Raw genomic sequence first — 144179 nt, forward strand, 5'->3', positions numbered from 1 at the left:
CATCTTTTTAACCCTCAACATAGCTGATTCTAGGCCCTAGAGGTCCTATTTTGGGCAGATTCTTTCTTCTTAACCCCCTCTTAAAAATCTTGGATGAAGTCAGCATGACAATCTGTAATCGTTTACTGAAAGCAACAGCTCCAGTGAGGACAGGTTATAAAATGTCACTCAGTGACAGTTTTTTTGGAAAGTTTTAAGCGGTTTAAGATTCAACAATGATGCATTGACAGTAACGTAATGTAGGATACGAGTACGTTTTATATTATTATTATTAATTTTCCTATTGCTGTTAATATGTAGCCTACTTGCAGCCAATCAGAATCGGTATTCTGACGATAAGATTATCTGTGTTTCTGTAGTCAAGTCAAGTCACCTTCATTTATTTGTCTGTAAGGACTATTAATCTTAGAACCTCAAGGTGTTTTATTTTTCTTTAAAAGTAGGGGAGACCGGGTATGCTTATTTTTAACCTGCTAATTTCAAACCATTATGCTATTATGGCTAGCTAAACAATGGCCGTCAGGGGTGGACTGGGGTGTAACTTTGAAAAGTGTTACAATCATCCCCTTGCATACAACTAAGAACATTTAAAAAAAAAAATTTTTTAACATTTAGGCTAAATAAATCATTTTAATTTTACATTTTACAGATGCTGAAGCAAAAAGTGTTAGAACCCTTTTGGCAAGCCAACGTTCAAAGTTTGTTTGGACAAATAGTTCAAACATTTTCTGTAATGTATATTTCTTTTAATAATTGTAGCCTACAAAATAGCCTACAGTTCTGCATAATACCTCTTCAACTTAAACCAATTTAGAAATTGAAGTGGAATTTAAAAGGCATTCGTAATTGAATTCTGAATGATGCGCAAGCATAATCCTGTCATCCATCAGTGGCGCGTCCTGCGTTACGTCACCGGTGCTCATCAGTCACTGCACACTTTCAAAATCAAATTTTCAGAATCACTCAACGGCGTATCGCTATAAGCGCCGGGCCATAATGCTAACAAGAGTTTCATTTTCTACAGCAACAACATAATGCGCCTGGTGTCGAGGCGCAGGGGATTTTAATGGCTTTGGCTTCTGTTTAATGTTAATGTCAACAATGACACAGTTATTAGGAGTTGAGGGAGGTGAGCGCGCATGTATGAGTGTGTGTTGCGTGCGCGTTATGAATCTCTGACAGCTATTTGCAAGGTTAATGTAGCCGAAAAACAGCATCTATTCAAGCCTATCCCACACCTCCCCTTCCCTTTTCTATGGCTTAACAGTTTCATTAGCCCTCTAGATACAACCTCCCCCCAGCATAACGTTGTCAAATGTGACGCGCATCAAATTATCAAAGAGGCCCGAGATCGATCAATATGCAACGCCGGTGTTGAGCTCCAGCGCTCCTGGCGTTCAACGGCACAGAAATGGAGGCCGGTGTGTGTGTTTGGCTTCTCATTCGTCATCCACGCGGCTGTAAAGAGAGTGTCAGAGCTGAAAGATCCATCAATAACGCGAGCAGAGCGACTGGAGCAGGACCTGGACTGTGTCAGATATATTAGACTTTTCCTCCGTGCCTCCGTCATTCTGATTCATGGCACGGCCAAATGATCAGCTACTAGACAAACACGCTGAATCTGGGGATTACATTAGTTAAACAAATACAGCGTATAATCAATGCTCTCCCTCTCTCTCTCCCTCCCTCACTCCTGACACGAACATCTCAACATTTTTGCTTAAGTAGCAGCCTGTGATGCAAATGTTTTATAATGTGCTCTCTCTCCCACACAAACTGTTTAACTAAAACCGGATGTAACAAAGCGAAAGTGAGTTAATAAATTAGCCTAATCGTAATTAAGCTATTTGTAATAGCGCGTGTTGTTCCCGCTCTTTCCCACAGTCGTTCGGTTCACAACAGTCTAGAGCCGAAACTCAATAGAGTTTCTTTACATTACTCTGCAACCAACCAATGTGCTAAGTTAAAGCACTGTCTGTATATGTAAAAAAGAAAAGAGGAGGACACCTGTCGTGGATAGGCCTACTTTTTTATTTTATTTTATTTTATTTTTTAGGCTAAATTATGTTTTCATATCATTGGGAATGAATGGATGTATAATGCATACACTACAAATGCATGGTGGAAACAGGGATAGTCATTAAGAAACCAGCTGTCAAAAGCAAATTTCTCTTGCAGTGGTTTTGTTGTTGGTTTCAAACAAACAAATAGTTGAAAACTACTGTAAATTATGGTAATGTTTGTTATTTTGTCATCTAAACTAAATTTCTATGTTTGTAATGGCATACACAAATAAACCACACTGATGTGTGAATGTAAATACTAGCATACTGAATTAAGAACAGGGAAATATTTCATACATGTAAATTGTTTTTTTAATGCTTGTACCACACTGGAAAAAATTACATACATATGAATGTTTAAGTAGATTTCACATATGGAATTAAGTAAATCTACTTAAATAAGTTTGTTAAAGAAGTTAACAAAGTTTACTTTGAAATACTCTGTTTCAAGTAAATTCTGCTCAAACAATATAATACTGAATTAAGCCATGCTTTTAAAGTGTGTGTTTTACTTAGAACATCTAAATAAATAATAAATTAGATATTGTGTTGACAACATATATAAAATGGTACCCACAAACACAGAGACGTCAATACTTGGTATACACAATAACGATCAACAATAACATTCGTTGGATCATGATTGAGTATGAATGTGTCAAAGTAGAAAAGATGTCACAAAACAGTGAGTTACTAAACCAAACAACAACAGCAACTGAAAAAAGTGTAAATATAGCTGGTAAACAGCGAAAAATGCAACCTTATTCATGCCCCAGTGCATGTTGGGACAGAAAGTTGAGTAGGTTTTGCTTAATTTAATAACGTTGATATTCCCGCTTTAATTTATACTAGCTTAAATTGAATACCAATATAGAATTTACTTTGTTTTTTAAATTCTTGCCTGAACTAACTTATTCAAGTAGAAATTACATTTGTTTTTTTCTGTAGTATTTACTACAGAATCATTCATCACTGTTTATAAATATTGCTGAAAAGCAATTAAATAGAATATAAACCTTTTTAAATAGAGATATGTTGTGAAAAGTGGCTTTTTTAAAAAAAAACTTTGTGTATTATTTAAAGAATATATAGTTTTAATTCTTCTCAAATTAGTGTCAGTAAACAGCAGGTTCTCATTGTGACAACTTGCCCCTAAAAATGGTAATCTCAAAAAGTGTACCTTCACTGTAAAAAAATCTGTTAAATTAACGGTATAAAAACGGAAGCTGTGGTTGCCAGAAATTTACCGTAAAAAAATACGGTAGCAACATTTTAGGTTTTACAGACTTAACTTAAATTTACAGTAATAAACCGTATTTCATTATTATATGTACCATTAGATCACAGTTATTTACCATATATAGTACGGAAACTTTGTTAACCAATTAACGTTTTTTTTAAGGTATTTTACCGTTAAAATCACAATAATTTTTTACAGTGTTTTAAATATTGTTTTGAGTATGATTTATTAGTCTAGTTGTGATTGTCAGTATGAATCCTTTCAACTTCTTTCTCTTTATGCCTCTATATAAGAAGTTTTTTAGACTCAATACTATATTTGAAATAAAACAAACAAAAAAGTGCATTACCTGGCCAACCACAAAAATAACTATAACACATCTTTTACAATGTTAACAAAAAAAATGAGAATTGGGAAATAAAATGGAACAGAGAAACTGAGAAATTATATAGAGATATAGTGAGTTAGAGTAGAAATACAACCATGCTGCACAACAAAAGATAGAGGTGATGTTTTAGGGGTTTTATTAGTTTATCCCACTAACACATTCATTCACACAGATTTCCTTTCCTTTCCATTTTCCTTTCTTTTCCGTCTTCCCTGACCCACCACTCTCCTTTTTTCATTTTCTCTGTCTCTCTATTACCTCTCTGCCCTCTGACTGAACTTCAGAGTATTTAGTTAAAACAGTTAGTTATCAAGATAATATGTGCTTGTATTTTTAAAAATCGTTCTAACCTTGTTTTAAAAGAAAAAAATCTCTCTTTTTTTATTCAGCGTTTAAAAAAAACAGCTGTTGATCACAATGTATGTTGCTCAAACAAGCTTGCTAAAACAAGCTTCTTCAATGAGCAAAATAATTGCTGCCATTTCTGGTGGGAGCACAGATACATTATCGACTTTCTGCTAAAAACCTTTAGCAGTAAATATTGGCAAGCAGCATTCATTAAACAGAAGTGCTATGGGCCATATTGCGAAATGTGAATCAACCATTACCTTGAATTACTCTGATTAGCTAGGTAATTATTTCTCTTTGCTAAACTGTAGATTCAATCCACTGCAATTACAGATCAGCGAGCAGCAAAATCTGCCAGATTGTGTGTGCGTTTGTGTGCCTGCATGAATGTAAGTCCTCTTTCTCTACTTGTGTTTCTTTTGGAGCACTGTGTGTGTGTGTGTGTGGTCCCATAAAGATGGCAATTTCTGAAACCCTTGACCTTGTGGAGACATTTTTTGAGGAAAGCAGCTTATGTGTGTGTGTGTGTGTGCCTTTTAAAGAGCTAAAAATGCAGAAAGTTTTCTGTGATGAGTTGCGTTAAACTTTAGAGGTAGGCTTCGGGTTATGGGATACAATACACAGTTTGTACAGTATAAAAATCATTCTGTCATTATGGAAAGTCCTCATACATGAAACCCCAACATGTGTGTGTGGACACAAGGACATAGGCCTACACAATATATCTAATGCTATTTTCTACTCATATTGATTATTAGGTGCTTGGAATGATCATCCAAAGACATAAATGTAACTTTATCTCATAATGTCCTCTCAGCATGTGTCAACATATATCTGAAAGTGCTTATGGCAGGACAACAGGTTATTGATTGGAGTTCCTGATCACCTCAATGGCCCAGTCACAACAGATCGATCATAGGCGCCTTTTTTCTTCTGCTGAAACACTGTGTGTTTGTTTGCATGCATGCATTCATTTACAAATGTGATGGTGGAAAAGAGATCGGGAGTTTAACACTTTAAGTTCCCGCCACCACACCTCAAGTATGCGCTCATCCCTGTCAGATGCAACAAATGATCAGCTGTAAAGCATGTGAAAGGTGTTTGATTTCATGCCAGAAAAGAGAGCAAGTAAATATATCAAGGGCAGCATGTTCCTATTATGAAGGAGGACAAGTGGAACTTCTCAGCCTCTCTTGAAAGCTAACGGGTGGCGTGAGAAAACTTCTTAATGACCGACGAAGAAGTGACATCCAAGACCCATGAGATCACACTGCTCCGAATAAAGGACAGGAGATGCCTGTATGACTTTACAGAGTCCGATGAGATCACAGAACAACATTCATGACCTACATGCTTGAGAAAAGACTGGATATTCTTTTTTAAAAGCATATACAATGAGGGCTACAATTAGCTTGTGAAATGAAATAGTTGCAATTGAGCGTTCAGGAGGAGCATGTTCCTTTAATCCTGTCAATCACAATGAAAGGGCATTTAAATAGGCGCTTCCTGTGACAACTTTTCTGGCAATGGAATTTGAAACTGTAACTGTCATTTTTAATTACAGAAAAGCAAAGTTTATCAAGATAAACTTTGAATGTTGGCTTGAAAGTTTTGAAAAATGCCTCATAGAAATTTATTTATATTGTTATATAGGGTCATTTTTAAAGAAATTAATATTCAACAAGATGCATTACATTTTTTAATCATTAAAACTTTTTCAACAATGATAATAATCATTAGATTTTTGTCTTGAGCAGCAAATCAGCATAAAGTGATTTCTGAAGGATTATGTGATACTGAGGACTGGAGTAACGATGTTGAAAATTTAGCTTTGCCATCACAAGAAAAAAAATCAATTTTAATATATATTAAAGTATAAATCAGTTTTTGATCAAATAAATGCAGCTTCGGTGAACACAAGGGACTTTATACAAAACCACACAAAATGTTTTTATTTATATATACTGTGTATATATATATATATATATATATATATATATATATATATATATATATATAATATGTATGTATGTGTGTGTGTGTGTGTGTGTGTGTGTGTGTGTGTGTGTGTGTGTGTGTGTGTGTGTGTGTGTGAGTGAACCTAAGTGTTCTTGCACATGGATCCAAAAACAGTTATATATATATACAGTATATATATATATATATATATATATATATATATATATATATATATATATATATATATATATATATATATATATATATATACACACACACACACACTATATATATAACTTTTTTTGGATCAATGTGGAAGAACACTTTTGTTTCATGAAATGTATTACCTGTGTTGAATATCTTTCCATTAAATTCTATATAATAATTTATTCTGTCATTCCAATTCAGCTTCCTGTGGAGAAGCTCATGAATTGAGAAGGGGCTAATTATTCAATTCTGAATTTTACCCAACCCAGTGAAAACAGACATAAAAGAGCATCACAGACTGAAAGTAGATAGAAAAAATGCAAACGATTGACAGTCGTAATGGGGGCCTTTTCAGATGCACCATTTTAAACACACACTGGACAGTTGCCCTCGGCTGTTATGTCTTCTGTCAGAGATACAGTGTTTGAAGAGCAGTAACCCACAAGACATGTGCCCTCTGTGTGTGTGTGTGTGTGTGTGTGTGTGTGTGTGTGTGTGTGTGTGAGAGAGAGAGAGAGAGAGAGAGACTGAGAGAGAGAGGGAGGCTCTGTTGAGTGTTCTTTAAGCAGTCAAGGGAAAATGAGAAAACCATTGAGTTCAGCAGCTCAGACCAAGCAGAGGGATGATATACAGTCTGTATTGGTTTCAGTTTGCCATTCAATTTCTTTTTTTTTTATAAAGTAAAAGAAACGGACAAAGTAAGGTCTGGCCAGAAATTCTTTTGTTTACCTTTGAAGCAGGGCTAATTTTTTTCCGGTCAAAAACTGCACACAACAAATCCCAGACTCCCAGAGGCTCAAGAGATCTTATTTTTGTTGTTTTTTGTTTTGAAAACAATCCCATCATTAACTTCTTAAGCACTGACCTCCTCGGGGCTAAATACATCCCATTCCCTGTGTGCGCGCGCTACTGTTTTTGCCCCCTTGCAGAGCAGACTACCAATAACCCAGCACCCTAATAAAGCTTGTAATGGATCTGAAGGGTTTGTTCTCTCTCTCCCTCTCTTTCTTGTTCATCATCTCTCTCTCTCTCTACAGTCTAATCTGCCCAGGGGTTCTTCGACAGTGAGCACGTAACTCAACACTCTTAGATTCACTGCATTAGTTCTGCTTAGCTAACCGTGAATGCTAATTGCAGGAAGGACAGAATTGCTACCTTTCCCTCCCTCTTTTTCCTCCCTCTCTCTCTATATCCTCTCTTTCTGTTAAGACCCCTTCTATCCATTCATTCTTTGGGAGTTTGAAGGAGCTGCAGTGGGGATCACAGAAGGGAACGGGTTTGACAGTTACTGTGTCTCACAGGAATATGATTTGATATGTGAGAGATGTCACAGGCAAGCTGTAAATTCTGCCCATAGCGATCTGTGACAGGTGATGACATCGTAAAGACTTGACCAATCACTCAGCACACTGTTGGCTCTAATCCCCCATAAAGCCTTCAGATCTGTTCTCTTTTTCTTTCAGATCTCTTTCTTTGGTTGTGGATCTCCTCCTTTCTCTCTGTGTCTTCAAGCCTCGTGGAGATTGAGCTCATTTTGCCGGGTTAATGACTTCGTGGTGAATTTGGCAAAGCCAAGGATTACCCATGTTGTGGTGCAGTGTGTTTGAATGCATAACAAATACTGTCATTTCTTTTCAAAACTTTGCAAATTATTGAAGTAAACTTTTATGATGCATTAACAAATAAAACGGAATGTTTAAAATATAGTTTTACTTCTTTAATGTTTAAAAAATTGAATCAAAATAACTGCTTTTTCACATTTAATCATTTTATAGTTTAATGGTTAAGTAGGAGCTTTGTAAAACTTTCATTTCTATTTTTTTGGACACATAAACTTTATGAATTTCATTGAATTAGATAGCTTAGAAAATATCATAAAATAGCATCTGCATGCATGCTAGAGCTTTTCTCAGAACTAACTTCACTTTCACTTTTTGCTATTTTTGCATTGTGATGTTTTTGTTATGTAAGGTCCCCTCAAGTTCATTTTTCCTGTGGTATAGAAACCACAAATAGTTCATCATATTATGACAAACTTTAACAACCAGAAAGGCCAAATACCTCTTGTTTTCATTTTTAACAATATATCTGTTGTCAGTGCTGGGTATTACTTACAAACTGTAGTTGGTTACTGATTCCAAAACTGTAGTTAGTAACGTAATCCATAACATTACACATTTAAGGTAATATAATCACACTTCTTTTTGATTACTTTTAGATTACTTCTGACCTAACTCATTTATCAGATTGATTTGAATATGATAATCTTGTACCGTATTGATATATAAAAAAAGGGGAAAGAAAACATGAAGTGCTTTAAACATTACATTACGTCAGGGTTTCACACTGGTTTCATCAAAATAAAACACTCACTAAAAATATTTTATTTGTTTACCTGCACGTCATGTGACCATTAACCAAGATCAGAGAACTATTGTCTTAATTTTATTATTGACCTAAATTATAAACTTAAAATATCAGGGGTTACTTCAAGTAAATATATTAGGTCAAAGAGGTTCAGATGACAAAAAACTTGGGGAATCCCTGCATTCATGTAAATATGAAATGACGTAAATTTGTACATTTTAAAGTGTTTGAAAGACAAAAGCCTTCCAAAGACATTAATACATGGTTAAATGACTGACAGTGATCATTCAAATAATAATGAATGTGTTTGTCAGGGGCTGATTAGATATGCAATGTTGAGAAAACACTTCTTAAAAGTAAAATGATTTCTGTAAATCCAGTGATTAAGTGCGGTGTGCGTCTCAGTTTTCAGTGATCGGCTCATGACTAGTGTCTGGTCTGTGTGTGCGATTACACAAACCTGGAAGACCTTCTGAATGTATATAAGCAGTATAGGCTTTTGTGAGAATCATTTAATTATGAATAATTTAAGAATAAGAATAACATATAATCATGTAATCCATGAAAAATGAACTAGTCTGATTACGAGTGTTTTAAAAAGTAATATAATCCAATCACAAGTAGGCCTACTTAATTTTTGGAATCTGATCACGTCATCCAGATTACATGTAATCAGTCTGTTGTTTTATCATTTTAAAATGTAGCAGTCTTCTTTTTGCAAAATTGTTCTGCTTTGTTTTATAACACAATGGCATTCTGCAACTAAATATTTTTGTATTTTACTGAAAGGGCTTCAGTGAATCATTTCATTCAAAAAGATACTTTAACAAATTGCAAGCAATACATCCAGGTGAGGGCTGTTACAAATGTCCTTCACCACCATGTGTCTCCTTCTGCCAGGATTCAACCACCCGTTGCATGTCATTTTTGGAGGACAAAGACTGAGACGGAAAGAAAGAGGGGTTTAGTTAGAGGGTGGAAGTGAAATAAACACTAGTTCTGATACTGATACTAATCTCAGGTGAAGGTCAAAGATCTTTATTCACTCTGAGATGGCAACTCCTCCTCAGTGTCTGCCTCTGTTCCTTTAAGCCAGGAGTCAGAGGTCATGACCCTGATCACAGCCTGTGACCTCAGCCAATGAGAGGCCAGAAGCCCACAGGCTCGTCCTGAGCTTTATGTCCTTTTTCTGGTTCTCAAAACCTGGTGGTCTGTGAAGAATTTCGGTCCACAAGTTGATTATTGATTTAATAATAATGAAAATACTGTAAATAATTATAATTGACAAAACCAACATTGAATTAATCAACTAATTAATCAACTCATAACGGATTGTGTTAACATTACAGTGCTTCTTTACTTGTGAATACAGTATACAGTTATACTTGTTTGTGAGTGTTCGGTTTAGGTGTTCATTTAACTTATTTAGTCTAGCTCAGAGGTTTTCATAACACCCTGAAATATAATAATCAGCCCCCTTCTTGAAATATAAAGGCAGATTTTTATATTTTAAGACTCATTTATACTGTGTGAGAAAAATACAAGGTGTATTTTTTAATAAAATTATAAATAACTGGCATTTATTTTGTTATTGTACTAAAGAAAAAAAAATGATGAAAAATATTATTATTAATATGAAAAATATTATTATTAATACATAATTATGAATTCAATATTTATTTATTTATTTTTTGTTCTGTGGACACCATGAGCACTATAGTTCAATAACAACAAAATTGCAGTGTGGCAAAATTATGGATTTTTCAGGATATAAGGTATAAATTTAAGATTATTTGTATTCTACTTAATGGTTAACAGTCTCAGTTTTATGTTGATATGGACCACTTATCTTAACTTGATCACTTGATCTAAGAACCAGTTTCTCGATCATCTTTACCTGTTGCTTTGAAATTCCTCAAGAATAAAGCCACCTGTACCTCTGTGTCATCATGATGTCATCGTTTCCTTTTTTATTGGTTGGCTGGCCCTAAATCTGCTCCGTTCCCTCTGGCTTGGTTCCTATCACATGACCGTGGCTTCTCTCTCTCTCCCCGGCAGGCAGAGTGGAGCTTTATTGTAATGAGAGGATTCCGTTACAGAGGTGAGGATCATCCTCTCCTTCTGTGCTTCCCACAGGTCTGTACCTTTGATCTGTGACCTTTGACCTTTCAGGTTAAGCCATGCTCTGCTAATATGATTCTAATATGATAACAGTCTCCTTAACGAGGACTAAGGGTAAGTGGTGACTTCGGCCACTTGGTTGAGTGTGGACCTACCTGTGTTTGTGTGTGTGTGTGACTTTTGTACTGTGTGTATCTTCTTTTACCTCTCAGAGAACCATCAAGACCCTCAAACATTCTTTGAAGTAAGAAATACAAGCTCCTTTTTGCCTAAACAATCCTACTTTGAGGAGAAAAAGGATTGAATGGATAATCTACGGTAGTGCGAATTCAACCCGTGTAGCATTTCTGTATTGTTCTTTTACCAGGCGGTTAGTCAGGCTGAATTAAAGAGCGAGAGAACGAGAGAGGAAAACAGGCAAAAAAAAAAAAATACACATTTATTTATTAAGACCACACACACACCGAAAACTGCACTTAACCAACCACAGATTATCAATTAAAGCAATCAGCATGTCTTTTACTTCAAACGGGTGCTTTCAAAGTCAAGCGCTAATGCCTCAAATTGCCATTTTCCCATTCTGTCAAATTAAATGTAGTGAAATGTTGGGTGGTTTTCCCTTTATAGCATATATCTAAAATGTCACATTTGTTAACCTGTAATGTTTGTTATGCTTTTAAAAGGCACTTAGTGACTCTCTCACTCAGTGAAACAGAACAAGCCGCAGTAAATGTGTTAAATGATTACGGAGACGTAGAAAGACGGTAGTATAACAAGGCTGTCGACTTCAGTTTTTTTTCCTCGTCAAAGACAAAACACGCACGCTTTTCTAAAAGGTGCTTTGAACTAATGCGAAACAAAAGCAGGCGCACACACACTGCTTGTGTACGTCTTGTGTAGCAGTGGCTTCTGCTGGTTAGCCAGAGAGCTTCTTTGCCCCTGGTGCAGCGCTAATTACTCAGTAATGTAACGACACTTCTTTTGAAGAGCTGTTTTCTCTAGCACCAAATCTCCTTAAAAGCCTCCCCAGGGCTCTGTGGGGCCACGGAGAACCACAGCCATGCTGGAAGAAGGGCTCAGGTTACTCTTTACACCCAGAAGGATGCATCATCCGCGGGACGAAGAGGCACCAGAGTCTCCTTCCACTAACATGGAGCTTCAGGACACACATATACACTCTGATGATGCTGTTAGCTCAGAGACGACATGAAACATGAAACAGGAGACCCAACTAATGGTTACAAATATGTTCCCTGTGAGAAAAAGATCTCTAGTGGGCCTCCCTAGTACATACACACTTACACACACACACACGTCTGAATTGTTATCCAGACGTGGCGCATTATGCAGAGATCTCTCAAAAACCGAGTTGCTTGTTTACTAAAAACAACCTCAGTCAAGTGCTCTCCAGGGCATTTGCAACATAAACCTCATCTTTTTTTGCTAAAGTTAAACATTGCAATACTTAGCAGATACCTGTTCAGTAACAAAGTTGTCAGGCTACTTGAAATTTAATAAAAAAAAAAGAGCATGTAAATACATAAATACTGGACTGCAGTCACCTCATCATTCAAGCTGCCTCTATAAAGCACAGGTGCATTTCACATTTACCTGACTCACCTCACACCTGAATGACCCCTGCCTCCTGGTGTCTATAAATCTCTCTAATCAGGGTTTTCCTTCCACCTACACTTATTACCTTACAGGTGAGAAACAATGAGTGTGTGGGTTTACTTAGAGGGACAGATTTCTTCCCAAAGAACTATTCTCTGGGATTCCCAAATATATTCCCACATATATTCTCTGAGATTTGACCCCTTTTCCCCTCAATAAACTCCTAATCACTGAATAAGGCATTAATATGTGCTTACTAATAAACAGCCAAAATGCTAGCAATATGCTAAAAGTGTAGTGAATATATATATATATATAGGAGAGGCTCAATAATTCATTGTTCAAACAAATATTTACTTTTCTCTCTGTTGGTTTATATAAGTCACTCTTAAGTGAGTAAGTGAATGAGTGATCAACTTTTACTATCCTACATGAATCTCAGTGAATGAGCATGTGGGTGAGAGAAAGAAAAGAAGAAAGCGAGAAAAATCAACATAGAGCAGAGGGATGGCAGACGCATGGCTGCATGCAGTTGCTAGAGTTGTTTAAGCAAAGTGATTGTGTACCACTGATTGTGTGTGATGGTCTGTGTGTGTGTGTCTGTGCGCGTTATTGGCCTGTTCTGCTTAAAAGGGGTGAGTGGGCTCCAGTGAATGGACATGTTCATTTATACAAACCACAAAAGGGTCTTATGTTAACACCAGCCGCAATGACCTTCAGTTTCCCTCTTTCACAGCATTCAATTACGAGCACAGACCCACATTCACGCACAAAATTTGCATCTACCATCATTTTTTTGATGTTTTAGTAAACATTCATAAAAAATCAACATGCCATACTAACTAGTCTGTTCTGCTTGTTCTATGTCAAAGTAACAGTCATCTATTTGGTTCTTGACAATTGGCTGACCAAATCATTTAAGACAGACAGCAGCAGCGCACATGATGGCCCGGTCTTCAACCCCGCTGCTCTGCAAACTTCATTTTCCAATTTACGGGAACGCACAATGGCAGGAAACCTCCCCCTTCCAGCCTTCCTCTCGCTCCTAACCCTCTGAGAACCATGGGCAACTATTCCTGAAGAAGCAAGATGCCATGTTGAATTAAGACGTATCTGCATCAGAGACGTTCGGGCCCGCCTCATTACAACTAATTATGAACCAATTAGAAACATCATTTAACTAAACGAGCAAATAATGTTCAGGATATTGAGGGAGGCTGGCTGTGCCTCTGTGGACTGCAGCAAAGCCATTACTAAAATTGTACCTCTTAAATAGAATAATGACCCCCCCCCCCCCCCCTTCCAGTATGAAAAAGGGGTCTGAAAGAAAGAGACAAAGAGTAAGATAGTACAGATGAGATAGAGGAGAGAAGAGAGAGGCTCACACAACTGTTGCAGTGACTGCATCAATGATATTTCATGCGAGAAAAGAAGCACTTCTGCTGCATTTATTTATCCAGTGGTTTGAATGCATCTTTGACGTCTTACAACAATGCAACTGTTTTAGGGAGAAAATAGATTGTTTTTTACCATAATCTGTAAAAAAATAAGTATTTTATTATTTTTCATGTATTTCTTAAACTCTGTAGCTCCAAAAAATAAATAAAAAATAATAATTTTTCAAATGAATAATTCCTGCTACTTTTGTTACAGGAATTATGAGCAATTGTAGTGCGCCTCTAAAAACGGCTAATTAAGCGCTTTCTGCACAATCAATGTGAACTAATGGATAAACGTGATCACCTTTCATCTCTGAGAGAAAAGTTCAGCCGACTAAGATACTTATATACCATGATTATTGATTTTGCTCAATATAATGGACTTTCTTTCTACTTCCCAATGAAAGAAGGGATCAGCCTCGCTGGATTGAAGACATTAGGGAAGCCGGGTAGTTTTCATCATCGCTTGGGCAGAAATGCTAACTTTTATTTTGTGATAAATATATATTTATATATCCATCTAAATCTATACATATTGTGTGTATTGTACTTTGTTGTGAATGATGCTCATTCTAAAACACTGCATCAATGAAATGTTAAACTCTGTCATATAACTGAAAGTTATCTTAGAGTGCATCTGGAAATTACTAAGTGGCTTTATATTTAGTTATTGTCTGGGGGGGATCTAAACATAATTTCCCTTCGGCTCCTCCATTAAGATTTGATATAAGCCAGAATCAGTTCAGACTCAAGCTCCTAATTTGAACCATTAGTCTGGTGGTACAGCCGCTCATGTGGGGAACATAAGTGATACACAGGCCAATCAGAAACTTGGTTATGTTTTTCTTAAATTCGTTTAGAGAAAAGCAGCTTCTGCTAGATGCTGTTTGTAGTGAGTGACAATTATGGCAAATGTCCATCCAAACCCGCAGCACTGCTTCATTATTGAGCGGTTAGACGTTCAGCTGCTGTTTCAACAAAACACAGACACATGCATGCTATGAAAACAGATCATCAGCTAACATATGGACACAGATATCAGTATTTTTTAAAAACACCTTTTATAGGTCTTTTGTCTAAGTTGGCACAGAGACATGAATGCATGGGAGCAATGTTGAAGGTTTTTTATTTTTATTTTTTTGATTTAGCACTGCTTTTAAATTAATAGACCAATGTCAGTTCTGATATTAGAGGAATGGAAAAACATTTCCCTCCATCTCTCTCTCTCTGTGTATTTCTATTGCTCTCTAGCTCTCTTTCTCTCTCCCCACTTTATATATAGTGCCCATTACCTTGCTCATAAATTACATCCCAAACTGAATTACTCCTGCTTTTCGCTGTGCCAGGCAAGTTTGATGAATCCTGAGGCACAACACATCATCTCAACAAATCTGCTCCACACTGTCTTCCACCTCTTCAAACCACTTCAAATCATTTTCATTGCTGTGCTATTAAAATTTGTAATTCACACCTGCCATTTCACCTACAGATGGGTGTGTGAAGCAGTAAATGGAAGTGTACGCGCTTTCACTCAGTGAGAAAACACTGAAAACCCACAGGATGAAATTTACACGGAAGCCACATGAGTTTATGCTTGCATGTATGTCATGAGCAGTCTGACCTCTGGTCTGAGCTGTCAATCAAACAGACAGCAACAACAGTATTACCAGCAAGCTAGGAGCTTCTCTTTATCCTGCCTTTAGGGAAGTCACTGGTGTTTCAGTTTTTTAGTCATTTGCCATTTTAGGGTGAAGAAAAAGAAAGAAAAAACTAAAATGAAATAAAAAAAAAATCATAAAAAAAAAAAAAAAAAAAATTCAATAGGCTAGCCTATATAACCAACAAAATAAAACCTATAAAGCACTATACAAATTTATTAATACAAATATTTTTTAAATTCTCTATATTAAGACCATATCTGCCACCTGAAGAATGAATGATGGGATTAATTGATATGTTAAAAATGAATGTAGAATTTTATTTAAAATGTATTAGTTAATATTTAACCTATTTGTGCGCGACATCACATTTTTCTCCAGGGTCCTTTAAAAATTACGTTGTTTAATCTGCAATCGATCCAAAATAACACATTTGGAGATGGAATTCAAACTGTTGTCATAATGTCGGAAAAAGTGGGCTTGTGTGCTGATAATGAACTTTCTCCGTGGCCGGAATAGAGAACACGGAATCAGTACAACACGACACCACTACACCCTTTGTAATTTGACAGCGGGTGAGTCTTATCAGATTGCACCGCGAGCACTGTCATTCTTGACTGCGGCTTCTCTGAGGCCCCGCTGCGCTTTTGACGTTCCGCTTGTCTCCGAGAATGTTTGAATGCGTGTTCGTGTGACAAGCAACATGTAATTATCCCTAATTGCGAAAGCATCAACTGGGGACACTTTACATGACCCAGTGTCACTGTAACAAAAATGTTTGTCTTGAGCTGATAAGCACACGAAAAAGAAAGCACTGTCATATAGCCTACTATATATATATATATATATATATATATATATATATATATATATATATATATATATATATATATATATATAGGCTAGGCCTATATATTTATTTATATATATAGGCTATATATATATATATATATAGGCTATATATATATATATATATATATATATATATACACACACACACTGAACCACTAAAGATGAATTCACTAAAATTCATGAAGGCCTTCTGCGATTCAAAGTATTAGGAAAATGTGGTTGTTTAAAAGCAAATGCATTAAATCAAAACGAGGCATTTCCGTTTTAAAGCTGGTAATTCATCGTGTATAGACCTCTCTTTAAAATAAAAATGAAATACAATACAATATAATTTAATAAATAAAACATTATTATTATTATCATCATAATTGTTGTTGTTATTAATGAGTGTTCTTTTCTAATCTCAGATGTTTTCATTTTAGAGACAGGAATCGAATGATTACACTTTTATTTCAATGTTTTCACTCCTCATAATGTGTAAAACGGGTTAATCGGGGGAGAAAATGTAAATAAAAGTACAAAATAATCAGTATACACATGGTGTATTTTATAGAACATGTACAGAACCGTGTTGCTTTTGTGTTTTACACATAGACTCGTTTAATTGCTGCATATAAAGAAATATAATTTTTCACCAAATAAAGAGATATAAATAGACATGAATTTCGTCAAACATAGTTAAATGTGTATTTGTACGTTTTAGTGTGTAATAGTGTAATAGTCATCCTTTAGCAAAGAATGTTCGTTGTGCGCAAAAGTTAATATTCAATCTTATTGTAAAGATTGTATAATGGTAAAGCTGGTAAATTACTTCCAGGGTAATAGAGTGGGGTTGGAAAAGCGATGGACCTCGGAACCGGCACCCGGAGCAACGAATTTTCTCTGAAAACGAGTGGCATCCCAACCAAAGTCTGCGCCGATGCGTGCGCCATGTTCGCAGCTTCCAGTTCCGCAGAGAGCTGCCGTTTCCATTTGTTCCGCCGGTTCTGAAACCACGTTTTCACTTGAGTCTCCGTTAACTGCAGGCTGGAGGCGAGACAGGCTCTCTCGGAGCTGCTCAAATAGCGTTTCATGTCGAATGTGGACTCGAGCTGATAAACCTGACTCCGAGAGAAAACGGTGCGCGTCTTCTTCTTGGCGGAACTGCTCTGTTTGTCCGGACCGTCACGGTGTCTCTCTTCAGAAACGGGAGACATTTGGCTACACGCTCGCTCCTGCTCCTCTTTGTAATCCGGTAGTATGGATGGTGTCAAATGCGGCCGGCGGTCGATCCCATCCTGCACAGGTAGAAGTCCCTTTGTGGCACCTGCAACAAATACAGCACAAAACTATCGTCTTATCAAATTGTGCTTGATGAATAACAGCCATTGAGATAAAGCTTTCGTGCTTCAGTGGGAACAATATGCATGACTGATGTGTCCACATTAGTGAATTCAATAAATAGCCTAGTAGTTGAAAACACGTTGATATTTAATGAGGACTAAAAAGTGCTTTGAATATTCGTCCATCATCAAATTCGCTCTGTTTTTCCCCCGTTAGGCTAAACATCGCCATTACTCGATACTTTACACAAGAGTTCATTAAATTTGAACTCTGACTGTTTGATCGACTGTTGAAAGGTTACAAGTGCCCTGTTAAATAAACAATACAATATGACTAGCACTGGTGCACGATATTAATTAAATCGTGTTACATTTAACGCTCAATTGACGAAACGCAGCGTTGCCTCTGAAAGCCGGCATAATCAATTAGCAGACTCGATTAAATTCGGTTAATTATTTGACCTTTCCCCTGTTCACCGAGGCGCGATAATATGTCGGATAAAAACACGACTGCAGTTTTATTCAGTGTTGGCAATGGGGACAACATTAGAAGAGAGTCACCATGGTGACAACAAAAATAGTGTTTTATACTTAATGATTCTGAAGTGAGACGTTTAACAAAAGTGACTTTCTTACTAAACATCATGAAATCACAAATATATTTATATTGACCATGGTGGTAACGAGTGTCTATAGCAATAAAATGACACTGGTGGTATCGTGACTTACCGAGGCAGAAGTTGAGAGGCTGGTGCGGGTTGCAGGGCTCTGGTACACCGGACTCAGAGCAGTAACAGTCGCCCGAATCCTCTCCGGCACTACAGTCGTCCTCTGATGACACGGACAACGTCCGCTTCCTCGGCTGGGATTTGGGACTGTCCTTTCCAGCTGACCGGACTCCCTCGTTGGAGGTGCCCAAAATGGACTGGATCGTGAAGCTTGAAATGGGGGCAGGCGAGCACTTGCTTCCGCTGTCCTCCGAATTATTCATTCTCGCCTCATAACAGTTCAAAAAAATTCTAAAAATGATCAAATGTCAACGCAGCAATACGTTCCGCTACACATAGAGAGTGTTTTTCTTCAAATCTAAAAATGGTTTGTTAGAGCTGATGGGACGTTAAAAAAACTTGTTTTTCGTGGGCTCAAAAGTGTTCGAATGCATTCCTCTCCACTTCCACGCGCTCTGGTCTCAAGGCGGGTGGAACGTGCCCTCATTTGCATGTAGGTAAGACCGGCGCTGGCCAATCACGCGCTCAAAGCGCGCCCGGAAATTTCAAAATGTATAATATTTGAGTTCCTCAATGGAGCGCTCGATGGAGATTAACTTGCTGCAAAACATTAGGCTACACTGCAAAAAGAAAAAATGTCAGTAATTTTAAAGGGGAAAAGAATGTAAAATGCAACAGTACAAACCTGTTATTTGGCCGTGAATAACCGTAAGGTAGGCCTATCTTTCCATATACATGGTAAACAATATTATGTTTTATAGACAGCATTTTACTGTAAAATATTAAAAACAATATCAGTAAAAAGTGTGAATTACTTTTTAATTTACACATTTATATTCTATTTAGTAAGGCAATACATTTAGCCTAGGCTACAATAGATTTTGCTAAAAAAAATGTTTTAAAAAGTAAAAAGCACCTTATAATTTATGGGAAAAGGGGCAAAACATCACTTTTGTTTAGTTACTTTTATAATAAACCAGTTACTTTTTATGCTTTTTATCAGTCGTGAACATTAGAGTGTTTAATTTGGCATTTTATCTTGTTTAGTTTAATAGTTTAAGCTTATTTAGTTCATTAATAATTAATGTGCATTGCTTTATTTTAGTGTCGTTTGTGTTTTATTGACCACAGTTGGGGAAGCCAAATTTGATTAACACAAAGTCATGGCCTTCCATTGTTCCACCAAGAGTTATCAGTACATTTTGCAGTAACAAATATTTAATATGAAGAGCTCAAATTATTAACATCATTGTTAACAATATATGCAATTTTTCTACTATAAATGTACCCAAAAATGCTTTACACTGTACATGTAACCGTTTAACTTGTATGGTCAACATTTGTCTTTTTCCTCCACAACTTAATAGCCGGACGTTTGCCTGCAGAATATAACTGTAACGAGAAATTACAACCAACATTTTAATAGCTTTCTGTGAACTACGTGATGGATAATTATTCATTGTCATGTACGTGCCTCTGGTTTCCCACTTTGATAAATTGTGATTATTATTGCTTCTAATTTCAGTAATTTTCTGCTCCCTTATATCGACATAATATGTTTCTGTTTACAGGATAACAGGTTTAAATTGAAATATTTATTTATTGATTTTCAGATTTTGACTTGCAATGGAAGCCCATGACGCAGGCCTCTGAAATATAATTAAAAATGCAACAAATCAAAGTTTTTTTTGTTTGGTTCAAAAGACGTTAAAGATTGTCACAACATTTGACCGTGCAATTCAGAGATCCAGATCCAGAAGCACGTTTTAAACAGCTTTTACTGTAGACTGTGGTCATCACACAGACGAGCATGCTGCTGATCCACAGAGGTCCTCTTTGTTCATGAATGGAGTTCTAGGCATCTCAAGTACACGCCTAGAGTTCTCAAGTTCATGCGCACATCAATAACCAACAATAAACCAACCTCATAATCACAAGTCATCTGAATACATGGTTTAGTTCAAAATCATATATCTTATTAAACAGTCGTTTTAAATTCCACTAGTCCTGTGCTATAAATGGCAAATTGGTCAAATAATCCAACACACAGTCTAGGAACTAATAATGGATCCTATCTCATTTTTCTTGAAAATAATAAACTCATTCCACGTCCATTATCTCCGTTTAAGAATTAATTTGATCATTATGGTGGGCTAATCTACTGCCTCTGCGGGCCGGCTAGAGCGGACAGGACCCTGTTTAATTGATTGACTAATTGATTGGGGGGTGTGCGCTCGCCCCACCCCTGACTCGTGTCTCGAGGGCAGCTGTGGCTCTGCCACATTAGCTCTCGTTAGCGTTTTCTAAAGGCTGGCGACACTTAACAAATGCTCTGGCTTTGTCGTGGTGACAGCGCGCGGACACCTAATGGAGCTGAGGGAGCCAGGGTTGAGCGATCCCGACTACAAATTTCAAAGGTCGGGAATAGTGCCCTGCACACATGGTCTCCCGACCACCATGGGCCATACCAGTAAAAGAAAATCAAACCTGACCATTTTCTTTTTAATTAAAATATGAATTATTACTATTATTATTGTTATTATTATATTTGATACGCCTCTTTAAAATTTTTGTGATTAATATATAGGCCTACTCAGCAAGAACTACCCTATATATTTTCAATGATCTGAAGTCTAATAACCTACAATCACGAACGTTTACAGTGAACCTGTGGCTACGAAAACATATCAGTGGGTGTTTGTTTGGTCTAGTAAGGCTCTGGAAGTACGAAACGTGCACTAGGCCTACTATACATGTAGCCTACGCGATGATGGAAACGATGTGGTTGAACTGTCACAATCTGCAACTCTGTTTGGAACGGTTGTTAAAGAGACCTATTGTGAGGGGCCATATGCCCACATATAGCCATTTAGTGCGTAAAATATGAGGGCCTAGTTCACAGCGGCCCAACGATTTATGGCGCATTCACATAAGGCGTGAAATCCGCAATGATCGTTAAAGAGCCGGTTTTATACGCTGCGCCTGTCAGCCGAGGCTGGATGGCTTAAAGGCCGTTTAGACATATTAAACAAAAACAATACACCAGAAATGTAGCCTAGGCCCCATCACAGTATTATATTCTACGTGTTTGTTGAGAAGGGAGTGGTAGGCTATTATCAAAAAAAAAAAAAAAAAAAAAAAAAAAAATTTTTAACAAGAACATTTTTTAAGATGTGCATAATGCCTTATTGTAAAAATCCGAAAAGTTGTGTTTCTACTATCAAACTGAAAACAGTGCTTGTTTCCCAAAAACCTAGACAGGTTTACCGTGATGAACACCCAGCGATTATGGGACAATTTGTCACGCGTTCACAAAGCTAAAGATCTTTCAAATCCGGCAGAACAGGCATTTTTTTGCACGCGCTGTCAGTGCATGCGGCAGACAGTAATGACCGAACATACACATCGAGCTCTGGCAAAAAATGCTTCCCGCTAGAAAGACGGATGAAGTCATGGGCGCCTTTGATCTGCAAATCAAGCTTCGATAAATATTAAACAATGGGCCCTTTACACGTGTGTATTATGATATATGGCATGTCCAACTTTAAGATAAGGAAATTACCAGAGAAAATGATATCAATAAATTTTCTAAGTATAAACGCTGATTATGTTTCGATTTTCATTCAAGATTCTGAGGCTGGTCTTTTATTTTTTCTCAAATGGTTTTGCAGAGAGAGAGAGAGAGAGAGAGAGAGAGAGAGAGAGAGAGAGAGAGAGAGAGAGAGAGAGAGAGCAGGCGGGAATCTCAAGCCCTGGAGGTGTACAATTTATGTAATCTACGGCTGGGAAATGAATTGGGTAATTTATTGGAAAACAGAAAGTCAAGAAGATTGGATCAGTATAGTTCAACCAAGGGCTTCTATTCATCAAGATCCAATTAACAACCTAACCATTGAGTCTTAATGGGTTTCCAATCTACTGCTCTGATATACTCATCAATCCCTGAGGGAGAAATTAAGCGAATCGACCGCCCCTCGGCGTTGTGGTGTCATTCCTCTCCGCAACTATATGTCAAATTAAAAACACAATTAAAATTTAAACTGTTTCAATCAGAGGCTGCCCCGCAACCTATGTTTCACTTAATAGAACTTTGATGAAAATCTGATGCTCGCTTTCAATCACAAAAGCAAATAGGAAAGGTGGGGCAAAAAAAAAGAAAGAAGATATCCTTTTGCCTGAATAACTCCAAAACATTTCGAGAAAGTAGCCTAATAAGCAAATATAGGCCCGCTCCCTCTCAAGCGTTATACACGGGATTGAGTTCACGTTCTCGTCGTCTATTGTGGGTAAATGTGCTTTGCAGAGCGCTGAAAAACATTTTCCCCATACACAGCGAAAGATAATTTAATAGGGCAGATGATAGTCCATTTTGTCAGTCTCATATGACGCAGTGAGCTACTATCCCTTTCGCTCGAAAATGTGAGGTCGGCTAACTGAACGTATTGTGTTTTATCGAAATTGTTAAAAATCACCTTTCAGTTTGAACAGCCCGAGCTTCGATAAGCTAACAAACCCCGCCAAATTCACAAAGAAAAACACTGTTGTGCAAATAGGAATAATCACATAGACAGAAAGAGATGACTTATGAGCACACATTGGGAGGGGGTTTGTTTAAATACCGGTTATGCATTTGTCCAAACTCTTCCATGTTATTCTAACTTGTCTTCTATGTTAATGCGCATAGAACATTTTATCTGTTTATCCCCACCTCCCTTCTTTGCATAAAGACATGGTCAAATGGAAATTATCGAGTGATAGCTATATATAATTTTTTTTTTTTTAGTTTATGACAGTGGATCAAGGTCATTGGGGGGGGGGGGGGGGGGGGGTGTAACTGTTAACAATGCCCTTGATTTAAAACAATATTTTACAGACGTTATCCGATCAATACTCTACAGGCAATAATGCCTCTGCGATCTATTAATTCACCGTAATGGGCTCGTGCTGAGCTTGCATTATATTATACGTCAATATAGGAGTTATGATTATTAGGCGACGGTATTTGAATGTGCTCTTGGCTGAGTGCTCAGACCCAACGCAGAGAGTTGATTTCGACTTTATAGAGGAAGAGTGCAATAGGAAGACCAATGCTTGTCGATGAGCATGACTGACCCATATTAAAGTTCTCTCTGGTCCCTGTTTATTCAATTTTTTAAGCCTTTAGTTTTGGTAACAGTGAGCTATATTCTAAATTTTCTTTACATATATCTGAAAATAATTATAAGCCCTGAAACTGAAGCCTTTAATCTGAAGGTTTAAGGTATCAAAGTAATTTTAGACGGACCGTTCTAAAGGGGAGTTTTTATTATTATTATGATTAGGCTAATAATAATAATAATAATAATTGTATTATTATAATAATAATACAATTATTATTAGTATTATGTTGTTGTCTAACCTATTCCACTGACATCAATAATAAATGAACAGGTTGAGGTTGGTATAAATGGGTTGCATGCATGCATGCATTTTACAGCACTAGCAATAAACTCATTACTTTTTTTCATACTTAAAATACAATGCATTGGAGTTCAGTTTTTACCCTTCAGTGTCTCTCTCTCTCTCTGTCACACACACACACACACACACACACACACACACACACACACACACACACACACACACACACACACACACACACAAAGAGCGGGGAAACTCTTAATGCAATTCCGCCAGCTCTCACCGATAATTATACGGTCTTATTGACAACGCGATTTTGCAAAACGCAGCTTGTAGAGTCCGCCAGATTTAAAGGTGCACCTGCTTGTAATTGAGATGGTAATGGGTATTTCAGCTTGTTGAGGCGTAAGTGAAACAATTCCGGTTTTGCTGCAAGCTTGGTTTAGCTCGTGGTATTTTATATTTCATAAAATATGCTGTAACTCAATAAACAATAATAGAGATGATTTTTTACATTATTTTCTTTAATGTTTAGCAAGGCGCACTGACAAAATACATTATTAATTCATAAATAAACCAATTATCCCACGTATTGATTCAATTAATAAATTATTTACGTATTCATTTATTTACATCCCTTTTAAGAATATTTCGTTGTTTTGAAATGTATAGAACATATCATTTTGAGACTACAGTGCTTCCCTCACACTGTAACTAGTAATGGGGTTGTGCAATCTCATGTCAGTTTTAACTCCCATGCTGATTTCTTAACTCATATGGCCAATATTATTTAGGCCAACTGAAATTCATGTTTTTATTTGTACTCGCTAGTGTATTAGCGAGCATGCCCATATTTATATGTAAACATTACTAAATTGTGAAACAATTTTTCGCTTCAACACAGCAGTCGTGCCACAACGTCAATCAAGACATGTAGACTTTAATAGTCTCCGTTTATTTCACAACAGAATACAATGTAAAAAAAAACTTAGCTATTACTGTACAAATGACACCTTTCCTCATTTTGGTTCGTTATATCTGTACATGTACATATACATCTGTAAATAATATAGATAAAAGTAAAAGTTTTTATTATTCGTGTTTGCGTGTCTTCAGCTTAACTGTAATTTCTGTCCGATATATCCTATGATTGTCCATTGAACGCGGGACCAGGGACACAAAATCGTTTTCAGCAGTTATCTTCTCAACCTAAGAACTGGTTGGTTAAGAAAATTTGTCTAAAATACGAGTTTCAAAAACAACATGTTGCCTAAATATATGGATCATACACAGCAGTTTTGCACATCCGTGTTCAGTGTGATTTTTCCCGGTGCTATAAAAAAAAAAAACTTAACCAGGTGTGTTAACTCTTTTCTTTGACGTGTCAACAAGTTGACTTGTGATATTTATAGATAATAATAATAATGACAGTAAATTAACGAATCATTGTAATTCACCACCAACCAGCACCAACATCAGAACATTCGCCTTATTTATGTGAAGTCGTATGGGTATATCTGTGAGTTGTAAAAAAAAATATGTAGGGCTCAAATGCATGATAGTGCGTCTTTGTACATTTTCTTTTCTTTCGTTTTAAATTATTTTCTAAACAAAAATAGCTTTGTCTCTTGGTTTCATTTCCGTCTTTTCTCTCTTTCCCTCTTTTCGAGTCTCTGTAAAATTGTTTTAGTTACATAAGTTACATAAAAAAAGGCATCTGTCGTCCTCTCAAACCGGTCTGAGGAGGGGCACGGAGGTGACGATGGGATGAGAGTAGTAAACCGGATGAGGGAAAGTGAGCAGCGGCTGGCTCACGGGCACGTTGCCCGCTGTGCTGGAGCTCTCAGAGGACGAGTTCTCGTGATAAAGGATGGGTACTCTGACAATCCTTTGCGCTGCTGCGTGGCTCAAGTTGGCGGCCTCCAGCTCTGCGGCCAGCTGACGTTTCCATTTGTTTCTGCGGTTCTGAAACCAGATTTTGACTTGGGTCTCTGTGAGGTGAAGGGAGGCAGCAAGGCCGGCGCGCTCCGAGCTGCTGAGGTAACGTTTCATGTCGAAGGTGGACTCCAGCTGGAACACCTGACTCCGAGAAAACACCGTGCGAGTTTTCTTTTTCCGACAAGGCTTCTTGTCCGCGCCGTCGTCGTTCTTCTTCCAGTCGTCCACGCCGCCTTCTTTTTTACCATCTTCGATGTCGCTCTCCTCGAGGACAATCTCGTCTCCACTTTTGTTGTCGTCTTCATCGTCCTTTGCGTCCGGGTCTGATTTGAGCACGAGCTCAGGTGAGTCTCGGTCGGTGCCTGTGTTCGGCGACGAGTCTCTCACTTTCTGTGCTGCTACAGTAAGAGAGCTCAAATTAGCATTCGTTTCCTTTCAGAAATGTATTAATATCAAGTTTCACAGGTCGCGTCACTTAGCCACATGACAGGTGCAAACCAGTGTGATTCGTACCGTCTTAAAAAATCTCAGCGTTTTAAACGTAAACATTGCATTTTAAAATAAAACTCAGTCACTTTCTTATTTAAAGAATGAAAACACATTTTATGATAATGAAAATAATGAAAACACAGCTTATGATAATTGCTACATGTAGCCTATGTTTATATGATTTGGGCTATATCTGTCAGGAAACATTTCCCAAACTATGTTCTGAGCTGACTTGCTTCTCATTAACATTACGTATGCACCATTTGCTAGCAGAATCACGCTATTATTTCAGACGAATAACAAATCAATGCACACTACACAACAATCAGTTATGAGTTATCAAAACGTACCTTCTGTTCTGTGAAGATGCGCAGATGCACTGAGTGTGTACGGGTACCACCATGCCGAGGCACGCTCAAGGTAAGCCGGTAACGCAAAGCGCTGGGTCGGCAACTCAAAGCGAGGAAAGTTAAATTCCCCAACCTGAGAGAGCGAGAAGCTGGCATCAAGTCCTGCTTTAGTTGAAGCCAAAATAGGCTTAGGCTTTGACGGCTTGCTGTCAGAATTTAGAAGATTTTTAATGAAAAACGGAGAGTCTTTTGCCGAAGCACATGTATCCTGGGTTGTTTCGGGCATGTTGGCTGGAAATTCGGGGTTATAATATATTTGGAAAATTGTTTAAAAAAAAAAAAATATTTTAACAGTTTGAAGGTCCTTGGTAAACTCTTCCAGTGTTGGGAACTTAAACGCGGTTGTTTACGGTCAGCACTGACGTTAAAACGAAAGACAATAACGCGGGGCGAGATAAACAATATTAATCTTGCTGATCATCTTCCGAGAGTTCCTTGGTGAAAATGATGCTCACCGCGTCCGTCTGGCGCCAGATGCTAATGATGAAATAAAAATGTCACCCGAGTTAAATGCAGAAAGTATACGGCGATTGGGCACGTACAATAGCAAATGGGATGAAGGGAGAGATGGGAAGTGGAGAGTCGGGAGAGAGGAGGGGCCTCCCAGACTCTTCGCGTTGGCTGCTGGGCTGAGAGTTCTCTCCTGTTATTGGTCTTATATAGTCCAATTAGGTGGCAAATGAGGACGGACCATTAACACAAAGGAACAAGGATTTAGCTCAAGCGGTGCGCCGATGAAGGCAATAGCGAAAAAGGTGGTTTAGGCCACATTGCAAAGTTAAAGTTGACTTTTTGAACAATGCATATCAATAAAATGTTGCATACAGACTTTCTACATTTATATGGGCATATGACAAAGGTGTAAACTGCAGTTAGGGTCAGAGAGATAGAAATGCACTAATAGATATGAGGAAAAAGTGTTGAAAGCAAAACTAGATTTTTTTTTTCCACATAGGCTATGCCTAAATCTACTCTAATCTGTAGTTGCTGCTTTGAGAACATTTATAGGCTGGTAGCTCTAAAATTACATCATTTTAATATAATATTGTATTATACAAATCCAGGTTATATAATATGTAAACAATATGGAAAGCTATTTCTTTTTATCATTATTATTATTATTATTACTACAGGTGAAGCACATTGCGAGTGCAGTTTCAATATAAATCCCTTACAGATTTTTAAACGAATAGCTATTGCTAAAATCAGGCGTATTTTTAATTTAGCCTACCTTTGCACGCTCTTTTAAGTTTCCAAATAGAAAATAGATTAGTTGAAATCACTCTCTCTTTAAAGTCTTTTAACATTACTAGGCTATTTAAACTCAAATAGCCTATTTTCATAAGTGTTTATTGCAACTAATTAGTAAGTTCGATCTTTATATTTGTAACAAACTAATTGCCATCGGAGCAGAGTTCTAAGTATGAATGAACTTTACTGCATTCGTCTTAGAATCAAGTATTACTTCACAGTTTAACACCACAAAATAAAACACAAAAATCGTATAGATAGGTCATGAGGTCATATAATTTTTAATGCCACAGCATTTTTAATGCCACTAAATGCTGAGTTTGGTCGGGAACAGCACACATAAAATAAATACTACTACTAGGCTACTACTACTACTAAAAATACGAATTAAATAAATAAATAAATAACATGAACCTGTGAACATATGTGCATGGCCTATCATCAGGTTGCCAGCTTTGTCCATCTTTAATCAAACCCGTTCGTGTTAGTGTATTTTGTTTCTATAATTATTAACAAGACTGAATTGGACGCCATAAGTCACTGATTGAACGAGATGAGAGCGTCCTCTACAGGTTATAAAGAATTACTGCACGCTTGAAAAACAGCAAACCAATAAAACCAATAAAAGCCAAGCTTGTTGCTGTAAAAAAAAAAAAAAAAAAAAACTATATGAATTAAGTCCTTTGACAATAAGCTATAGCTAGATCGACAGAGCAATTTAGTCCTGGACATAAGTGATGTTATGATTACAATAGCATTATTATTATCATTATCAAAATTAATAGTAGGCCTATTAATAGCATATTTAAAGAGTAAAAGCAGGGGAATTACAACTTAATCAGAACGGCGCATTTGATTATGATATTAGGTTATTGATTGCTGTTCAAATTAAGCTGCATTTACGTGGTCCACATTTTTGCTTGTTTCACAGCATTTGGGGACAAAACAGAAAATGGTTTTCTAAATGTTAAATTTGATGTAAATAGGATTAAGTCTTAGTGTGTCGAAAAAAATTTAATTATATTATGGGATTGTGAAAACATTTTCCAAAGACAGTGAGTCGGAATAATTTGTATAGCCTAATTATTATTAGACCGAAATTAAAGTGTTGAACCTTACACCACTACAAGTAAAATATACAATGTAACAGTCAAAACATATTTTGACCATGTATGTGTAGCCTACTTTTATTGCATTATTATCGTCAAAATATATAGGTTAGGTTCAAATAAGTCGTTCCCCAGCGCCATCATGGTGTTAGACGGGGTTTAGTCAATGATGTTCAGGCAACACCCCTCTTCAAAATACATTTTTCGGCTATCAGTTTTAAACACAAGGCTTATTTCTAATACCTTAGATGAATAGGCTATAATAGTCTACAGATGTTTTATATACAAAACTATAATGAGATGTAGGCTCATAGGCAGGCCTAATTCATTAATTCAGTGTAACTAACAGCGCACAAATGGCTCACACTGAGTTTTATCCACGAATGATGGACGCTACACACAACTATTAGAATCAGTGTTCGGTGCGTGCCTTTATTGGGGCTTGTGCCATGTAGGCTATGTGTAGATATTTCATATTAGTCTTCATCTCGGCTCTTTGTATCTCTCTGCCTGGTGGGAAGATATAATGTTCCCTGACTTTTAGATTATTTATTTCAGAGCGTGGAGTTATTGATTATTTCACCGGGAAAATGACGAATGGCGGGACGGAATGACACGGTCAGCAGGTTCTATTAAAGAAATGATAGTATTGCTCATGGTTTGTTAAAAGGTCCAGTTTAGATACTTTATAGGTTTACATCCATCATCGTCTAACGACCCCGGGAGATGAGAAAAGCGCGCCGCGCTGTGACAATGACCAGACGCCGCTAACTTCGCGCTGTAATTGCCCACGTATTATATATAGATTTTTGTTTTGATATCTTGTGAGTTTCTCTCGTCTGGTCGAAATTGTGATAAAAGACATGAGTATAATATCGAAAAGCACCACACAGTGAAAAATGGTCGCTATGATATCACTAAAAAACTATTAAAAGAACAATCACGGGAATTATGATTATTTTTCAAATGTATATTTTGTTAATTGTGTGTACATTTAGGGAATAAACTCCAAATTTATCATAGATAAATACAGATTGATTACAGAGATATATATATATATATATATATATATATATATATATATATATATATATATATATATATATATATATATAGATAGATAGATAGATAGATAGATAGATAGATAGATAGATAAGATTTATTACAGATTGAAAAATGATTTCAATCCATTAAGATCTGTTGATCCATATGACCATTATAAGATACTTCAATAATGCCAGACTAATAAAGTGTAGGCCTTGAATGCACTACAAGTTGCTTTGAATAAAAATATATGCCAAATGCACAAGTATAAATAGACTAAGCTAAAAATGTTTTCTAAGGACCATGATTAGCACACACAGTTTAAACCTTCACTTTAAAATATCCTGATCTGTTTAACCGACTTGTACAAAATGCTCTTTCTCAGTGCATTAATGTCCGGCACTATTGAAACGAGGCATTAAAAGCTTGAAGGTCAGGCGGCTCGTCCCACTGTAATACACACAATGGATTTAAACATGGCATTTAAGTTGTAAAGGACTGACTGTGGCCTGGCCCTGACCTGGCCCACCTTAATTGGGATGGTGAAGCTATTGATTGGCAGAGAGATAGTTAGAGGCTCTGAGTTACAGCGTGATTATAGCCAAGTATCAGTGAGCTGCTTTTATATGCTTATGGGGGGCACAGAGAAAAGAGCAGAACTCAATGTCACTTTGAGGGTGAGAAGAGGCTCTCGCCAAGTGGGTTACAGGTCGGTCCATGTCCGAACACTGGATTAACAATAGGCCATCAGGACCAAGGTTGTCCATCTTGGCACATAATACACTATCCGCAGAAGTTGTTGTGGAAAGTGGAAAGAATTGAGTATAAATCTAATTCTAAAAACCCCAAAAGAAGAAACAGTGCTTTTTAATTAGCTTGTTGTCCTGGGCAGAGCCATGTTAAAGGGGTTGTTCAGCTAAAAATGTGAATGTCAATTTACTCGCGCTCATTTCACTCCAAATCTGTTTGACTTTCTTTCTTCTGTGGAACATAAAGGAAAATCTTTTGAATATTTTTTCATCCATACAATGAAAGCTGTTTTGGTCCCGTCTGACTTTAATTGTATGGATAAAACAATTCTTCAATTAAATGTTTTGTGAACTAGCCTTTAAAAAAAATGATAAAGAACTGAGAAGGCATGCATGAATAAAGGAACTTAAATACTTGTAGGGTTAAATATGCTCAATGATGATATATTGTCTATGTAATCATTCTCATTGTGCTAAAGTTATGAGTATCAAGAATGTTTTGTCTGATGTACCACCTTGGGAAGCGTAAACGTTGCTTACAGGTACAGAGATGTTCAACAGGTTCCCTGACCCTCAGTGTCCGACATTGATGCAATGATCTGTGTCTTCCTTGTGCCAACCAAGAACTAAAAGACCCCATTCATTCTTTCTGACATGGCTGAATCTGTGGAATGGCTTTGCAGCACCTGTCCAGGTACACACACACACACACACACACACACACACACACACACACACACACACACACACACACACACACACACACACACACACACACACACACACACACACACACACACACACACACACACACACACAGGTGATGGCTTCCGTAGAATATAGCCAGGTGTGAGCGTTCTTGGGCCAAGCGTTCTGACCGTGTGTCATTACAGCGCTGTAATCGGGTTGAGGCAGCAGTGGCTTCTCATCAGTGTCTGAAGGGAGATAGAGATATGGAGCCCGTTACAAATGGCCCAAATGCTCAGGCTCTGAGGAAGCCCATCAATAAAGCAATTTCTGGTGTCATAACAGCAGCGCTTTTGCTAAAGCTAACCTTTCAAAAAAACTTTTCCCTCTGCAAAGCACTGCAGCCCCGCCATTAGAGTCCTGCCTTGTGAATTTAATGGATTCCGTACAAATAATATTCCACCATAATGGAAAAGGTTGAGGTGGCTGAAGACGGATGAAGTCATAAACACCTATAATTGAGAATCAAAAACCGATAAATTTTAAACTGCTATCCATTTTCCTCTTTTTTTTTTACTCCAGATGATGATCTATGTCATTCTGGCTGCAGGAAAATGGAGGAGATTATGGGTGGAAATTATAACAATAAATTTTCTAAACATACACCTTGATTATGCTTCGATTTTTTGGGAAGGAGTGCAGAGAGAGAGAGAGAGAGAGAGAGAGAGCGAGAGAGAGCGAGAGCGAGAGCGAGAGCGAGAGCGAGAGCGAGAGAGAGAGAGAGAGAGAGAGAGAGAGAGAGAGAGAGAGAGAGAGAGAGAGAGAGACGGTTGGCCTGGTTGGCTGAAAGCTTGCTGGCTAAATGGCGCCATAAAATAGCTTCTGTGTGCTGTTTCGCCCGGAGAGGCCAGGCATGCCTGGAGGTGTCATTTTCTTCCCCTAAATGGGGGGAAATGAATTGTGTAATTTATTGCAAACTGAAGCACAGTGAGATTAGATCAGCATATCCCATCAAAGGCTCAACAATCAATCTGCTCTGCTTTAACAGCTTGAGACGCATAAACCAGGGCACCTAATGGCTTTCCAATCTAACAGATTGATAGACTTATCTGCTCCCAGGGGATGTATTAAGAAAATCGGCTACTTTCACACTCTTCCCCACCACTTCTGACAGAACCCACTTTTTCTCTCCCTTTCTTTCCCCACTCACAGCCTCGATTGTAGATATAGAGATATAAATACATTTCTATGAGATGTGGTTCAAAGGAGGGGGGACGGAGAGGAGAAAAAGACAGAATGGAGAGAGAGCCTGTTATTTGTTATTTAGATGAGCGTGGGGTATATGAGGGGAGGAGGGAAGCTCTTTAATGAGCTGATTATTGCTCGTTGTTTGGAGCCGAGACGGTGAGCAGTCACTCAGGGCCACTTATGAACACATATAAATGTGGCCATAGCAACCGACTTTTCCTGACTAAAGGAAACAGAGAGACGAGCTGTAATGGGGTGGATTAATCAAACAAACTGAGTACAGTAATTAATACAGGTCATTAATAGAAGCTTTAATTTCATTGTCATGTCCTCAGATATAAGCTTAAATACTTCAACATTATTCATTTTAGAATTTGTATCATTAGCTATTAAATATGCATTTTAATTAAAATGAGAACAAATGCAAATAGCAGCTGTCATGAGCAGGAAAAGGATCTTATGGTACCTGTCAAAAGTTTGGATTTTTTTTTATTTATTTTTTTTTTGAAAGAAGTCTCTTAAATACAGTAAAATCAGTAATATTATTACAATTTAAAATAATTGTAATAAATTTAAAAATGTAATTTATTCCTGTGAAACTTTTTGGTGCTTAACGTTTTTTGTGGAAACAATGATACCAACATTCAGACAATTGTGGACAGATAAAAAAAAAAAAGAGAGAAATTAATACTTTTATATATATTCAATATATGATTATATTATAAATATATTTAAAAAGAAAACAGTTATTTTATTTTGTAATAATATTTCCCATAATACAATTTTTTATAATTGCATGTATTAACTTAAATCTATTAAATATTATATATTTTAATGAATTTTATGATTTTTTTTTTACATTTTTATATTCATTTATTATTTATATTCATTTATAATTATAATCATTTTATATTTATATACATACATACACCTGTGTGTGTGTGTCTGTGTATAATATTAATTTATTTACAATTCTTCATTTAAATCTATACATTTATTTTACATTTAAAATAAATGTATACCAGTACGGGTTCCCAGTGCAGGTGTAGGATGACTCCTATTTGTCAGCCAGCCTGTCAAGATAAAATCTAAACCTCAAACACTGAGAGTGAATGAGATGCTATCAGCATGGACACAGAGAATAAAGATCTCCTACCTCCCTACATAATTAAGCAGCTACTGCCACCGCTCAAAGAGAGCAATGAGAGGGGGCTGTCTTAAAGCAGAGAAAGAGAGAAATAAAAGACAGAGATAGACTTCTATGAAAAAGTACTCATGACTGACATTCACAGGGATCTTATTCTAAAAATTAAACTGGCTAAATAAAGCCTACCACACTTGTACTCCTTAATAGAAAAATCGAATGGAGAATAGATAATCCAGGAGAGAATAGAATTCATCTTGAATGAAAGATTAAAAGCCCTTGTTAGTGTCACCACACAAATCCATTTGAGATAAGACTCTTTTTATTCGCCTCACACCATCCGTTCTTCATGACGGCCATATTGGATCTCACATCTGATTTGTACCAGAGTCCTGGGGGCAGAGGGGCATTTTCTCCCCATAAATATCAGTCTAGCCCCACATGCACCACAAATCAATGGCAAACAAATTTAGATGCTGTTCTCTCCCCCTACTACACTACACCTATCACACACACACACACACACACACACACTGAAGAATGTGTTAACATTTTTATGAAAGACATGACATATAGGTTATGCAAAGTATGCAAGCTTAAAATTAGCAAATACTGAGCACAGTGAGTGATTCTGATGCTACAGCCGTAGGTGTATTAATCAGACACAGGCACTTATTTTAATTATCTTAAATTAGAATGGTAATAAATGACGATGATAGCCCTGATGGAGGTGGCGATAACAATGACTCGCTGCTGGATGATGATGATGACAATGAGCATAGATGACTATGACGATAATGAATCTTTGTAATTGTGTATTTTCTTACAGTAAATGAAGTATTTCTGAAACAAAAACAACTCTATAGAAAGCAAAATAATAAAACAATAAAGTGAATCCAGGCCATATTTTCTGATATTTATCTGTTTTGTATGTCAATTTCAAGCTGTCGGCTTCTCCAAGTGAAAGTGTACTATACGAGGCACGATCTGTTGCGGTCAAAATGAAGCATTGATTATTTGTAAAAACATAAGTGCAAATCAAATCAGTGCTCCTAGGAAGAGATGTATGGCCACACACCTGCACACACATGAGAAGTGAGCCAATTATCGACCAATTGATTTTATGCACAGCACATATTTCCCCCTTCTTTTTGTTCAATGTTAAGATCCTTTTTTTCTTTTCTATTTTCAACAGTGACTGTATCCTATGCTGCCATAAAGCCTTTATTCCCTGGTTACAAATGAAACCTTTCCCTCGACCTCTTATATATTTTGTTCTCTATTTCGCTTTAATAGCACTAAAATTGGTTACATATTCTTTTACAGTCCCCAGATGCCATTGCGCCCATGTTGTCATTCGATTATTTATAGAAAACTATTACATACATTAGCGGCTTACTTCCCCCATGCGGCCTACAACTTTTTTTTTTTTTTTTTTTTTTTAGAAAACCACAAAGACGATTCTTTAAAAGTCTACAGGCCTGCTATTGTAGTCTTTACTGGACCAAAGATCAAGGTGAATAAAAGTGCATGTGTGTCTGATAGCAGAAAGATGTAAAAAAGAAGCAGAGTTGTGAAAGTGTAAGAAGTGATAGGATCTAGAAAGAAACCCATGCAAAGAAAAGAAAAGAAGCCTCACAAGATACCAGAATAAAAAGAATAAGAGTAAAAGGGAGAAACAAAGAAAGATAGAGAAACAGAAAGAGTGAAAATAATTGACGCTTATAAATTGCCAAAAAATCTGTAAAAAATTAAAAAATAGTCAGTATAAGTAGGATTTTTTTAAAAGAAATTAATTCTATTATTCAGCAAGGATGCATTACATTGATCAAAAGTGACATTAAAAATGTGTTTTCTATTTCAAATAAATGCAGTTATTTTGAACTTTTTATACAGCAAAGAATCCTGAAAAAGAAAATCCTGAAAATCCAGAAGAGTATTAAGCAGCACAACTGTTTTCAACATTGATAGGAAGAAGAAATGTTTCTTGAGCACCACATCAACATATTAGAATGATTTCTGAAGGATCATGTGGCACTGAAGACTGGAGTACTGATGCTAAAAATTCAGCATTGCCATTCAGAACTGCATACTTGCATACTCCTCTTACTAGAAAAATATGGGGAAAATAGTCAGAGTAGTATAAGGCTAGTATGTGGTTCCGAATTCAGCACAAGTTCTGTCATGAAACTCTAGGTGGCACAGGCTGATGGATCCTTAATGCAACCTGATGTTATTTACATAGTTTACTACATGGCACAAGCTGATTGGTTCCTGTCACATCTGCAGCCAATGAGCTTGCTGCTAAATATTTAAATAGAAGTTTAGACCCTCCACCTTCCTCAGCTCCACCTGTATAGGCCTACTACAGGTAATTTTATATATGTTATTTGTGTCGCGGTATATGTCTTAAATACCACAGCAGCGTATTAGTGTTTGTATTGGCAGTAGGCAATAACAACAACAGCAATAGTCAACAGCAGCAGCATTATCAGCAGCAGCAGAGTAGGAGATCTATTGGGCCAACATCAAATACATTAACATTAATCATTTATTTGTCATATTCATTACCATGCTAAAAATCTTCAGAGAGTTACATAAATATTTTTTAAACATTTTATATATATATATATATATGAAGAGTTCAGATGCAAAAGCCTCTAAGTGCCATCTGAAATTTTCTTCTAGAATGATCATTTTTATCAAGCTCGTATATTTAAGTTCAGTAATTTCACTTAAATGGCAATGAAGATTACCTATTAATTGTCATTTCTGTGAAATTACTGAACTTATACGAGCTTGATAAAAATTATCATTCTAGAAGAAAATTTCAATATATATATATATATTAGTGCTGGGAAAAAATGTATCGCGATTAATCGCATCCAAAATAAAAGTTTGTGTTTGCATAATATATGTGTGTGTACTGTGTATAATTATGTTGTATATATAAATACACACATATGCATGTATTTATTTAAGAAATATTTGCATGTATATACTGTATATACATTTCTACATAATTTATATTATATATAAATATAATTTATTTATATATAAATAAATAAAATTCTTAAATATATGCATGCATATGTGTGTATTTATATATACAACATAATTATACACAGTACACACATATATTATGCAAACACAAACTTTTATTTTGGATGCGATTAATCGCGATTAATTTTTTCCCAGCACTAATATATATATATATATATATATATATATATATATATATATATATGTGTGTGTGTGTGTATATATATATATAAATAAAATGTTAATATAAGAGGATGGTAAAATATTTTAGCATTTACTTAACGACACAATTGCTTAAACCAAACTGCTCCTCTGATTAAGATAAGCATGGCAGTTGAGGTAATTCAGTACAATTCATTACCTATTTATCACTTCATCAGCCTCTCAAAATTTCAAATCCCTGAGAATTCAGACAGACAGAAACATTGATTTATTGGGTTTTGTTTATCTACAGCTCTTTATCCATTCTCTTTCATTGCTTCTTTATGTGAGCCCCAAGTTTGTGTTCATAAACTCCCTGCTTCTCTGTGCTCTGGTTGGTTTGTCACTGATGTACAGGTAAAATGCATGTTATTAATGATCTCCCCAACTGCACACTGACATGGTACAGTGCGTGTCATGTTTAAATTCCTCCCCCTATGCACTGGAACACAGACTCACAGAGGCCCAGCTGCACTAGGCCCAGAGATCGATAAGAGGTCAAGGAGGTCGAGGGTCATTCCTCCCTCCCATTATGACCTGGCCACTCACCTCATATGGTGACTAACGAGGCCTACTGGGTAAAGAGCAAGATAAGAGCAGTGTTCAGGGAAAGTGAATAATACTAGAGAGCCTATTCATTCAGAAACAGAATACAGAGGTAATGGAGTACTTCCTTGTTACAGCGTCAACTTCTGTGGAGTATAAATGAAACATACTAAGCATTGTGATGTGGAAAGCAAACTGGACATATGTTTAAAAATGATAGACTGGGCTACAGAAAACACTGGTCATTGCTCAATGGTAAAATATCATGTGGTGCTATAGAAAACAGTTTCTAAAAGAGCAGTTACTGAAACCAAGAAGAATGGAAATTTACAGGTTTGGAGGTGCAGAACATCTGCTTTGCAATGAATTGTTATAGTCTGAAAAAGAGATAAGGAGTCAATTAGACATGATTATACCAATGATCAGCTGTTATCAATAATCAATACTCTATTGGATCTCTTTAACCTGAGATGTCCTCTGTGTCTGGATGCTACCTAATGTTTGTAATACAGACAGTCAACCACACAAACAGCATGTCCATACAATAATACATTACTTCTGTTAAATCTTTTAGAAACTGTTTTTTCTATAGCACCACATGATATTAATAACCTGTATAAAGGAAAATCATTTTGAAAAAAATTATTAGTGATGTATTTTGTCAATATTAAACTAATTAGGGTTTAATGTTGTTTGGAACAACATTGGACCCCAACATTCTTAAAGATTTTATTTTGTGTTCTGCAGAAAAAAAGTCATACAGGTTTGGAATGACACGAGGGTGAGTAAATGATGAACTGAGTGAACTGTTACTTTAATATAATGAGTTAATACAAACATCTACTAGGCTACATCTAATACAAATTTCATGGAGAAAACCATCTTCACTGTGAACACATTTACATACACTTGTATATTTGTGCACAGGAAGACTAAACATTACCCAAATTCAGCATAAAATCAACTTATCCCCATACTCTACCTACTTTTTGAGAATTCAAAAGCCATTTCTAATGAATTTCCCTGGTTCAGTGCCCCAAAGTGGCAGGGAGGCGCAGGGGTGGTGCCGCTGGATGCACTCCACTGTATCGCTGGCTTGTGTAGAGCCATGTGTTTTAAAGATTTGACAGAAGATGCTCTAAATTATCTGCCTTCAGACAGTGCTATCCATTAGTTTCCCTCTCAGCGCCGAGCATGAAATGCGAGTATTGGGGCAACTGTGCGTTGGGAGATATCATTCAGGACTATGAGCTATTGCCAAGCGCTGACAGTCAGGATAAATGCCCCCACTTTTCAGGCTGTACAAATGGCATTTGGCCACAATAATTCAGCAAAGGACAGTTCATTCCCCATCCAGAGCGACTGGACCCAGTCAAAAGCTATTACAGCATCTTCTTTATTAGTGCCTATGGTTTTGGTGTAGAGATCCTCAGATAAATACAGCTAAAATGCCACTTCACTCAGAAATATTGGCCCATTCCTCTGTTGCCTGACTGGGCCCGAATGGCAGCCTGTTTCAGACATTATAAACCTTTCTAAAGTCACACATTGCTCCTGCCAGCCATCTGTCATGATGTAAGTACCATCATTTGCAGACCAATAGAAGTGATCAGTAGTTTTTCCCCCAGGCTCCAAGCGAGGCATCATAGTCAAAGGAATTGATTATCACTTTATCATTTAAGTATAGCTTGCTTTAAAGAATAATAACTCACATTTAAGGTGCCAAATGGCTTTGCATATAGCTCAAAACGCCAGCCATTTAAGAATAATTGTGTAATTCATCATTTGTGACGTTGCTTTATAGTTTTTTGCATCTCGGTGGGGCTAAAGAGCTCGACGGAATAGAAGCGTGCTGTCACCTGTGACGTTTGAAAATCTCTCCAGCGAAGCTTTAATACTTTGCCAGAGGGACGCGCGCGCGTTCAGACTTCATAAGGTGACAGCGGTTTTATCGTGCGTCGCCTCGTAAAGGCACGTCATCTGTAGGACGCGCCCGACACTTTTATTAAACAGCTATTCACCGCGTGCGCGCCGAGAGCTGTGCAAAGATAAATCCTCATGAATAACTGAACTGTCTGTTTGAGGATCGGTGTGTCATACAAAAGTTAGAACGTGATCCAAGCAGCACATATATGATGAGGTACAATAATAAGCTTTTTAGGATATTTGGCTTTGTATTGTGCTATTTAAATGAATACAATGGCTATAAATAATAACCCATTCAGACAGATTTCATATAGGCCTATATGTAAATTAAGCTATAACAAAACAGCATAATATGAACAGGCTACTACTTACACTTTTCTTAAGGGAATAAATAAAGTTTATTTTACTCTTTGCTTTTGTATTCTGGCATTCCTTTTTATTCCCTTTAGGCCCTATTGCTTTGATTTCAATGCAATATTCCAATCAGCCAGATTGGCCCAGACTTTTAGAAAATGAGATCTGGCATTCGACTAAATGAGAATTTCCTGTACAGAGACATTCATTGGTTCACGCAGGAAATTAATGATAAAAAACGCCCATCTTTGTGTGTGGCGTGCGTATCGCTGCTAATCTGCGCCTTTGTGCAAATGTAACCAAGGCTGCTCTTTGGCAATCGAGCGCAACGCCACGGCTTTGAGAAAAACCACTTGTTCTGTCACATAATTAGAGATCTTATACCCGCTTTGTGAGGGGGGGAGAGAGAGAGGATGGAGGGGGCCTTGTTTGCCCATTTAAAGTGTGATTCAGATAATAGTGTTCTCATCAAAGGTAGCAATTACATTCATTACACAGGCGGCCGCAAGGAAATTAAGTGGCAGGAAAATGAAAAGCTTAATATGTACTTCCTTTATCCTATTTCTTTCCCTTTCTCTGCTTCTACACACGCCCCGTGTCGCACAAGGGTGGGGGGTGTAAGATAGGGTCTCTCCAGAAATAAATAGTCTTGGGGGCGTGAAGAATAAATCCAGCAGTGGTCCTCCTTCACCCTTTAGCAGTAATGATTTGGCGTTGGGGCAGCCGTTTCTATAGCTGCGCTCTTCAGGCAGGATTAAAAGCCTTTCTTCGGGGGCTAATGTCCACGGCAGCCTTTAAATGACTCCAGCATATGATTGGAGTCTTAAAAAAGTGCTCAGGGGCCTTCTCCAAATTAATACCCAATTCCTTTTCAGGAGAAAATGAATTGTTTCGCGTTCTATAAAACCACAAACAGCACATAAATCAAGCGCTTTGGAGGGGAGAAGGGGGCCCGCTCATTCAAAGGCTTTTAAATGTGAATTAGGGTGCAACGGGGGAACTTGGTCTGACTTACCCCCGAGCAGGTGTCGATGGAGCGACACTCTGCAGATGCTAAATTAAAATGGCGAGTGAGAAGGGAGGAAACTAAGCCGGACAAACAAATTGAACTGATACTCATTTGTGACCGAGTTACTTCAAGTCATGAAGTCTGTGCGGAGTTCGAATGTAGGCCTATATAAAGCTGTAATCAAATATTTGGACACTATAAGTGGTTGTCAAAACCAAAAAGAAAGAAAGAAAGAAATGTCATTGGCATTTATAAAACATATTGCAACATCGTTAGATACTGAAACAATATTTTTCTAGATTTCCAGAATCTCTTAATCTAATTAACTTTTCATCACAGCAACTATTTTTCGCATGTAGGCCTACTGTTGCTCCCCGGCTTTGAAAACAATAACGCTTCATGAAAAGAAGCCCACTTGAAACCCCAATTAATCTTTTTCAACTGACAAATTACTGTCACCCTGCTTGAATTATTTAAGGGGAAGTGGCTTCACGGGAAACCTGAGCATAATTAAATTGCTATAAAATAACATTAGTGTGGACAGGCCATTAGGAAGTGTTGTAATTGACTGCTTCAGGGGTCGTAGTTCAACCCCACAAGGTCAGGCTGTCTTGCCTGCCTTTGGATCAGTTTACGGCGCTTTTCACTGAAACCCCCTGACTGTAAATACTGCACCTCATAGTAACTGTCTAAAGTCTATTTATAATTCTCACTCAATAATGCTAATATAACAGTGCACTTTGAATCAAGACTTCTCAGCAACAATCAAAATACTGACAACTCGCATTATGCTTTGTGCATAATAAAAGAAAAAGAAAAAAATTATATTAAAACATACAGGCCTACCTTATTTCCCATCATGGTCATCACAACTTGACATCCTGCGCCATCTAGTGTCCTAACTGTGGAATAAAGCTGGATTCAGCCCTATTTACAGTAAAGTATAGAATTAGACACACAACAGCAATGATATGCTTTTGGTAAGAAGAATTGTCTGTTTGAGATGCAGTGTCTGTGGAAAAGTCTAAAGAAAAACAGTGTAGAAAATAAATAATAAATACTAACTAACCAACTAAATAATATATATATATATATATATATATATATATATATATATACTAAGGCTATATGAATAGACAGTTTGTTAACATTTTAGCCTACGATGGGAGCAAGGCAAGTTGTTCTCTGGTCATCTGAACCATGATCACAGGGAATGAATTGCCGCATGTTACACTAGAACCCTCTCATTACAACTCTGAAGAGTGTCATAAGGATCCAAAGCTCTCGCTTACTGGTCATTTGTCACACCCTCTTCAATGGTTTTCCTACAACCCTGACACAAATGGGGCAATGCGATCTTCGGCTAACTTCCCCTCTTGTTAAATATTAAACGCTATGAAACATAAATGAGCCAATCCTGCTATTTAAAGTAATGCAATTGGCTCAAGTACTCATCAAATTGCCCATGACATTTGAATATGGAAATTATCCATGTATTTAGCTAATCTGGTAAAAGGTGATGAATCATCAATGCACTTGATTCAGAACTCTAAAAGTGTTTTCTTTTTTTTTTTTCTTTAATGGATCAATGCTGTTTTGCAGTACCTTTTGGATATGAATATCAATATGATTAAGATGTAATTTAAGAAAGTATTAAAAATGCTAAAATGGTACACACCACTTTCAGAAATATGCTTTTAATTAAAACATAAAAAGAAAATTAACAGGATGCCAAACACAAGATGGAAATAAAGAGCTAGTCATTGCTCAATGAGGGATTGAGAATGAGGGTTAAATTTAATATTTTAAATATTTTGGAAATATTTATAATATCATACAGATTTATGTTGCTAATGACAGCATGTTTAATGTGACATCAAGTTCAACTCCATTGTAAATACTTACAAATATTTGTGCTGTTGTTTTCCACCAAAACGATGTCCTTTCGATGGCGTCAGGAACATGGCTTTTGTTATTTAAAATAAAGGAATATTCGAGCATCGGGAAGCCTGAGTATCAATTAAAACAATATTCAGAAGAAAACATGATTTGATTAGAGGAATGGAAAAGCTGAATACGTCTTAATTGTTTTGTTATTTTAACAATTGTGGGCTACATATAGGCTAACAACTAAAGACATGGCAAAATAGCAACACCTGCTCAATTCAAGAAATGGAAATTATGTAAGTAAATACTGTATTCGCACATTTTAGGATACTGTGTTAGGATACATTCATTTTTAAAAGTCTGGTTTGCTCTGCAAAAGTCCCGTATACTCACAATGACACACAGGAACTAAATGTTCATTTATCGGAGCGAAGTCGGAATCATTTCAGCAGCGCACCTCCTGTTTGAACTTTCACCCCTTCGTTTTCTTTTGTTTTGATGTCGCGGAGCATCATTTAGGCCACCAAACACCAGTTTTTACTGTCTGTTTACTAATGACACAGTCCTAATGGACACACTGAGTATGTTTCAAATACGTCGATCTAACTGCTGGTCAAATGTAAAGCTCGTTTAAAATCTGTTTTCAACTGAATCAGTCGTGCTAACTCGTTGACGTTAGCTGTCCAGCTTCAACATGAAGCTTTATTTACTCCCATTTTTCTAATATCCCCTTAAAGAACGGGTCGACAGTCAATACATTCAACAACTGAGTGTGGTTTTAATTCCTCTGACGTCTTTGAGAAGGTAACTGTTGTTAATTGTTTTGTTTTTTTAAAGATAACGTTAATGTTGGGAATGCTTAGCAACGTCAATGTTCACTCGCTATCATAGCAACGCATGTTACCTTGTCAACTGGATAACAGCCAGACTAATACAACTGATTAGTACAATTGTCTCAAGCTCCACTATAACTTATGAGCTTAAGATATGTCATATGTTTACCGCACCCGTTGGTCTGTGGTTGCATGTTATTGTAGAAGAATCGACTGGATTCACACTTTACAAATTGCTTGTAAACTTTTATTTTGTTTCTGTTTAAGGTCAGTATCATGTTAGGTATATAATACGTTTATTAAATTTACATATGTAAGATCTTCTGGTTGTATTTTATTCACAGCCTGTTTGGTTTAGTTTAAGACAACAGAGGACGACGGTGTAGATCTTTCAATGGGCGAGGAGAAGCCAGAACCTCTGGATTTTGTGAAGGACTTTCAGGAGTACCTGAGTCAACAGACCCAACATGTCAACATGATATCTGGCTCTGTCATCGGAGGGAAAGACAGTGAGGATCTGCAAGGAGGTAATGCTTAGAGGGCCTTCCAGTGTGTTGTTTTAGACTTGACTAAATATGTTCCAAAAAAGAAAATTCTGTCATTACTCATCCTTATGTCTTTAGACTTTCGTTCATCTTCAGACAACAATTTTTGATGAAATCTGAGAGATTTCTGTCCCTCCATTGACAGCTACGCAACTGAAACTTGACCTCTTCAAGTTCATAAAGAAATTGTAAAAACTAATCCATATGAATTGAACGGGTTATTCCAAATTTCATGAAGAGACTCGATCGCTTTATATTTTTCGATAAAAGATTGAATTTAGGCTTTTATTCACAGAAAAACATTTACCGTTACCAGCAAACATAAACAGAAGCTCAAACGTGCTTCGTAACACAAGAATGAACCTCACTGGGTCTGGCATGTCAAGCGAACATGTTTGAGCTTCCATTTACCACAACTGATGTGTAAATTGAATTTGTTCATCATAAAGCGATTGTGTCTCTTCAGAAAATTTGGACTAAACCGCTCAATTCATGTGGATTAGTTTTACAATCCCTTATGAACTATTTGAAGCATCAAAGTGTCACTTGCGAAGCTGTCAATGGGCGGACAGAAAGCTCTCAGATTTTATGAGAAATATCTTCATTTGTGTTCTGAAGATGAACGAAAGTCTTACAAGTTTGGAACGACATGAGGATGAGTAAATAATGACAGAATTACAAATTTTGGGTGAAGTAACCCTTTAAGCTGTCATTCGGTAGGTGCTAGTTTGAGACCAAATGTTGGTTTGTAGTTATTTATAAACTTTTAAAGTTATTTATTTATTTTAAGTATTGAAATATTTATTTATTATTTTTATTTAATTATTTTTTTGTTCGAAATTAACAAAATTGTAATAATTTGTCAATACATCATCAGTCCTTCTTCCAAAACGTGTTTTTGTCTTACTCTGATTCACTGTGGTAAGGGCAGGGTGGTTTTCACGTGAAATTGCATACATACGTCACTCGCCGTGAGTGTCATATCCGTAGATAGAGAAAAGTTTCTCCAGCTACTTTGTACATGGTGTGGGAGAGGCATAGATAGGTTAGTTTTCACAACGAGCGAGAAAAGGATAACATGGGGCAGGCTAAATCTCGAATCACCCCTTTCCAAAAAATGCAGAATAGAATCTGCTGACAGTTACAGATCTTGTATTAAAACAAGAATCCACATTGGTTTGGCTTTTTGGAGATGGCGAGAACTGAGGGATTTGAAATGTTGTAAAAGTGAAGTGGGGATGGTGTTTTTTTACTCAACAAGTAAGGCATTTTATTGAACAGATAAATTGCCATGTGTAGCTCTCTAACAGAGTTCATTGTAAAGCCTTATCTATTGTGAACAATTTATTAAAATTAAAATAAATAAAAAAGTTCCATATTTTACCTTTAGGTTATTTTATTATAGATTAACATGTCCAACATTTTTCTCAACATTTGGATTCATGCCTCTAATTCTTAAAAAAAGTGTACCTTATTTGTGGAAAGTGCATGCTGATTCCAGTGTGCTGAATGCAAAACTCTAATATAACTTAATATATATCTTCATGTGTCCCATGTCTTGATCTTAGTTATTTTCTGTTCCTTTTCTTACCTTAAAGAACTTGGCCAGAATGGCCTGGAGCACCCAGCAGTGGACATGTCCTTAGAGGATAGTTCAGGGATGTTAGTGGATGGCTTTGAGAGAACATATGATGGCAAACTCAAGTGCCGCTATTGCAACTACGCCACTAGAGGCACTGCAAGGTTAATCGAACACATTCGCATCCACACAGGTAAGACTGAAACCTGATCTTTAACTTTAGTTGCACTCTTTGGTCTTTTCATCAGCTTACCAAGTACATGTTGAGATGTTCTCTATCTCTTCCTCCAGGTGAAAAACCCCATAGATGCCACTTGTGTCCTTTCGCCTCAGCGTACGAGCGCCACCTGGAGGCGCACATGCGCTCTCACACGGGTGAGAAGCCCTACAAATGTGAGCTGTGCTCTTTCCGCTGCAGCGATCGCAGTAACCTTTCTCATCACCGGCGTCGAAGACACAAACTCCTTCCCATGAAGGGCGCGCGCTCTGCTATCTCACACCGAAAAATGCTCAGTGTCCTCCAGAAGAGAGGAAACTCTCTGGGTTACGGCCGCCGGCTGCTCATCAACCTCAGCCCGCCATCCATGGTATTGCAAAAGCCCAACTCAGAGCAGCACCACTTGGCTGACTTCGGCCATGATCTGCCTCCTCACGCCCACCTCCATCAGGAGGCCTTTAACAGTCTAGGAAAGGATGCGCAAATTGGTGGAGCAATTGGAAGTGGCTCTAGGGAGGACCAGGACATGGTCTTGGACAACCCGCTGAACCAGCTTTCGACTTTGGCCGGTCAGCTTGCCAGCATCCCGTCTGAAGCCCAAGGTGCACCGGTATCTCCCGGAGCAGAATCTCTACCCGACGAGAAACCCACATTCCTCGTCCAGCAGCCTGTGATGGCACCCGCTGCCGTCTCTGTCAGCGCGGCTCAAGCTTCTTCTCCCATCACCCCCGAGCCCAGACCGGCGGCGCACAGTGGCTGTAGCCCAGGGGTGGGACCCTGCAGCGAGAGAACCAGCACTCCCAGCGGTACCAACAGCCAGCCAGGGACGCCCACACCAGTACAGGACCCCCAGATGCTCCACCATTGCCCCCACTGTCACATATATTTCCCCGACAACATCCTCTACACCATCCACATGGGTTGCCATGGTTACGAGAACCCTTTTCAGTGTAACATATGCGGACACAGATGCAGAAACAGCTATGACTTTGCCTGTCACTTTGCAAGAGGCCAGCACAAATAAGGACACATGGGTGTTACTTTGCCCTGTTTTACATAACAATAATACAATTATAGTATCTGTAACATTCCAAAGACAAAATTGGGTGACTCTGCCTTGTAACTATTTTATTGGAACTGTTATTGGTATGTTATGAAGAAGTCAGTAAGCCACATTTAGAGTGTACATTTTTTGGTCTTTGAAAAGGCAAGAAATGTGGATGCTAATGGTGTTCTCACATCAAAAACTACCATCCCATTTTCCCAACTTTACAATCATTCAGAACGCAGATTTTGCCTCAGCTCTCTTTTATAAGTGCCAGAGTTCAGTAATCAGTGCCTACAGTTATTTTCTGAAAGTTACATTTTTTGTATTATTATTATTATTATTTTTACATTTGGAATTCATTGACATGAACGACAGTAAATGTTATGGATATTCTTACGCTTTAGTTTAAATGTTCTAACTTGACATTGCCACATTTAATATTTCTTTCCTCTAATTTATGATAAATTATCACAAATTATTACTTGCTTATTGGTTGAGAGAGCTACATTATTTAGGCTTAACTTAGATCAACAAGGTTGAGATTGAAAATGAAAATATATAATATAGCACAGTAACCTGGCTGTTTAGCAGTGAGAAATAGTGTCCTGTAGGATTGTTGTTCAAATTGATCATTTTAGTGACCCGAGGTCTTCTTACTTAGCACCATAGCACATGGCTGTATACACTGGTTTTGTAAAGCAGTGTTAATGATTGTGTTTGAGCAGTGTGGGCACACTGTTCTCTCTTTCATTCTCTCGCCCTCATCGCTACCACCTGTGCCATGCTGTAGATGTTATTTGTAATGTTTTTGGAAATGTCTGTGGTGCTACTATTTAAACATTTCATATCTGCATAATGAACTAAATTATCAGAAAAGTATTGAATAACATGTTTTGGTGGATTTGATGTTGAATGTCAATAAACCTGACTTATGCGACGTGTGCTTCAATGATTGTTCGTTCTGTCATTTCATTCTCAAAACCAAAAAGGTAGGCCTTGCATTTCTGTCTGGTCCACATCTGGTAAGTTGCCTAAATATCTTCCTGCTAATAAACCTTGAAAAGTCTCTTGACTCTTGGATCCACCAGAAAATGTAAAGAAATAGAAATTCTTTAATCATAGATTAAATCTCTCATTTAAAACTGTATGTGTATAAAGAAAAACGAATTATAAAAACCTATGTCTTTTTATTTATTTTTTATTTTTTATTAAGCTTAAGCAGATACAGGCTTTAACAGTTCATGTTCCGAGAGCCTATCATGATCTGCAGCTACTCAGAACTAGATATATAAGATAAGTGTCATTGAGCATCAGGAGATTACAGTTTTTTGCTAAGGAGGTGTTTGTTTAGTCTCTTCTTGAAGGCCTGAACATTCTTTGAGGTGATTTCAGTACAGGGGAGGCAGTTCCAAGTTGTTACAGCCGAATGAAGAAAACCCCTCCCCAAGCATTTGGTGCTGGACTTGGGGAGTTTTAGGGCGTGACTTGATCGTGCTCTCCAAGTGGTTCGGCAAAGGAGATCAGGTGAGATCAGGTGGTCTACAATGTATACAGTAAGGATGAAACAAGTTTCTCCTTCACATGAATTATGACTGATTAGCTGAAAGGTCCATAGTTCTTCACTGGAAAGACATGGAACACCCACTGTAATACTGCACCATTCCATCTAAGAACAAATCATTTAGAAGGTCAAACTCAAATTTAAACTCAATGTTCAAGTCAGCAGCAGGATATGGAGCCTGGGGCTTATTTAAATATCATAGTTTACCTTTTCGCTGATATTTTTGCTGTAGAAGATCCTCCGTAAATTTGTTTTCACCAATGAACATGCTTGATCCACGTTTTTCATGACAATGACCGGGGCAATGCTGCAAAATCAGGTTTGTATATTCTGATTTATTTTATGTATTTCTTTTTGGCAAGGATTAGGTCTTAGTTCAATTAGGACATTTAAGTAGCTTTTATAAACGTAGGGGGAGAAAAAACACTTGTCACACGCATCTTGAGGCAAACGAATAGCTGTGACATGTTATAAGATATTTCAGTGCAAAATTCTTTCAGTTAAAACAGCTCAAACATGCACTCTAGTTTGACAAGCTTAAGCCTTGTCTGTGAAACTTGGGGATAAAGTTTCATATTAATCTGCTTTCTAAAATGAAATTTCATTCATTTGAAATGTTTCCACGGTGTCTTTTTTGTCTTGTACATTTACTATAAATCTGCTTAAGATGATTAAATTACCTCCAAGGAAATGCAACATCTTAAATGCTCGAGCAATAGGCTATGTTAAATGCATATGGGCTATAATGTAATTGTCTCTAAACTGCTAAAGCTGGGTTTATTTCAAGATGATGTTTGAATGAATGTATTATCACTGGTAAACTTGCTTTTGATGTAAGTATTTAGACTGTTGATGAAAGAGCAACCAAAGTCTTAGACTTTTGACTTTCTAACAAATATCTCTTATTTTTTTCCAAAACACTTTCATCTGTGAGTTGGATTCTATCAGCTGCTAAAATGTACAATATAGACCTTATCAGAGAGTGTTGGCTCCTTAGCATGTATCATCTGAGGATAATGGTTTTGTTTTTGTAAAGCTATTTTCAAAAAATGCACAGGGATTATGTTATAAATAAAACTGCAAAATAAATATTTAGCTAGTCTTCTCTAATCACACCGTAACGAAAACATACAATAGAAATGGGATGTGAACTTTGACACTTTTACCACCAATTCTGTCACTCTTCACTGCTTGTTATCCATCATTTGAAGGCATTGTTAACAGTTTATGAAACTTGATTTTCTTGAGCCATTTGGGCCAACAACCAAGACCCTCAAGCAATTCATATCTTTTTGGCATGGATTGATTGCTTTAATGTCTTGTATTAAAGAGTCAATTTGCACTCTTCATCAGCTTACCAAGTTAATGAGATGTTCTCTATCTATTCTTACAGGTAAAAAACCCATAGATGCCACTTGTGTCCTTTCGCACATGCGCTCTCACACTGATGAGAATAGTATCCTGTCTCCGCAATTGCAGTAACCTTTCATTAAGCCACATTTGAAGTGTAAAGATTGGACTTTGACAATGTTAGAAATGCAGATGCAATTTGCAACGGAGGTCAGCGTGTGAAGGCCAAGTAGGCCTATATTTTGTAAAATATTTTTTTTCTTTTTTTTTTATCCAGTTGAACTGTTATGATTCAACAAAACGATTTATTCAGTAAGAAGATAGTGTAGTCTATTTTCTTATTTACAATTTTTTCAGGAATACTGTTGGGTAGATGCTTATTGTATCATATAGCTACTGATTCTGCAGAGCCTCAGTATGGTCCCAGCAGTTTCAGACCAGAATTTGGTTCTGCAGAACCATGTGACAGCTTTATAGTTACAGTTAAAACTTTCTGGGGGAATAAAGTAGTAGAGTCAGAGCAACCACAAAGCAGATTCAGTAAATTGCACATGATCCACATCATTGCCCACAGTGCAAGATTGGCTAACATAAATATCACAAAATGAGGAAGTCTATGAACTTTGGGGGTCAAATGAGCAAATGAGGTTTACGGAATTTAGCTAACCAAAGTCTATTCAAAATTATAAATAAGCAATGCTGCAAATAAATAAATAATTTAAAACACTGCATTTATGAAATTATAAGCTATAATAAATTAGGCCAAAATGAAACACAGATTATAGAAATAGATATAATTAAAGACATAATGTAAGAAATAAATTGCAGCCTCTGGCATCAAGTTGTTGCTGGTAGTAATTTACAGAAACAATTTTTTACTGAAATATTATTTTTTTAATTATATATATATATTTTTTACATTTTTACTTTTACATTTTTCTGTTGTTTTTTTATATTGAACATGTTTTCTACCCCCTAAATCAGAAACCCATTTGTAACTTTACATTTGAACTAAAACACAAATTAAGTCACTTTCCTCTTTCATCAAACAGACTCCATGCACATTTTGTTTTGCTTTGTAAAATGTTTAACTGTAATTTCTTCATCCACCACTTGATTTAGAGCAGTGGTTCTCAAACTTTTTGGTCAGCTTGAGATACGGTCCGCTGAAGAGGTGCTTATATATGGTGAGGATCTATGTCGGGCTTGTTCAGACGGTATGAAGTCAACAGTCTGAAGAAGAAATTCAGAGGAATTGGCATTAAATCAAATTGTAAAATAGTAATTTTACCTCTTTCAATAACCGAAAGTGATATCAAAGAAGAAAGGGTCTTGTTGCCATTTTGTAACACGCGTTGTGTCCTATTGGACAATGCTGTTAAAATCCTGTTCTTGTAATGGAAATATTATAACCACAGATCCTTTTGCTCTGACTTAAATAATTTTACTGATTCCTTGTCTAAATTACAAACAAACTATCGTGTTTAGTTAGTATTCATTTAATTTTCATTGACTTTTAGTTTGTTTCTCTTCAGTTTCCGGTTTCCTTTGTTCTAGTTTCCAGCCACTATCAGTTGTCATAGATATTAATTTAAAGGGGTGGTTGATTATGATTTCACTTTTCTAACTTTAGTTAGTGTGTAATGTTGCTGTTTGATCGTAAACAACATCTGCAAAGTTACAACGCTCAAAGTTCAAAGCAAAGGAAGATATTTGCTTTTAAAGAAATCGTTTTTTAAGGACTACAACAAACGGCTGGTAGGGACTACACAACATTCCTCCCGGGTTAGTGATATCAACAACCCTAGAATTTACAGAAACCCCATCCCGGGAACAGCAGTCCATGTTGAGAAGAGGAAGAGTTGTTGTAGTCGAGCACATTTGTGAGTCTGCTCAAACTGTCGCATCCGTCTTTTCACATGCAATACATACTGTATTGCATGTGAAAAGTACAAATGCAATAGCATGTCACTCTGTATGTTTCTTACAACAGTTCCCACACAAGCGATTTTATAGATTATCATGACAGAATATCCTAATCAATGACTTGAAGATAGTTAACTCCACATCAGCAACATAAATTCATGAACTAACCATTCAGAAACGTCCCAGAAACACACACACACACACACACACACACACACACACACACACACACACACACACACACACACACACACACACACACACACACACACACACAGGAGCTGTTGAAGCTCCGCCCTCTGTTCCGGGAGCAGCAGCTCATTTGCATTTAAAGGGACACACACGAAACAAAGCTTTTTTACTGACCCTCAAAAAGGGACAACTTTAACATGCTGTACAAAATGATCTGTGAGGTATTTTGAGCTAAAACTTCACATACACACTCTGGGGATAACAGAGACTTATTTTCCATATTGTAAAATGGGGCATTATACCACCCCTTTAACGAAAACACCTGTTTGTAATTAAGTTTGTCACCTTGTGTATTTAAGTTCCTCTGTTTCTCACGGTCATTGTCCGGTATTGTTTGTACACTGCTTTGTTTGCGTTCTTGTTATTGCATTGTCTAAGTTTTCCATGTAAATAAATCAAGTTATATATATGAGACTACTTTGCCCACCTTCTTCATCCCTGGGATAAAACATGACACTCCATTAAATTTAGATAAGAGATATGATTATGGTGTCCATTATGAATATAGCCAGTATTTTGGTTTAGTTTTTTGTTTCTCTCTCTGTAGCTTTATGTCATCCCTGCATCCATTTCACCATATTATTTTCCATATTATTTTTTAATGCAATGCAAAATGTTTTGCTTTGATTAATAGTTATTAATATATATATATATATTACACACATTCTCTTGACAGGCAGCAATTGTAAGAATCCTATTAGTATTTATAAGTGACTTGCTTGGTTCAATGATGGCAAAATAATAATAAAAAAATAAATATATATTAAATTCCACTGAAATAGACAAAGAAGTGCATCTGAAGAAGGATTGCTTTAATGAATAAAAGAAAATTGCATTCAAATCAATTTGCTTAGGAATGATAATATGATTTGATTAATGTTACAGATGAGAAATAGAAATGCTGATGATGATCAAATCACTCTTCTGCCTCAATCTTCTCACGTTGTCTGAAAACACGTCTCTGCCCTGCACAGTAAAGTAGAATACTAATAATTCAAACTTGGACAGTAAGAGATGTACAGGAAATTATCCAAATGTACTAGCTCAACATTTTAATAACATTTAAAATATTGAATGGAAACTGTAAATATTAATTAAAACGTTTAAAAAAAATTTTTTTTTTTTTTTTTTTAAATTAACATTATTTTGAATAAGCAGTTTTAAAATACAGTTAAATGGATAGCTTCCAATTCTGACTTTATTCACTCTACTTATGTTGTTTATCTTCAAGTTGTTCCTAAGATTCTTCAGAATTTTCCTTTTGTGCTCCACGGAGAAAGTGACAGAACATGGGTTAGAAAAAACATGATGGTGAGTAAATAATGACAGAATTGTCACTTTTGGGTGAATTATTGCTTTAAATCTGTGAGACTCAGAGAGACCTCTGACCTTTGAGTTTGATTGGCCCCAGCGTCACAGTATTGGTGTGGTAGGTGCTGTCAAGGGATCTCTTGCGACGGTAGCGGCAACCTTGGCGGCAGCGAGAGTTGTAATCGTTACCAGGGCAGATGATCACTTTACACTGCAGGTACACGTAGGCATGAGTCCGGAGGAACTTGAAAGCCTGGAATCTGAACCGAGCATAATAGTGCTGACCGCTGGTGTAGGAATAATATGTGTTGTCTCTGGGACATCTACAACCGAGGAAGGGAAATTGAGATAAAAATTTGAATTCGGAAAGTAAGTACAGTACAGTCACACACTGAGATGTTTTCACTATTAGTTCAAATGAGTACAATAATATATTTAAACTAAAAGCAACAGAATTCTTAATGATGTCTTAGATCTCAATTAATTCCACTGTCACATACGATATGATGAGGGCGTCACATTTAAAAATGAAAAGGTCTCACCCGTTACGCAGCAGGTCATAGGAACGATCTTTGAAGTCATTGGGATTTGGAGATGCTACACAGGTGTCCAGGAAGAGATCCAGGCTGCTGTCAGGCCTGTTTAGCTTGACTTGAACATACAGATACTGGTTCAGGTCCACTTGATATGGAGAGTCATAAATTTGTTGGTAGAAACTGCTGGAGGTGTAGAAGGCTATGCTGGCATTGAAGCGTCCCGTTCCTGTGATGTTGGCATTGATGATCTCCCTGGCCTTGTAGAATATCTGGACCATAGTGTCCGGCTCCATTCGGCAGCCCACATGTAGTAGGAAATGTGACTGACGAGTGATCTCACCCGACTGAGACTGAGATGCCCGCACATTGTTGGTGTAGGACACATAACCGTTCATCATCTAGGAGAGAGAGACAGAGGGCAGGTGATGTTGTGTGGTAAACATGCTCCTCAATGATGCTTACTAATCCGACACAGCAAATTCAAGCATTAAAAGCTGGATCTGACACTCATGTAGATCATACCTCTTTGGCGGTTCCACATGTGTCGAGAGAGAAGCTGAACACAACCTCAGTACTGGTAATACTGGGTCTGCAAAGATGATCATCCACATAAAGATCATTTCCACTGTATCCAAGTGAGTTCAGGTAAGACCGTTGAATGACAATGACCATGTTGTCTGAGGAGCAATCCACACAACCTGCAAAGCAAAGAGTTTCATCCCCTCAATGTAATTTTGCACTTCTAATTTATATTTAAATTTATGAAAGACAAATGTGCTGCATGTTTTAACTGGCTTGTGTATATTTGTTTTTAAAGCACATTTAATTTTATGAAGAGAAAACTCTAATATGGTCAGAGAAGGGATGGAATGCATGTGACAGCTATTCAACCTTTATCTGCAGTCAGAGAGCTTGTGAAATGGGCCTTGAAACCACATATAGATTTGAGAAGAGAAGCTTCTTTCAAAACTGTTTTTAACAAGCTACAAGCTACTGTTTGCAACGCTTAGTGTGTAGCGCAACGATCCTTGTTTTAAATGTACTTTTGTGTTACTTTACTGTTTCTAAACAACCTCACTGTCGGGTCTCGTCTCGTATGTAGCCATGGCAAGTCAGATTTATTTTTGTAAATCATCAGTTTGGTCTTCCTTCTTTCATTTGGAAAGTTTGATTCATCCTATAGGGAATCGGTTTGTTCTAAACTGCTATCTCCGTGGCATTGAAAAGTCTGATTCATTCAAACGAATCAGTTTATCCTACAGTTTTTTGCAATTGCTAACATCCTTTTGTCCAATCTGTAGTCATTTTCAAAACTCTAAACACAATTAAGCACAACATCTGCCTGTTGTGACTATAACATTGAAACAATTCATGTTTTTCACACAATATGCAGTCAATTAACACGCTTCTAAAATGTTACAATTTTCTTTAAGCTTACTCAATACCAAAATCATGATCTTTCTTGCCTTATTTACAAATGCTTACACACAGCATGCCAAAAACGGGACAGCATGCCCCAATGTTCCAAACCCTAAATATAGTAGTTTTCAACAACAGCAGCTCAAAAGTATTGAAAAATGCAAATATGTATGTATATATAGGCCTATATATATATATAAACTTTTCAGTGCATGCAGTCGCACGACGAATACAGTCAGTCACGGGCGATCCACACAATCCGGCACACATTCTTGATCCATCTTGTCCTGATCCATCTACTCCTCTCCCTCCTCCATCTACTCCTCTCCCTCCATCAACTACTCCTCTCCCTCCATCAACTACTCCTCTCCCTCCATCAACTACTCCTCTCCCTCCTCCATCTACTCCTCTCCTTCCATCAACTACTCCTCTCCCTCCATCAACTACTCCTCTCCCTCCATCAACTACTCCTCTCCCTCCTCCATCTACTCCTCTCCTTCCATCATCTACTCCTCTCCCTCCATCATCTACTCCTCTCCCTCCATCAACTACTCCTCTCCCTCCATCAACTACTCCTCTCCCTCCATCAACTACTCCTCTCCCTCCTCCATCTACTCCTCTCCTTCCATCAACTACTCCTCTCCCTCCTCCATCTACTCCTCTCCCTCCATCAACTACTCCTCTCCCTCCATCATCTACTCCTCTCCCTCCATCAACTACTCATCTCCCTCCTCCATCTACTCCTCTCCCTCCATCAACTACTCCTCTCCCTCCATCATCTACTCCTCTCCCTCCATCAACTACTCCTCTCCCTCCTCCATCTACTCCTCTCCTTCCATCAACTACTCCTCTCCCTCCATCATCTACTCCTCTCCCTCCATCAACTACTCATCTCCCTTATCCATCTACTCCTCTCCCTCCTCCATCTACTCCTCTCCTTCCATCAACTACTCCTCTCCCTCCATCAACTACTCTTCTCCGTCCTCCATCTACTCCTCTCCCTCCATCATCTAGCCTATTTCTCTTCCTCCACCATCTTCTCCTCTAAATCAACTATTCATCTCCCTCCTCCATCTACTCCTCTCCCTCCATCAACTACTCCTCTCCCTACTCCATCTACTCCTCTCCCTCCATCAACTACTCCTCTCCCTCCTCCATCTACTTCTCTCCCTCCATCATCTACTTCTCTTCCTCCACCATCTTCTCCTCTACATCAACTACTCATCTCCCTTATCCATCTACTCCTCTCCCTCCATCAACTACTCCTCTCCCTCCTCCATCTACTCCTCTCCCTCCATCATCTACTTCTCTTCCTCCACCATCTTCTCATCTACATCAACTACTCATCTCCCTTATCCATCTACTCCTCTCTCTCCATCAACTACTAATCTCCCTTATCTATCAACTCCTCTCCCTCATCCATTTACTCCTCTCCCTCCATCTGAATTCTGAATTTTCGAATATTCGATCTGTAATTATTATAACGAAAAATAAAATACTATTCGAATTTTACTAGCCTACGTTGCTTTCCTGGCCGTAAATGCAGTGAATCCATTATAAATCCCAAGCACTAACTTGCAGTTATAATTAAATAAACTGGGTGGCGCTGTGAAGCGTGTTAACAAGTTGTTTGCATTTGATCACTTAATGTTGCCGTCTGCCTCGCGAAGTTTGGAATTAGGCTAGGCTACTTGAAAATGATGAAAATGATCTTGACTAAATGATCTTACAAAATCGAGTTACTTTGTATCAAATGAATTAATGAATCTGAGCTATAATATCATCACCACAATGAGAAATCACATGAAATCCAAACACCAGTCGAAGGAAAGACAGCTACAGCTGTCCATCACTGCATTCACGACTGCAGGTAAGCGCAGCTGGAAGCCACGTGATCCGAGATGATAACTTATATCTGAAAGCAAAATGATTTTGAGACATTCAAGTTTCGTTGAGGGAGACATGCTTAAGAACAGAAAACGCAAAGTGCTGTGTTACAAACTTAGAACACTTATCTTTGTGTCTCTGAAATGTCTGTCAGCGCAGCGCGTTTTCTCACTCGAGCATAAGTTGCTGGCGGCGCCCCTGCATGTGGATATTAATGTTTTTCTCAACATAAACGTGAAACAATATAAACACGATAATCATATGCTGACTCGAGTGTGTGTATGTATGATAACTTTACGATAATTTTTTTGTTTAGACATAGGCCTACTGTTTTCAACTAAAAGAAAACTTATATTGTAAGCTTGTTGTGTATATTGCCTAATCGTAAGATTGTTCAGAAATGGTGACGAAAACTTATTTAAAAAAAAAAGTTTAAAAATAAACCTTTTCGTTAAACGTCATTTAAATAAACGAATATTCGATTTTTATGAGCCCGAATATTCGAATACAATATTTTTGAAAAATGCCCATCCCTACTTTGGACCATGCGCTTAGATAGTTAAATCATGCTGTGTTCAAGCATTTGTAAATAAGACCAGAAAGATCCTTGATTTTGGTATTGGGTAAGTTTGTTTGAAAATATTTTTATTTTTATTTTACAAAAGGGTTAATTGACTGTGTATTGTGTGAAAACAACATGAATTGTGTTAATGGTTCATAACATACGGATGTTGTGCTAATTATGTTTAGAGTTTTGAAAATGTGACAACAGATTGGACAAAAGTATGTTAGCTATTGAAAAAAAACCCTGTAATTATTTCTTTGTGACAGCAAGATAGGCTACTATGAAGGGCCCCCTTAGGTTTGCTATATCCCCAGTGCCCTTCCTTAATCCGGGCCTGACCTTGTAGGCTATTATCTTTTTTTCATTTCAGAATGGAAAGTAAATATATAAACAATTGCAGACACCAGTGACAAAACAAACTGTTTTTAAATGCTTTAATTGAATTGCAAAAATACAATTTGTATTTTGAATAATTTGCTGGGTGGTTACTAATGATTGATTAATAGTAATGATTAATGGCGATGATTGAGAAGATGATCAGTTCATTCCTTTGACTTCTCAGACTCCACATCATACCCTCGACCTTGACAAGCAGAGAAATGAATGTCATTAGGAAAGGCTCAGTATTATTACATCAAAAACTGGAACGAATATTCATTAGAACAAAACCTGCTACTGGCCTCTGACCTTTGAGTTTGATTGGCCCCAGCGTCACAGTATTGGTGTGGTAGGTGCTGTCAAGGGATCTCTTGCGACGGAAGCGGCAACCTTGGCGGCAGCGAGAGTTGTAATCGTTATCGGGGCAGATGATCACTTTACACTGCAGGTACACGTAGGCATGAGTCCGGAGGAACTTGAAAGCCTGGAATCTGAACCGAGCATAATAGTGCTGACCGCTGGTGTAGGAATAATATGTGCTGTCTCTGGGACATCTACAACCGAGGAAGGGAAATTGGGATAAAAATTCGAATTCGGAAAATAAATGAAGTACAGTCACACACTGAGTTGGTTTCACTATTACATCAAATGAGTACAAGAATATATTTAAACTAAAAGCAACAGAATTATTATTTCTGATCTCAATTAATTCCACAATTAATTCCATTCTGGAGGGTGTCACATTTAAAAATGAAAAGGTCTCACCCGTTACGTAGCAGGTCATAGGAACGATCCTTGAAGTCATTGGGATTTGGAGATGCTACACAGGTGTCCAGGAAGAGATCCAGGCTGCTGTCAGGCCTGTTTAGCTTGACTTGAACATACAGAAGCTGGTTCAGGTCCACTTGATATGGAGAGTCATAAATTTGTTGGTAGAAACTGCTGGAGGTGTAGAAGGCTATGCTGGCATTGAAGCGTCCCGTTCCTGTGATGTTGGCATTGATGATCTCCTTGGCCCTGTAGAATATCTGGACCATAGTGTCCGGCTCCATTCGGCAGCCCACATGTAGTAGGAAATGTGACTGACGAGTGATCTCACCCGACTGAGACTGAGATGCCCGCACATTGTTGGTGTAGGACACATAACCGTTCATCATCTAGGAGAGAGAGACAGAGGGAAGGTGATGTTGTGTGGTAAACATGCTCCTCAATTATGCTAACTAACCCAACACAGCAAATTCAAGCATTAAATGCTGGATCTGACACACATGTAGATCATACATTTTTGGCGGTTCCACATGTGTTGAGAGAGAAGCTGAACACAACCTCAGTACTGGTAATACTGGGTCTGCAAAGATGATCATCCACATAAAGATCATTTCCACTGTATCCAAGTGAGTTCAGGTAAGACCGTTGAATGACAATGACCATGTTGTCTGAGGAGCAATCCACACGACCTGCAAAGCAAAGAGTTTCATCCCCTCAATGTAATTTTGCACTTCTAAATTATATTTAAATTTATGAAAGACAAATGTGCTGCATGTTTTAACTGGCTTGTGTATATTTGTTTTTATAGCACATTTAATTTTATGAAGAGAAAACTCTAATATGGTCAGAGAAGGGATGGAATGCATGTGACAGCTATTCAACCTTTATCTGCAGTTAGAGAGCTTGTGAAATGGGCCTTGAAACCATGGCTGACACCAGAGTAGTCACTCCTGAAGACAACAGTCAGGTATCGTGAAGAAGAGTGAAACACCTGGTGGGTGGTGTCATTGAAGCAGACCTTTCCCAGCTGTGAATGGCCAGTGGAAGAGCCGTCATGTATAGAGATGTAGTCACAGTTACAGCAGCGCTCCAATCTGGAAGAAACAGAAACAGACTAAATGCTACCCCAACCAGAAAAGAGGAACCCTATTCAACAATGCCGTTCACCATCTGCCCATCGGACGACAACACCACCCCTTCTCCAGACCCAGAGCCCAGTCGCGGACAATGAGCCAGTAGAACCATCTGAGCCTTACCCCGCCCTGGAGCCTGAGCGCAGCAATACATCTGACCAGGTGCGCGAGTCGGCAACATTGCCTTTCCCCAAGGGAGTACTCGTGGAGTATGAGGGCATGGAATGGAGCCCCGCCACTGATGTGAGCTGCTACTGGCCACTGACTGTGAATTGGAGGTATTTGAAAAGGTGATACCCCTTTTTCCCCTGCCCCCGCTGGTCCCTCCTAGCTTAGAACTTCCTGTGTCCCTAAAGTTCCCTTCCAACCTCCCTCTCCAACCTCCTTAGCCTAAGCCAGCCTGTTCCCCAGCCCAGCCACCGCTGGTTCCTGTCAGTCCCTCGGTGCATCCTCAGTTGATTCCATCCAGTGGTGTGGATCTGCCTCGGACCAGCTCTGCCTCGGCGTGAGGATCCCCTGTCTCCGCCTCCTGCCACCGAGCCCCAAACTCCACCTCAGCACTTCAACCCATCAATTCTGCCTTGGCTCCATGCTCACTCGTCTAACCGTGGCCCGTTATACCACCAGCTCCGCCGGGCTCCCATGTCCCTCTGACTTTGCCTAGGTCATGCGTCACCCTGGTTTTCTGGCTTATAGCTGCGCCTCTGCCCTCCATCCATTTGGCTCCACCAGACTCTGCCTTCCCTCCACCTCAGCAGTTGTCCTTGGTCGCCCTGGCTCCACCACGATCTTCCGGGTCACCGCCTATGCCTCGCTCCCATGAGCCGTTAGCTCCACCTTGGCCCTCAAGACCTGTGGTGTCACCTGTGATCTGTGTCTCCACCACGACCGGCTTCGTCGCAAGAGAGTGCATATACCTGGTCCCTCCTCCCAAGCCTCCACCATGGTTCCCTCAAGCGAATTTTTCTTGGATCATCGTACTGACTGTGGCCTGGGTCCCTGCCTGACTACTCCTGCTCCTGGCTCCCCCCACACTCCACTTCACACAATTTTTGAGATGTACTTTGGAATCAGTAACCAACTACAATTTATAAGTAATCTACCCAGCATAGAGAGATAGATTGATGTCTAGATGGATAAATAGATAGATGTCTCTCACTTACTGCACATCAACAAATGACAGGAATATCCTCTGTCCTTGCTGAGCAGAGAGATACCACACACAGTAGGCATTGTCATGGTAATAGTTTGGGTAGTTTGGGCTGGAAAACAGCCCAGAACCATACAGGTGTCCTCCACACTGAGGGTGAGAAACTGGTAATCATAAAGAAACAAAATGTGTTCAATTTTACAGGTTACAAACAAGTTTCATATGAATCAGATTATAATGTTATCTGAATTTAGCCTCAGGCATTACAAAAACTAGTGACAGTAGTACCTGTTGTTGAGTCTATCCATGTTGTATACGATGGGCAATACCCTGATTAAAGGAAGGAAGATAAAACTGAATGAGTATGAACCAGAAGTATCATGTTTGAGTCTTCAAGAAGTGGTTTAGACTAAAATGAAGCCCATGGCCACAGAATGCTTTAAAAATAAAATAAAATAAAAAGCAGTGTGGACATTCTTCAAAACATCATTTGTATAACAAGCTGTGAATAAGAGTTTCCTTTATTATTTCTGTGGTTTATGTTATGTGGTGATAATAGAATAATTTAATACCACATTTCTATAAACTTTTATATTTTACTAAACTTCTACAACTCTAGACAGAAATGTGGGTTCTTTTTCTTTTCATTTATCATATTGGAATAAATACCATATTCTGACACATTTGTGTTATTCAGCAATAGATGCTTCAACTCCACGGCAAGTTTTAACAGATCTTTCATCTGGTTTTGAGGAACTTACAGTGAAAGTCATGGCAACAGTTGCCATAGTACTGACAGTCATGGGTGCATGAGCAGCTGCTGAAGTTGTATCCACAGTTATACATGCAGGAGAGATATTCTGTATCAGAGGGAGGAACAGATTTTACTCATAATGACATCAATATCTGTGTGTGGTTACACATTATTGGGTCACATATTGGTGTGTATATTTAGTTAGAAAAGCAAAACTCATTACTGCCTTTAAGTAAACTGTTGTACATTCAACTACTCCATTTCATGTCATTAATCTCATCAGTGTCCCTTAAATTCAACTAAATGGCTGAAGCACCTGTTGTATCTGGCCAGTGAGTTGTTTCTGTTGTTGGTCCTGTTGTTGAGCACAAGCCTGTTTAAAGAGAACAGATAAAACTGAAAAGGCAAGAAATAACACTACGAGTCTCATTTGATTTAGCAAAATCCATTTTGTCACAAGAAATACACTGACCCATGTGCTCACTACAGGAAAGATTATTAATTTTGTTTACAGTATTTTATCTTTAAGTGTCTGTCAGATCAAGGGGAACTCACTGTCGTAGTCAGGGCAACAGTTTCCATAGTTATGACAGTTGTAGGTGCATGAACAGCTGCCAAGGTTGTATCCACAGTTATACCTGCAGGAGGGAGCTAGAGAGAGGAACAGAGTTTACTCATGATGTCATCAATGTATGATTAATGTAACTGAATGGCAGCAGCACCTGTTGTATCTGGCCAGTAAGTTGTTTCTGTTGTTGTTGCTGTTGTAGTTGAGCAGTAGACTGTGAAAAGAGAAGCGATAAAACTGAAGAAAAAAAGTAATTCTACATTGCCTCATTTGGTTTACCAAAGTCCATTTCATCATAGTAGGCTAAATACAATGAATCATGTGATCATTGCAGGAAAGGTTTGTGTTTTTGTTTATAGTAGGCTATTTAAAATGAAATTGTCCTGATCAAAAGGAACTTACTGTTGTAGTCAGGGCAACAGTTGCCATAATGTTGACAGCGGTCGTCACATCTACAGAGAGGAAAACTTTGGCCACAGTTATTCTCACAGGAGTATTCATCTGTTGTTGAATGTATAGAAATATGTTTTTGAGAAATTATTGCACTTTTCAGATGATCATCTATTGGCATTATAATGTCTTTTATAAACTAAAGTTACAGGCAGGTCTTGACTGCATTACAGTTATTACTTCACCAAACGATTTTAGTTATTTCAAAGGTCCTTATAGCCAACAACAGCAAAATAACCAAAACCCACAACAACACTGACCAAGCAAATAAATATAGTAAACAATAGGATAAAAATGGGACAAATGATTTGCATGCTTTTTGCCACAAAATTACGTTTATGTACGGAAAGCATACTGTCTTTCTCCCGCTCTCTCTTCCATTCAAACGCACACACATACTACAGTACAGACACACTCATCAACTCAAGCCTCCGTTACTAGAAGCTCTAAAATGACGTTTTGGAATTAGCAACGGAGGCTTGTTTAGATGCGTAAGAAATTAGTCCCGAACACAATTGCGCTTTAAGGACAAAAACCTGACAAATGTATCGAAATACATAATCTGAACATGTTTTGAGGTGTGGTAACTGTAGTATAAGCGGAGTAATTGACTCCAGGCCATTACATTTTTTGAAAATTAACGCACAATGTAGGCCTAATTCGCATTACCACCTTCGGGCGTGCATTATTTTTCTAATAATTCAACGGCCCGTCGTCAATTATTCCTTAGCCTACATAATTTCTGGTTGACTGAGCAAGTAGAGAAAGGAATTATCAAATAAGAGAGTCATTGGTGTACCTTCTGTAGGTGGCCATGTAGTTGGCACAGAGCAGTAGTCTAAAGGGAAAAAATGTGAAAATCAATTTAATATCTGGAAATACACTGCATTGCCATATTTTCAAACCGTATACTCAATACTAGAGGGATTTGTGTATAGTATTTGTAACTGGTCAAGAGGAACTCACTGTCATAGTCAGGGCAACAGTTGCCATAGTACTGACAGTCATGGGTGCATGAGCAGCTGCTGAAGTTGTATCCACAGTTATACATGCAGGAGACATATTCTGTATCAGAGGGAGGAACAGATTTTACTCATAATGACATCAATATCTGTGTGTGGTTACACATTATTGGGTCACATATTGATGTGTATATTTAGTTAGAAAAGCAAAACTCATTAATGCCTTTAAGTAAACTGTTGTACATTCAACTACTCCATTTCATGTCATTAATCTCATCAGTGTCCCTTAAATTCAACTAAATGGCTGAAGCACCTGTTGTATCTGGCCAGTGAGTTGTTTCTGTTGTTGGTCCTGTTGTAGAGCACAAGCCTGTTTAAAGAGAACAGATAAAACTGAAAAGGCAAGAAATAACACTACGAGTCTCCTTTGATTTAGCAAAATCCATTTTGTCACAAGAAATACACTGACCCATGTGCTCACTACAGGAAAGATTATTAATTTTGTTTACAGTATTTTATCTTTAAGTGTCTGTCAGATCAAGGGGAACTCACTGTCGTAGTCAGGGCAACAGTTTCCATAGTTATGACAGTTGTAGGTGCATGAACAGCTGCCAAGGTTGTATCCACAATTATACCTGCAGGAGGGGAAATCTAGCAGAGAGAGAGAAACAGATATTATGCATGAAGCCCTTAATAAATGTATGACTACAATAGCCATTAAAATGTGTGTGATGTTTGACTACAGGGACATCAGTCTCTCTCAACCCAGGAAACCAGTAAAAGGTTTGAATCTGATAGATTAGATGTAGGTGCACCTGTTGTAGTTGGCCAAGTCGTTGTCCGTGAGCAGTAGCCTGTATAAAGTAAAGTGATAGAGTTTTGTTGTACATTATAGCCTATTGTAAATTTAAAGTTACATATATGAACGCATGGATACAAGAGAGATTTGTTAATACTGATTGATCTTTAAGTGTCTGATCAGGAGGAACTCACTGTTGTAGTCATAACAACAGTTTCTATTGTCCTGGCAGGAATCATCACATGAACAAGTGCCAAAGGAGTATCCACAGTTATGCCTGCATGAATTGGAATCTAACAAACAGAGAAGTAGATTTCAGCCATTAGATTATGAATGGGAATCGTAATGATTCAAAAGGTGTTTACACAGGCTTTTAATGACTTTAATGAAAAAATACAACTGACAATATTCATATTTAGCCTATACTGTCATATGAACCAGTCAGTAAGCACATTAATTTAAGCCTTAAATACATTTTAAGGTGTGCATCTGATTCAATAAATAGAAGCTGTTCATAAGTCATTTGTTCAGGAATTAGACTACACCAGTTGCGCTGTATATTTCTGAATCATTGCGCTAAATATTTTTTATTCAGTCTGGCATTGTATTAAAAATTAAATTAGTTCTATTCATTTTATTTAATTGCTTACCTACAAAGACCCAGCTTGCATGAAATCCTCTTCTTGATACACTGCCATCACTGAAGAAAAGCACAGTCAGACCATTGCTGCTGGAGTTGTAGCGTTTGTTATTGTAGTCTCGTATTTCGTCCAGTAAGGGGTAGAGGGTGGAAGGACCATCAAATACTCTGATGTAATCACAGCATGATTCCAAACTAGCAAATAGAGAGGAGAGAGAAAACAAACGCAATTAATATATTGTCTCAGAGTATTTGAAAACATACATTTAGTGTTCACAAAATACTTCACAAAATCTTTATTTTTGCTTGAGAAGATGAAGGCACACACTTCAGGTGTTCTGTTTCATCTCATAAATTAAGAAATTAAATTACACAAATTCCTTTGACAAAGATCAAGCGACAAAACGGAGAGAGATAATGGTAGATAACGAATGCTTCCTACAAAACGTCGGTGAAGGTCAATTGCACAGTTGTCGCCCCTGTTCTATGAATGCTCCATGTGCATCGTGCGTTTTCAGGGTAGTTATTAGGGTAACTGGGGCTGGAAAATTCACCCATCCAGTCTGTCATAGAGCCACCACATGGTCCTGAATACAAAAGGGGAAAACAAAGAATAATAATAATTTTACAAAATCACAACAACTTAATGCAGAGACTCACAAAAACTATAGATAGACAGACAGACAGATACCTGGAGAACCTTCAGTGGAATACAGCCAGTCATCATTAAAAACAAAATAAATATATCATGCAAATTGAAGTTTAAACATTGTATAAAAAATGCATAAATACAAACAACCATGTTATACACTATCTAATGTATAATGTTCATTGATTTACCTGTTGTCCATGACCCAATGGTATTTGCTGTAATATGACATATAGACATAACGTTTAATGCAATGCTTATCTTTCTAATGTATATGTATGTATATATCAATACATGTTGATTACACGATGCATATGAACTAAGAAATTATATATAATTTAAGCTAAACTTATGATGTTCAAGCAAGCAGATGATTTTCATATATTGTACAATTTTCTCCAGTGAATAATAATCTTACCTTGATAGGCAGTGAGAAGCAGACAGAGAAGGAAATTCATAGCTTCCATCTTTCTCTTCTGATCAAGTTTGTCTTCAAACTTTCAATCATGACTTTTATAGTCAAAACCATCCTAAGACGGATTTCCTTATGAGACATCAATATCCTGGAGCCTGTGCTGAATAAAAAGTATAGCAGCATAATCGTGGAAAAGACACAGCTGCAACTTTCATTATTACTCTTGACTGTGTGATTTTTTTATAGATATTTCTGTTGACACAAAGTTTAGCATTATGGTGTGATCATGTTAATGATGTTATATTGTATGCATACTTTTAGCCAAAGTTGTCTCAATTACATAACAAAAATAGTTTTACAAAATGTGAAATTAATGTATGAAGCAAAAATGATCAAGTCTATGGTGTGACACGAAAGTAGCACCAGTTTCAGATAAACAGTCTGACATTCCCAGTTGCAATGAATGAGAGAGAATATTAAGAAATGTTAAATGCTTCATGTCTCTCCACACTGCTGACTCTCTCTCAGAAAAATGTAGCCTATGGGTTCACACTCCCATCCTCTGTTCTGTGATGCAAATGCCAAAGAAATGAGAACATTATTTCAGAATAAGATTAGTAAAGGAGTATATTTCAAAATATGTTTATTGATATAAAAACAAAAATGTGTTTTGAAGCAAAGTCGCATTGACACAAATGCGAAAAAATGAATAGGCTATAACATTATCTTTACTGCTGTCTCAGATCACACCAATATCACAAACGTTGTGTCTACAGATTTATCCATTGATAAACAACATCCAGCTGTGTCATTTCCACAGTTAGCCTACGTCATTTCAGGCTCCAGGATATTGATATGTCACAAGGATATCCTTCTCTAACTATTCTATTTATTTTGCTTCTAACAATTAAAATCTTATGAAGTACAATATTTTTTTATAAGAATAGACACCTCTGCTCTAATTTTTTAATGCAATTAACAAATTACATTATTGGAAACTTATTGTATGGATCTCTGTTTTCAAGTTAATAAATATTTTGGTAGGGCTTTGCCCTACCTGCCTATATACACGACCCCACCTGCATATAATCATTATTTCCATATTTACCATAGTAAAAAGCTATAGTAATAATTAGTATATAAAACATTAGGGATTTTGTTGTTGTTGTTTCTGAATTTTGACCCATGCTGCTTCAAAGATGTTAGAAACATTCTTGATATTACGCTGTTGCCTAACCATGTTGCACCAGCGGTTTGGAAAATGGATGGATGATTCAGCTGCAGGCGCCATCTTCTGGCAAGACACGGGAATTAATTTGGTGCGACCCTCACAGTGCATTATGGGTATTCTCCAGCCGTTGTGTGTACGAAATACGGATGTTTGGATTATTTACTATGACAATTTCATCTAAGGTTGTATAAGTCAGTTGTAGTTGTTGTGTTTCTGCTCATCTCTTCTCTTTTCTTGTCTTGTTGTTCCTCTTATCTTCAGTGATTCTGCTTGTTAACTGCAGGTGTTCGTCACTGCTCAATCATCACTTGTAGAGTAAATCTACTTTATTTCACTTACTGCAACATTGCTTTGGTGTTACTTTTACTCTCTATTAGCCTGGTTAAAACCAGACCATTCTCAGTAGTAACTGAGTTATGGTCTGGCAAAGCTCCATAGACAAATCATTTCCAAAGGGGCGTCACCAACGTACGTCGCTCAAATGCCTCGTCAAGAGCGATCGTCATCGTGTAAAGCTGCGTCCCAATTCGCCTAAGTTACACTACGCCATAAAAGTATGTACTCTTTTTGTGAAGAAAAGGTATTTACTTTTGAATGTGTAGCAAAAAAGTAGGCAAGCTTTGGGACATACTACTTCGTCATCTTTATCGGACGGATCTGTCACGTGCATCCTGTCACTTAAACTGCCCTGTCAAATATCTGTCACAGTTAAAATCCTCTATTAAATCTAATTTAATTTCCTACCGTTTCGGAGGGAAATGTAGTAGCACGTTCATCTGCCAGTGGGTCTTTCATGGAGACTGTCCTCATGTGTTTGCAATTTGAATATAATAATGCATTTAAAAGTTGAACTGACGTCGCTCAAATGCCTCTGGGCACAACTGGATAGACCTAAAACCAATCAGAGCGATCGTCATTGTGTAAAGCCCGCCTCAACGTTTCTGATTGGTGCCGCGATTTCTAGGCCATGGAAATGGGCTTGAATGAGCTCTTTGCCAGACTACTTATCGAGCAAATCTGAATTTGCCATAAATTGTCTGGGTTTTCCCAGGCTAACTCTCTATAGATTGGGACCATATTAAAACTAAACAGTGTTTGTTTAACACTGAGGATTTTACTTTGTACCAGCAACATGCGTTTTTCTTTATTAAATAATTGATTCAAATTAATTTAGAAAATTGACTTGGTCTGTAACTATGAACACAAACTAGGAAACGTTTTATGTAACACATAAGCAAGTTTTGTTGTGGTCTTGCTGGGATCATACCAGTACTCAAAAGACAACATATGCTGGTTCATCAGCACACCAGCATCCCAAGCTGGTCCCAGCATGCAAAACATACCTTATTCTGGTGATCAGCAATTCTGCAGGGAAGCTCAACCTTTCATTTGAGAAGCACCCTACATGCAATCTCGGTATTGCGGTGCATTGTGGGATTGAATGAGTATCTGTTCATAAGTATCTGAATCAGAGTTATTCTATAATGTCCACTATGTTTTCAGACACCACTACAAATGGCTGTTCTCCCAAATAGTGCTCTTTCTAAGGGTACAGGGGGCGATTTCGATTTTTTGTTTTTCAATCCGTAGTTTATGTTTTCTTTTTTTTCACCTTATTTGGGATTGTTCATTCAAAAACGCACACTAATATAATTGTGATATTATTGGATAAAGGAACAGAATAGAGGTGGAGATCTACAATAAACAAATGGGAAAAATCTTTTTCAAATCTAGTTTAAAACACATTAATGTGGTTTTATACCATTTTAAAAAAGGCATAGCAATGAAGTAAGAATAACAGTTTTCAAATAGGCCTATTGATTAACAATGGAGTATAGTAAAAAAAAATAAATAAAAAAAAACCTTGGGAGAGAGAGAAAGAAATAATTTAAAAGGCTTATGCTAAACTAAATGTATCTCCCTGATATATATATATATATATATATATATATATATATATATATATATATATATATATATATATATATATTACTTTATGTCTTCAAAAAAATTATTTTAATACAGAAATCATTTTTTTATTGTCTTTTGTACCTTGCATTATCTTGTTTAATTTCAGAGAGGCACAATGAATGCAGACAACAGTGACAAGAACAGCTGTTTAGAAATGCTTTATTGAATTGCAAAAATACAACTTGTCTTTAGATTAATTTGCTGATTGGTTAATAAAGATTGCTTGGTAATGTTTTAGGTGATGATCGAGAAGATGATCAGTTCATTCCTTTGACTTCTCAGACTCCTTCACACCAAGCTTTGAATGACAGTGACCGGACAGTCATTGGTAAAAGGCTCCATGTTAATACATCAAAAACTGGCAGGTAAATTAATTCGAAAACATACCTGCTACTGGCCTCTGACCTTTGAGTTTGATTGGCCCCAGCGTCACAGTATTGGTGTGGTAGGTGCTGTCAAGGGATCTCTTGCGACGGAAGCGGCAACCTTGGCGGCAGCGAGAGTTGTAATCGTTACCAGGGCAGATGATCACTTTACACTGCAGGTACACGTAGGCATGAGTCCGGAGGAACTTGAAAGCTTGGAAACTGAACTGAGCATAATAGTGCTGACCGCTGGTGTAGGAATAATATGTGTTGTCTCTGGGACAGCTACAAAAGATAAAATAAGAGAAATTACTTGGATTTGAAAGATAACTAAATTTGGACTATAGTCAAACTCAATCACATTGAGTTAGTTTCACTATTAATGCAAATGAGTACAAGAACTACAGTACGTAGCAACATAATTCTTACTAATACTGTCTCACCCGTCACGCAGCAGGTCGTAGGAACGATTTTTGAAGTCATTGGGATTTGGAGATGCTACACAGGTGTCCAGGAAGAGATCCAGGCTGTTGTCAGGCCTGTTTAGCTTGACTTGAACATACAGAGGCTGGTTCAGGTTCACTTCAAATGGAGAGTCATAAATTTGTTGGTAGAAACTGCTGGAGGTGTAGAAGGCTATGCTGGCATTGAAGCGTCCCGTTCCTGTGATGTTGGCAGTGATGTTCTCCCTGGCCTTGTAGAATATCTGGACCATAGTGTCCGGCTCCATTCGGCAGCCCACATGTAGTAGGAACTGTGACTGACGAGTGATCTCACCCGACTGAGACTGAGATGCCCGCACATTGTTGGTGTAGGACACATAACCGTTCATCATCTAGGAGAGAGAGACAGAGGGCAGGTGATGTTGTGTGGTAAACATGCTCCTCAATGATGCTTACTAACCCAACACAGCAAATTCAAGCATTAAAAGCTGGATCTGACACACATATCATACCTCTTTGGCGGTTCCACATGTGTCGAGAGGGAAGCTGAACACAACCTCAGTACTGGTAATACTGGGTCTGCAAAGATTATCATCCACATAAAGGTCATTTCCACTTAACCCAAGTGAGCTCAAGTAAATCCTTTGAATGACAATGACCATGTTGTCTGAGGAACAATTCACATGACCTGCAATACAAATAATTTCATCCCCTCAATGTAATGTTTGTGCAAGAATATATTTTAAATCCGGGAAAGACAAAAGTGTTGAATGTTTTATAATAGTTATAGCTGTTTAGCATCTAAAAGTTGTTATATTTTAGTTATTTAACATGGTATTACCTTCATCTGCAGTCAGAGAGCTTGTGAAATGGGCCTTGAAACCATGGCTGACACCAGAGTAGTCACTCCTGAAGACAACAGTCAGGTATCGTGAAGAAGAGTGAAACAGCTGGTTGGTGGTATCATTGAAGCAGACCTTTCCCAGCTGTGGATGACCAGTGGAAGAACCGTCATGTATAGAGATGTAGTCACAGTTACAGCAGCGCTCCAATCTGGAAGAATCAGAAAAAGATCTTTAAAGACATTTAACCTCATTTGAATTAAACAAGCCATATAAATGGTCCCACCCGCAGGTCATTAGTGGTACTGCACAAACTCTAACAAACCCCAAATAATAACACTGGTCATAACAGTAAACAATAATTTATTAATTATATATTAAATTATATGCTAAAAGAAAATTTGATTATTATATATGTAAAATATGGTATAAATATGATGTTTTCATCAATCAAATGTAATGTTTGCTTGTAGATGCAAACATAAATACCACTAGTAGTTCCACCAAACTTAAGATCCACCTCTAGTTCCACCAAAATTCAATCAATCACAGCTGATCTCTCACTTACTGCACATCAGCAAATGACAAGAAGATCCTCTGTCCTTGCTGAGCAGAGATATACCACACACAGTAGGCATTGTCATGGTAATAGTTTGGGTAGTTTGGACTGGAAAACACCCCAGATTCATACAGGTGTCCTCCACACTGAGGTTGAGAAACTGGAGATCATAATGCCCCAAAATACATGGCATAGCAAAAGAGAAGAAAAACACCACAATTGGTAAATTTTGCACAATAGATGCTGTGGAGAGAGTTGTTGATCAACTTTGAAAGGTTTTGTGTAGCCAATTCTCACAAAAAGATGCCATGCACATATATTTTGAAAACCATATTTGTTAATTGTCCAGGTGATATTTTACGAAATTTAACAAATCTGTTCTACAATAAATATGTAATAGCTCAGTGACACTATCCATTTCAATTATCTATGGCACTTCACAGGTGACAATTAAAGATACTCTGCATGTGACACATTTCACACACACTTTTCACCCATAATCTTTACCTATTCAATGCTATGTTCTACTCATACATATATTAAGGTCACATTATAAACATTTACCTGCACAGTAAACCAAATAACAGCTACTTGGCCCAACAAACTAGCATTCACGAGTTCGCACACAATCAGATTAGTGAAGACATCGGTGAGGGTCAATGACACGGTCCTGTTCCCTGTGCTATGAATGGTCCACATGCATTATTAATGTAGTTATTAGGGAATTGGGGGCTGAAAAATTCACCCATCCAATCTGTCAGATAGCCACCACATGATTCTTCCCATAGAGATGGAAAACTGTCACAACTGTAATTATGAAATATGAAATTTGACATAGCAAAAAAGGAGATGTTGAAATTCATAATATCATAGTATAGTTCAAGTTCTTGTCAGTATTTTGCTTGTGTATGTTTTGGCCTCTAGAGGTCCTCATTGTGCTCTTGTGCCCAGCTTACTCAACTTTTAATTAGTGTTAGTATTTTCACATGTGTCAGCTGTGTTTCACATGTGTTCACATTCAGCTGTGTGCATTTAAGTGATTCTGTCTCCTAATTTCTTTGCTTGGAGTTTAGTTGTTCTGAAGCCAGTTGCCTGAGTAAGTGTTCTTAGCCAGGACATTTATGGACTTATGTCTTGCTAAGAGTCTCCAGATCCCCACTGACTCACTCGCTACCCCTTTGACAGTTACTGCACTGGATGGAAGACCTCTGGGTCCTGGGAAGGTAACCCTTCTTACCTCTGTCCTTCACCTCTCTATTCACCAACACCAGGAGGAGTTGTGTTTCCACATGATACAGTCTCCAGAGTTCTCTGTTATCCATGGTCACCCATGGCTTCTTCACCATAACCCTCATCTTGACTTGTCCACTGGCACTATCCTCAATTAGGGTGCCACTTATCATGTCACCTATTTGATCCAGAGTTCCCCTGACCCTAGCCTGACTTCGTCATACTCATATTCTAGTCAGAATGTGAGTCTGATACTGCTCCATAGAGATTTGATTATAGGGCGTGTCTCAACCGAACCAGGAAAAAAAAAAACTCTGCACTCAATTGGATAGACCTACAACCAATCAGAGCAACGGAGTAAATGACGCATGTTCTTCATTCATATTTTCAACCAACAAAATGTCGCGTCTCTCAGTTCCTCTTTTAAAATGAATGCGCTGTGGATATCTTCTATAACAGATGCGATGGCGGAATCTACACATGATGTTTCATAAACAAAGTTCGGGAGGAGCACATACAAATAATCAATCCAATATCAACTTGTCATCAAACAATACCATGTCTAACGTTTCCCTATATCAGCATGAGGAAGCATATTCACTCTGTCAACTTACCTAACACTCCTTGACAGTTTTTCAGCATCCCTCCACCACCCCGAAGTATGGGGGGGAGTATGGCTACCGAGCCCACAGCCCTCTCCTCGGACAGCACGTCATATACGCATATCTGACTTATTTGTGTGAACTCGTGAAATCTCATATACGCATTTATTCTATCTGACTTATTTGTAAGTGTGAAATCTCAATTCTCCAGCTGCAGTCGTCTTTGTTGTAAACTAATTAAAATCAAGCGCTTTTTGGTGACGTGGGTGATTACGTAACCGCAGATCATCTGTCCATCATCGATTAAAGCCCGCCCTGGCAATTTGATTGGCTCGGCCTTTTGGGAGCCGGGCATAATTACTCCTCAACGGATCGAGTCCAGACCGAACTTCCCGACCAAAAAATGTTGTGGGCGGGGTTCGGGTTGGCACCCAGGCTACCCTGACCCTATTCCCGAGTCTCAAGAACCCCTACACCTATCTCAAGTACCCACTCAGTACCTCCTCTGATAAATGATATCCTTAGAGACATGCTCATGTCAAACCTGAGAGGTGTGAATTCCATGTGACCCAAGTACAATTCCTGGGATTCATCATTAAGCCTGGCCATATTCAAATGGATCCCGGAAAGTTAAAGCAGTCATGGATTGGCCCGTCTGTGAAGGAGGTGCAGTGATTTCTTGGTTTTGACAACTTTTATTGAAAATTAATTCTAAACTTCAGCTCTGTGGTGGCTCCCCTATCAGCTCTCAATAAACAATGCTGGGTTTTGCCTGAAGTAGAGTCGGCCTTCAGTGAATTCAAACTCCACTTTACTTTACAGCACCCATTCTTACTCTCCTAGACCCAGACAAACTCTTCGTTGTGGAGGTGGATGCTTCGGATGTGGGTGTTTGAAGCAGTGCTTTCCCAGAAGGGGGAGGATAACAGACTTCATCCATGTGTATTCCTTTCATACTGCCTTACACCAACAGAGAGGAATTACCATGTGGGAGTTACTGGCTGTTAAACTGGTGCTGGAAGAATGGAGTCATTGGCGTGAGGGGGCCAAACACCCATTTCAAGTACTCACTGACCACATTAATCTAGAGTACATTCAGCAGGTCAATCGACTCCACCCTCATCAGGCACGCCGATCTCTATTCTTCAACCAGTTTGTTTATTTTGGCTCCAAAAATATTAAACCTAATCCACTGTTTTGAGTATACGCAAGCAGTAACCAAGAAGATCCTATCTTACCCATTATCCCGAGCTGGCCGCTGTATGATGGGAACTTGAAAATACAGTAAGACAAGCCCAGGCCCGGGAACCAGACAAGCCAGCCAACCTGCTTGTGTGTCCCTAAAGCTGTTCCAGGCACTACTCGCACCCTTGAAATCCTCCAGGGACGGTTTTGGTGGCTGATCATCAAGGAGGATACCAAAATCTTTGTAAGTGTCTGTCCCACATGCAATCAGGGGAAGGTCTCTCATCGCTCATCTCAGGGGTTGCTCCATCCTCTCTCTATACCTAAAAGACCCTGGTCACACCTCTCCATGGATTTCGTGTCTTATTCAGCTGTGTGTATTTAAGTGACTCTGTCTCCTAGTTTCTTTGCTTGGTGTTTAGTTGTTCTGAAGTCAGTTGCCTGAGTAAGTGTTCTCTTACATTTGATACATTTTATTATATCTTGCCTTTGGATTATACCTTTCTCTGTTTATTTTTTGTGGACTTTCTCTGGATTTTATTTACTTTAAGATCTTTGAAATTTTGGAATATTTTTTGTGGAATGCCCTTTTTGGACTGGTTTTGTTATTTGAGAATTACATTTAGCTGTTTTGTTGTTGTTGTTGTTTTGTTCCAGCTATGGATTTTTTATTGCTTGAACTATTACAAAAATTTACAATTTATGCATCTCAACTTCTTCTAAGTGTATCTTACTAATGGGTTCACCATTCTCCAGTGGCTCAGGGATTGAGAGTCTGACTCTCATGGTGGAGACCCGAGTTAAAGTCCCGGCTATGATAGTTCTATTCTTTTAATCACATACCTACAAAGACCCAGTTTGCATGAAATCCTCTTCTTGTTACACTTGCATCACTGTAGAATAGCACAGTCAGATCATTGTTGCTTGATTTGAAAGATTGGTTCCTGTACTCTCGTATTTCGTCCAGTAAAGGGTGGAGGGTAGAAGGACCATCATATACTCTGATGTAATCACAGCACTTCTCTAAACTAGCAGGCGGAAAAGAGAGAAACACATGCAAATGTAATTATGGTTTGTCCACCATATTAGTATTGTGTAGCAATGTTTTCTTTGACAAAGGAAATCTGAAAGTTGCACATTTTTAGTATTCTCAGTTTCAATATCAGAGAATTTAAATGTCCTACTCAACATCGGTGAAGGTCAGTGACACAGTCCTGTTCCCTGTGCTATGAATGGTCCACGTGCATTGTGAATAATCAGGGTAGTTATTGGGGTACCGGGGGCTAACAAATTCACCCATCGAATCTGTCAGATTGCCACCACATGATTCTTCAGATGTAAAACAAGATAAAAAGATATCCACAACTGTTATTATAAGAGAATGACTCGGAATATAGCAAACTAGGAAAGATTGAAATTCAGGTTTCTCTTTATTTTGATGGTCCCTTTAACATATTCTGTTGACTATAAGAAATGTTGCACCTACAGTACATGTCTATACTCTCATTAGAGTGTCAGTAGAGTATTAGTAGACTGGTAGGGTTAGGGTTAAAATAAGTTTACATGTAGTGGCAAAGTTACTTATAGTCAGTAGAATGTCTGTTGGAGGATTATCACAATAAAGAGTTGGCAGATATTAAGCAGACAGTCTACTAATACTCTAATGAGAGTTAGTTGACATGTAGTTGCAAAGTTACTTATAGTCAACAGAATGTTCAAAAGGGACCATCAAAATAAAGTGTTACTGAAATTCATAATATCATTGATCAAGTTCTGTTGATCTCTTTGAATCACATACCTACAAAGACCCAGTTTGCATGAAATCCTCTCCTTGTTATACTGTGATCACTGTAGAAAAGCACAGTCAGATCATTGTAGCTGGATTTGAAAGACTGGTTCCTGTACTCTCGTATTTCTCCCAGTAAGGCGTGGAGGGTAGAAGGACCATCATACACTTTGATGTAATCACAGCACTTCTCTAAACTAGCAAGCAGAGAGCGGAAACACATGCAAATGTATTACTTTCTCCACCATATTTATATAGTGTAGCAATGTTTTCTTGAAAAAAAGGGAAATCTTAAAAGTTACACATTTTTAGTATTCTCAGTTCCAAAATTAAGAAAATCAAATAGTGTCCTACTCAACGTCGGTGAAGGTCAATGACACAGTCCTGTTCCCTGTGCTATGAATGGTCCACGTGCATCGTGCATTATTAACGTAGTTATTAGGGTATCGGGGGCTGAAAAATTCACCCATCGAATCTGTCAGATTGCCACCACATGATTCTTCACCTAGAGATGGAAAACAGGATAAAAAGATAGTCACAACTGTATGAGAGAATGACTAGAAATTTCACATCGCAAACTAGGAGAGGCTGAAATTCATGGTACAGTATATCATAGATCAAGTTCTGGGCTGCGTTCTCCGAAACTACCTTAACGCTACGTCGTTCTTAAGTTGTACCTTAAGAAGTACCTTATCGTTAATACGTGGTTTCCGAAACCTTCTTAGTTAAGTATACCTTCTGTAAGTCATACGTTCGTAAGGTTGGTCTGGAGCGCTCTTAGCTATACCTTATCGCTGCTGACGGTTCATACCGCTAGTGGCCACCACTACGCAAAAAGCTTTTTTACATCGTAGTTTAATTACACATAGACAATTTTATATGAACATTTAATATAAAATCTGATTTAGTATTAAAATTACATTTTTACTTTACTTTAAAATTTTACACATAAAATACTTAAGTTGTTATAGCCTACACCCAGTGTATGGAAGTGTTTTCATTAATAAAGTTTCCATACACTAATGGTTGTTAGCTTTTTTAATTACTATCCTAAGGCACATCAGCTGGTGAACCATTTGACAGAAAAGGCTTAGGAGTCTATATAAAGAAAGATGAGTTTACACAAACTATATGGCAGCAAGACAGCGAGTACTTGTTTTAAATCAAAGACGGCGCCGTCCGCGGAGCCAGTTAGTGTATGTCAACTACATGGCTGGTGGATAATCAGCATACGTTGTGGAGAACATTAACACACTTATGGCCGTAAGGGTTTGGGATTGCACACTTGCTAAATTATAAACACATACTCATATTTATTTCTGCATGTACATATTTCACTGAGCCCCGATAAATGCAGTTTGTACTATTTCTAAAACGCTTCTTTATAAAGAACATTGTTTTCTCAATACTTTACCTATACCGCTGTGAAGGAAAGAGCGCACAATCGATCATCGAGGCATCGATATCAACCTATTCAGCGCCTCCACCATGGACAGCGCCTGCTAAGGTCGAACTTAAGAAGGTTTACCTTAAGCAACATCCTAAGGTATAGTTCGGAGAACACACGTAGGAAAGGTATACCTGTAGTTAAGGTGTACCTTTTGAGTCTTCGTAGCGCGCTAAGAGACAACGTTATCGGAGAACGCAGCCCTGTTCATTTCTTTTAATCACTTACCCAAAAAGACCCAGTTTGCATGAAATCCTCTTCTTGTTACACTTGCATCACTGTAGAATAGCACAGTCAGATCATTGTTGCTTGATTTGAAAGATTGGTTCCTGTACTCTCGTATTTCGTCCAGTAAAGGGTGGAGGGTAGAAGGACCATCATATACTCTGATGTAATCACAGCACTTCTCTAAACTAGCAGGCGGAAAAGAGAGAAACACATGCAAATGTAATTATGGTTTGTCCACCATATTAGTATTGTGTAGCAATGTTTTCTTTGACAAAGGAAATCTGAAAGTTGCACATTTTTAGTATTCTCAGTTTCAATATCAGAGAATTTAAATGTCCTACTCAACATCGGTGAAGGTCAGTGACACAGTCCTGTTCCCTGTGCTATGAATGGTCCACGTGCATTGTGAATAATCAGGGTAGTTATTAGGGTACCGGGGGCTAACAAATTCACCCATCGAATCTGTCAGATTGCCACCACATGATTCTTCAGATGTAAAACAAGATATCCACGACTGTTATTATAAGAGAATGACTCGGAATATAGCAAACTAGGAAAGATTGAAATTCAGGTTTCTCTTTATTTTGATGGTCCCTTTAACATATTCTGTTGACTATAAGAAATGTTGCACCTACAGTACATGTCTATACTCTCATTAGGGTGTCAGTAGAGTATTAGTAGACTGGTAGGGTTAGGGTTAAAATAAGTTTACATGTAGTGGCAAAGTTACTTATAGTCAGTAGAATGTCTGTTGGAGGATTATCACAATAAAGAGTTGGCAGATATTAAGCAGACAGTCTACTAATACTCTAATGAGAGTTAGTTGACATGTAGTTGCAAATTTACTTATAGTCAACAGAATGTTCAAAAGGGACCATCAAAATAAAGTGTTACTGAAATTCATAATATCATTGATCAAGTTCTGTTGATCTCTTTGAATCACATACCTACAAAGACCCAGTTTGCATGAAATCCTCTCCTTGTTATACTGTGATCACTGTAGAAAAGCACAGTCAGATCATTGTAGCTGGATTTGAAAGACTGGTTCCTGTACTCTCGTATTTCTCCCAGTAAGGCGTGGAGGGTAGAAGGACCATCATACACTTTGATGTAATCACAGCACTTCTCTAAACTAGCAAGCAGAGAGCGGAAACACATGCAAATGTATTACTTTCTCCACCATATTTATATAGTGTAGCAATGTTTTCTTGAAAAAAAGGGAAATCTGAAAGTTACACATTTTTAGTATTCTCAGTTCCAAAATTAAGAAAATCAAATAGTGTCCTACTCAACGTCGGTGAAGGTCAATGACACAGTCCTGTTCCCTGTGCTATGAATGGTCCACGTGCATCGTGCATTATTAACGTAGTTATTAGGGTATCGGGGGCTGAAAAATTCACCCATCGAATCTGTCAGATAGCCACCACATGATTCTTCACCTAGAGATGGAAAACAGGATAAAAAGATAGTCACAACTGTATGAGAGAATGACAAGAAATTTCACATCGCAAACTAGGAGAGGCTGAAATTCATGGTACAGTATATCATAGATCAAGTTCTGTTCATTTCTTTGGTAACACTTTAGAATACTGTATCGAACAGTATTTATACTTCTGCGTCAGACCTACGCCGGAGCCTCTACGCTGTAGGCAACGCGTTGGTTTTCATTTATACTTCTGCGTCGTTGTCCGAGTTCACGCGCGCAGAGGGAGCATGTGAAACCCGAGGGAGCGGTCCTAGCAGACCAATCACAGCGCTTGCGTCCGCGTAGAGTTGACGCGTTGTTACATTTTTGGAGAGGTGCACGTCAGGGTACGCCGAAGGGTACGCGCGCTACACACAACCTACGACGTAGCTACGGCGTAAGTTCGACGCAGAAGTATAAATTAGGCATAACTTATAAGGAATTATTGAAGAACTAATAGGTAATTCTTCATTAACTAGTTATTCACTACTGTTAACTACTAAGGAAGAAGTGTTAACTAATCAGTATGTAAAATAATTTTATGATTGTGTTAAGTAACAGTTAGTTAATCAATAACTAATTAACTCTGTCATACCGCCTGAAGAACTACTATTAATTATCTACTAATTAAGGTTCAAGAAGAATAATTAAGAAGTAACTAATGAACAGTCATACAAACTACATTGAGTTGTGACCTTCCTTATTTACTAATGTTATTAATAGAAGTAGTATTATGAAAATACAATTTTAACAAATGCATACAATGTTAAAGAGGTTTTTACTTGTGTGGTTTTTTGAGTGTGTTCTGTAAGAAATCAACTTCAGAAAGGAACCCCACTCAACTTACCTCAGATTAGTTTTTTTATATTTTATATAGGCTACCTGTAAAGTGTGTGTCTGTTTTCCTCAGCATATGCCATTGAGTAAATTCATGTATTTGAGGCAACGACTGAGGGAAACTGAAAGGGAGCTTATTAGTAATTCATAAATAATTGTCAAATAATTCTACAGGAATTACTTATAACCTGATTAGTAATTAATAAAGAACTATCAAATAATTATCCAGGAATTAGGCTACTTTTAACCTGAAACAGTATTCTAAAGTGAAAATATAGGGAACTTATTAGTAATTAATAAAGAATTATTAGATAATTCTTCAGGAATTACTTAGAACCTGATACAGTATTCTAAAGTGAAAATATAGGAAACCCATTTGTAATTAATAAAGAACTATCAAATAATTATCCAGGAATTAGGCTACTTTTACCCTGAAGCCGTATTCTAAAGTGAAAATATAGGGAACTCATTAGTAATTAATAAAGAATTACCAGACCGCCGCCCTGCGTTTCACTCATAGCCAAAATATGCTGTTACTGACTCCATAACCTGCCCATAAACAAACAGTGCACAGCTCTAAGAACATATTTTAACATCTGATGTTTTAGGATTTTTAGAAATAAAAACATTTGTTTTATGCAAGGAATCAGGCGTTTCCATCACGCAAAAAAGACAGACTCGTTAGCTAGCTAACTGACATTGTGTCCTTGTATGTTGCCTTGCATAAAATAACATGATTTATAGCACAGTAATGATTTTATAGATTCAATAAAACGTACACAAACCTGTATTTCGCTGAAGAAATGCACCATATCGGCATTGTATGTTAGTTACTTCTTAGTTATTTTTCTTGAACCTTAATTAGTAGATAATTAATAATAGCTCATAGGGAGGTATGACAGAATTCATTAGTTATTGATTAACTAACTGTTACTTAACACAACAATAAAATGATATTACATACTGATTAGTTAACACAACTTCTTTAGTAGTTAACAATAGTGAAGAAGTAGTTAATGAAGAATTACCTATTAGTACTTCAATAATTCCTTATAAGTTATGCAGTAAGTAAGATACAGTATTCTAAAGTGTTACTATTTCTTTTAATCACTTACCCAAAAAGACCCAGTTTGCATGAAATCCTCTATTTGTTACATTTGCATCACTGTAGAATAGCACAGTCAGATCATTGTTGCTTGATTTGAAAGACTGGTTCCTGTACTCTCGTATTTCGTCCAGTAAAGGGTGGAGGGTAGAAGGACCATCATATACTCTGATGTAATCACAGCACTTTTCTAAACTAGTAGGCGGAAAAGAGAGAAAACACATGCAAATGTATGGTTTGTCCACCATATTAGTATTTCACGAGTTCACACGTACATGAAATTAGATGTAGTATTTTAAGCGTATTTGGCATGCTGTCCGGGGGAGGGCTCCGAGCTCGGAATTTGGCCCGAAACCCAGAGTACTCCCCCTTTTTACTGGGATAGAAACCAGCCGAGAGTGAGGTGATGGGGTGGTGGAGGGTTGCTGTGAACCTTGACATGAGACAGAGGTGAGGAAAGGCTTTATTTATACCGGCTTCCTCTTGTGCTGATTGGTTGATTACTTGAACGTGCTCCTCCCGAACTTTGTTACATAAAACTTAATTTTGTAGCAATGTTTTCTTTGACAAAAGAAATCTGAAAGTTGCACATTTTTAGTATTCTCAGTTTCAATATCAGAGAATTCAAATGTCCTACTCAACATCGGTGAAGGTCAGTGACACAGTCCTGTTCCCTCTGCTATGAATGGTCCACGTGCATTGTGAATAATCAGGGTAGTTATTGGGGTACCGGGGGCTAAAAAATTCACCAATTGAATCTGTCAGATTGCCACCGCATGATTCTTCACCCATGTAAAACAGGATAAAAAGATAGTCACGACTGTTATTATAAGAGAATGACTCGAAATATGACATAGCAAACTAGGAAAAGATTGAAATTCAGGTTTCTCTTTATTTTGATGGTCCCTTTAACATATTCTGTTGACTATAAGAAATGTTGCACCTACAGTACATGTCTATACTCTCATTAGGGTGTCAGTAGAGTATTAGTAGACTGGTAGGGTTAGGGTTAAAATAAGTTTACATGTAGTGGCAAAGTTACTTATAGTCAGTAGAATGTCTGTTGGAGGATTATCACAATAAAGAGTTGGCAGATATTAAGCAGACAGTCTACTAATACTCTAATGAGAGTTAGTTGACATGTAGTTGCAAATGTACTTATAGTCAACAGAATGTTCAAAAGGGACCATCAAAATAAAGTGTTACTGAAATTCATAATATCATTGATCAAGTTCTGTTGATCTCTTTGAATCACATACCTACAAAGACCCAGTTTGCATGAAATCCTCTCCTTGTTATACTGTGATCACTGTAGAAAAGCACAGTCAGATCATTGTAGCTGGATTTGAAAGACTGGTTCCTGTACTCTCGTATTTCTCCCAGTAAGGCGTGGAGGGTAGAAGGACCATCATACACTTTGATGTAATCACAGCACTTCTCTAAACTAGCAAGCAGAGAGCGGAAACACATGCAAATGTATTACTTTCTCCACCATATTTATATAGTGTAGCAATGTTTTCTTGAAAAAAAGGGAAATCTGAAAGTTACACATTTTTAGTATTCTCAGTTTATATATCAGAGAATTCAAATGTCCTACTCAACGTCGGTGAAGGTCAATGACACAGTCCTGTTCCCTGTGCTATGAATGGTCCACGTGCATCGTGCATTATTAACGTAGTTATTAGGGTATCGAGGGCTGAAAAATTCACCCATCCAATCTGTCAGATTGCCACCACATGATTCTTCACCTAGAGATGGAAAACAGGATAAAAAGAGAATAACTAGAAATTTCACATCACAAACTAGGAGAGGCTGAAATTTATGGTATATCATAGATCAAGTTCTATTCATTTCTTTTAACCACTTACCCAAAAAGACCCAGTTTGCATGAAATCCTCTACTTGGTACACTTGCATCACTGTAGAATAGCACAGTCAGATCATTGTTGCTTGATTTGAAGTAGCTTGATTTGTTCCTGTACTCTCGTATTTCTCCCAGTAAAGGGTGGAGGGTGGAAGGACCATCATATACTCTGATGTAATCACAGCACGTTTCCAAACTAGCAAGCAGATCCGAGAGAGAAACATGCAAATGTAATCTTTTTTTTTCTTCTTTTTTTTAAATTAAGAATATTTAAGTGTTTACAAAATACTTCACAAAAACATTTTAAAAACATTCTGACACTAGCAATGACAAATAAGAAAAAGGGAAGAGTGATGTCCTACTCAACATCGGCAAAGGTCAATCCCACGGTCTTGTTCCCTGTGCTATGAATGGTCCACGTGCATTGTACATTATTAGAGTAATTATTTGGGTATCGGGGGCTGAAAAATTCACCCATCCAGTCTGTCAGATTGCCACCACATTGTTCTGAACATAAACATGGAAAACAACAGAATAAAAGCAGAGTCACAAATTAAAACATAAAATTATCTAAAAAAAACCCCAGACAGATACAAGGAGAACCTTCGGTGGAATACAGCCAGTCACCTAAAACAAAATAAAAATATAATATTGATTGATGTTTCAACATTGTATAAAAACATGCATAAGACAGCCATGTTCTACTCAATATAATGTATAATGTTAAATGACATTTACCTGTTGTCCATGACACAATGGTGGTAACAAATCAGACTATCATTGCAAAAAGATATTTTCTATCTAGCATAATAAAAAATAATCTTATTTTGAAGAACTGTCATTATTATAATTTGTACTATATGTTATATGATAGTACTCTGTTACCAAACTCATCCCAAATGTTCCTCAGATGACCTATTTCGATAGATAGATAGATAGATAGATAGATAGATAGATAGATAGATAAATAGATAGAAAGATAGACAGACAGACAGACAGATAGATAGATAGATAAATAGATAGATAGATTTACCTGTTGTCCATGAACCAAACGTATCTGCTAGAATATGACATATAGACATAACAGTTAATGTAATGTAAAACTTGTCTTTTTTGCACAGTATGTGCAATGTATTACATGTAATCTCTGCAGAGCCAGCTCTACGAACTGAGAAATTATAATAGAAATTAATCATTTAAGCAAAACACATGATGTTCAAGCAGGCAGGCGTTTTCCATAAAAAGATTTGGTTACACTTTATTTTAAGGTGTCATTGTTACAGTTATATATTTAAGTACTTAGTAATATTAAGCAACTACATGCACTTACTATAGGGTTAGGGTAGAATTAGGATTTGGTTGAGAGTTAGTTGCATGTAATTATACATAATTTACTGTTATTACTATGGTAGTACATGTAACATGTAACAAGGACACTGTAAAATAAAGTGTTATCAAAGATTTTTCCAGTGATTTTCTCTTACCTTGATAGGCAGTGAGAAGCAGACAGAGAAGGAGAGTCAGCGCTTCCATCTTTCTCTTCTGATCAAGTTTGTCTTCAAAATGTCAATCATGACTTTTATAGTCAAAACCATCATAAGGGGGATTTCCTTATGACACATTAATATCCTGGAGCCTGTGCTGCAATAATCTATAGAGAAGCAAAATCGTGGAAAAGACACAGCTGAATATTATGCAACTTTCATTATTACTCTCAACTGTATTAATTTATGGATATTTCTGTTGACACAAAGTTTGAGATTATGGAGTGATCATGTTAAAGATATTGTAAACATACTTTCAGTCAAAGTTTTCATTACCTTACAAAAATACTTGACAAAAATATGAATAAGGAGATAAGTAAAGAAGTAGATTTCAAAACATATTTCTAGTTATAAAATTTTTTTTTTTGAACAGCTAACAGCCACAGCACTATTTGAAGTAAATGCAATTTTGAATTATCTTTAAGGCCTATACTGCAATCTCTGATCACACCATTATCGCAAACTTTGTGTCAACAGATAGGCTATATCCATAAATTAATACAACTTTCAGCTGTGTCATTTCCACAATATGTAGTTTCAGGCTCCAGGATATTGATCCATCATAAAGATATTCTCCCATTACCAAGAGTATATTACAAATAGATACATAATAATTTTATTTTGCGCCTGTTGTCACCAGTTCAGTTAGTTTCATTATCATAGACTTTTTCTTTTCATGTTCATCATGTTTTCAGTTTGTTCAGTTTTCCCACTCCTCATTATTAGTTCATATATGTCAGCTGTGTTATATTAATAATCCTCATTTATGTTTGCTATATAAGTTGGTCCCTCCCATTCATTCTCTGTCCAATCACCGTTACCCTGTGTGTGTTTCCCTGCCTATTAGCATGCCTTTTGGATATTTGTCATTAAACTTCATCTCGGAAACTTCTTCTTCCTGCTGTTCATGAATGCAATGTGCGGAACGATTACCGGTGACCGGTACGAGTAAAAACAAAGCAATGATCAGTATTTTTAATGTCACATTTGTTTTACTTAGAGGAAGCTATATATAAGGGAAGGGTCTAGGACGAACCTTTGGCTAGAATGAATCAGATCAATATTATGCAGCATCCAATGCCGTCACTGATCCACATAGATAATTTGTCCACATTAGAGTGATGATTTCTTCCACGGTAATAACAACATAGCCTTGAGATCTGTGGGTAAAGAGCTTCTAAAGAATAGTGAGATTATTAACGAATATTAAAAAACGTGAACACATCACTCCGTCCTTGGTCTTTTTACATTGGCTCCCTGTACAATATAGGATTGATTTCAAACTTCTTTTATTGGTGTATAAATCTCTTCATGGCTTTACACCGACTTATTTATCAGATCTGTTAATGGAGTATCAGACAGGAAGAACTTTGAGATCATCAACTCAAAATTTGCTGAAAATTCCAAGGACTAAGTTAAACCAGAAAGGGGATCGTGCATTTGGGGTAGTAGCGCCAATACTTTGGAATAGCCTACGTACCATTACGTTTTAGGGACAATGACTCTGTACTTGTCTTTAAAGTACAACTTAAGACACATTTGTTTGCCATGGCTTATTCATCCTTTTGATGATAATTTTCATTCTATCTTACTGAGATGATGTAAAGCACATTGGTCAACATGTGTTGTTTTAATAGTGCTATACGTGACATTGATATTGACATTCTGCAAGATTCAGCTTGTGGTGTACAACACAAAACACTGTGATGGTGACACTCCTACCACATATAGATTTGAGAAGAGAAGCTTCTTTCAAAACTGTTTTTAACAAGCTACAAGCTACTGTTTGCAACGCTTAGTGTGTAGCGCAACGATCCTTATTTTAAATTTACTTTTGTGTTACTTTACTGTTTCTAAACAACCTCACTGTCGGGTCTCGTCTCGTATGTAGCCATGGCAAGTCAGATTTATTTTTGTAAATCATCAGTTTGGTCTTCCTTCTTTCATTTGGAAAGTTTGATTCATCCTATAGGGAATCGGTTTGTTCTAAACTGCTATCTCCGTGGCATTGAAAAGTCTGATTCATTCAAGCGAATCAGTTTATCCTACAGTTTTTTGCAATTGCTAACATCCTTTTGTCCAATCTGTAGTCAATTTAAAAAAAATCATGTTTTTCACACGATATGCAGTCAATTAACACGCTTCTAAAATGTTTAAATTTTCTTTAAGCTTACTCAATACCAAAATCATGATCTTTCTTCGCCTTATTTACAAATGCTTAAACACAGCATGCCAAAAATGGGACTGCATGTCCCAATGTTCCAAACCCTAAATATAGTAGCCTAGTTTTCAACAACAGCAGCTCAAAAGTATTGAAAAATGCATATATAATGTATGTATATATAGGCCTATATATATATTTATATATATAAACTTTTCAGTGCATGCAGTCGCACGACGAATACAGTCAGTCACGGGCGATCCACACAATCCAGCACACATTCTTGATCCATCTTGTCCTGATCCATCTACTCCTCTCCCTCCATCAACTACTCCTCTCCCTCCATCAACTACTCCTCTCCCTCCTCCATCTACTCATCTCCTTCCATCAACTACTCCTCTCCCTCCTCCATCTACTCCTCTCCCTCCTCCATCTACTCCTCTCCCTACATCAACTACTCCTCTCCCTCCTCCATCTACTCATCTCCTTCCATCAACTACTCCTCTCCCTCCTCCATCTACTCATCTCCTTCCATCAACTACTCCTCTCCCTCCTCCATCTACTCATCTCCTTCCATCAACTACTCCTCTCCCTCCATCATCTACTCCTCTCCCTCCAACAACTACTCCTCTACCTCCATCATCTACTCCTCTCCCTCCATCAACTACTCCTCTCCCTCCTCCATCTACTCCTCTCCCTCCATCATCTACTCCTCTCCCTCCATCAACTACTCCTCTCCCTCCTCCATCTACTCCTCTCCCTCCATCAACTACTCCTCTCCCTCCATCATCTACTCCTCTCCCTCCATCAACTACTCCTCTCCCTCCTCCATCTACTCATCTCCTTCCATCAACTACTCCTCTACCTCCATCATCTACTCCTCTCCCTCCATCAACTACTCCTCTCCCTCCTCCATCTACTCCTCTCCCTCCATCATCTACTCCTCTCCCTCCATCAACTACTCCTCCCTCCTCCATCTACTCCTCTCCCTCCTCCATCTACTCCTCTCCCTCCATCAACTACTCCTCTCCCTCCTCCATCTACTCCTCTCCCTCTATCAACTACTCCTCTCCCTCCATCAACTACTCCTCTACCTCCATCATCTACTCCTCTCCCTCCATCAACTACTCCTCTCCCTCCTCCATCTACTCCTCTCCCTCCATCATCTACTCCTCTCCCTCCATCAACTACTCCTCTCCCTCCTCCATCTACTCATCTCCTTCCATCAACTACTCCTCTACCTCCATCATCTACTCCTCTCCCTCCATCAACTACTCCTCTCCCTCCTCCATCTACTCCTCTCCTTCCTCCATCTACTCCTCTCCCTCCTCCATCTACTCCTCTCCCTCCATCAACTACTCCTCTCCCTCCTCCATCTACTCCTCTCCCTCCATCAACTACTCCTCTCCCTCCATCATCTACTCCTCTCCCTCCATCAACTACTCCTCTCCCTCCTCCATCTACTCCTCTCCCTCCATCATCTACTCCTCTCCCTCCATCAACTACTCCTCTCCCTCCTCCATCTACTCCTCTCCCTCCTCCATCTACTCCTCTCCCTCCTCCATCTACTCCTCTGCCTCCATCAACTACTCCTCTCCCTCCTCCATCTACTCCTCTCCCTCCATCAACTACTCCTCTCCCTCCATCAACTACTCCTCTCCCTCCTCCATCTACTCCTCTCCCTCCATCAACTACTACTCTCCCTCCATCATCTACTCCTCTCCCTCCATCAACTACTCCTCTCCCTCCTCCATCTACTCCTCTCCCTCCATCATCTACTCCTCTCCCTCCATCAACTACTCCTCTCCCTCCTCCATCTACTCCTCTCCCTCCTCCATCTACTCCTCTCCCTCCTCCATCTACTCCTCTCCCTCCATCAACTACTCCTCTCCCTCCATCAACTACTCCTCTCCCTCCTCCATCTACTCCTCTCCCTCCATCAACTACTCCTCTCCCTCCATCATCTACTCCTCTCCCTCCATCATCTACTCCTCTCCCTCCATCAACTACTCCTCTCCCTCCTCCATCTACTCATCTCCTTCCATCAACTACTCCTCTACCTCCATCATCTACTCCTCTCCCTCCATCAACTACTCCTCTCCCTCCTCCATCTACTCCTCTCCCTCCATCATCTACTCCTCTCCCTCCATCAACTACTCCTCTCCCTCCTCCATCTACTCCTCTCCCTCCTTCATCTACTCCTCTCCCTCCATCAACTACTCCTCTCCCTCCTCCATCTACTCCTCTCCCTCTATCAACTACTCCTTTCCCTCCATCAACTACTCCTCTACCTCCATCATCTACTCCTCTCCCTCCATCAACTACTCCTCTCCCTCCTCCATCTACTCCTCTCCCTCCATCATCTACTCCTCTCCCTCCATCAACTACTCCTCTCCCTCCTCCATCTACTCATCTCCTTCCATCAACTACTCCTCTACCTCCATAATCTACTCCTCTCCCTCCATCAACTACTCCTCTCCCTCCTCCATCTACTCCTCTCCCTCCATCATCTACTCCTCTCCCTCCATCATCTACTCCTCTCCCTCCATCATCTACTCCTCTCCCTCCATCAACTACTCCTCTCCCTCCTCCATCTACTCATCTCCTTCCATCAACTACTCCTCTACCTCCATCATCTACTCCTCTCCCTCCATCAACTACTCCTCTCCCTCCTCCATCTACTCCTCTCCCTCCATCATCTACTCCTCTCCCTCCATCAACTACTCCTCTCCCTCCTCCATCTACTCCTCTCCCTCCTTCATCTACTCCTCTCCCTCCATCAACTACTCCTCTCCCTCCTCCATCTACTCCTCTCCCTCTATCAACTACTCCTTTCCCTCCATCAACTACTCCTCTACCTCCATCATCTACTCCTCTCCCTCCATCAACTACTCCTCTCCCTCCTCCATCTACTCCTCTCCCTCCATCATCTACTCCTCTCCCTCCATCAACTACTCCTCTCCCTCCTCCATCTACTCATCTCCTTCCATCAACTACTCCTCTACCTCCATCATCTACTCCTCTCCCTCCATCAACTACTCCTCTCCCTCCTCCATCTACTCCTCTCCCTCCATCATCTACTCCTCTCCCTCCATCAACTACTCCTCTCCCTCCATCAACTACTCATCTCCCTCCATCATCTAGCCTACTCCTCTCCCTCCTCCATCTACTCCTCTCCCTCCATCAACTACTCCTCTCCCTCCTCCATCTACTCCTCTCCCTCCATCATCTACTCCTCTCCCTCCATCAACTACTCCTCTCCCTCCTCCATCAATGCTGAGCCATTTAGGATAACCTACGGCAGACATCAACTACTTCAGCTGGGCTTAGCAACACAGCTGCAGTGGACACCTCCAACAGACTTTCCTTTGGAATGCCTACGTCCAACTGAGCAGCAACTTGACAGGACAAAGAGAAAGCGTGGTTCGAGAGGAGGAATTAAACGCCGCGTTCGTGCAAGAGGATTTAAACCTCCACTTCCAACTATAGTCCTCTCTAATGTGAGATCGCTAAGGAACAAATTAGATGAACTTCATGCCTCCACGCAATACAGGTATGAATTCAGAGACAGTTGTCTGTTATGTTTTAGTGAGACTTGGCTAAATCATACAGTGAATGATGACAGTGTTTCCCTACCTGGCTTTGGTACACCGTTAAGACTTGATAGAGAACAAGAAGCTACGGGGAAATCGATTGGTGGAGGACTATGTATGTATATAAACAACAAGTGGTGTAGACACCATATCATCAGACACACCATCAATTCCCCAAACTTAGAACTCTTATCAGTTTCCTTAAGACCTACTTATTTACCGCGAGAGTTTGGGCAACTATTCGTATGTCTAGTGTATATTCCCCCTGACGCAAACTATAAAGAGGCTGCAGATGCGATATATCACCATATACAAGAATTAGAGACAGCGTCCCCAGATACTCCCAAACTTATTCTGGGTGACTTTAATGGCTGCTCTTTGTCATCTGTATTACCCCAATATCAGCAATATGTGAAGTGCGCCACGCGCGGATCAAAAATAATTGATCTATGCTATGGTAATATAAAAAATGCCTATAAAGCAGTCAACAAAGCAGCGATAGGCGGATCTGATCATAACACTGTTTTTTTGTTACCCTCTTATCGACAAAAACTGAAAAGGGAAAAACCTAAAATGACATCGGTGCGTGTTTGGGATGATGACAGTGTGACAGCTCTTCAGGGATGTTTTGACTGCACGGAGTGGAGCGTTTTTGAGTGTGCAGATCTTGATGAGCATGCGGATGTTGTCACGTCATATATTAATTTTTGTGTGGATAATGTGATCGCGACAAAACGCGTGAAACAATTTGCTAATTCAAAACCATGGATCACAACTGAAATTAAAAAGCTGTTAGCGGACAAAGAAAGAGCATTTAAAGGAAATGATCGGTATGGAGGAAAGCTGATTCAGAAGGAAATACAGAAGAAAATTAAAAAAGGTAAAAGACAATATAAAGATAAAATTGAACGACAACTTCAGGAAAATAATTCGCGTATGGCATGGAGGGGCATAAAAACTATAATAGGTCAAAATCACCATTCTAACAGTACGGTACACACAGTCGAGCAAGCAAATGCCCTGAATGAACACTTTGCGAGATGGGAGAATGACGCGCCAGTTAATCCAATCAGCCTTGAAGGAAGAGCAAGTGCCTCAATCAGGGTAAGCTGTGAGGAAGTGGTGCGGATCTTCTCCCATGTAAGGACTCGGAAAGCTGCCGGCCCTGACAGGCTGGAAGGCACCATCCTAAAGAGCTGCAAAGAACAACTGAGCCCGGTGTTCAGAGGGTTGTACCAGAAATCACTTGACACACACAAAGTCCCAAAGATATGGAAAACTGCAGAAATTGTACCACTTCCTAAGAAACATAAACCAGATGGACTGAATGATTTTAGACCAATAGCGCTCACTTCAGTTGCTATGAAATGCTTTGAGCGGATCATTTTAACTCATCTCAAAAAACAAACCAAAGAACACATGGATACATTACAGTTTGCCTATAGAGAGAAAAGAGGTGTGGAAGATGCAGTAACAACTCTCCTGAATGGAATTTATAAACATCTTGAAACACCTGCCTCTTATGTACGCATCCTATTTGCAGACTTCTCTTCAGCTTTTAACTCCGTTCAGTTACCTATGTTGATAGAGAAGCTGATAATCATGGGTGTAAACCTCAATCTGGTAAAGTGGATTCAGGACTTTTTAACAGGCAGACTACAGTTTGTGAGAGCGGGTCACAGCCAGTCAAAAATCATCATGACAAACACAGGAGTGCCACAAGGATGTGTTTTATCATCGCTGTTATTTATTCTGTATACTAATGACTGTGTCAGCCACCATTCCAAATGTTCATTGATTAAGTTTGCAGACGATGCTGCCTTGGTTGGGTTTTTAACAGATAACGAGCAGGACTACATGACTGAGGTTGATCGTTTCTATGAATGGTGTAGTGAAAACTCACTAATTTTAAACATCCCAAAAACAAAAGAAATGGTGATCGACTTTAGGAAAAGGCCCCCTCCACCGCAACCTGTTACTATTCAAGAGACAGTTATTGAGATTGTAGAGGAGTACAAGTATTTGGGCACTATTATTGATCACAAACTCACCTGGTCAGCCAATACATTAGCAAGATACTCAAAAGCACAGCAGCGGCTCTTTTTCTTAAGAAAATTGCGCAGTTTTAATGCAGAGACTAGTACTCTGACATTGTTTTATTTAACTTTTATTCAGAGCGTGTTGTCTTTTGCCATCCAGTGTTGGGGGGGGGGGGTCTTTCTATTTCGAACAGGAACATGCTGGACAAGGTGACAAAAATGGGTAGAAAAATTACTGGATCAGACACTAAAAGCATTACAAATCTGACTGACCAGTATACCCTTAATTTGGCATTGAGAATATTGGAAGATCCATTGCACCCACTTTGTTCAGAATTTTCCCCCCTCCCCTCTGGACGTAGATTCAGAATGCCCCGAACAAAAACTAAACGATATATTACATCATTTTTGCCGAGGAGCATTCAATTACTAAATAGATCATCCATAGGCATATAGACATATTTGTAATGCGTATTATTGAATACTGAATACTTATTTATTTATTGATTCTTTTAAGCTGTTGAACTGATGATTTTATGCCTTTGCTGTATTATTGTTGTTGTTGTACATGTTTTGTTTTTTGTCTTATTGTTATATCATGTTTGCTGTGTTGATGTTTAATGTGGCTCCCATGAGTGCAAAACAAATTCCCCTCGGGGCAATAAAGGTTTCATTCATTCATCTACTCATCTCCTTCCATCAACTACTCCTCTACCTCCATCATCTACTCCTCTCCCTCCATCAACTACTCCTCTCCCTCCTCCATCTACTCATCTCCTTCCATCAACTACTCCTCTACCTCCATCATCTACTCCTCTCCCTCCATCAACTACTCCTCTCCCTCCTCCATCTACTCCTCTCCCTCCATCATCTACTCCTCTCCCTCCATCAACTACTCCTCTCCCTCCTCCATCTACTCCTCTCCCTCCTCCATCTACTCCTCTCCCTCCATCAACTACTCCTCTCCCTCCTCCATCTACTCCTCTCCCTCCATCATCTACTCCTCTCCCTCCATCAACTACTCCTCTCCCTCCTCCATCTACTCCTCTCCCTCCTCCATCTACTCCTCTCCCTCCTCCATCTACTCCTCTCCCTCCATCAACTACTCCTCTCCCTCCTCCATCTACTCCTCTCCCTCCATCAACTACTCCTCTCCCTCCATCATCTACTCCTCTCCCTCCATCAACTACTCCTCTCCCTCCTCCATCTACTCCTCTCCCTCCATCATCTACTCCTCTCCCTCCATCAACTACTCCTCTCCCTCCTCCATCTACTCCTCTCCCTCCTCCCCCTCCTCCATCTACTCCTCTCCCTCCTCCATCTACTCCTCTCCCTCCATCAACTACTCCTCTCCCTCCTCCATCTACTCCTCTCCCTCCTCCATCTACTCCTCTCCCTCCATCAACTACTCCTCTCCCTCCTCCATCTACTCCTCTCCCTCTATCAACTACTCCTCTCCCTCCATCAACTACTCCTCTCCCTCCATCATCTAGCCTACTTCTCTTCCTCCACCATCTTCTCCTCTACATCGACTACTCAACTCCCTCCTCCATCTACTCCTCTCCCTCCTCCATCTACTCCTCTCCCTCCATCAACAACTTCTCTCCCTCCTCCATCTACTCCTCTCCCTCCATCATCTAGCCTACTTCTCTTCCGCCACCATCTTCTCCTCTACATCAACTACTCCTCTCCCTCCTCCATCTACTCCTCTCCCTCCATCAACTACTCCTCTCCCTCCTCCATCTACTCCTCTCCTTCCATCAACTACTCATCTCCCTCCATCAACTACTCCTCTCCCTCCATCAACTACTCCTCTCCCTCCATCAACTACTAATCTCCCTTATCTATCAACTCCTCTCCCTCATCCATTTACTCCTCTTCCTCCATCTGAATTCTGAATTTTCGAATATTCGATCTGTAATTATTATAACGATAAAATACTATTCGAATTTTACTAGCCTACGTTGCTTTCCTGGCCGTAAATGCAGTGAATCCATTATAAATCCCAAGCACTAACTCGCAGTTATAATTAAATAAACTGGGTGGCGCTGTGAAGCGTGTTAACAAGTTGTTTGCATTTGATCTAATGTTGTCGTCTGCCTCGCGAAGTTTGGAATTAGGCTAGGCTACTTGAAAATGATGAAAATGATCTTGACTAAATGATCTTAAAAAATTGAATTACTTTGTATCAAATGAATTAATGAATCTGAGCTATAATATCATCACCACAATGAGAAATCACATGAAATCCAAACACCAGTCGAAGGAAACAGCTGTCCATCACTGCATTCACGACTGCAGGTAAGCGCAGCTGGACCCCACATGATCCGAGATGATAACTTATATCTGATAGCAAAATGATTTTGAGACATATACTTCAAGTTTCGTTGAGGGAGACATGCTTAAGAACAGAAAACGTAAAGTGCTGTGTTACAAACTTAGAACACTTATCTTTGTGTCTCTGAAATGTCTGTCAGCGCAGCGCGTTTTCTCACTCGAGCATAAGTTGCTGCGGCGCCCCTGCATGTGGATATTAATGTTTTTCTCAACATAAACGTGAAACAATATAAACACGATAATCATATGCTGACTCGAGTGTATGTGTGTGTACGATAACTTTACGATAATTTTTTTGTTTAGACATAGGCTTACTGTTCCCTTACGAGAACGTTCTCTCGTACTGCGTTGCAAACGCTGTGGGAAAACTCCTTTTCTCGAGAATATTGAAGCCTTTATTTTAAAACGCATTGCATGCAGCACAGGCGAGAGCATCAAGCTCGCGCGAGCGAGCTGATAGGCTGTGCTGTGGGCAACTGCACGAACCAATGGCGGATCGGCAGAGGCGCGCGAACCAATCAGGGAGCTTGGCACATTGCCAGTGTCAAGCGCGCGAAACTGCACGTGACCAAAGCATATAAATATAGACAATATTCCGCCATTTGACAGATTTTATCTCCTTCAGCTCGACTCACCTCGTCGCTGATCTTCTCCGGATAAAGAAGCCGCTCGTCGTTGAACAGCCGTCCAGCGGAACAGCTTCGCATCCCGGCATCTGCCAGCTGAGCGTTTCCCTGTGGCATCCGACGAGTATCCTTTTTCTCTACCTCTCTCTCTCTCTTTCTAAAAGAGCTAAATCGCTGTTTTCACAGCGCGCGGCGTTGTTTCAAATGCCGCTCTCTATTTGTGAATCCTGCGGGGTTCCTCTGCATGTGTCTGACAGACACACACAGTGTGCTGCCTGTCTCGGCCCTGAGCACGCCGAGTCAGCGCTCACTAAAGGCGGCTGCCTTCTCTGCGACGGGATGCCTGTTTCTACTCTCCGCTCGCGGCTCGTGCACGCTTCATCGGTGAGTGATTCCGCCCATCTTCGGCGCCCCGCGAGCCCCGTAGGAAGAAGCGGCGCGATCAGAGGCTTCCTGAACGCGGTGAGTTCAGCGAATGCACGCCGGGCCTCTCTCCACGTGCTTCGCCCACGCCCTCTTCGCCTGTTCTATTCTCTCAGAGCGACCAACGCCCCTCATCTGAAGCGGCTGGGCTCGTCTCTTTCGGCGGATCTGCTGATGATATGGATGACGCAGTTTCCGTGGCGGCATCTGAGAGTGAGGATTGGTCGGGCTCCGCGGACCCCGCCCCCCCCTCTCAGTTAGATCCTTCTGACACTCGAGCGAACATCGACGCCGAACTCTTCCGTGTCATGTCTCGCGCTGTTGACGAGTTGGGACTCGACTGGCTCTCCCCAGCTGAGCCTGCCAGAAGCCGCCTCGACGAGTGGTACCTGCCGGGGCGCCAACAGGCCCCTCGTCAGCGCTCCGCCCCTTTTCTGCCTGAGGTCTACGAAGAGCTCACAAAAAGCTGGCGCGCGCCCTTTTCAGCGCGAACATACTCACAGAGCCTGACTCCTCAGACATCTAGAATGTCTAGGGCTCAAGGTCAATTTTGCCAAGAGTATTCTGTTGCCCAGCCAACGTATCACGTTCCTGGGAACAGTTCTCGACTCCGTACTTATGAGAGCATGGCCCACACCGGCCCGTGCTCTAACGATTCAGCAGCTCGCAGCATCGTTCACAGAGGGCTCTTATGTACCCCTCAGAACGTTCCAGAGGATCCTTGGCCTCATGGCCTCCGCATCAACAGTACTCCAACTCGGCCTACTGCGTATGCGTCCTCTTCAGCTGTGGCTAGCACCTCTGGTGCCACCCCACGCCTGGCATTCAGGCCACTTGGTTATCAAGGTGAACCAGCGCTGTGTTCAAGCCCTGGCCCCTTGGAAAGACGCCAGCTGGTACCAGCAGGGCGTAAGCATGGGGGTGGTCTCAGAGAGGAGGGTGATTTCAACAGACGCTTCCAACTCAGGTTGGGGAGCGCTGTACGAGGGCAGGCCTGCCTCCGGCCTCTGGTCGAGCTCGGAGAAACGCCTACACATCAACTGCCTCGAAATGAGAGCAGTTTTTCTAGCCCTAAAAACCTTCCTTCCTCACCTGGCTGGACACCACGTGCTGGTCCGAACGGACAATATGTCAGTGGTCTCCTACATAAATCGCCAGGGCGGCCTCAGGTCCCACAACCTGCTTGCCATAGCCAACCAACCTGCGCTCGCTCAGGGCAGCTCACGTGCCAGGCACGTTGAACACAGGAGCAGACATGCTCTCTCGGGGCAGAGTTCCCCCAGAGGAATGGTCTCTCCACCCTCAGACGGTTCTCCTGCTTTGGGAGGTCTTCGGGAAGGCAGAAGTAGATCTTTTCGCCTCAGAAGACAACTGTCACTGCCCAATATTCTTTTCAAAGAACAGGGATGCGTTGGCCCACGACTGGCCCAACCTCCCTCTCTATGCGTTTCCTCCGGTCTCGATGCTCCCTCAGGTCATCGAACGGATCAGGAACACCAAAAGCGCGGTCCTCTTGGTGGCTCCTCTCTGGCGGACCCAGATTTGGTTCCCAGAGTTGATGCAACTGTCTGTAACAGACCCTTGGCCAATTCCACTGAGGTGCGACCTTCTGGCTCAGGCCAACAGGACAATCTGGCATCCTCGTCCCGACTTGTGGGCCCTACATGTATGGCCACTCAACGGGTACCCCAGGATCTCCCAGAAGGTGTCCTAAACACTATTATGGAGGCTAGAGCTCCGTCTACTAGACGCCTCTATCTCCTAAAATGGTCAGTGTTTTCCAGCTGATGTTTAGCTCGAAACCTCGACCCACACACTTGTGAAGTGCCAAATGTGCTTTCTTTTCTACAGGAGATGTTGGATGCGGGTCGCTCCCCCTCCACTCTCAAAGTGTACGTGGCAGCCATCGCTGCTTTTCACGTATTGGAAGCCGGAGCCTCCTTAGGTAAAAACGACCTTATAGTTCGTTTCCTTAAGGGTGCCAGAAGGCTTAACCCGCCTCGGCCACCGTCTGTGCCGGCCTGGGACCTTTCACTGGTCCTGCGGGCTCTTAGGGGACCTCCCTTTGAACCACTTCAGTCGGCAGATCTCAAGCCCCTCTCTCTGAAGACCGCCCTGCTTCTGGCACTGGCGTCAGTTAAAAGAGTAGGGGACTTGCAGGCGCTCTCTACTAGCGCTTCCTGTCTGGAGTTTGGCCCTAATGACTCCAAGGTCATCCTTAGGCCAAGACATGGATATATTCCTAAGGTGCTCTCAACTCCGTTCAGAGCCCAGGTTATTTCTCTGTCAGCTCTTCCCTCCTCCGAAGAGGACAGTGATTCTCTCACGCTTTGCCCCGTCAGAGCTTTGAGAATTTATCTGGAGCGTTCAGCCTCTTTCAGACAGTCTGAACAGCTCTTTGTTTGTTTCGGGGGCCGAACCAAGGGCCTTCCTGTTACTAAGCCCACGCTGTCCAGGTGGATAGTTGACGCCATTGCTCTGGCTTACACTTCACTGGGCCTTTCCTGTCCCATAGGTGTTAGAGCTCACTCCACGAGAGGTGTCGCCTCTTCGTGGGCCTGGTCGAGTGGTGTTCCTATCGAGGACATTTGTGCGGCGGCCGGCTGGTCCGTTCCGTCCACATTTGTCAGATTCTATAACCTAGACGTTCCTGCCCTGCAGGCACGAGTTCTTTCTGTCTAAACCCTGGCTTTGCGGACCCAGGCTGACTTTAGGACTCAGACACATGAGTGTTCTTATCCGGACATTTGTGCGGCGGCCGGTTGGTCCGTTCCATCCACATTTGTTAGATTCTATAGCTTGGATGTTCCTGCTCTGCAGGCACGAGCTCTTTTCTGTTCAGAACCTGGCTCTGCGGACTCAGTCTGACTTCAGACCTGAACACGTGAGTGTTCCTATACAGGATATTTGTGTGGCGGCCGGCTAAGTCCACTCCGTCCACATTTGTGAGTTTTTTCAACTTATATGTCTCTGCTTTGCAGACACAATTTTTCCTTCTAGACTTTGGCTCTGTGGACCCAGACTAGTTGTGAAATTGGACACTCAGTTGTCACTGGGCTTGTGGTAAAGTTAATCTGGCCCTTGGCCCAGATCTTTATTATTGGATATTTTCTGGGCCCGAAATTCGGTCTCGTTTTATCCTGGCTATTCTGTAACTTCCCGGAACTTCTGGTGAGTCAGAGAGGCCATAAGAGATTAATTGCACGGCGTTTTAAATAAGCGTTCCCACAGCGTTTGCAACACAGTACGAGAGAACGTTCTCGTAAGGGAACGTACTTGGTTACTTACGTAACCTCGGTTCCCTTAGAGATAAGGGAACGAGTACTGCGTTGCCTTGCCGTGCAATCTCTCTTATGTCAGGTGTTTTCGCTTCAGTCGATTATATCTGTCAAATGGCGGAATATTGTCTATATTTATATGCTTTGGTCATGTGCAGTTTCGCGCGCTTGACACTGGCAGTGTGCCAAGCTCCCTGATTGGTTCGCGCGCCTCTGCCGATCCGCCATTGGTTCGTGCAGTTGCCCACAGCACAGCCTATCAGCTCGCTCGCGCGAGCTTGATGCTCTCGCCTGTGCTGCATGCAATGCGTTTTAAAATAAAGGCTTCAATATTCTCGAGAAAAGGAGTTTTCCCACAGCGTTTGCAACGCAGTACTCGTTCCCTTATCTCTAAGGGAACCGAGGTTACGTAAGTAACCAAGTACGTTTTCAACTAAAAGAAACTTTAACATATATTTTTATGAGCCCGAATATTCGAATACAATATTTTTGAAAAATGCCCATCCCTACTTTGGACCATGCGCTTAGATAGTTAAATCATGCTGTGTTTAAGCATTTGTAAATAAGACCAGAAAGATCCTTGATTTTGGTATTGGGTAAGTTTGTGTGAAAATATTTTTTTTATATTTTACAAAAGGGTTAATTGACTGTGTATTGTGTGAAAACAACATGAATTGTGTTAATGGTTCATAACATATGGAGGATGTGCTAATTCTGTTTAGAGTTTTGAAAATGTGACAACAGATTGGACAAAAGTATGTTAGCTGTAATTATTTCTTTGTGACAGCAAGATAGGCTACTATGAAGGGCCCCCTTAGGTTTGCTATATCCCCAGTGCCCTTCCTTAATCTGGGCCTGACCTTGTAGGCTATTATCTTTTTTTCAATTCAGAATGGAAAGTAAATATATAAACAATTGCAGACACCAGTGACAAAACAAACTGTTTATAAATGCTTTAATTGAATTGCAAAAATACAATTTGTATTTTTAATAATTTGCTGGGTGGTTACTAATGATTGATTAATAGTAATGATTAATGCCGATGATTGAGAAGATGATCAGTTCATTCCTTTGACTTCTCAGACTCCACATCATGCCCTCGACCTTTACAGGCAGAGAAATGAATGTCATTAGGAAAGGCTCAGTATTATTACATCAAAAACTGGAACGAATATTCATTAGAACAAAACTTGCTACTGGCCTCTGACCTTTGAGTTTGATTGGCCCCAGCGTCACAGTATTGGTGTGGTAGGTGCTGTCAAGGGATCTCTTGCGACGGTAGCGGCAACCTTGGCGGCAGCGAGAGTTGTAATCGTTATCGGGGCAGATGATCACTTTACACTGCAGGTACACGTAGGCATGAGTCCGGAGGAACTTGAAAGCCTGGAATCTGAACCGAGCATAATAGTGCTGACCGCTGGTGTAGGAATAATATGTGTTGTCTCTGGGACATCTACAACCGAGGAAGGGAAATTGAGATAAAAATTTGAATTCGGAAAATAAATGAAGTACAGTCACACACTGAGTTGGTTTCACTCTTACATCAAATGAGTACAAGAATATATTTAAACTAAAAGCAACAGAATTATTATTTCTGATCTCAATTAATTCTACAATTAATTCCATTCTGGAGGGTGTCACATTTAAAAATGAAAAGGTCTCACCCGTTACGCAGCAGGTCATAGGAACGATCCTTGAAGTCATTGGGATTTGGAGATGCTACACAGGTGTCCAGGAAGAGATCCAGGCTGCTGTCAGGCCTGTTTAGCTTGACTTGAACATACAGATACTGGTTCAGGTCCACTTGATATGGAGAGTCATAAATTTGTTGGTAGAAACTGCTGGAGGTGTAGAAGGCTATGCTGGCATTGAAGCGTCCCGTTCCTGTGATGTTGGCATTGGTGATCTCCCTGGCCTTGTAGAATATCTGGACCATAGTGTCCGGCTCCATTCGGCAGCCCACATGTAGTAGGAACTGTGACTGACGAGTGATCTCACCCGACTGAGACTGAGATGCCCGCACATTGTTGGTGTAGGACACATAACTGTTCATCATCTAGGAGAGAGAGACAGAGGGAAGGTGATGTTGTGTGGTAAACATGCTCCTCAATTATGCTAACTAATCCGACACAGCAAATTCAAGCATTAAATGCTGGATCTGATACTCATGGTAAATGGAAAATGGACTGCATTTATATAGCGCTTTCACAGACCCAATGGCCACCAAAGCGCTTTACAATATTGCCTCACATTCACACACCGACGGCGGTGTCAGCCATGCAAGGCGATCCAGCACGTCGGGAGCAGCTGGGGTTAGGTGTCTTGCTCAAGGACACCTCGACACTTGGTCAGGTGGAACCGGGGATTGAACCACCAACCTTCCGGTTTGTAGACAATCTACATGAACCACTGAGCCACTGCCGCCCCACTCATGTAGATTATACCTCTTTGGCGGTTCCACATGTGTCGAGAGAGAAGCTGAACACAACCTCAGTACTGGTAATACTGGGTCTGCAAAGATGATCATCCACATAAAGGTCATTTCCACTGTATCCAAGTGAGTTCAGGTAAGACCGTTGAATGACAATGACCATGTTGTCTGAGGAGCAATCCACACGACCTGCAAAGCAAAGAGTTTCATCCCCTCAATGTAATTTTGCACTTTTAAATTATGTTTAAATTTATGAAAGACAAATGTGCTGCATGTTTTAACTGGCTTGTGTATATTTGTTTTTAAAGCACATTTAATTTTATAAAGAGAAAACTAATATGGTCAGAGAAGGGATGGAATGCATGTGACAGCTATTCAACCTTTATCTGCAGTCAGAGAGCTTGTGAAATGGGCCTTGAAACCATGGCTGACATCAGAGTAGTCACTCCTGAAGACAACAGTCAGGTATCGTGAAGAAGAGTGAAACAGCTGGTTGGTGGTGTCATTGAAGCAGACCTTTCCCAGCTGTGAATGACCAGTGGAAGAGCCGTCATGTATAGAGATGTAGTCACAGTTACAGCAGCGCTCCAATCTGGAAGAAACAGGGAGCTGATCTGAAAAAGAGGAACTTTTTAAACAACACTTAATTTAAAAGAGCCATTTGGAAATGGTTCCACCTGCAGGTTCTTAGTGGTTTTGCAGGAAAAAAATGCAACAATAAAAAAAATTCACATACCTTTTTTGTAAACATTTTTGGAATAAAAAAATATCTAATTTACTTTAAATCTTTACTAAAACTAAAAACAAGTTTTCATCTACTTCTTATAGCAAACATCAAATGCCAAATTTCCAATTTGGATTTGTCTCTGCTGGTCTCTCACTTACTGCACATCAACAAATGACAGGAAGATCCTCTGTCCTGGCTGAGCAGAGAGATACCACACACAGTAGGCATTGTCATGGTAATAGTTTGGGTAGTTTGGACTGGAAAACAGCCCAGAACCATACAGGTGTCCTCCACACTGAGGGTGAGAAACTGGATCTAAAGCAAGAAATGTGTCTTAAATCTTAAAAGTTACAAACAAGTGTAATTAATATCAGATACAAGTGGTATGAGAATTTAGCCTCAGGCATTACAAAAACTACAATACCTGTTTCTATTTCTGGCCATGTTGTATACGATGGACAATACCCTGAATAGAAGGGAGAAGTTAAAACTATATGAGTATGAACCAGAAGTGCATTATTTCAGTCTTATAATAATAATTTACATGACGCCTCTGCTCACAGTACAATCTGACTATGCAAAGGAGCACTGTGAATATTCTTCAAAACATAATTTGTACCTCATTATACATAATCTAGTACTATCTTATCCCAAGCTGTGGTTGGGGGCTGATGCATCTGTTTTTGGGGAACTTACAGTGAAAGTCATGGCAACAGTTGCCATAGTACTGACAGTCGTGGGTGCATGAGCAGCTGCTGAAGTTGTATCCACAGTTATACATGCAGGAGACATATTCTGTATCAGAGGGAGGAACAGATTTTACTCATGATGTCATCAATATGTGTGTGATGTATTGGGTCTCAACTGGACTCAATGCCTTTTACAGAAATTGTTATACATTGAACTGATCCATTTCATGTCATTAATCTCAAATTCAAATTGTCCCTTAAATTCAACTGAATGGCAGCAGCACCTGTTGTATCCGGCAAGATTGTCATTTCTGTTGTAAAATCTGTTGTTGAGCAGTAGCCTGTTTAAAGAGAAGAGATAAGTAGGAGTAAAATTAATGCCACGATTCCAGTTTGACTCAGCAAAATCCATTTAATCACAGGAAATACACTGACCCATGTGTTCACGACAGGAAAGATTAATATTTGTGTTTACAGTATTTTATCTCGAAGTTTCCGTTGGTTGTATCGGTGTGTTCTGGTGTTGTTGTAATTGAGGGTTACCAGGCCTGCGTAACAGACCTAGCCCAATGGCCAATCAAAAATATACCCCAAAAGTACCATATCCCAAATATCAAAATGCAAAGTCAACCCTTGGCAACAGTTTAAAAGTAACCTAACTTGGCAACCCTGATTGAGCAGTACCCTTTTTAAAGGGAAAAAATAAATATTGAATAAGTAAAATTAAAGCCATGTTTTTGAAAACTGACTCAGCAAAATCCATTTCATCACAGGAAATGCAATGACCCATGTAGTGACTATAGGAAAGTTTTGTATTTGTGTATAGTAGGCCTATTTGATCTTGAAATGTCTGTCTGATCAAGAGGAACTCACTGTCGTAGTCAGGGCAACAGTTGCCATAGTTATGACAGTTGTAGGTGCATGAACAGCTGCCGAGGTTGTATCCACAGTTATACCTGCAGGAGGGAGCTAGAGAGAGAGAAACATTATCCATAAAGCCATTAATACATGTATACAAGAGCCATTAATATGGGTGTGATGTATGACTACAGGGACATCAGTCTCCCTCAACACCCAGGAAAAGAGAGAAAGTTTTGAATTCGACAGACAGACAAGAAAGTCGTGCACCTGTTGTATCTGGCCAGTCAGTTGTCATAGAGCAGTAGTCTGTATAAAGGGAAGAAATAAAACTATGCTAAAAATTCAAGAAATCAATTTTATTTCTGGAATTACAAAGAATCAAAGGTTCTATAAATGAAGCACCTGACCGAACCCTTTAAGATGCTATACACAGAACTTTTTATTTTACGAGAGTATATCTATATCTTGAAGTGTCTGATCAAGAGGAACTCACTGTCGTAGTCAGGGCAACAGTTTCCATAGTTATGACAGTTGTAGTTGCATGAGCAGCTGCCGATGTTGTATCCACAGTTATACCTGCAGGAGGGAAAACCTAGAAAAGAGAGAAACAGGGAGATCAGCCTTCCTCTACACTCAGTTAACCAGAAAATGGTCTGAATCTGACAGAAAGATACAAAAGATATAGGTGCACCTGTTGTATCTAGCCAGGAAGTGGTTGTATCTGGCCAGGAAGTGGTATCTGACCAGGGAGTGGTTGAGCAGTAGTCTGTACAAAGGGAAGAGAAATGGAAATTCCTGGAAATATGCTCACTACAAGAGAATTTTTTTTTTTTTTTTAATAGTATTTGATCTTGAAGATAAAGATAAATTTACTGTCATAGTCATAGCAGCAGTTTCTATTGTCCTGACAGGAGTGTGTACATGAACACGTGCCAAAATGGCTTCCACAGTTATTCCAGCATGAATGGGCATCTAGAGAACAGAGAAAGAGATGTTAGCCATGATGCCATAATAATATGCAGGGGTGGAAATCGTAATGATTTTAACAATTCCTTCTCTGGTTTCAATTCCTTTTAATGGTTCTCTTAATGATGAGTTAACATTTATTACTGTAATGCGACATAGACATGACATGTAATATGAGTGTCCAATGTAAAGGTTTTAATATATGTCAGCTTAATGAACTCAGAAAGTAAATATAATTTAATCATAGATAGATAGATAGATAGATACATGAAGGATCCTCCGTTGAATACAGCCAGTCATCTATAAAAAAAATACAATTAAAAAAATTAAAATATATCATGTGAATTGCTGTTTCAACATTATATGAAAATATGCATAAACCCATGTCCCACAATAATTTTGAAGGATATTTACATGTTGTCCATGACCCAATAGTATTTGCTGTAATGTGACAAACATACATGACATTTAATGTAATGCAATGTATTAGAAAGTCAGCTCTTTGAACTGATAAATTATGTACGTAAATCTGAGTGAAACATCTGATGTTCAAACTAACAGTTTTCCATAAATTGTAAATTTTCCAAAGAATTTTCATTGCCAATTAATGATTGTCTTACCTTGATAGGCAATTAGAAACAGATAGAGAAGGAAATTCAGAGTTTCCATCTTTTTCTTCTGATCAGGTTTGTCTTCAAACTTTAAGTCATCACTTATATAGTCAAAACCATCCTAAGGAGGATTTCCTTATGACACATCAATATCCTGGAGCCTGTGCTGGGAAAAAGCTTTAAAGCAGCTTAATTGTGGAAAAGACACAGCTGGATGTGTTTTATAACTCTTTGTGTAAATGTATTGGTATATTTGTTGACACAGTTGTTTGAGAGGATCATAGATTGCAATAGAGCCTAATTAAACATTTGCACATACTTACTCTCATTACCATTCCTTGCTACGCTATTTAGATTAGGGAATGGAAATATGAAAACGTACTTATTGTACATGCTATGGTTAAGAGATTTTCCTCAACAAACCTGAGACGAGATAATGTGGCTTATTTTCCTATCATAACACACATAAAGAAATTACACAAAGAGACATATGCAAATGTGCACATACAAAAAGAGACATGAAAATACAGCTTTATTATAACGATAGGTGATTGATGGTCCAAGAATCCCAGCAGACATTGTCATGAGCCTAGAAGTTCTTGAAAATGTATATATTTTAGCAGTATCATATTTTGCTCGCTAAGCATGGCCACTTACTGAATTATAACATAATTTGGTCTTATAATCAAATGAAATCTTTTTTCATACAGCAGGGGCACTACATGATTTTTTAATGTCATAATTATAGTAAATATAACATAATTGTAACATGAGTGCAACGTTTTTTTATGCACTCACTGGCACCTTATTAGGTATACCTTGATAGTACTGGGTTGGACCCCCTTTTGCTGCCTTAATTCTTCATATCATATTCAAAAGGTGCTGGAAACATTCCTCAGAGATTTTGGTACGTCACTGAAAAAATGGCAATGGGCAATATAATGACATGATAGCATCACGCAGTTGCTGCAGATTGCAACATTTGACAAGAACATAAATGTAAAAGCGTGGAAAAGACACAGCTGACTATGTTGTAAAATAGGCTCCTGTTCCTAAATGACACGTCAAATCTTTTGCAAATTTGCATAGATGATGTGGCTAAAAGGACAACACAGCTGCACTTCCCTGTGCCCAGAACAGTTCTAATTTTTTTGTGTTTACATTCAAACTATTTATGCTCCTAGATCTAAGACACAGATATCAGAGTGTCAAAACAGATTACAAATGTTTTGATTATTTACTCATATTATACAGTTGGAAAACACAGTTTTCAGTTGTAAATGAAAAATTACAAATCCTCTAAATTCAAATAGGCTAGTTAGTACAAAAGAACGCTTATACTGTTCATAATCTGTCTCCAGCGAATTATGGTTTACCTGTAGGTGTAATCACAGTTTTTTTCCTTAATTTTAAGTAGGCCCTGTTAGCTTGCAACACCATAAAAAATGCCTATTGCATTGTATGCACCTGTAAACATGTTTAAAAATGTATCCAAAATAATTTGATAGCCTACTTAAAACTTTTTTTCAGGTTTGCAGCCTGTTTTGTCCCATGTTTCAAAAATCAATAGCAGGGTCATTCTACAGAAACGTCCACTTTTGGTTGGGCAAGATGTCTTAAAATTGATTTCTTTTTCTAACATTTAAACTTACACCACATTATTAGACTACCCTTTGACTTTATGAATACGCATAAATGACAGCTTAATGATTTTTTATACTTTTTGTACATTTATTTAAAGACCGCATGTACCAATTTTTTGTCACTGGTGTTACCTTACTTCTTTGGCAATATTAAAGGTTTTTATGAAATATTATTTATAATTTTTTTCAGCACATGTAGACAGAGTTGGCAAAAAATAATAATAATGCAACAAATAAGGAGATTATGTTTTATTTATTTTAATCAGGTTTGTTAAAAGTGTGCTTGAATGAGGTTAGTTCATCTGCGCTACCATCTATTTGCTATAACAATGAAAATATTTGAAAACCAGTTAAAATCAAGTAATGATGCAATCCTTTAAATCTTAACTTTTGAGTGGAGCAGAATTAAATGGATGTAACATTTTTACTATGTCACATGTGACATTGCATTTAATGTGACAGAAAAAAAGACAGTAACACCAGTGACACAATAAAGTTGATCTATAAATGGAAGTCACTGGTGTTACTGGTGTTACCCATAAGAAAGGTGACACCAGTGACAGTAACACCAGTGACAATTTTCATGAAAAATTAATTTTACAAAATGGCTGCTGCAAGGTAACAAACCACATGTTGTCAATCATGGTATACTAACTAAATTAAGTAGTTTAATCCATTTGTATTCTAGTTTTTTTACAATTACCTGACAGTAAAGTAGGTCATACCAGTGACTTCAACTAAAAGCTTCATATGAAATCATGAGATAAATGAGAAGATTTCTGCTAACTGAAAAGAGCCAGTGGATCTACCATGGGCTTTTCTTCATAGATATTCAGGAAATTGGAAGAAGAAAGTAAAGTGATGTCATCAGTGTGATTTTTATTTTAAAATAAGAGATTTTTGTTTAACGGTAACACCAGTGACACAACTCCAGGGGACCACTAATTTCATTATAAATGTAATAATATTTATTCTGCATTTTTTTAATATATATCATTTACATAATATATTTGATAGTTATGTATAAATTATTGTATTTTAAATGGTGTAAAAATCTGTTACTGACCTCAAAATAAAGCATTTCTCCTCTGTGCATGACTGTGGGGACGAGCACTTCTGTGGTGCTTGAAATTCTATATAATTAATAAAAATCAAATATTGCCACATTGATGGCTCAAAAAGGTGTAATTGTTCAAATAACATATTGTTTTATTTTAAAATGTAAAGAAATTGTAACCCTATAGCGTGTTTTTTAAGTGTAATATTTCTGTAAAGGCTAGGGACAGAAAAATGGACATTTTCATAGAATGACCCAGCAGCACTCACATAACTAGATTTAGCTATATCTATATAATTTCAGTGTGGAGGACATTTAAAGTCAGAATTAAACATCAAAAGAAATAAACAATGAGAAGCCATTAAAATAATAAAGTAGCCTAGTAGCTCAAGCAAACAAACAAACAAACAAATATTATCAGTCATTTATTTTATTTATTTTTAATTACCGGGGGCTAATATTCTATTAATGCTAAGTTCCCTTTAAAAATGTCCAGTTTTATTTGAGAGTAACTCCGCTATTTTGACGAAAACTATGCATGGTTACCATGGGAATTTTTCGTAAGATCATTTTGTACTGATGAAAATATTTCAACGTCAGAAACATGACAAAAATATAAAGATTACTATTCAAAAAGAATGAAACGAGAGCGAGAGAGAGAGAGAGAGAGAGAGAGAGCGAGAGCAGACACGTTGGTTTAACCTGACGCAGTGACGTATACAGCCACTTCCGCTCCTGCAGGAAAAACACTCGTGAAGTTTGTGAACGGGGACACGAGCTGGAGATGGGCTGAACCGAATCACTTCAGCGATAATAAACCGAGTGAGTAGTTTGAGAAATAAGCCTTTTTAGCACATCTGTCTCTATATGAGTGTGTTTATGGATATGGGGTTATGTTAAAATGTAAACACGGATCCTGCTGTTGATTAATGGCAGGATTAAATGGAGACAGGGCGAGGTTGGGCTTTTCCGCGCTGTTGCTAACTGACAGACGTGGATTTTACCCTTGTAATACAATTACAATGTTTATCTAAATAAAGATAATATACCAAGAGCATCGTATAGAGTTCATAACTGTGTGTACGCTTCCATCGCCACAATAATAATATCAGATCATAAACGTTAATCTCTTCAATCAAAGACACATTTGGTCTCGTAACGTTGTGTGTTGATGGGTTGATTATCAGTTGTAGTTCTGTCTTATCTGTCTGATTGTGCCTTTTGTGATTTATCTCATTTAAACTGTATGTTTACATTCATTTTAACATTTAAAGATGGCAGTTTATGTAAGAAATGAAGATAATTTTGTTTTGCTTGTATTGTATACAACCTTTATGTAATATATTTGAATAAATTATAGGCTAATGTATGTCAGACATTTCATTGCTGTTTGTGACTACAGTTTCTGTTGAATATTTTACTAAAATCCTTATCCAGTAATCACAAACAACTGGAAATATGGTAAATGAGACCTCAACCACTGTGGCAACATCTTTGATGTTGTACCGAGTTATGGTTTTGTGTTATTCTGTTTTTGACTTGCCCTTACCGCAGGCCAACCAATGGACACCTGACCTAAAATGTGTTGAAAAGTTGCGTAACAGCAGGTCATTGTGTTTGAGGACATCACTTTTTGTTGGTGTGTTTATAAACAGACATGATGAGTGGATCGGTCAGCAAACATTAAATTGACTTTGGTTTACAGACAGTATGGTGAAGAGTGAAGACATCCAACAACATGACTTTCCATGATCATGCTATTTTATAGATAGAGATTATTAGACATGACTTGCAGATGTATTTGTTAGATGCATTCATTTTACATTCATACTGTATAATGTGAGAAGCATTATTTGATTTCAGTGTATTTTTACCACGTTACTCTAGTCATTTGATATATGATATACATCTAATATAATTTGTTTCCATTATATTAATGTTTGGTTAGTTAACCAAATCAGGGATACATACATGTTGGTATGTTTATGCTTATGGTATACTATAATTTAAAAATGTATATTTGTAAAGTGAAATAAAATTATGAATGGAAGCAACTACAATACTAAAATTGAACAAAACTACGAAGAAAAATTATTTTAGCTACCGTGTTAGTTCCTGATTCTTAATTGGTACAGCTATAACCAAAACTTAAAGTATAAAAATGAAAATGAAATGTATCCATACCCAGAAATCTAAGCTGTAATTGAAACTAACCAAAATGAAATTGAAATGTAAAGTCAGTTTTAAAACAGGATTAAAGGGATAGTTCACACATAAATTAAAATTCTGTCATCAATTACTCATCCTCATGTCATTCCAAACCCATAAGATGTCCCGTTCATCTTCGAAACACAAATGAAGAAATATTTAATAAAACCTTGGAGATTTCTGTCCATCCACTGAACGTCCATTCCACCAAAACATTGACACTTCAAAAAGTGCAAAATCCTTTGAGCAATTTAATCAAAGTCATCTCTTTATGTTCTTTTTGAAGTCTCAAAGTTTTGGTGGAATGGACTTTATATGAGGCGTCTTTCAGGTTTCATTAAAATATCTTAATTTGTTGTGTTTCAAATGTAAACAAAAGTTTTTAGGTTAACTACATGAGGGTGAGTAACTGATAACAATTTTCATTTTTGCATGAACTATCTCTTTAAAATAATCCAATTTGAAAATGTAAAACTATAATAACCTTAGTGTGTGTGTGTGTGTGTGTGTGTGTTTATGTGCATGTCTGCATTTGCTGAAACTAGCTCGAGGGCAAGAACTCGGTACAACCTCTCTGACAACTTTATCTGCTTCACAACAAATATTAGGTGTGTGTGCTTGTCTTTTTTGCCTGAATCGCTATGATACGAGACTGAATTGCACGCCAACACACAGTCCGGGTTAAAGTGGTGTTTCATCTACCTAATCTGTGACGTTCGTCTTTGTCAGTGAAACAGCAGATTTGTTTTCTAATCAGAGATTCAAAGAAGGATATGTGCATGCAAACCAACCAACTTAGTGTAGTAAGTTTCTTCCTGTGTGTGTGTGTGTGTGTCTGCTTATGTTAAATTTCATGAACAAATTAAGATCAAAATGTAGTTCTAACCTTGTTACAGACACATCTTAAGATCCAGAGATAAGGAGTTGTGCCTCGTGTGTGTGTGTGTGTGTGTGTGTTTGTTTTAATGTGGTTGGCCTAGTCTAGAACAAAATGAATCCTGTCTAGAACGTGACCAGACCTGTCTTGAAGATTATCTGCCCAATCTAAAATCAGGAGGAAGAGAGCAAGAATGAGGGATCGGAAGCTGCGTTTGCAGACTCTGATGAGCAGCAGATAGAAGCTCTGAATGTGATATCTGTGTGCTTTTGTTCAAACCTAAATGCTGTATAGGTCATGTTTTGCTTTATGACAGTACAGTCCTGCATACTCTAAGACTTAGAAGAACAGGGCTCCTCTAGAACCTATGAGCATTGCAGAACAGAAGGCTGATTCTGTGCTCTGGAACTCAGGGCGGGGCTGAACAGCGCTTCATGCTAATTGGTCAAGTGACTCATGGTCATTGTTGCCTCTGCTGGCCGATGACACAGCAGGCCTTGTCTTCCTTCACAGCCTTTGTCTGTTTATGATTTACAATCATGCCGTTAATGCCCCTGTCCTCAGAGTAGAAGAGGAGAATTGTGGATTTATTCTTGGTTTTGCCACTCCGGCACATTATGTCCCATATTCACGTGTTGACTCAGAATATTTCTGAATGTTATATAATACTGCTTGAGAGTGCATGCTTCAAAAAAATCAAAAAACCTATAGTAGTTATCTACACTACCAGTCAAAAGTCTCTTGTGTTCACTAAGGCTGCATTTATTTGATCAAACACAGTAAAAACAGTAATATTGTGAAATATTATTATTTAAAAAAATCTATTTTAATATATTTTAAAATGTATTTTTTTTCCCTGTGATGGCAAATCTGAATTGTCAGCATCATTACTCCAGTCTTCAGTGTCACATAATCCTTTAGAAATTATTCTAATGATGATTTGGTGCTCAAAGTAGGGATGCACCGATATGAACATTTTGGCCGATACCGATAATTCTTTGTATTTGAAAACCGATATTGCAAGTTTTGAGAGCCTGATTACAAAAACAAGTCACGCCATTAAAAGCCATGTCCTAAGTACACAATTATTTATTATGTCTCATTATAATTTTATGTTGCTTATATGACAGACTTGTTTGCACTTAACTGTATTTTCATTTTTTTGAAGTGATTCTAATCATATTTCAAGCAATTCAAAACCATCATGGCAAACAAAGTGCATCTGAAGTGTCTCAGCTGGAGGAAATAATCATTATTTATCAGCTGTTATATATCGACCAAATTTTCTTATCTGGCCGATAACGATAACATAAAAAATTAACATTATCGGCCGATATATCGTGCATCCCTATGCTCAAGAAACATTTCTTATCATCAATGTTGAAAACAGTTGTGCTGCATAATATTTTTGTGAAAAAACATGATACATTGTTTCTCAGGATTCTTTGATGAACAAAGTTTTTGATTGAAATCTAACATCTTTTGTTAGAATATAAATGTTTTTTTTGATCAGTTTAATGCATCCCTGCTGAATAAAATGTCATACTGACCCAGAACGTGTAAAGTAAAGTTGAATAATTAACTGAGGACAAAACTAATTGTTTTAAATATATAATAATTATAATTACAATAACAATTATATTTTTTTTATTGAATGTACTACTTAGATTAGATTTCTTAGATTTTTTATTGAATGTAGCCTACTTCTTAGACTTAAAATTGTTTAGGTCATTTACCATAGATAGTTTTTTTTCATTGTTTGTTCTTCGACCTAATAAAAAATAGTAACGCTACGATAGTCCACTTTAGACATATAAGTAACTTTGCATGCAACTAAATGCCAGCTACCAGTCAGTAGAGTATTAGTAGACTGTCTGCTTAATATCTGCTAGCATTGTATTTTGATGCCCCAACAGACATTCTATTTACTATAAGTACCTCATAAGTACCTTTGCCAGTACAGGTCAACTTACTCTACTAACCCTTACCCTAACCTAACAATCTTCTAATGTTCTAAGCTGGCCACACACTTGAGGATTTTAAGCCCGATTTTGGGGCCGATTTGCAACCCCCAACGATCTGGGGGTGTGTGGCCCAATTCGAGGCTTCTCGCAACGGACTTTTTGTCCCAAAAAATCCTCAATTGTGTGGTGTCATTACGATTATTTTTCTGCTCCCGATCGTGTCGGAGCCCGAACGATCCCAAATCTTGATTGTGCTGCCTCTGTCGGGATACCCGCGATAGCCAATGAGAGCTAGCAAGCTTCACTAGTCACAAAAAACATGGAACATGCCACGAAAGTGGAGTATTGAGAAAGATCATCCATATTCTTTTTTTTTTCCCTTTGTTTTTATACCTCTAAAACAAAACTCATGCCAGGAGAACCAGCTGACAACGTCGATTGTCCTCCATTTGTTTTTCTTCTCAAGTCCCGTGAGATCTCATCTCACTCTGTAAATGTTACTACAATCGACAGGTGTGTGGTGTCACGGTCCGGACGAATCTTCTGGTGTGTGCATTCGGAGGATTATAATGCTAAAAATCAGTTGAAACTGCACTTTAGTCTGTGGTCTCCCAGTTTTAAAATCGGTTAGGATTTGAAAATCGTCTAATGTGTCCCGAGCCTTAGTTGACATTTAGTTGCAAATTAATGAGAGTTAGTTGACGTAGTTGCAAAGTAAAAAAAAAAAAAAAAAGTTTTGTCAGTTACTAATGCAGAGCAGCGTGGTGATTCAGATCCTGTGCAGAAAACTGAGACATCAGAGAAAGAAAAATAGTTTTCAGCTGAAAGGGCACAAGAAAAGAAAGCGTGAGGGGTCATCAAGGATAGAGGGGGGATTTTTACAACCACAAAACAGAATCAGCTCGTTTACTGTTAGTCTGACTAACCCCTCTCTCTCTCTCTCTCTCTCTCTCTCTCTCTCTCTCTCTCTCTCTCTCTCTCTCTCTCTCTCTCTCTCTCTCTCTCTCTCTCTCTCTCTCTCTCTCTCTCTCTCTCTCTCTCTCTCTCTCTCTCTCTCTCTCTCTCTCTCTCTCTCTCTCTCTCTCTCTCTCTCTCTCTCTCTCTCTCTCTCTCTCTCTCTCTCTTAAATCTTTGTATCCTATCCCATGCTCCTCCCTTTCTATATCTGTCTCTGTCCATAGAAGTTTCTGATATCAGAGAGAAGGGGAATGAGTTGTGTGAAGAGAGGGGGACATGCCTTACGTGGACCGGCAGAACCGCATATGCGGTTTCCTGGATATCGAAGATGTGGAGAACAGTGGCAAGTTCCTGAGACGGTATTTCATCCTGGACACGCAACAGGGGAATCTGGTCTGGTACATGGACAACCCTCAGGTAGCATCTAACTAAAGTGCAAATGCTTTCTGTGTAATGTAGTTCTGATTAGCTATCTGAGTGTGATATTGTTTCTTGGTCTCATAGAATCTGCCTGTAGGTGCCAAACATGTGGGTTCTCTCAGTCTCACCTACATATCCAAAGTAAGCTCCCACCTTTACACATGTTCTGCTATTTCTGCATCATTGCCTTTTGAGAAGTTACTACAAAGCCACCACTCTTGTTTTAGGTCAGTGATGCCACCAAACAGAGGCCAAAGGCTGAGTACTGCTTTGGTAAGACTTTTTCACATCTACACACACTATCAGTTCACAATCATTTTGATACAAAGTTGTCAGATTTCTGATTATGGAATAAATTACCGTCTTTTGTAATGTCACGATGAGTTAGATTTAGTTTAGCTCATTTTTCTGTCTTTTTTGTCTCGGTGTAAAGCCTGATATTTTTTTATTTTTTTATTTTATAAAAAAAAAAACGAAATATTTTTTTGCTTAGAATTTGTGAAAAGCTTTCTGAGAAGGAAAATAATGAAAATTCTGTCATTTAGGCTACTCACTCCCAAGTTGCTCCAAACCTGTATGAATTTTTCTTTTGCTGAACACAAAGATATTTTTAAGAAAAGGAGTAAATTATGACAGAATTTTCATTTGAGTAAACTATCCCTTTAAAGGAATAGCTCAAGCCTCAATTGTTGACTAAAAGGTTTGTGGTTTGAATCCTGGCTGGGCGCTATATAGAAAGCTTATAGGTTTGGTTTTAGGTCATGTTTTTGTTTTAAGCAATGCTTTTGTACTTCTGTGAATGGATTGTAATAGTATGTTGATGCAGTAAAAAGCAAAAAAGTATTTCCATTATTTCTTTTTCAAGTACATTTTGAGATTATTTGACTCGTTCTTACAGCTTAAACACACACACTCTTGTGTTGCTTTGCATGTACAGTTACTGCACTGCACTGCACATGGTAACCTTCTGCACAACATGAGTGGAAACAGGAAACGGTGGTCTGGTCACTTGATAGATGAGTGTTAGTGAGTTGGTGTGCGTGCTTTTTGCAGGATGCTTCTGTAGAAATCTGAACTTCATTTTGAAGTGTTTTTGAAATCCTGTTCATGTTTTTTTTTTTATCTTCAAAAATAACAACCAGTGCTTCTTGGTAAACTTTTTTCATTGCTTTTCATGCTTTTATCCAGATATAGGTTAAAGAATAGTTCACACATTATTTACCATTTAGGAGTTATTTATTTACCCTCTTGTTAAAACCCATATAACTATATTTCTTCAATGGCATGAAAAATGAGATAAAGAAAACAAAAAGTAAAAACTTGCCACTCTGGGGCTGTCAAAGCTCCAAAATGACAAAAATGCCTCATCAGTGAATGTAATTTATTTTGGGTCAGACAACATCCTGAACACAAAACCAGTCTGATCTGGTTTTCAGGTTCAATTCGGTTATCCATTGGAAACATTTAACAACTGGAGGTAAAGATTATTAGTGAACAATGACTTATATTTTGTTTTGAGTCGCAAAACACAAACACACACACACAAAGTAATAATTTTCAAATTCTCATTGATAGGAAAATATATATAATACTATTTTATTCATATTTTAAATATAGTTTTAAAAATGTTAACCCCAAGGTGTTCAGTCCGGTTCTTGGAGGGCCACTGTCCTGCAGAGTTTAGCTCCTATCCTAATTAAACACAACTAGGCATACTAGAAAGTTCCAGGCAGGTGTGTTAAGGCAAGTTTGAGCTAAACTCTGTAGGACAGTGGCCCTCCAGGACCCAGACCTCTTGGACACCCCTGGTTTAACCATACGAGGATACAATGCAGCTTAGATGAGTGAGAACTATTGGTGGAAGGCAGACCATTTCAGTACAGCTGCACATAATGAACATTGCACATGCACAATGGAGTTTATTGTGATGCAGTGATTTCTAGCATTCATCTTTTCATTCCAGATAACAGCCACTGAATTAACCGACATTGCGGGAAAAATTGAGTCAAGCTCCATTTTGCTGTAGCTTTTTAGTCTGAAATTGATTTTGCACTGCCTTATTGACTTTGTGAGCTGAGTATGGTAATCCATAAAGTCTACTAGGCTCAAATCAAGGCTATCTGTGTGCTTTTGGGATTAATGGGCATTTTTAAAATACACTGACACGTTCCTTCTGATACACTGATAGTTCTCAGAATTACTCAGCAAAATTGCCATTGAATTATGGGAAATGGGGTTAAGCTCCTTCTCTCTGTCTGTGTGCAGTCATCAATGCAGGAATGAGGAAATACTTTCTGCAGGCTAATGATCAGCAGGATCTTGTGGAATGGGTCAACGCGCTCAACAATGCAACCAAAATCACAGTGAGTACACATGCAAAAATGCAAGTGTCAATGTGCTGTATGCAGGCATCCATATCCATTGAACCCCCATACACAATTTTACCATTGTAACTCCCCCAAATTTCATGGATCTGTATGTTTTACTTCTCAGGGGTTTTTATTTTTGTGTGTGTGTGTGTAATTCCCATCTTTCTCAAAGGTGTTTCTCATTAGTGCGACACAATAGTATATTGTAACCAGTCACAGCTTGTTTTAGGTAAAACAAAATAAATGTATGATTATAATATATTTATAAATATATTTATCTGAATTGTTAATCATCATGATTGCAGTATCAAAAGGAATATTCAAATTATGATTTTTGATATAATTTTGCTGCCCTAATTCTAATGAATTTAATAGCAGATTTTTTTGATATTGCAGTATAAATGTACTGTAATATAACAGTACATTTAATTATATCAGAATAAATAAACAGTACAAAAAATCCGACCATGATGTTTGAATACTTATTGATACTAAATTTTAAATACAATATTAGGCTTTTTTTTTTCTTTATGCAAAATGTAATTTTCTCCTGTTGATTTTGGGGTGAAAAAGTTTAAGGTTGGTAAGATTTTTTAAAATGTTTTTAAAAGAAGTTTCTCATTGCTCACCAAGACATCCTTTTTTTAGGATCCTGGATTGTTTGCATTAGTTATCTAGCTATTAAACAAGCTCACATGCTAATCTAATATCCCAGACTACTGCATACAGGAACAGTTAAAGAAACAATGAAAGCATTCAATGAGTTCATTCAGTCAGTGTCAGTGGTTCTGTCAACACTACAGATTAGTTCACTGGAAGATAAATTATTGTTAGTGTTCTCTGCAAGTTTAACTATTGAAAGTAACCCAAATTACAAAGTACAAGCAGTTTACAAGCAAATAACCATTAGCAAATACACGCGCACACAAAAAAAGCAAGTTTCCTTATTGGAGTCGCAGTCTTCGTCCCCTCTCTGAGTACATGTGCAGTCAAGCACATACAAACATACGCACGGGAAGTTGAAAGTTTCTCAAAAAAATCCCTGTCCTGTTTAAGCCGTGTGTTCCTCTTCCTGATGGCTTTTTCCTTGTGCGAGTCACTTGGCTGACTAATGGGAAGTTGTATTGTTTGAACGACCTTCACCTCTGAGTCATCGGCGATTTAGAATGCCTTCACACACATCACATCACATGCACATGTACAAACACACACACACGTACCCTAGAATGTCTCTGTCTCTCTTCTACTCTTTTTCACTCTCCCTGTATCACTAATATATCACACTTCCACATGCAATGGCAGGAAGTGCTCTGTCTATAGGCCAGACACTCTTGGAGCGTGGGCTGATGGATTTGAAGGGCTACACAATAAGCCGTTGTTGAGTTATCCTGTGAGTCTCACAATCGATGATTAATTCATCTGTGCCTCATTCACTTTTTTTTCCCCTCTGTCTTTTCATTACGTTGCATTTTCAATGTTTTGCTGCTGCCCCAATTTTGTCTCTGAAAACCCCCTCTCAGTCTTTCCTGGTCATTACTTTCTCTTTTTTTTTTGTCTCTCCCTTTCTCTCTCACAGGTTCCTAAGTCCTCTGATACCGTTCACTCTGAGAGTCAGAGGTTGGCTTCAAATGGCAACAAGAAACAGGTCCCATACAAGACCGAGATCATTGCAGGAGTGGCTGTCGTCACACAGACACAGGTATTAGGTGCTACAAATGTTTTCTTCACGCTGCGCATCAACAGAAAACCACACTCTAAACGATTTTAGATTCAAGAAACCATATCATTACTGATAAAATTGAAAAATGAATATTGTAAATCCAGAACTAGTATCCACAAAGCTGACGCGTTTAACTGTTGAAGCTTATCCTCATTGTGTGCACAAAATAGACGCGGAACACAGTCAAAACGTGCCATCGGAAAATCACTAATTAGATGTTTTGGTCACTGATTTCGTCCCGAAATTCGGTACCCGAAATTTCAGTACATCCCTTAAATATGGAATAACTGTGTTATATCATTTTAATACAGTATCTGCAACTGATATGCTAATAGTTAATGTTTTATATATATATATATATATATATATATATATATATATATATATATATATATATATATATATATATATATATATTTATTTATATATATATATATATATATATATATATATATATATATATATATATATATATATATATATATATATATATATATATATATAGCCTCCCAATATTTCTCAATTAAGCAATGTTGTATTAAAGGGATAGTTCACTTTGAAATTACATTTTGGTATGTTTTAGCTTTCCTCAAGGGCATCCAAGATGTAGGTGTCTTTGTTTCCGCAGTAGTTTCAATTTTGATATTTTTAGGTCAAACCGTTCTTGTCTGTCAGTCATATAATGCAGGTCTATGGTCACCACCTCAAAGAGCATGCACAGAGAAGTCCAAATTAAACAATTCCCCATCGTAAGTACACATTGATGGCCTAAGACACGAAACGAGCGGTTTGTGTGAGAAAACGAACAGTATTTATTTAGTTTTTTTACCTCTTGTACACATCTGAGGGCGCGCGCGCTTCCTGGTGTGTGACATGTGCAAGCGTTCAGGCTTAGTCTGCGCAAGCGCCGGAAAAGCGCCGGAAGCACGTGCGCCCTCAGATCACTTGGACGTGGTTGTGAACAAGAGGTAAAAACGATATAAATACTGTTCGTTTTCTCACACAAACCGCTCGTTTCGGGTCTTAGGCCATCAATGTGTACTTACGATGGGGAATTGTTTAATTTGAACTTCTCTGTGCATGCTCTTTGAGGTGGTGACCATAGACCTGCATTATATGACTGACAGACAAGAACGGTTTGACCTAAAAATATCAAAATTGAAACTACTGCGGAAACAAAGACACCTACATCTTAGATGCCCTTGAGGTAAGCTAAAACATACCAAAATTTAATTTCAAAGTGAACTATCCCTTTAAGAACATATTAAACATTGTCTAGTTTTTAATTTGCAGAGCTCTTTTTTTTCCTGCATGTTCATGTATGTCTGATTTATTTAGCAGGATGGAGAGGTGGCACACAGTGTTGGAGGAGAGAAGGTGGGCTTGAGGAAGGCTCAGAACAATCCGCCATATTTGCACACTAGAGCAGGGCTGGATCAGACCGTTATTAAAGCAGGATACTGCGTCAAACAAGGGGCGCTGGTGAGTCTGAGAGGCTGTTTTTAGCGTGGGTCTTTTGTAACCCTGGTCAGGGTTCCCACGGGTCCTTGAAATCCTTGAAAGTTTGTGAATCTGAAAAAAAGATTTCAAGGCCCTGGAAAGTTTTTGAAAATAAACATACATAGATGCAGGTCCTTGAAAGTGTTTGAATTTATTTTGTGCAAGAAGTTTAGGTTAGTTACGCGCATTTACGCGTTACGTTAAGCGTTTCCTGCGTGAGGTACTTTGTGTTGTACGTTGCCATGACGCGCAAAACTGTAACAATGTATCTTACAAGGTAACACGATGTAACCTTGCTCTCACTTGAAATGTGTCCCCACATTAAGTCCATTAAAATTTTGAGGGAATTGGACTGGAAAGTCCTTGAAAGGTCCTTGAATTTGAAGTTGACCAATGTGTAGGAACCCTGCCTGGATGTGCGTACAAAAATATTATATTTAAAATCTAAATTGTAAAAATGTATGAAGCTTTGTGTGACTACTGGAGATAATTAATTACATGTTACCGTTTTCCTCTTATATCAGATGAAGAACTGGAAACGGAGATATTTTGTTCTGGAGCAGAACTCGATGAGTTACTTCAAGTCTGATCTGGTATGTTGTATGTTAATTTGCCACTTATGCAGGAGTGATTTGTATTAAATGCACACATCATCCCTGGTCAGTGGAGAATTCTGAAACAAAGATTAAGGTGCCCAATAAATCATGTTGAAAATGTAGGTTGAATGGTTGCATTCACTGAATTGTCTGGATTGTACAAGCAGATTTATTTATTGGAGGAAAATATGGCTTTTTTAATGCCAGATGACCTTAGACTGATATTTTTTAGAAGAAAGAATATGAATTGAAAGGTTAATCTCTTGAATGAAAGGTTTTCTTTTTTTAAATCCGGACAAAAGATAAAGCAAATACCAGCGGTCTGTCTCAACATGAACGGCACTATACCTGTGAAATTCCAGGCGGCTGCCAGTTGTGTGTGATTCTGTTGCATATGTACATGTGTGTCTGCTTGTTAGAGAGTGAAACATTATGTAAATCACTGCTCTTAAAAAGCATTTAAGATTCCTGTCCAGTCCAGGCCTGAATAAGATCCAAAGTGGACCGCACTCCATACCAGAAGATCTGGCTCTATGAGACTACCAACTAATCTCTCTCTCTCCTTTCACTTCACTTTCAGGAGAAGGAGCCTTTGAAGATTATTCTTCTGAAGGAAGTCCATAAGGTGCAGGAGTGCAAACACGGGTACAACAAACAGAATGTCTACTAATCATATGCTTTGAATTCTTGACTGAAAATTCCTATAAATAAGAATCATTCTATACTTTTTTTTTCAATAAGAAATGATTACATTGTGCATTCACAATAGCGTTCAAAAGTTTGGGGTTGGTAAGTTTTTAAAAGAAATTTCTTATGCTCACCAAGGCTGGTTTATTTGTTCAAAAATACAGTTAAAACAGTGATATTGTGAAATATGATTACAATTCATAATAACTGTTTTATTTTTTTATATATTTTAAAATGTAATTTATTCATGTGATTGCAAAGCTGAATTTTCAGCATTATTACTCCAATCTTCAGTGTCACATGACCCTTCGCTGCTCAAAAAAACATTTCTTGGTAGCATCAATGTTGAAAACTTTTGTTACTTAATTTTTTTTTTTTATGGAAACTGTGATGCATTTTTCTCAGGATTCTGTTATTAATGATAAATTTGAAGGAACAGCATTTATAGCCAGCAGCCATATCACCCTGTAGCCCAAGACTGGTTGCCCACTGAAGCTAAGCAGGGTTGAGCTTGGTTAGTACCTGTATGGGAGACCTCCTGGGAAAACTAGGTTGCTGCTGGTTAGTGAGGCCAGCAGGGGGTGCTCACCCTGTGGTCTGTGTGTGTCCTAACGCCCCAGTATAGTGACGGGGACACTATACTGTCAAAGAGGATCGTCCTTCGGATGAGATGTTAAACCGAGGTCCTGACTCTCTGTGATCATTAAAAATCCCAGGATGTCCTTCGGAAAAAGAGTAGGGGTGTAACCCCGGCATCCTGGCCAAATTTGCCCCTTGGCCTCTGTCCATCATGGCCTCCTAATCATCCCCATATACTGATTGGCTTCATCACTCTGTCTCCTCTCCACCAGTAAGCTGGTGTGTGGAGGGCGTTCTGGCAGGTGGATGCTGCACACTGGTGGTGGTTGAGGAGATTCCCCCTTCCATGTAAAGCTCTTTGAGTGCCGAGAAAAGCACTATATAAATATAACGTATTATTATTATTTGAAATAGAAATTTGTGTAAAATTATAAATGTCTTTTCTGTTACCTTTGACCTTTTTGAATAAAAGTATTATTTTGTTTTTAAAAAAAAAAATCATATTGACCCCAAACTTTTGAACGGTTACGTATATTTAGATTTGCAGTGGTGCATTTATAGTTATTGATTTAAATTACAAGTTATTCTCTTCCCGGTTTCACTTTCAGTGAAATAATGATGCGAGACAACCTCTTTGAAGTCGTTACAACCTCCAGAACATTCTATATCCAGGTGAGAGGTCCTGTCATGCATCAACATGCGCTTCTAATGTGGCCCCACAGTCCAAAAATCAAACTATTGAAAATAGTGGTTGAAAATATTAGTGTATTATAAGTGAGTTCTTAGGCTACACTGTATCTCATATCCATCTAGACATCCGTAGGCTCAGTTCGTGTGCATTTATTACCTTTGTAGCATTTTATCTCTTTATGTTTCTCTTAGAATATGTAAAAACTTTCCATTTCTTTCAACCATTCTGTTCCAGGCTGATAGTCCAGAGGAGATGCACAGCTGGATCAAGGCTATTTCAGGAGCCATTGTGGCTCAGAGGGGCCCAGGCCGGTCCGCAGCTTCTGTATGTACGCACACGCACACATGCATTCAAAAGCATAGTCACTCCTCTGAGCAAAACAGTGGAGCATGAATTCTCAGCCTCAGGAAACACCTCAGGAGTTTATCTGCTCACATATATCCAATCATGTGCCTTTCTCTCTCTCTCAAAAAAGAGGAGTGAACAATAATATGACTGCAGTGGTTTGGGTTTAAGATTGGTAATAGTTTAGAAGCGTTAAAGCACTCTGGAATCAGAGTGCACTCATTTAAATGTGGGCAGCAGTCTGTTCGTTTCATACTCTTTCTCCCACTCCCAATGAACCTAGTGACCCCAAAAAGTATTTGGACACTTTAGTTGCACTTAATGTATGGACGTCATTGCATTTGACGACAAATATCAAGTTAAGTAGCGTTTATTTAAGATGGAAGAAGTCTAGATTTAAGGGAAGTAGTGACAGACCTTTTCTTTGTGAGTAAAACAGATTATCGAAGAAGAAAGTAGAGCAGGGGCTTAGTTCTATTCATTGGTTGTTGATTAGATGTGAATTCGAGTTTGCAGTCGATTGTAAGATAGAAGCGGGTTTAAGCGGACTGAATGATTGAAGAAGTCTATGCACATCACCATTTCACTGAAAGATGGAGTTATGACAGTTTGATTAACATTTACATGAATTAATGATTTACAATAAGATCAATTATATGTATTTTTCATGCCGACTTTAAAATAATAAAACAATATATTGTAAGACAATGTATGTTAGTGGATTTTTAAAAAAAAAAATTTTTACTGAAGCTGTTTGGTTTGATATTTTGTTATATATATATATATATATATATAAATGAAATGACATTCATATATTAAGTGTCCAAATACTTTTCGGGGCTCCTGTATCACTCTCTCCCTTTCTTCCTCTAATGTAGCTTTGCACTGTTGTTTCAGATGCGTCAGGCCAGAAGGCATTCAAGCCCCTGTATTCAGAGATATACACCACGTGTCACTCAAGGCAGCACGTATGTGATCTCCGCCCCCTTTGACCCGCCCATTGTTTCCTCTTCCTCGCTTCGCTTTAGAGTCGCTAACGCAAATGCGCACACAAACGTACTTACCTAGCTTGATCTTTTCCATTTCGCTTTTCCAGAATAACTTCACACACAAATGCACACCTAACAGTTCAGATTCAAATGCAGAATATAAACGTAATCAACTGTTCATTAACGAGATGCATTCAGTTTTCCGCTGACCTGATGTTTTCCCGCTAATTCTCTCATCTATTTCTTCTCAACACTGTGGCTCCCTCATTTAAACTAACGGGTAATATTGATGCACTTCTCCATTTCTAATGCTTCTGCCTCTCTGCCAGCCCACTGCAGTCTCCTGCTACACACCCAAAAACGCATGTTTCACATGTTTCGATTGCTCATTTGTATTTAATTATTCTTTATTGTTGTGTGTAGCATGGTTCATACATTTTTTTGACAAAGTCTTTTTGTTTTACCATCCTAAATGACGCAAACTAGTCATTTCTGATTTAAAATAAACACAAAAAAATTGCCCATAGTCAGCCCATTTTGCTTGTCTTGAAAAAGGATATTTATTGATATGGAAGTTTAGATTAGAACTTTATCTTACCCTTTGGAGATTGATTGTATGAAAATAAAAGATTTTGATTATGTAATAAAGCAATGTTATTTTTCCATCATGTTAATTGCTTTGTTTACACATTTTCAAACCGTGTGTGCGTACGTACGTACGTACATATGTACTTGGATAGTTGTCTTTGTGAGGACCAGTTTGAGTTTTAGACCATTGGAGTGAGGACCTTTTGGCCGGTCCTCCCTTTCTGACACCCCTTTAACAGACTGTTAGAGGGTTAAAGGGTTAGTTCACCCAAAAATGAAAATTATGTCATTAATGACTCACCCTCATGTCGTTCCAAGCCCGTAAGACCTCCGTTCATCTTTGGAACACAGTTTAAGATATTTTAGATTTAGTCCAAGAGCTTTCTGTCCCTCCATTGAAAATGTATGTACGGTATACTGTCCATGTCCAGAAAAGGTAATACAGACATCATCAAAGTAGTCCAAGTGTCTACAGTGGCTCAATCTTAAGTTTATAAAGCGACGAGAATACTTTTTGTGCGCAAAAAACAACAAAAATAACGACTTTATTCCACTATTCATTTCCTTCTCTCTGGGCCTCCAGTTTTTTCACGTAGTATAACTGCGTAGCGCTTCTGGGTTGTACGTCACACGCATCACACACATGACCAGTGTCGGCCAATAGTGAGCCTACGTGTGACGTACAACCCAGATGCGCTACGCAGTTATACTACATGAAAAAACTCGAGGCCCAGAGAGAAGGAAATGAATAGTGGAATAAAGTCGTTATTTTTGTTGTTTTTTGCGCACAAAAAGTATTCTCGTCGCTTTATAAACTTAAGATTGAGCCACTGTAGACACTTGGACTACTTTGATGATGTCTGTATTACCTTTTCTGGACATGGACAGTATACCGTACATACATTTTCAATGGAGGGACAGAAAGCTCTCGGACTAAATCTAAAATATCTTAAACTGTGTTCCGAAGATGAACGGAGGTCTTACGGGCTTGGAACGACATGAGGGTGAGTCATTAATGACATAATTTTCATTTTTGGGTGAACTAACCCTTTAAGACTTGGTAGCCATACAAACATGTTTGTGTCAGTTCTTATGATGAGGTTACACATGCTTTAATGTTTGAGAGTTGCATTGTTGTGCCTGTGTTTTAAACGTTATCCACATTTCCCAGTACTGACTTGCAGTAAGGTTTTTGTTTTGTGAGGTGAACCCTCGAGTCTTCGACATCAGGTTCTCAATCACTGCTGTAATTAGATTAGACATGTCTGTGCTTTCTCGCATGATTGTTATGTAAAATGTTGTGGACATTCTGGAGCAGTGATTTAAAATGCTTTTTTTTCTTTTTTCTCGGTTTTATTGCAGCTCTCAAACTAACAATAATATATTTTTATATTTGTGTAAATTTGTAACTAAACACAGAATGCAGTTCTAACTGTCACAATATTTGTCGTCTCTCCCTTACATTCATTCTGTCGTTCAGTATTCTCTCTCCACTCTTTTCTTTCATTATATTGCTCTTTGTCTCCCATCTTCTACCTAGGGCTGGGCGATGTAGCTTAATAATAATGCTTCAGTATTTTTCAGGCTTTAACTTGATTTACCGGTAATAATATGCATCTTTATTTTTCTATTTCCTCTTGAATAGTTTAAGGGTCGTTTTTATTTTTTTTAAATGATTGTTTATTTAAAATCAGAGCAATGATATTCCTGTGATGGCAAAGCTGAATTGTACACAATTACTTCAGCGTCACATGATCCTTACTGAAAACCTTCCTGACACCAAACCTTACTTTTGACCAGAAGTACAAGTTTACTACAACATTATATGTAAAATACCATATTCTTGAATTTTTTTTATGATAAATCTTTGATTCATGTTTTTTTAATTGATTCATTTATGAACCAGTTGAACTGATTCATGGAAATAAATAAGACAAGCAATTCAAATGTTTTTTGTTACTGCAGATTCAATTTAGAGATGCTATTAATGCATCTTTGATCATATTCACATACTCAAGAATTATGACAATGGCATGTGTCAAAATTTGTCTTGATGATACTGTCTTTCAGAAACTTATCAGACCAATGAAAAGCATTTCCTCAGGGTTTATTTTTATTTTTATTGTCAGCTAAATATAAAATGAATATTTGATGTATCGTCCAGGCCTGCTTCTACCTCTCTCTCTCCTTCTCACGTTCTCTCTCATGTTGTGTTTTCCAGTGAGGGGAATAGCTGGGCTCTCTGAGTACTAACACTTCTGATCTGGTGCTCTGCTGGCTCTGGTTTCTGGTACTTCTCATCTTCTACTGCTAAGCTCATCCAAAAAACCTGTTTCTCGGATGTTCTTACTCACAGCTGAGACTGCTCTCAATCTTTACCGCACTGCATCAGTCTTAACGCTTTCCTGAAAAAAACGCTTTATTCAGACCAGAACTTTAAACATCGTTAAACTTTCTCTCCGTCTTTCTTCCCATTTAGGAGCACATTGTTGGCAGCTCCTGTTTCTACCGCCAGCTCACGAGTCACGCCGTCCCCTGGACGCCCAGCCCTGCCGTGTCAGCCTACCCAGAATGCCGTGGTCCCACGAGGTCTGGCTTGGGACAGCGAGCACTTCATGAGCCTGCTGCCCCTGCCCCGCCCACATGCCCGCCTGTCACTGCAAGAGACCCGCCTCTCCAAGTGACTCACGAATCGCCTTGGCGGCGGCGCAGCAGCTTTGGAATGTGCGACGCTCCTTTGCCCCAACTTGATCTGGAGAGTGCAGATCTTCCTGTTAGTGAAGTCTGACTGTTTTACATTAAACTTTTACCTCTGACCCAGAAATATTAAGATGGGTATGCAGAGTTTAGGGGATGGAAGGATCTTTGGAGGAAAGATAACCTGGGCGTTCGGATCCAAACTGATTCGACCCGACCTGTCAACCAAATTTTGAACTTTAAAAGAGCTTCAGTCATGTTCATCTAGATCAGAAACTCTACTATGATTCCAAAGAATCTCCTAACCTTGTAACCTTTAAGCTTTTACCGAAAAGTGCAGAAAGAAACTCATGGAATATGGATTCAGTGTTACCTAAACTCAAGTGGTTTCTGGGACTGTGTTGGAGGATGCAAAGGTTCGCACTAACTCACGGACTGGAGTTGGAAAGGCTGTTGGAGTGCTTGTGAGAAGAAGTGATTCCTTTTCTAATATCCAAAAATCCCCCTACACTGAGCATTATAGAACATACTTCATTTGTGTTTCTTTCTGTGCAGTTTCCTATTTTTAAACCTTTTCTATGTGCTGTTAATGTGACTAATTGATCCTGTGGACTAAGCTGGGGGTTATTTTGACTGACAGTTAATTTTCATCTTTTATCCGCATGTATACATATGGGTGAAATCTTGTTGCTGTAATACTGTTTTTTTGTCTATTGCTCCACTAAATGACTGATCAAATCCACAGCTTAATCACTCAATGGTTTGGATACAGTAAAATTGAGCAGACTGTTGCTGTATAATCTGCCTACATCCCTGTAATTTTCTGGCATTCTGGGTATTACTGTATATGTCTGACCAGATAAGTGAGAGTTTGTTGAATTGTTCCTTTTTTCTTTTTTTTTTTTTTAGCTGTTGGGATTTGTGAATGACTACTATGAAATGCATTTCAGTGTGTTTGTTTTTGCACGGATTCATTTTTGCCCTATGTCTAAAAAAGCGCCTGCATCTTTTTCTTTTAAAGGTCCGGCAGTTTTAACCCTCAGTTGTTTTATTTTTTTGGTGTCATTTTGTGCTGTAACCATTTTAATCTTGTTTGTTTATATTATTTATTATAAGAAAAGGCAATAAACCAAGTCTGAATTTATGCTGTTGATTGAATATCACATTTTGGCTTTCCCATACAAGCTAGAAAATTATTTGGGATATATGAAATGTTTTGGGATTGTTTTTTTTTTGCTGGACCATCAGTTACCATCAGAAAGCAGAGGCTTTATTGCCCTCTGTTGGACATTTAAAGTTACTGTCGAACTGCTAAATAGTTGTTTTGCTCATTGTGGCTCTGAAAACACCTGCTAAACTGATATAAATATCTGAACACATGACTCACTAATTGTAATACTATTCAAACACATTAGGTAATTCACCCAATATGTAAAAACAGTTAATCTTGGCTCTATAATATGTCCAGTTGTCAAAATACATCCATGGTTTTGCATACTCTCTGTTTTGTCTCATGTAAATTTTCACTGACCTCACTGAGACTGTCATATTAAGGATGTGATGTCTCCAACTATTAGATCATGACATCAGCTGGGATAATACTGGCGAGCATTTTGTCACAATTTCACAAGACCTTTGGGACAGGGAGTTTTTAAAGTAGAGCAGCAGTCCAAATAGTGAACACAAAAATTACAATTCTGTCATTATTTACACATGTCGTTCCAAACCGTCTCCTGTAATCTTCTCTGAAACTTTCTTCAGTAAACTATCACTTTAAGTCATAATCATTGGCCTGAATTTGTCATGTAAATGTAAATTGACAAATGAGAAGGTGTGTTGAGTTATGGAAAGTCTTTTTTTTATGACATCATGCTTTATGCTCTTTAATTCTTTGTATTATTTTTGCAGGAACAAAACTGCGTCTGAAAACCAGAAACCAAGCTACAGTTATTGAGCGTGAAATTTCAGAAAAATTTACAGATTTGATGCTGTTTGTTGTCACTGGCAGGTTGCATGGAATATCAAAAGCTCTTTTGGTTGTTCCAGTGTTGTTATTGTTATCTAAAACTATTATATTTTGAAATAATTTAGTTAAAAAAATAAATATAAATATTAGATAAACTTACAATAAACCTTCAAATTAGAACAATTGCCTGACCGAAAAATAAGTTTGAGTTGAAGTAGTAAAATTACTAAAACTGAAATGAAACTAAATAGAAGTATAAAAAAGCTATGATAAAAATTATAAAAGCACCAAATTACTAAAACGGAAAATAAAAATTTGGAAAATAAAAAGCTAATTCAAAATATTAATAAAGAGTATAAAAATAATAGAAGAATAACACTGGATGGTTTAAGCACTTTATGTTGTAATTATTTTAGAGGCTCATGCATAACAGTTACTATAAAACTACTGTTAAGTGAATCAACAGATGTTTCAAGTTTCTTCTAGTTAGTTCAAGCTAGTATAGCGCTGACCTAACATTTTGTTTTTGTCATTGAAATTGAAAGGATAACTAAACCATTAGTCAGACCTGTCAAACTTAAAAGGTTTTGTTAATGAAGATACCATAAAATCACCCACTTTGAGTTTCTCAGTTCCATTTAACCACAATAACAACCCAGCCCTAGTCCTCAGGCCTCACCCCTCATAAAAACGCTAGCACTAAAACAGTCCAACAGTCTGGTCAGTCAAATAATTTAGAGTCAGTATTTAGTCTAATTATTTTTATTTTTTTAATTAATTTTTTTGCATGCAGCATCATAAATATATAGACCTACCACTAACATCTCAGACATGTAGTTTGTGTGCGAACAAGCTCTATGAGACACATAGGCCTGTAAAATTCCTGGACTCACTCTCATCCGTGAACGCTGCAGTCCATGTGTTACCACAAAAATGTTCATCAGGCTTAATTCAAGCGCCTGTAAATTATGGCAGGAAGCTGAAGCTCAGCACGGCCACAATTAAGTGACTCTGTTTGCTGCATGGTTTAATTATGGGTTCAATTAATTTGCTATTTGGATCGTCGGGTCTGTTTACCATCAGATTCATAAATGTGACAGTTTTCCATAACAATGGAAATACATAGAAAGAGGCCTAGACTCATTCTTGCTGTGTGTATGTGCTGGTAATAGTTTATTTGTCTTCCTGTGGGTTTTTATACACGTTTAAATATAGTGACACTTTAAATGTTGAATCAGTTGTCTCCTTTGACACAAATAACAGCATCATAAGAAGCTAATACTAGCCTGAGTTGGACAAAGTACACAACTTCCTTACTTGAGTGGTCAAATAATACTCCATTACAAGTAAAAGTTGTTAAGACCGATTTTTACTTAAGTAAAAGTACAGAAGTATTAGTTTTTAAAAGTACTTAACTATCAAAAGTAAAAAGTAAATGGCAATGCATTGTTTTATTATTGTTGCATTGTTGTATGTAATACTTACAGTACATTATGCCTCTGAAGCAACCTAGAATACACCTACCAGTTAGTAGTATCTGTGGAATTAAGAGCTTTTAGAATGATATAAAACCTATAGAAATTTAACAACTGAACAACAGCCATAATCATCTCCCCCCTTTTTTTTAACACTTCTACCACCCCAACAAAAGAAGTACACGTTTATGTAGTGGAGTAAAAAGTACAATATTTGTCTTTCAAATATAGTGATGTTAAAGTAAAAAGTTTCCAGAAAAAATAATAGGCTACTCAAGTAAAGTACAGATACTCAAAAAGTGTACTTAAGTACAGTACTCAAGTAAATGTAGCCTACTTTGTTACTGTCCACCTCTGATTCTAGCTAATATTAATATCACTGTTCTATAATAGTAATAGTTAACTTACAGGTAGCCTATTGAAACTGTTACAGCATTCCCCGGCTGAGTGCATGTTATTGCACCATAAAACGTCTCATTTGTTTAAAACATTTAACATGGTAATCGTACTAAACTGTGGCTAATTAGTAGGCTTATTAGACATCACAGAAGGCTAGTCAAAAATGCAATTACAACAATTACAGAAACATCCAAAAATATCCAATTATAATGTTAACATAGGCTACTGTACGTTTTTGTTAGAGGTAGCCTAGGGTTTAACTACAATTTCAAGATCTGAATCTGAGAGATCAGTCTGAGAGTTTTCCCACATCCAGACCAATCGCAGCGCTTGTTGTCATTGTGGTGAAGTGTGCGCGTGGAATCCAGAGCGCTTTTATAAACGCTGCGCCAGCAGAAACTCAAGAGACGCGCATTGTGCTCGCTCCCGCGGCGCACCAAATTTACACAGCTCGGTCCAAAGATTATTCCCGCCAGGAGGCAGCTCTGTTGGTTTTAGAAGGAGACATTTAAAGCCGCATAATTCTCAATTTACATTCCTCATTTATTTAACGTTGACAAATATGATTTGGGTAACTTTGTTCTGCATCTGCGTCTTGGTTACAACGTTGCAAGCCGATGCGCGCCTCAGTAAATCCTATGTGGTCGGCGGATGTCCGAGTCACTGTGATAAGTCCATGTGTCCGTCAATGCCGAAGAACTGTCCAACAGGGCAGGTGATGGATCACTGTAACTGCTGCCTGGTGTGCGCATCCGGAGAGGGAGAGGCGTGCGGCGGGGTGGGTAAGCTGGGGGACCCGGTGTGTGGAGAGAGTTTGGAGTGCTCCGTTACCGGAGGAGTGGGCTTCTCCGCTACCGTCAGGAGGAGAGGGAAACACGGCATCTGCGTGTGTAAAAGTAGCGACCCGGTGTGCGGCAGTGATGGAGTCTCCTATCAGAACATCTGCGAACTGAAGCGGGTCAGTAACCGAGCGCAGAGCCTGCAGCAGCCGCCGGTGCTCTTCATACAGCGGGGAGGGTGTGATGCGGGTGAGTACATCACCAAAACTAACTGTTTGTTTAAACTCTTTACATAGGTACATCATTTAAATGAGCAATGTCCACCTTAATATGTAGTTAATTTGACTTAGACAAAGATAGATTGTCCAGATGCTGGCAGCAGATGCAGATCTTTGCTGGATGGTATATTCATCATCGTCTGCAAAACTATGCACCCCATTTTTATGATCTTGTTCCTTTGTAAACCCTCTTGGTTGAGGATGTTGCTTTCTTTTCATGCAATTTTACGGCAGACAGACTTTAAAATGGTAATGTCATGTTTCTGTTGATGAACAAACAAATTAGGCTACTGTATGTGTTTGAGTCATGCATGGGTTTATTGGGCTAATTGTTAAACTGAGTGTAAAGTGATCAATGATAGAACAGCCCAAGCCATGCATCGTATGTGTTGCTTAAAGGAGAACTCCGGTCAATTTTAACATTGAGCTCATTTTTTTGTACATTTGGAGTGCTGTCAATACAGAGAACAACGACAAAAATCGGTGTTGCCTACACCGTGTTATCCTCTTTTTAAAATGTGCACCCTGTTGACTTCAATGGGGCAAGTTTTAAACCTGCTTTTAGCCTCTTAACATCCTTGATGTGTCATTACAAGTGCACAGGTCATGTGAGTGATTCCTTCGGAGTGAACGCGGGTCAATCTGACTGCAGTAGATGTGAAAGATATGAATAAAAATGATGTTTATTCAGCCAGCGCACATACCTGTATTTACATCCTGTTTTCGGTCGAAGTCCATAGTAATCGATTGTCGAGTTCACGCGCATGATCATAGGTACTAAACCAATGCGCGTGAACTCGACAATCGATTACTATGGACTTCAGCCGAAAACAGGATGCAAATAGGTATGAGCGCTGGCTAAATAAATATCATTTTTATTCATATCTTTCACATCTGCAGTCAGATTGACCCGCGTTCACTCTGAAGGAATCACTCACATGACCTGTGCACTTGTAATGGCACATCAAGGATGTTAAGAGGCTAAAAGCAGGTTTAAAACTTGCCCCATTGAAGTCAACAGGGTGCAAATTTTAAAAAGAGGATAACACGGTGTAGGCAACACCGATTTTTGTCGTTGTTCTCTGTAATGACAGCACTCCAAATTTACAAAAAAATGAGCTCAATGTTAAAATTGACCGGAGTTCTCCTTTAAGTCTCTGCACTCAGTTGCAATTAGTCATTTTAATGCATTTGCACCATCATGTGCAATTTGGTCATAGCACTTGCTCATACACAAACACAGTCTGATCCATTAAGACCATTGTGAATGGAGAAAAACCAGAGCAGCTTGGGTGCTCTTTTTTGCATACAGTATGTGTGTGTGTGCTGTCAGGATACAGTTACACCTCTTAAAATTAAGCCCCTCACATCTCACTTTGTGTTTGTGCATATCTGTGTTAGACAGGTTTTTAGAGTTGAATTTGAGCAGGTTGTAAGGGGTCTGCTTTTATGAGATAGCTCTTTTATGAAAAAGTTCCTATTGTTTTAAGTTGAAATGTGGTCTCTCTTTATCTTTTTCCTTGCTTCTTCATTATTCCTACTGAAAGAGCCTCAATGTATTCATTTTGGCACACACTGAAACTTAAATTGTGGCTGAAAGTGGATAGTTGCCTTGGTCCGGATAGTGGATTTGTGATAGTGAATCCTCACGCACTTTTTGGCTCACAAACACTCCTTGCGTCAGCTGTTGAGTATCAGCACTCTTTAGAAGCTGAAATTTTAAGGATATGTTTGGCGTAACCATTGACGTGTCTTGTCTCTGCATATTGGACTAATAAAGGCTCTAAGCAAAGTGCCAAGCTGTGAGAGGTCTGTGGCTTCCAAGTCCTGGCCTCACCTAAAGAAAACACACTGTGCTGCAGAGCTCATGATGTCATTTGCATCTGGACTGAAGGCCTGCCTGCATCTCTGCACACTTTTCCTTCGCTGGCTGCAGATTTAGGTCATATTGTGAGTCTTATGCATTCAACAGGAAACATATTTTTACTGAAGCAGAAAGAAAGTCATCTAGACCCTCCTGCAAGACTAGATGTTTTAGCCTGTTTTGGGTTTTTAATAATTGTGATTGAAGGAAATGACCTGCACACGGTTAACCCAAGGAGGGGAATGGGAGCTACGCCACCAAATGCTTTCTTGACTCACGTTGCACCTTGAGCTATTATATTAGCACTGTTCCAAAACACAGTTCTGAAATGATTTGAAACGCTCTGCAGAGGCAGCAACTCGACTCATGAACACTGCAGTACTTAATAATCATTAAAATGCACATATATTGGCTAAAATAGTACATTTAAATTTTTTTGATCTAGTCTAATGTGAATTGAATAGAATGTTTAATTGACATTTCTCATGCTTTTTCTTCTTAGTTTATTTGTTTGCCGCAATGTATTTAACAAATGACCTCACCTACCTCACTGCGAAGGATATATGCTGCTTTAGACTTTGTCTGAAATTAGGCATCTTAAAACATAGCATAATTAAGTTTTGTAGTCAGATCATTCGGTTTTGGAACATTTTATATAAGGAGTGAGAAAAAGGAGTTAGTGTAAGAGTAAGTTTGTAAATGTGTGTTTTTGTGAGTAGTTAATTAATTCTGGATCTTTGGGATCAGCTATGAAATCTCTATACGGGCCCTGAGCTGGAAAGACTAGGGCAGTGTGTGTGTGTGTGTGTTTAAGTTTATGTCAGTGTTCTCTGTTCTTCTTTTGCATGGTTTTCATTAAGGATTTAAGGATTTCAGGCTTGTTTCCCAGAGTGTTTTGTATGTTGTGTCTTGTGCGTTGTTTGTTTTCTGCTGGCAATTTTATATGTGTGTTTTACATGTTCTTGCTCACGCCAGTTTATTTGTGTGTATGAAGATTCAAGAATCACAGTTCTTTATGTATAACCAGAGCATTAAAATTCTCTCAGGATACACACACTCAGCATATCAGGCTTTTAATTGCTCTCTGTAGTATGTCTGTGCAGTGATTAAAGTGCTTTTATCGGTTTTTATATGTTGTGTGTGTTTGTTCGGTGGTTTCCATTGGCACTCAGAGGTTTGTCCTGTCCAGACTTCTGCAGATTTGTTCAGTAGCCTTACAAATGCTGATGAGGCACATATTTCTCCAGTCTCTGACTTTCTCTTTCTCTTTCTCTTTCTCAAATCACATTTCACTGTAAAATCAAAATAAAATTTCATTTCATTAAGAAAATAAAGCTTATAGTAATGGGAATTTGACTTAATTTACATCAGTCTCTACTGTTTTATATTCCACTGTCACTGTCTCCACCAGTCTGATTTATGTTCACCCATTCCTATGTATATTTTTGGACTCTTTTCCTCACATCCTCCTGCTAACTGCAAAATGCTAATGAATCACAGTCTCTCAAACCCTTTACTGATGACCTTTTCTCCAAAACTCTAAACAGCAGTGACGGTATGCATGTTGAGGTAAAAGATCTCATCCTTTATTTGCCTCATTGTTCCACTAATGTGTATTGTTTAAATTCTGAGTAAGGTTTTGTTCTTTGTATTTATGTATGTGCGCTCTGTTTGTGCAGAAGCGGTCTTTGTTTAACTCTCTTCAATTAGCATGTTATAAAAGGCATGTTTGTTTATGAGTGCAGTCAAGTGCTTGAACTCTTTTTACTGATACTAACACAAAAACGTCTACGTGTGGATGTTCAGTCTAGGAATTAGCATAATCTGAGAACAAGAACAGACAGGCATGTAAGTGTGAATAAATTCTGTTATGAACAAGAAGGGACTCATTATTAATGTTTCATGATTCGTCATATTAAGTGATGTCTTTCTCACTGCCCTGGAGCTTAGAGCTTCTCCTTTTCCTTAAAATCCTGCCATCTCCTGCAAATACATTTTCTCCAGCCATCTTTCTCCAACAGCCACCTCTCCTATAATCTCTGTGCGTCTGTAGTGTAATAGGCCAGTAGGACTTTCCCACAATAAGGACTCGTTTCCTTCTCTCTGCTCACCTGCATAGGCCTCGACTGAACTCAAATAAACACACTTCTCGAGTCTGAAGCCTTCACAAACCCCGCAGAGAGGCCTCAGACAGAGCTTACACAACTGTAACTGGACACCATAACTAAAATTTAGAGCCACAGGCATGACCTGTTCATGTTCACAAGGTTTCAATCCCTAACCAGTTCTATTGAGTTTTGTTAGCATTGTTCTAGCCATGAGTGAGCTCTCCCTGAACAGAGCAGAAGCTGTTTCAGAGAATAGAATAGAGTAGAATAGAATAGAATCAGGGCCGGTGTCCTGACATTTCATCCTATCTGTTAGTTAGATTATCCTACCAGGGCTTACTGCGCATGCATACATCAATATTTAAAAAGGTTTAGGGTTGAGGTAGGTATGGATGTTCATAAAGCCTCAAACCACATGAATATGATGCTGGTAGCACAATCTGATAGGTAACATTTTTCGTTGTCGAATTGTGGTACTTACTGATTTAATGGGAGGTAGCAAAATCTGACAAGGTAGGACAAATCGGCAGAACACCGGATTTACCTCATGTTGTGACGTAGGGCCCAAAATAATTTTTTGGGCCCCCCAATACCGGCCCATATTGTTGCTGTTGAGCGGAAACCTCAAATGCCCAAAACCGCTACTTTTTTAGGACATGAAAAAAATACTGTATTTTTAAAATAATTTAACACTTTGTTTAATTATTTTTGACCAGTGAATGTTGGACATAGTACATGTTTTATCCGCCATTGAAATGGATGTTCCAAGGCAGTAAGTGCATCGCATTACGTTTTCATCAACTTACAGGTTATCTAGTTTATTGTAGCTATGTGGCCGCTCAGTCTTAAATTTGCCCAAAATCTTATGTTATAAAAGATAAAGTGCTACGCACAGGCTATTTAAGACAGTATTGACAATGACTCAAAACGCTAGACTTGCTAGACTTCTCTGCTCCTCAATACAAAAAATATTAGCCTTTATATACAGAGAGAGTTGCTTGAATAAAGAAAACGCTGTACGTATTCAAACAACCAGTTCTTTTTACCCAATGCAAATAAGCAGAGACTTCATTCATGATTGAGGCGGGTGAAGTTATTAAGTTTGACTGACAGTTTGAGGATCCAATGTAGTTACGAAGTTTAGCCACAAGCTCTTTATAATACATTTCATTGGTTAAATATTTGCAAAACCCACAGACAGATGTAAAGGGTGACCAATAGTAATGATGGGAAATTAATGGGAAAAAATAAGGAAATGTTGAAATGTTCTGCCTGATATTTTACATTTTGTTTATAGAATAGAAAAATTTCTAAACTACCATTCAAAAGTTTGGGTTGGTAAGATTTTTTATGTTTTTGAAAGAAGTCTCTTAGATCACCAAGGCATTTATTTGATCAAAAATACAGTAAAAACAGTAATATTGTGAAATGTCAAATTTAAAAAATAACTGTTTTCAATGATTATATTAAATAATTATATATTATATTAATATATTTTAAAATGTAATTTATTCATGTGATGCAAAGCTGAATTTTCAGCATCATTACTCCAGTCTTTAGTGTCACATGATCCTTCGGAAATCAGTCTAATATGCTGATTTGGTCTTCAAGAACCATTTATTATTGTTATCAATGTTGAACACATATTAATATTTTAATGAAAACAGTGATGAATAGATTTTTTTCATGAATAGAAAATAGAAATAGATATCATTTATAACGTAATGAATTACTTTACTGTCACTTTTAATCATTTTAATGAATAAAAGTATTTTGCTGAATAAAATAATGAAGTTATTAAAAAAAAATTATGACCACAAACTTTTTAACCATACTGTTTACACAGTCCATTGTGAACACAAATTGTGTTGCAATACTCTCTTGATATATTGAATGCAAACTCTTTGAACATATGGGTTAAATAATTATGCTCTTAGAGTCTTCCAAATTCAGATAAAGCTATTGGAACATTATCAATAAAGTCAAACTTTTCACTGAACACTCTTAGATGGCATTTAATCCGTGTCCAAATGTCTTGCTATTTCTTTTTAAGTATGGAATATGAAGAGTTTTATGTATGCTAAATTTCAAGATGACTTATTCTGAAAACAAGCTGAAAAGTGGTGCTATTGATTGTGTAACCTGCTTTCTTGAGTTTGTATGTCTCTACCCCTCTGGAGAGACACCAGGATCTCTAGGACAAATGTAATTTCATTCACTCAGACCATATGCTGTAATCTGGCAGCGGTTCAGTAAAAACACAAAGGCCTCATATTTCTGAAGACTAAACGTAGACTTTGATGTATTTAGGTCAGAGCTTAGCAAATTCTTGGCAGGTTTGGATACCAGCCCAATATAGTTTGTAAAACTGTAACTTTACTGATATTTTACTAAAGAAATTAGCCAGGTTGTGCATTACAATGATTGTACCACAGGTAAGGTGTGTAAGCATGTGGCTTTTTAAAATAAATGTTAAATAAATATAAACATAAATAGTTACATTTATTATTGACAAAAATAAGGACAAACAATATTGTTCTGCCATGTAATATAGTTCATTAGCCTAATTGCACTATGTTTATGTTTGCATGAAATGGAAGTTGCCATTAGTCTCGGGTAGCCAGACCTTCAGACTGACGGCAGAAGGTCTGGACTCTATCGCAGCTTTTCTTGGCTAAGGACCGGCCAAGAGGACGTTTGACTGACATGTAACGCAACCAATCACAGTTCGTTTTTGTTCATGTTAAGGGGTGTGACAATATAATGTCAATGTCCCTAAAATAACAGACAGGCGTGCATCTAATAAATTATTCATTCAAGAATGTTATGCAAGTTTACTGCAACAATGGAGCCGCAAACTTCACAAACTTTTGAAAATCCAGTGTTTAGTTGAGCCTGGTAAGCGCTCATTGTCACAGTTGTAAACACAACGGCTTTCTTCTTCCAGGAGGGGTTTTGGCGTCACGGCATTTGTTTCCAGGAGGACTGTTAAAGCACGTGACACACACGTCTCCCTGACATCCTGTAGAATTCAACCAATCAGATCACGACTTCGAAACTCCTGAAGTGTTTCCAGAAAAGTGTGCCATATGCATCAGACGTTCAGCCAACGGTCCGTGGGCGTGACGTCTGAGGCTGAGATTAAGTTGCCATAGTCAGTTCTTTCCTATTGTGACACATATCTATGTGAAACCGCTTCTCAAACAAGAAAAAATGTAGGATGGGACTTGATTCTGTTCATCGGGAATTGATTGGATTGTTGAATTATTGTGGTTTGCGATTGGTTTGCAATAGTTATTTTGATTATGTTTATGAGGACAAATAAATTGAAATGAAAAAAAAAATTATGTGCACGGATAAATAATTTATAATAAATACCTCCATATTCCATAAAAAATGAGAATTGCCCGTTTTGATTTCATGGTGACTTTAAACAAATAGCTCGTCAGAACTCTGAACTCTCCATTTTATAATAAGGTGTTTTGCATTATTGGATTACTGATTCATCTTTTTATATTGGCAACGTGATAAGCATCTTCATGTGAAAGGTATACTTTGTCCATCTTGACCATGAGCTTTTTTTTATTTTGTTTTATTTTGTTTTGAGTTTTTCTCAAAACATGTGATTTTAGACTGAATGCTGTCCCTTGTTTAATGATGGTCTGGAGATGGTCAGTCTCACCACACTGGATATTCTGCCGCCATAAAATAAACTTTTGTTTCCTTTTCCTCTTGGTCTGAAGAGGATGGTTAGTTGTGATGGTTTGAATTTTGTGCTCAGTACTGTGTGTTCAAGCGTATCATCAGATGAAAAGTCAGTAAATGCACAAAACCATGCAGGTGTGAATTTCAACAGTGATTTTGGTTCTGTCAGGGTTGGTAATGTGATTAACTGTCAGATGTTTCAGTCTTACAGCACTGTGAGCAAAGGTTATAGAGTCTTAAACCATAAATGCATCAATAGTAGCACTGGTTAAATCATTTTGAAGGTTATAGTAGAATTGTGGCCAGAATACACACTAATAATTCATAAAATGTCCAGAAATGTCCTTTTGTTCTGTCAAAGATAAGAGGTTATGGATTTGTTTAAATCTTTGTGATCCTCTTGGGTTTCAGGACCTGAGCTTGGGCCAAGATGAGTCAAGCATGTCTGATTCTATTGTCTCTGCCAGTGTGTTTGACCTAATCATAGGTCTGTCTTTCAAAGAGGAAAAAAAGGAAGGATTTGTTAAGAATTCTTTGGCCTTTAACTTCCCAGAGTAAATTTCCAGTCCAGTCAGACTGATATTCCGTAAATGTAAGATAAATTTAGACAGTCAATGACAGAAGAGTTTATTTGCAATCCGGTACATACAGTTGGCCTTCTATAGCACAATTTAGTGTCCTAAATTCTTTTTGGCAGAATATGATGACATTTCATGATGTACATTTACAGTAAAAGTTTGAGGTCAAAAGTTTTGTTTTTTAAAAAGAATTTAAAACATTTATTCAGCAAGCAGACAGTAAAGATGTTTTTAATGTTAAAAGGTTTTTCATTTCCACAAAATTTTTAAAGGAATATTTCACCCAAAAATGAAAATTACCCCATGATTTACTCACCCTCAAGCCATCCTAGGTGTATATGACATTCTTCTTTCAGACGAATACAATCAGAGTTATATTAAAAAAAAATGTCCTGGCTCTTCCAAGCTTTATAATGGCAGTGAATGGCCGTTTATGTTTTTAAGTCCATCAAAGTGCATTCATCCATCATAAGTGCTCCAAAGTATATCCATATTTAAAACCTTATCGACTAAAATAACTAGCTTCCAGAAGACGGAACTAAAAACAGAGAGCATTTATATTCAAGTTAACAAATAACTATAAATGTCAAGCAGGTGTGATTGTGTCACGGCAGGTCAAAAAGTGAAGCGAGGATTCAAGTGCAGATAAGGATTTTTATTAAATAAATAAAACAAAACTACAAACAAAAACCTCCCCATGGGGGAAAAAGAAAAACTAGACAGGCATCGGTCAGGAACATAACACAAGGGAAACAGACGACGAACCAGCACAGGACTGCAAACACAGGGAGACTAAATAGGAAGCAAACAAAAGATGATAACGAACAAGGCAGGTGGGGCAAATTAATCAATAATCAGGTACCAAGATGGGAGGGGCCAGACAATTGACAAGAGAGCACCTGGCACAAGGAATACAAGACAAGCCATGTGCTCACAACAACCAGACTAAACCAAATGACAAACCGGGAATGTCAGAGCTCTGTCAACAAACCAGATATAAACCAAACAGAGGTGAGAGAACCCTGACATTACCCCCCCCCTCAAAGGGGACGCCACCTGGCGTCCCCAATGAGAGACACCAAAACAAGACAGGAGCATGACATACAACCGAACACTACAGACCAGACAGACACAAATACAAGGAGGGGAGAACTGCTCAGAACTGAAGCGAAGAAGCACTGGCTTGGTAGGTCGCATGGGTGGAGCCGGTAGGGCGAGACACTGGGGTGGTGCCGGCAGGGTGAGACACTGGGGCAGCGCCGGCAGGGGGATGAGTCTGGGCACAATCTCAGAACTGACGACAACCTTAAGGATGACCTCCGGGTCATTTGGGAGGCAGGACGTCTTCCTCCTCCTCCGCCGTCTCCGAGAGCGAGTGGATGCTGCTGTCTCTCCGGAATCCACAGGAGCCGCACCAGTCTCCTCGGGACCTACTGAGGGCACAGCAACCTCTTCGGGACCCTCTGGGGATGCTGCAGGTTCTCCGAGGTCCACTGGGGGCGCTGCAGCTTCTTCGGGACCCCCTAGGGATGATGTAGGCCTTTCGGGACCCCCTGGGAGCACTGCAGCCTCTTCGGGACCCACTAGGGATGCTGCAGGCTTCTCGGGGACCCCATGGGAACGCTGCAGCCTGCCTAACTGGAGGTCCAGAAAAGCAACGAACGTCCAGAACGTCAAGTGCTCCAGCCCTGCCATTGTCCAAACATCGACGGTCTCCTCAAGGGTGTAGTTAAACAGGTCCTTAAGGGCCATCTCACCCAGCCCCAGCCCCTCTGCAGCGGAGCTGAATTCCAGGGCAGTCTCTCACATTCGTGCCCTTCTGACGAAGGGAACTCAAGGCGGTGAACTTTACGATGCGTTCATAACACGGGCAGGAAATAGGAGAGGCTGGTGGCTGGTGTGAATCCTTCCACTGAATCCTCATTATGGCTGGTTCATTCTGTGACGGCAGGTCAAAAAGTGAAGCGAGGATTCAAGTGCAGATAAGGATTTTTATTAAATAAATTTAATAGATTGTTAAATGAGTCTCCATAGTAACAGATTAATGGTGGGACACTAAGACTAAGGAAACAGGAAAGTCCATGAACAAACTAAAAGTCCATAATGAAACAAAACTTACAAATAGCAGAATATCCCCCTGACAAATATAATGTAATAAATTTTTTTTCAAATAAACACAGCATTGTTGAGCATAACAAACTTCTTTCAAAATCATTAAAAAGCTTACAGACTCTTTTGAATGGTGTTGTTTTTATACATATATATATTTATTTGAGGAAAGTGATCCGGAACATTGTCATTGACATTGTCATAGCAAAACTGAGAAGACTTGGTGTTAAAACTATAATTAGGTTGAATTTCTCAGGTCAGAATGCACACAAGCGCCACGCTGGATGTGACTTTAATTACACTTGAGCAAACATCATAACTGTTCATAAACCACTCCACTCTTTAATTTTAATGTCCCCTTACTTAACACAAATTTATCTGGCCTCAGACACATTTATCTTTTGAACTTACATGCTTTCCAATTGCCAGGTCTTCTTGGGGTCCCTGTGATCCTGTATAATTAAAAGGACTAGTCCATCATTGCAGCGACTGTCTTACTGATTTGATCAAATGACAGTTGCTATCGTCTGTGCCTTTTGTGTCTGTGATGCTAAACAGTCTGACCCTGAGGGCGATGGAACGAAAGAATGTGGAAAATTAAAAGAGCAATTTTCATACACTTTGTGTATGTTTATTATGAGCTTTTTGAGTGCTGATAATAAAATCTTTTGGTTGAAATGGAAAAGAATATCTCTCACTTCTTTTCCCTTCATGTTGAAATTACAGAGGACGAGAGTCAACATTTCCAGACATGTCCTCCAAGAGACTCCTCAGATCTTGCTCCTCACGTGTGTGTGTGTGTGTGTGTGTGTGTGTGTGTGTGTGTGTGTGTGTGTGTGTGTGTGTGTGTGTGTGTGAGTGTGATGCTGACTTACGTAAGCAACAGAAGTCCCATATATATATTTACACAGAAAAATCCCACCACTTGTCTTTTTTTAGTTAACGACTAGTCTCATATTCCTTTCCGTGTCAGTGATGTCATTTGATATTTTTAGATGTTTGTCCTCTACTGTCCATTTCTTCCATTAAACATTCTCATTACATCTCATTTTCTGTTTTTTTTTTCTTTTCTTTTTTCCAGCTATCCATGATAACCCCAACAGCCTGAGATACAAGTACAATTTCATTGCAGATGTTGTAGAGAAGATCGC

The 144179-nt window shown here is 38.5% G+C and overlaps 9 protein-coding genes and 2 long non-coding RNA genes across 18 annotated transcripts in view; 3 read left to right on the forward strand and 8 right to left on the reverse strand.

Annotated features, from left to right (window-relative positions):
• Positions 1–16688: 16688 nt before the first annotated feature.
• Positions 16689–42862, reverse strand: hmx2 (H6 family homeobox 2). 2 transcript variants are annotated; one of them, XM_079853257.1, is made up of 4 exons: positions 42759–42862; positions 41700–41780; positions 18308–18926; positions 16689–17562 (listed from the first exon to the last, which is right to left on the reverse strand). In XM_079853257.1, the coding sequence occupies exons 3-4, from the start codon at positions 18567–18569 to the stop codon at positions 17015–17017; spliced, it is 810 nt and encodes a 269-aa protein (XP_079709383.1). In that variant the 5' UTR covers positions 18570–18926; positions 41700–41780; positions 42759–42862; the 3' UTR covers positions 16689–17014. The 2 variants fall into 2 exon arrangements, with proteins under 2 accessions (XP_079709383.1, XP_079709382.1); XM_079853256.1 differs by lacking the exon at positions 42759–42862 and having other exon boundaries at positions 18308–18575; positions 41700–41764.
• Positions 24219–41748, reverse strand: hmx3a (H6 family homeobox 3a). 3 transcript variants are annotated; one of them, XM_079853255.1, is made up of 3 exons: positions 41700–41748; positions 26484–26616; positions 24635–26042 (listed from the first exon to the last, which is right to left on the reverse strand). In XM_079853255.1, the coding sequence occupies exons 1-3, from the start codon at positions 41718–41720 to the stop codon at positions 25435–25437; spliced, it is 762 nt and encodes a 253-aa protein (XP_079709381.1). In that variant the 5' UTR covers positions 41721–41748; the 3' UTR covers positions 24635–25434. The 3 variants fall into 3 exon arrangements, with proteins under 3 accessions (XP_079709379.1, XP_079709380.1, XP_079709381.1); XM_079853253.1 differs by lacking the exon at positions 41700–41748 and having other exon boundaries at positions 24219–26042; positions 26484–27387; XM_079853254.1 differs by lacking the exon at positions 41700–41748 and having other exon boundaries at positions 24538–26039; positions 26484–27389.
• A 333-nt stretch (positions 42863–43195) lies between the features above and the next one.
• On the forward strand, positions 43196–47914 carry ikzf5 (IKAROS family zinc finger 5). The gene is made up of 4 exons (XM_079853251.1): positions 43196–43544; positions 43918–44100; positions 45717–45890; positions 45989–47914. The coding sequence occupies exons 2-4, from the start codon at positions 43968–43970 to the stop codon at positions 46936–46938; spliced, it is 1257 nt and encodes a 418-aa protein (XP_079709377.1). The 5' UTR covers positions 43196–43544; positions 43918–43967; the 3' UTR covers positions 46939–47914.
• A 5036-nt stretch (positions 47915–52950) lies between these two features.
• Positions 52951–54814, reverse strand: LOC307147756 (CUB and zona pellucida-like domain-containing protein 1). The gene is made up of 5 exons (XM_079852702.1): positions 54790–54814; positions 54421–54596; positions 53905–54296; positions 53441–53685; positions 52951–53017 (listed from the first exon to the last, which is right to left on the reverse strand). The coding sequence occupies exons 2-5, from the start codon at positions 54568–54570 to the stop codon at positions 52968–52970; spliced, it is 837 nt and encodes a 278-aa protein (XP_079708828.1). The 5' UTR covers positions 54571–54596; positions 54790–54814; the 3' UTR covers positions 52951–52967.
• A 3372-nt stretch (positions 54815–58186) lies between these two features.
• On the reverse strand, positions 58187–65955 carry cuzd1.2 (CUB and zona pellucida-like domains 1, tandem duplicate 2). The gene is made up of 20 exons (XM_079854322.1): positions 65814–65955; positions 65382–65566; positions 64926–65024; positions 64748–64786; positions 64485–64583; positions 64246–64302; positions 63937–64035; positions 63770–63808; positions 62923–63021; positions 62675–62734; positions 62508–62603; positions 62269–62325; positions 61960–62058; positions 61487–61528; positions 61212–61362; positions 59798–60009; positions 59429–59604; positions 58913–59304; positions 58457–58701; positions 58187–58352 (listed from the first exon to the last, which is right to left on the reverse strand). The coding sequence occupies exons 1-20, from the start codon at positions 65939–65941 to the stop codon at positions 58312–58314; spliced, it is 2415 nt and encodes an 804-aa protein (XP_079710448.1). The 5' UTR covers positions 65942–65955; the 3' UTR covers positions 58187–58311.
• Positions 65956–69841: 3886 nt separating this feature from the next.
• On the reverse strand, positions 69842–70548 carry LOC307148179. Its single transcript, XR_013819421.1, has 3 exons — positions 70446–70548; positions 70025–70287; positions 69842–69935 (listed from the first exon to the last, which is right to left on the reverse strand). It is a non-coding gene; the product is annotated as an uncharacterized lncRNA (long non-coding RNA).
• On the reverse strand, positions 70546–78474 carry LOC307148519 (scavenger receptor cysteine-rich domain-containing protein DMBT1-like; the record flags this gene model as incomplete). Its single annotated transcript, XM_079854129.1, has 10 exons — positions 70546–70554; positions 70586–70837; positions 70958–71133; positions 71287–71498; positions 71856–72006; positions 75707–75891; positions 76048–76192; positions 76662–76846; positions 77004–77154; positions 78432–78474. 10 exons carry the CDS (start codon positions 78472–78474, stop codon positions 70546–70548), a joined length of 1509 nt encoding a protein of 502 aa, XP_079710255.1.
• Positions 78475–100533: 22059 nt separating this feature from the next.
• On the reverse strand, positions 100534–104891 carry cuzd1.1 (CUB and zona pellucida-like domains 1, tandem duplicate 1). Its single transcript, XM_079854323.1, has 12 exons — positions 104797–104891; positions 104571–104609; positions 104316–104411; positions 103727–103783; positions 103450–103548; positions 103178–103219; positions 102912–103068; positions 102407–102618; positions 102040–102215; positions 101260–101651; positions 100804–101048; positions 100534–100699 (listed from the first exon to the last, which is right to left on the reverse strand). Exons 2-12 carry the CDS (start codon positions 104596–104598, stop codon positions 100659–100661), a joined length of 1545 nt encoding a protein of 514 aa, XP_079710449.1. The 5' UTR covers positions 104599–104609; positions 104797–104891; the 3' UTR covers positions 100534–100658.
• A 126-nt stretch (positions 104892–105017) lies between these two features.
• On the reverse strand, positions 105018–105946 carry LOC307148171. Its single transcript, XR_013819418.1, has 5 exons — positions 105890–105946; positions 105684–105710; positions 105537–105569; positions 105177–105275; positions 105018–105069 (listed from the first exon to the last, which is right to left on the reverse strand). It is a non-coding gene; the product is annotated as an uncharacterized lncRNA (long non-coding RNA).
• A 3373-nt stretch (positions 105947–109319) lies between these two features.
• Positions 109320–128911, forward strand: plekha1a (pleckstrin homology domain containing, family A (phosphoinositide binding specific) member 1a). 5 transcript variants are annotated; one of them, XM_079854056.1, is made up of 13 exons: positions 109320–109402; positions 114811–115003; positions 115091–115147; positions 115234–115279; positions 117272–117369; positions 118952–119074; positions 120434–120577; positions 121120–121188; positions 121772–121836; positions 123066–123129; positions 123383–123472; positions 124391–124461; positions 127550–128911. In XM_079854056.1, exons 2-13 carry the CDS (start codon positions 114863–114865, stop codon positions 127752–127754), a joined length of 1173 nt encoding a protein of 390 aa, XP_079710182.1. In that variant the 5' UTR covers positions 109320–109402; positions 114811–114862; the 3' UTR covers positions 127755–128911. The 5 variants fall into 5 exon arrangements, with proteins under 5 accessions (XP_079710182.1, XP_079710179.1, XP_079710183.1 ...); XM_079854057.1 differs by having other exon boundaries at positions 109329–109402; positions 120437–120577; XM_079854053.1 differs by lacking the exon at positions 124391–124461.
• A 3074-nt stretch (positions 128912–131985) lies between these two features.
• Positions 131986–144179, forward strand: part of htra1a (HtrA serine peptidase 1a) — a 28003-nt gene continuing 15809 nt past the window's right edge. The window contains exons 1-2 of the mRNA XM_079854242.1: positions 131986–132635; positions 144110–144179. The exon at positions 144110–144179 is cut by the window's right edge and continues 33 nt beyond it. Coding sequence (XP_079710368.1) covers positions 132170–132635; positions 144110–144179 — 536 coding nt within the window. The 5' untranslated portion in view covers positions 131986–132169. The remainder of the gene's footprint in view (positions 132636–144109) is intronic.

This window comes from Squalius cephalus (genome assembly GCF_949319135.1).
Source record: "Squalius cephalus genome assembly, chromosome: 20".
Classification (NCBI taxonomy): domain Eukaryota; kingdom Metazoa; phylum Chordata; class Actinopteri; order Cypriniformes; family Leuciscidae; genus Squalius; species Squalius cephalus.

What these genes read in the sequence shown, in the direction of transcription:
- hmx3a (XM_079853253.1), bottom strand. Translation starts at nt 26,769, where the DNA reads ATGCCCGAAACAACCCAGGATACATGTGCTTCGGCAAAAGACTCTCCG. An exon ending in GCATCTTCACAGAACAGAAG is followed by an intron (nt 26,043 to 26,483) that starts GTACGTTTTGAT and finishes CTCTTACTGTAG; the next exon opens with CAGCACAGAAAGTGAGAGAC.
- cuzd1.1 (XM_079854323.1), bottom strand. Translation starts at nt 104,598, where the DNA reads ATGACAACTGACTGGCCAGATACAACAG. An exon ending in AATCTTGCCGGATACAACAG is followed by an intron (nt 103,549 to 103,726) that starts GTGCTGCTGCCA and finishes CCTCTGATACAG; the next exon opens with AATATGTCTCCTGCATGTAT. An exon ending in TATGACCTGCTGCGTAACGG is followed by an intron (nt 101,049 to 101,259) that starts GTGAGACCTTTT and finishes CCTCGGTTGTAG; the next exon opens with ATGTCCCAGAGACAACACAT.
- cuzd1.2 (XM_079854322.1), bottom strand. Translation starts at nt 65,941, where the DNA reads ATGACAGACTGGATGGGTGAATTTTCCAGCCCCAGTTACCCTAATAAC. An exon ending in TCACTGGCCAGATACAACAG is followed by an intron (nt 62,059 to 62,268) that starts GTGCTTCAGCCA and finishes CCTCTGATACAG; the next exon opens with AATATCTCTCCTGCATGTAT. An exon ending in CATGTGGAACCGCCAAAAAT is followed by an intron (nt 59,305 to 59,428) that starts GTATGATCTACA and finishes TCTCTCTCCTAG; the next exon opens with ATGATGAACGGTTATGTGTC.
- ikzf5 (XM_079853251.1), top strand. Translation starts at nt 43,968, where the DNA reads ATGGGCGAGGAGAAGCCAGAACCTCTGGATTTTGTGAAGGACTTTCAG. An exon ending in CAGTGAGGATCTGCAAGGAG is followed by an intron (nt 44,101 to 45,716) that starts GTAATGCTTAGA and finishes CTTACCTTAAAG; the next exon opens with AACTTGGCCAGAATGGCCTG. An exon ending in ACACATTCGCATCCACACAG is followed by an intron (nt 45,891 to 45,988) that starts GTAAGACTGAAA and finishes CTCTTCCTCCAG; the next exon opens with GTGAAAAACCCCATAGATGC.
- LOC307147756 (XM_079852702.1), bottom strand. Translation starts at nt 54,570, where the DNA reads ATGGTCATTGTCATTCAACGGTCTTACCTGAACTCACTTGGATACAGT. An exon ending in CATGTGGAACCGCCAAAGAG is followed by an intron (nt 54,297 to 54,420) that starts GTATGATCTACA and finishes TCTCTCTCCTAG; the next exon opens with ATGATGAACGGTTATGTGTC. An exon ending in GGGGCCAATCAAACTCAAAG is followed by an intron (nt 53,018 to 53,440) that starts GTCAGAGGTCTC and finishes TTTACTGTGCAG; the next exon opens with GGCAGAGACGTGTTTTCAGA.
- plekha1a (XM_079854053.1), top strand. Translation starts at nt 114,863, where the DNA reads ATGCCTTACGTGGACCGGCAGAACCGCATATGCGGTTTCCTGGATATC. An exon ending in GTCTCACCTACATATCCAAA is followed by an intron (nt 115,148 to 115,233) that starts GTAAGCTCCCAC and finishes CTCTTGTTTTAG; the next exon opens with GTCAGTGATGCCACCAAACA. An exon ending in CCAGAACATTCTATATCCAG is followed by an intron (nt 123,130 to 123,382) that starts GTGAGAGGTCCT and finishes ATTCTGTTCCAG; the next exon opens with GCTGATAGTCCAGAGGAGAT.
- hmx2 (XM_079853256.1), bottom strand. Translation starts at nt 41,720, where the DNA reads ATGACCATGATGGGAAATAAG. An exon ending in TGACCATGATGGGAAATAAG is followed by an intron (nt 18,576 to 41,699) that starts GTAGGCCTGTAT and finishes AACTGTTATGAG; the next exon opens with GCGAGAATGAATAATTCGGA. An exon ending in GCCTCTCAACTTCTGCCTCG is followed by an intron (nt 17,563 to 18,307) that starts GTAAGTCACGAT and finishes TATTTGTTGCAG; the next exon opens with GTGCCACAAAGGGACTTCTA.